At 40.2% G+C, this 108,658-nt stretch overlaps 8 protein-coding genes and 1 long non-coding RNA gene across 17 annotated transcripts in view; 6 read left to right on the top strand and 3 right to left on the bottom strand.

Moving 5' to 3' along the window:
* LOC103465314 (uncharacterized) overlaps window positions 1-214 on the top strand; it is a 2,815-nt gene extending 2,601 nt beyond the window's left edge. Inside the window, exon 2 of the long non-coding RNA XR_533778.1 lies at window positions 1-214. This exon is cut by the window's left edge and continues 683 nt beyond it. This is a non-coding gene — a long non-coding RNA (uncharacterized LOC103465314).
* jupa (junction plakoglobin a) overlaps window positions 1-8,896 on the bottom strand; it is a 22,994-nt gene extending 14,098 nt beyond the window's left edge. For 3 of the 4 annotated variants that reach the window (XM_008410041.2, XM_008410014.2, XM_008410030.2), the window contains exons 1-2: window positions 8,788-8,806; window positions 8,401-8,519 (exon numbers count right to left, since the gene is read on the bottom strand). The gene's annotated coding sequence lies outside the window, so the exon portion shown is untranslated. Of the gene's footprint in view, window positions 1-8,400; window positions 8,520-8,787; window positions 8,807-8,878 lie in introns of those variants that run through there. The other variant, XM_008410021.2, reaches the window with a different exon arrangement.
* Window positions 8,897-15,195: 6,299 nt separating this feature from the next.
* hap1 (huntingtin associated protein 1) lies at window positions 15,196-50,925 on the top strand. Its single transcript, XM_017303827.1, has 16 exons — window positions 15,196-15,331; window positions 27,608-27,898; window positions 28,742-28,930; window positions 40,474-40,550; window positions 40,696-40,812; window positions 40,899-40,993; window positions 42,486-42,594; window positions 42,708-42,786; window positions 42,875-43,005; window positions 43,172-43,246; window positions 43,771-43,982; window positions 44,548-44,757; window positions 44,842-45,179; window positions 46,620-46,808; window positions 46,940-47,042; window positions 49,801-50,925. The coding sequence occupies exons 1-16, from the start codon at window positions 15,196-15,198 to the stop codon at window positions 50,204-50,206; spliced, it is 2,757 nt and encodes a 918-aa protein (XP_017159316.1). The 3' UTR covers window positions 50,207-50,925.
* Window positions 50,926-51,208: 283 nt separating this feature from the next.
* On the bottom strand, window positions 51,209-52,051 carry LOC103465279 (cholecystokinin). Its single transcript, XM_008409945.2, has 3 exons — window positions 51,805-52,051; window positions 51,465-51,704; window positions 51,209-51,329 (listed from the first exon to the last, which is right to left on the bottom strand). Exons 2-3 carry the CDS (start codon window positions 51,700-51,702, stop codon window positions 51,250-51,252), a joined length of 318 nt encoding a protein of 105 aa, XP_008408167.1. The 5' UTR covers window positions 51,703-51,704; window positions 51,805-52,051; the 3' UTR covers window positions 51,209-51,249.
* Window positions 52,052-55,467: 3,416 nt separating this feature from the next.
* On the top strand, window positions 55,468-61,348 carry LOC103465276 (keratin, type I cytoskeletal 47 kDa-like). The gene is made up of 9 exons (XM_008409932.1): window positions 55,468-55,772; window positions 56,766-56,891; window positions 58,335-58,417; window positions 58,527-58,683; window positions 58,768-58,929; window positions 59,027-59,152; window positions 60,531-60,757; window positions 60,848-60,885; window positions 60,993-61,348. The coding sequence occupies exons 1-9, from the start codon at window positions 55,521-55,523 to the stop codon at window positions 61,097-61,099; spliced, it is 1,278 nt and encodes a 425-aa protein (XP_008408154.1). The 5' UTR covers window positions 55,468-55,520; the 3' UTR covers window positions 61,100-61,348.
* Window positions 61,349-69,250: 7,902 nt separating this feature from the next.
* LOC103465267 (keratin, type I cytoskeletal 13) lies at window positions 69,251-71,335 on the top strand. The gene is made up of 7 exons (XM_008409919.2): window positions 69,251-69,751; window positions 69,850-69,932; window positions 70,021-70,177; window positions 70,270-70,431; window positions 70,596-70,721; window positions 70,813-71,030; window positions 71,128-71,335. The coding sequence occupies exons 1-7, from the start codon at window positions 69,314-69,316 to the stop codon at window positions 71,219-71,221; spliced, it is 1,278 nt and encodes a 425-aa protein (XP_008408141.1). The 5' UTR covers window positions 69,251-69,313; the 3' UTR covers window positions 71,222-71,335.
* Window positions 71,336-74,274: 2,939 nt separating this feature from the next.
* On the bottom strand, window positions 74,275-76,910 carry LOC103465253 (keratin, type I cytoskeletal 13-like). Of its 2 annotated transcripts, none has more exons than XM_008409907.2 (8): window positions 76,503-76,910; window positions 75,967-76,049; window positions 75,694-75,850; window positions 75,138-75,299; window positions 74,933-75,058; window positions 74,600-74,820; window positions 74,496-74,509; window positions 74,275-74,404 (listed from the first exon to the last, which is right to left on the bottom strand). In XM_008409907.2, exons 1-8 carry the CDS (start codon window positions 76,851-76,853, stop codon window positions 74,328-74,330), a joined length of 1,191 nt encoding a protein of 396 aa, XP_008408129.1. In that variant the 5' UTR covers window positions 76,854-76,910; the 3' UTR covers window positions 74,275-74,327. The 2 variants fall into 2 exon arrangements, with proteins under 2 accessions (XP_008408129.1, XP_008408121.1); XM_008409899.2 differs by having other exon boundaries at window positions 74,496-74,512.
* Window positions 76,911-79,815: 2,905 nt separating this feature from the next.
* On the top strand, window positions 79,816-85,996 carry LOC103465225 (keratin, type I cytoskeletal 13-like). Of its 3 annotated transcripts, XM_008409879.2 has the most exons (9): window positions 79,816-79,977; window positions 81,135-81,268; window positions 83,246-83,570; window positions 83,701-83,783; window positions 83,914-84,070; window positions 84,638-84,799; window positions 84,903-85,025; window positions 85,658-85,878; window positions 85,983-85,996. In XM_008409879.2, the coding sequence occupies exons 3-9, from the start codon at window positions 83,259-83,261 to the stop codon at window positions 85,993-85,995; spliced, it is 1,071 nt and encodes a 356-aa protein (XP_008408101.1). In that variant the 5' UTR covers window positions 79,816-79,977; window positions 81,135-81,268; window positions 83,246-83,258; the 3' UTR covers window position 85,996. The 3 variants fall into 3 exon arrangements, with proteins under 3 accessions (XP_008408101.1, XP_008408092.1, XP_008408086.1); XM_008409870.2 differs by lacking the exons at window positions 79,816-79,977; window positions 81,135-81,268 and adding an exon at window positions 82,350-82,668; XM_008409864.1 differs by lacking the exons at window positions 79,816-79,977; window positions 81,135-81,268 and having other exon boundaries at window positions 82,872-83,570.
* Window positions 85,997-91,300: 5,304 nt separating this feature from the next.
* LOC103465206 (keratin, type I cytoskeletal 13-like) lies at window positions 91,301-93,648 on the top strand. Of its 3 annotated transcripts, none has more exons than XM_008409844.2 (8): window positions 91,301-91,702; window positions 91,834-91,916; window positions 92,068-92,224; window positions 92,577-92,738; window positions 92,818-92,943; window positions 93,057-93,298; window positions 93,395-93,411; window positions 93,512-93,648. In XM_008409844.2, exons 1-6 carry the CDS (start codon window positions 91,352-91,354, stop codon window positions 93,279-93,281), a joined length of 1,104 nt encoding a protein of 367 aa, XP_008408066.1. In that variant the 5' UTR covers window positions 91,301-91,351; the 3' UTR covers window positions 93,282-93,298; window positions 93,395-93,411; window positions 93,512-93,648. The 3 variants fall into 3 exon arrangements, with proteins under 3 accessions (XP_008408066.1, XP_008408058.1, XP_008408074.1); XM_008409836.2 differs by having other exon boundaries at window positions 93,057-93,277; window positions 93,512-93,646; XM_008409852.2 differs by having other exon boundaries at window positions 93,057-93,294; window positions 93,512-93,622.
* Window positions 93,649-108,658: the final 15,010 nt, after the last annotated feature.

Raw genomic sequence — 108,658 nt, forward strand, 5'->3', positions numbered from 1 at the left:
TTGGTCAGATTGTGAACTTCACACTGGACTTTGCTCTCTTCTAGTTAATAAGTGATGCCTTCTTTTCACTCGCACTTCTTTACCACCAGCACTACAACAGTAACACAGGGGCCKAGCTCTGGGAGAAACCCGCATTTCACACTCGGTGCCTCCCACCAGTCTTGTTAGGCAACAGAATGACTTCAGGAGGCTTCTTCCAAAAAAAAAAAAAAAACTGCCTTCACAGTAAAACCAGGAATGCGCATCAGTGAAAAGCTGCCAGAGAGCAAGTTGCGACAGACAAAGCAGACGTGGATACGTTCCAGCTTTTACTGCTGAAACACTGGTGTGACATTCCACGCTAACGCTGCATATTCGATCCATCCGAGAGCGACGCTTCTGCTGCGAAAACCAAAAACATCTCTCAYAGTTTCACCACTTTTATTTTAGACTCCTCYGASTCAGCCGTCATGTCAAAACTGCTGAAATGATCAGATATGGGGACGTATCTGCTGTGACAAAAGGGATGAGTAAGGCTGCTGTCAGTGGTGAGAACACGCAGTCCTGCCCCCGTCCCTCAGGCGAGTCGAGCAGGGAGTGTCTCCGGAGCAACAACAGGTTCCCGATAAAGGTGTGGCGGAGGATTGCGTGGGTGAAGGTGAATACACCTTCAGGGAATATCAACATTTCCTAACATCTTCCATTCGTTGAAGTTTGCAGGTTGCTAAACGGGGAGAGGGGGTGGTAACAAAAACCATTCCGGCAGATCTAAACTTTGCTGTCCTAAGCTCTTCTTTGTGTCGCAGCAGGAATAAATCAGGTTCCAGGGCCCCTGGGATGAACTCTGCTCATATTCCAGTCGTATTCCTAACAAGCTTCAAGGAGTTTGTGCTGATCTCTTATTTAGGTTTAATCCTTTCTGGCAGGCAGGGTGGCAAGAAAAACATCTGAGATGTTGCTTGTCTCTCTGGTAGACTTTATTCACTTGCTTAAGAGCATTAGGCCCACACAAATCTAATAAAGCAAAAATAAGTTTTAGGAAATACGCTCATTTGTCTTTTTGCCAACAACTACATGAGAAAACTTATCCCTATTTGGACTCGCTTGCAGGCCAGCAGCCAACTAGGCTACCAGAGATCARCATGTCAGGAAAAAAAAGTGAAAGCTTCTTAAAAACAGGTCATTTTTACTCAGCAGCATGCTAAAAATATTTGCACAMAMAAAAAAAATGTGCGCATGTTGTCATCTAATACACATTCAAGTAAGAGAATCTTGTGTCTTTGTTGTTTAGAAAACAACAACAAAAAAAAGCTTTTACCCCATCTGGTATAAATCTGATTTCTCACAGACTTGCTGGTTTTATGTTTGGGCTGACAAGCAAATAAAGCAGATTATTGAAGCACACATCTGTAAAGCTTCTTGCACCATCTGGATCAGAGAACTATGCGACATATAGACCACCCCCCACTTAATGAACACCCCACACTAATAAACAACACCCAGGACTTTAACAAACGTTCGGCCACTCTGAGTCCCATCCTCCATGTTGTTCAATGCAGAAAAGGTTTATTTYGACCAAAATACTTTAACTTAGGCCTATTATTAGGATACATTTTGAATAAACTTTAAAGTGGATTTACAGTAGAAATTTTCATATTTCGCTGAAGCATTTTTAGCAAAGTTTACCGTCTGTTTTGGTGATAGTTACTGATGTGCTATCTGAGCTGCTAGTTTTACAACAAAATTAATCTCTTGTGCACAATATAGCTTATTAAATGTTATTTTTACTGGAATTACAATACTAAAGCTGGTATTAGATATGTGTCAGCTTAAGCTGCAAAGCTGCATAGTTTGATATTATGTTCAAACTTTGAAGCTGCATTTTACTGTCATGTCATGAMTCTTGTGCACCATGTAGTAAATCCTAAAAAAGTACAGTTGAAACCTGAAACGTTAGAATGCTATTGATCGTAGCCTATTAGCTTGTTTGGCTTGACAAACAAGCTAACAATAACAACAAACATAGTTCAGATTAACCATTCAACTTCTGTGCAGTATTTCAGTACATCACATGATCAGTGGGTGAAAAAAAATATATATATATATATATATACATGCCTACAAATTAAAATCCTTTATGGATGCTAAAAGTAAAAAGTTAGCTGGTTTTCTTAGGTCACAAAGCTGTATTGTTAYTAATCCATCCAGTGGGAACTATTTTTAGTAATTTACACAACTCTTCATCATTTTCCCACAGATTTTAAAGTCGTCAATCCCAGTAGAATAAATCCYAACACTTTATGTACCAAGTCCACCTGGACGCCAACAGGTTTCTCATCTTCTGCTTGGACAACAGTAACYGATCAGGCTGTAAGGGCTGTAAGGGTGAACAGTTTGCTATGAATCAATAAGTGAGGATGTGAGAACAGCTAATGGATTTAATGTGGTGGGTGACAGGAAGTGATGGTCAACCTTATCTGACTCACTAAAGCTGTTAGTGTGATCAGACAGAGGAAGTTTGTTTAGAGAAGYTAAGCTGCTGCTAATTTCTATGAAACAGGCTCAAAGTCGCTGAGACATTTGTCTGAGCGCCACAAGCGCAGATAAAGAGGAACTGAGCTTGAAGGGCACATTTTTAGAGCGTTTTGAAGTGACCGTAATGTCGGGYGATAAAGCCCAGTCCACAGCAGTGCCAGGTTTAACCCTTCGTATCCTCAAAAMCCAGCCAACATATTACAGCCATTTCCTTCGGCAACATTAAACTGAATTAATCCAAGCTGCGCCTGCTTAGTTTATCTGGAAGTAAACCAAACAACTGYCGACCACTGACGGGAAACGAAATGGGCAGCAGCCGAATGGCTGAKAGTCCTTGTTCTGTCAGTTGATTCACTGCCGCTACTTTAATGAGTCAAATTAGGCCAGTGGATATAGTACGGTGGCTGTAAACTGGAGCGTAGCTGTTTACTCCCTGTGGGATCTGACTGTGAATCAAAGGAAATGTGAGAGGTCTCGGAGGAGGTGCCCGAGCGCAGACCAGATTCACATTACACCGACCTGATAACAAGACGGAAGGAGTGAAAAGCCGCAGTGAGAGCTCATTTGCACAGCCTGCACTGGAATAAAGTTCACAAAACAAGGAGGGGATGCATGTCCACCGACCGCAATCTGTATCAGAACCGATACAACGAAAACGCCAGAATATTGAATTCATAGTAGCCAACGTTGCTGGGAGATTCAGGTTTTTCCAGGCCCCTTTTTGGATTTAAAAGAAGAGACATCCCCCCCCCATCCATGGTGTTTGGCTGATGTTAGGAAGGAAGAAGATGAACTGACAACACAGAGAGCCCTGTGTTGCTTTGTTTGAGACTGAGAGGAAAAGAGTAGCCACATTGTCCMACTGACTTCTGCTATACTGAAAAGGAAACTACTCAAGAGTTCCCCACTGGGTGCAAACAAAAAGAGGACTGAAGCACATCGTGATGGCTCTGTGTGTTCACAAGCCAAGTTTAGTGCACAAATCTGCACCCAGAGCCCAGTCTGAAGGTCTGTGAGGRAATTTTCATTTTGAACTGTCARTGCTATGAGTGAGAGTCTGCCTGAACTCTGAGGAAATGCAAAAGATAAWTAATTTTTCAGGTAGGAGSAGGAATGTGCTGCTTAGGTTCCCAGGGCAAGGGAACGAAGAGATCAGAAGTACACAGAAAGTTTGTCAAATAACTGGAAGAAAGTGTTCAAAATAAATAATTATTTAGTAAACATAAAACASCACGTAATCAAGTAACAAGGACCGCTTAAAATACTTTAATGATCTCAAAGGGAAATTACATTTTTTATTGACAAATCCACTAACAAATCATGAACCTCAGTCCGTATGACATTTAGAAATTACTTCCTATATTATTCAGAAATATCCAACAAATACTCATTCRGTAACAGTTTGAGAGGTGTGGCMTGTTTTTAATGGCTTTACTGCCTGCAACCGAGGAAAAAAGAACAATCATGAAAATCCTCTTTAAGGTCAGTAAGTTAGTTTAAAATATTTATTTTTAATTTTAAATCTGTCAACACTACTATTAATAAAGTTAATGTTAACCCAAATCAGCTCAGGMATGACGGTCTTTTCTGACTGATAATGTGAGAAACCACATGATGAAAAAATGAYAGCCATTAAAACAAAGCAACATTTTATGGATGCTAGCACTAGCATGCTAAGGTTATTAGCTTGCTAAGCCAATGTCACAAAGTCCATTTGGACTGTGTRAAAAACACTGGTACTACTTAAGCATGTGCCACATAATGAATTTAGTCTACATTCTCAAGTRAACATGAAATTATAGCTAAAAGATCTAATAAACATTAGCGTTAGCATGCTTTAGCTAACGCAAACTAGCTGTAGGTCACACAGCTCCTTTGACCAATGTTATGAAAAACCTCTGTACTACTTTTATGAATGTACCGCATCATTAATTTATGTAGAGTGTCTCTGAAATCAAAGCCAAGTTTTAAACATTTAATGTACCATTATCAAACTAAACATACTTGACAGCGCTGTACAGTCGTTTTGRATCAATATAATTWACCATCTCTGTACGTTACGTTTCTTGTGTTGTTATAAATCTGCAGTAGACTATGTAGAGGATGAACAATTGCAGTTGTCATAAATTACAACTAAGCKCATGCAAATGTTAAAATGATGTCATTTACTTTAATGAATTAAACCCTGACTCAGAGACCCCCACGTAACCTCCCSTGTATTTTTTGTTGTACATTCATCACAGTTTCTGGATTACTCGAATGTCAAGTTGCACAATTTTCACAACCCATGACTTCCTGGGAGACTTAAAAGGCAATGAACAAAGAGAATAAGACCTAATGCTTCACACTTTTTTTCCCTTCCAAAAGGTGACAAAACAGATGGGAAAGAAATGCAGTCTTTTTTTGTGACGCCTATCTACCAAGTAAAGCTTCCCAGTCTGTTTCAGCCACACCCTAGCCGTCTTCACTTTCCTCAATATCTCAAAGAAGTGTAATTAAGGGACAGGGAAGAGGCGTACAAAAACAGCCACAACCCAGATCATCCAACAGTGAAAAAATTTCTCTTCAATCAGACTTGGAATGCAGATTCCTCCCTCCTCACCACAGCAATGAAAAAATTATCAGCAGTAATGTTTTCAGAGGAACAGCAGCAGAACCGATACCATTGGGAAGCTGCRGGACTCATGCATAGTTAACTCAGGCATCTTTTTAAAGACCTGACCTGAGCCTGGTAGTACTCAGTGTGGTTTTTAAAACGGCCATGTATARGAGAAAAAAACAATAATGTTATTGGTTAAGACATTTGAGCGAGTGACTTTTGATTCAACAAACTGCTGATGGTAAAAGCCTTAATGGCTTTTGTTGGCCATTTCCAACTGTACTTGGTAAACAATATACAACTGTAGGAAGAGAATGACTTGTTAGAAACAGCAGAAATCTGTCCAATGAATGGATTATTTTTATGGAAAACGGTTAGGTTATTGATAATGATAACAGAAACTTTAGGTAGCTTACAGTCCATTTATTCTTTTGTCATTTTAAATCAATAAAAAACATTTTGATTACTTGCTGGCCCTGCTTCAGCAATAAAGAACAGCAAAGAAAACCATAATAGTTTTAAATATTTGGACTGAAAACTTTGTTGCTAAATAAATACCGGTGAAAAGCAAATCTATACACATCGTATTGGACTTTTACTGCACCAACCTCAGTGGAAAACCCTTTGTAGTTCCCTCTCTATGGAGATGCTAGAATGCTTAACACGATGCATTCAAAGACAATGAGTGCGGTGAAAAGCTGTAACTGAGCCTGTGGAAAGTTCACTGTTGGGCGTCACTGGACCCAGACGGAAGCAGGTCCAGATCCAGGAGAGACAAAAACATAAACCAAGAGGTCAGGATATAAGACTTTCACTAATCCCCTTTAAAAAGTGCAATGTCCGCTAATGTAGGACAGTATCAGGGTATTAGACGAAGGGGGTGGGGATTAGCACCATGTATCCACAGATGTAACCGCAAAATCTACTGTAAGTCACCCCCCTGGGGACATCCGACCACCATCCCGCCCTTTCCCCCCCGAGGGCAGACAGGAACAGCTTTCCAAACTTGCCCCAGTCTGGTGCCGAACTACAAGCCAGATTGGCATCAACCAAGAGAATCAAGTCCTGTTCCATCCTTGGCACACTAAGCGGCTCCAGCAGGAAATATTCGTTCAAACCCAGCAGGATATCACACAGCGCAAGTTGGCTCTGATCCACATGCATTGTAATGACTGGTGATGATTCACACTCAAGAATAATAAATGATACAATTACAGTTAATGATCCAAATGTCAACACGGCAAACACGGTTGCAAATTAAAGATGTGCCGGCACAAGTTTTAAGGACTTCTCAAACAGTCATCGAAGGTGCAGGGCACCTCAGGATGACATTAAAGTTGCACAAAACAGTAGTCATCACAGGATCAGTGTGAAGTGCAAAGGCCTGTCTGGATGTGGTATTTTGAATTATACTCTCTACGCTGAGCCTTCGTGCTGTAATACTAGTAATGCTTCAGACAATGTGGGAGGAAGTTAATGGCTCTTAATGCCGACACTGGATGTGTATCTTTAGATGATGAAGCACTTTGATAGTGGCATGGATGATAAAAGTATCAGGAATGTGGACTAATAAATCTATAACGTTACTGCACTTCCCAGCAATTATAAGATAATTTGCATTTTCTTGATACCATGCAGACCAAATTGTTTGTTACTCCAGCTGACGACAAAATGCCTTGTCTTTAAAAAGAAATCAGGAGAGCAACAGCTAAAGTACCTCTGATTTCATTTTACAATGTGCTGGTAATTTTGCAGCTTTGGTCATAAAGTACCTACCTATATTTAGGACAAAAAGAGGCCAATGTTTCTTACTGATGAAGCGTCAATTCGTGACTCCCTTGGGAATGTTGTATGGTGACCTTACAATTAACTATACCAACCAGGGAGATGCTGCATAAGTATCAACTTATGCCCTGGCGATGGTTTAGTGGGCCTATATTGACCTGTTTGGAGACATTTTACTGAACAACCTTCAATTTGCACCAGTTTTGGGGGCGTTTGGTAGCTACTCTGGCAATTAATGGTTAAGAGAAATTTTCTATACTTTCCTAAAAGTCTGCTTATGAGTGCTATTTATCAACAAGAGATCACTGGTACTTAATTTAATCTTAACCTGTCACACTTCATGAGAGTCATCTGGGATTCATCCAAATTTACAGGAACATTTACAACTTAAGCCTAAATTTATCAAATAATGAAACTATAGAGGCAAATAAATTGATCTGCAGTGGTAAAGTAGATAATATTATTGAGATATACGCTAGTCTAAAACACAGTTTTTTTTTTAGAAAACAGATTTTCTCATAAATGTTTAAAGTTATCTTGATAAGTAAAACGATTTTAAAAATGTAGAGGTGATATTTAAAGAAAAAATTATTTCAGAGAAGATGACAAAAACGCTGATCAAGACCATTTTAAAAGAGCATAATATGCCTGATTCGTTGGAAATAGTTACAGGAAAAAAAGAAGAGATAAAGGCTTGCAACGCAAATGAAGGGGTGGGTTTTAGTGTGGTGTCTTCTTTCAAATGTCTGATCCAATGAGCTTTCAGCGAGAGAGCCAACATTACACAATAATGCTCTACACATCCAAACTACACTTATTCATGTTTGGCATCGGGAAAAAAAAACAAATAAGTTAACATACAAAAGTTTTTAAAGCACTTTACTGGAAACTAAACTTTTTTTTTTTTTCACCCACTATATCTAATGTCTCCAAGTTTCTTCAAAATAGTTATCAGGTGGTTGTCAAAAATACTCCGTAAAATGTACTTACCATATTATTGAAGAATTAAAGACCTAAAACAAAAAACGGAAGCCTCTGTGGATGTCCTGACTGAACATTTTCTACATTTCCTGACAGGTAGGACTGACTCAACCTCACCTGCCACTTTCGGACGCGAACATACAGTAAAAGCGCATAAAACCAAACGACACAGAAATTTAGACAATTAAAATATTTCATAGCTCTCGAGAACAAGCTGATGTTTTGTTGAGTAAAATCAACTTTAAACGCCACTAAATAACCTGTGGCCGCAGCAGACAGAACAAGATCGTAGGAGTTTAAGGTATGCGGAAATGAACTCCAACATGGATTTGTAACCAACAGAAAGTGAGTTGTGATAACACGACCCTAAAATAACACAAACGCATTTTTACACGTAAAAAACTAAACGCAAGCTATTTTAAATAAGCTCACGCGCAAACAAAGGCGGAGATATTGGGGGGAAACACATTGGGAGCCGTCTGTGGAGCAGCAAAACCAGTGGGAATGTGAGTGAATCTTACCTTTAGAAATCACACAACAGATGCTCAGATAATCCCAGGCCGGGGTCTTTTCTGGGGGACACTTGTCCGTCTTTCTATAGACTTCTCTCCCCCTGCAAATGTCGCTCGTCGTCAGCGGTCTGAACAAAAAAACGTAGTGAAAGGAGCGTCACCTCGGCCAGGCTCCGCCCCTTCATGGCGCGACCCCACCCGGCAGGGATCTGCTCCATGTCCCCACCACCCCAGACACCGCTTGGTCGTTTTACTGATAAAGACAAGCTTGTATTTTACGTTTCAGTCGCAAGCAGATGTGTCTTTTGTTGTATGTTTGTTTAACTGTTAGCGTATGTATTGCTTTCCATACAAAAACCTCCACAAAAGTACAAAATGGTTTTAGGTTTTACTCACATTTATGTTCACTAGGGGCTGATAGGTGTTAAAGTAGCGATACTTTACCGACAACACCACTTAAAGTGTTCTAGATGAGTTTATTTCTTACGTTCAGAGGCCGTCTACACTGTTTTTCTCCCTCTGTTGGGTTTATTTTCCTCCCACCTGCGTGACGCTCGGCCACACCTTGATAACAGCGAAACCAGACAGCTGAATGAGTCACTGCTGCCACCGGGAAGTGAAGAGCACCAAATCTCACAAACATTCCCTCCATTATCTTCGCCTCTCATTTGTATTTCTCAGGAACTCATTTAAGGTTCTAGCCCTTTAATAAAGAAAAGACAGAAACGTTTAGAGAAAATGTGTGCTGGTTCTTCACGTCTCTCTTCACATGGGGAGCTTTTTTTTTAAAAAAATAAAACAACTAAATTAAAGTAAAAGACCACCAAAGGTCCACAAATGCACCAACTTTGTCCTAAAAATAAATGGCTGGTGATTCTAATTAATGTAGGAACGCCTGGATATGTATCTTAAAATAATATTTTTTTTAATTTCACTAGCATAATCTCACAGAAGGATTGATTTACATATAACCTCCTGTATAATCTTTTTCGCCTTCAAAGCTGCCTTTTTATTTTACAGTTTTGAGCTTTTCAGCTATTGTTTTGACGCAGCATGTCTTTAAGATCAAATGATAAGATCAAACAAATGTTAATGTCAGGCAAAGATACCCAAACAAAGTAAAAAATAAATACATAAATTATGTCATTTACAATGAAAAACACTATCCAGGAATACGTGGATGTTAAGTGTGGGAATGTTGTCCCTGCTTAAGCAGAAATTGACTGTGATTAACGTTTTGTTTAGTTTGGAGAACGGAGTTCAGATTCAGAGCCGCACCCACGTCTGATTACCTGGGGAATCAAGATATTGAATAGAAGCTGTCTGGTGTGAGCTAAAAGATCTTAAAAGCCACCCATCATGTCCTGATCTTAAGAAATTCAAGAATATATTAGAAACAAAGTTCTGGACTTCTGTCTGTCGGGAAAGTAAAACCACAGATTAAGAAAGCATGAAACGGAGGTGAGCGTTCCCAGGAGTCCCTGACCTTCCAAAATTACTCGGAGTGACATCTAAAGTGCTTCAGGCCTTACCTGGCTCAGTTAAGGTCAAATGTCATGATTCAACAATAACAAAGAGACATGCAAAATTTTTGAGTTTTAAGACCAAAACTACTGCTGAGCAAAATCCTTCGTGTTTACTAAAAACGTCTTAATGCTCCCTAACATTTCAGGAAAAACGTGAGCAGCAGTTTTTAGACAAAGAGGGAACTCTTTGTAACTTTTTAGCTATAATGGCATCTCAGAAAAAGAACAGCATATTATCAATGGTGAAACATGGAGGATCTAGGACTGATTAGCTGCTTCAGGATGTGGACAGCTTGCCAAAATTGATTAGTCAATAAATTCTTCTCTGTAGCTAAAAATCCTGAAGGAGAATGCCATCAGTGTGACTTTAAGCTGAAGTGCAACTGGGTTATGCTTAAAATCACCACAGCAAGTCCACATCTGAACGGCTCAAAAGTAATAAAACAAATGTCCTGATTGGCCTGATTAAAGTCTGGACTTGAACTCAGATAAAAAAGTGTCGTTGCATGACCTAAGCAAGGCGGTTCACTCTCAAAAATCCACCAACGTGACCGAATAATGAAAATGATGCAAAGAAGAATGAAGCAGCAATCCTCCACTGCAAAAGACTCAGCGCCAGTAATTGAAAAAGCTTAATGGCAACTATTGCTGCCAAGGTTGACTCAGTCAATGACGAGCTTAAGTGGACAATTGCTTTTTTTCACGTGCAGTAAGACCTGGTTGGTGTGGATGGTTTGGTTCTTTCAATGAATGATCTCATCATTAGAAAGAACCTTTTGCGTTTACTCAAGCTAACTTGAGCAAATGATTCTCAAATTTATTTTGATATTCAGATTTATTTTAAGATCTGAAACATTTAAGTGAGAGAAATTAAATATGTGGAGTAATTTTTATTGCATGGTTTCTATAATGACAATACAAAACATCATTTTTATTACTATTATTATTAAAATACCAGATCAAAAATATTAAGTAATCCAAGCACCAAAACAATATATATCTGATGGCACGTTACTGTTAACCTCGCATTTATTTGGTGGTTTTTCTCCACTACATACTAAGTATTTTCCCAACCCTCATGACTCATTTTTTGACTCCCTGTAGCTTACGAATGTTGTGTTGTTATATCTAACAGGTGAGTCATTTATTAGCAGTTTTAATTGAAAGTGTTTGAATCTTTTAGTCATAGCTAACTTAAGAAGAGACAACGTGAAATGATTAATCAGAGCTTTGCCTTTTTCCTGTCGTGTTCCTGTCAGCGTGTCTTAAAGCAGCAGCCGCACCGCCGGCAGACTGTAACAGCCCACTGATGCTTCAGCATTAATAATATAGCGATGCATTATGTAAAAGCACATTAGCGGGATCAAACCCTAAATTTAGCTGCTGTTAGGTTTGCTGTTTCACTTTTCATGGAGGACGTTTTGTGTCTCTTCCACTTCTCCGCTGGCTTTGTGCGCTGATCAGCTGTATTGTTATAACTAGAAGTGTAGTGATGCGTGAAAAATAGGAAGAACTGTTTATTTCAGTCCTGATTTCTCTCCAGCAGCCTCTGTGGCAAAGGTTAAAGAGCCCGTGTTGTACCCACGTCACGTGCATTTGAACAAAAGTCAGGCCTGCTGTTTTTGCTCTCTGTTGCATTGCGTCCGTACGCTCGACGTCAAACAGCAAAGGTCAGGAAAAGATTAATGCCCTAATTACCCACTGACTTGCAGAGTAGCGGCCCTTTATTGGCCTGTAATGCATGCATAAAAATGCATTATTCAGATGAAGACTTTCTCGTCATACATATTTAAAAAATAAAATTAAAAAAAAGCAATAACCGCACAGAGAGAGAGAGGAGATTTATATTGAACTCCGAGGAGGTAAAATGCATCAGTGTGCAGAGGAGCCTCTCTAACTGCCTGTATGATACACTCATGCTAGATGATAGACGCAGATAGGTCAGGCTGTTCTCTGTGTCCCGCCTCGGGCGGTGTCGTCCCGGCTCTCTCCTGTGCAGCCATTGTGACAGTCATCATCTGTGGCTCRCCAAATGAAAGGGACAGAGGCAGAGCAGGGACGGGCCAGGCCAGGTCACCGCTGGTTATTTAGGCCATTATATTTGTCAGAGCGAATGTGTGGACTTTTAAAAATAGCTCCGGGTCTAATTGACACTTGGGTTTTATCGTGATGCTTTGAGGGGCGGAGAGGGGGGCGAAGGGGCCGAAGGGGAGGCCCAATGATTATTAGGCTGTTCACTGAACGGAACAGTGGCTTCATGTTGCCAAAGCGGACCGTTTGAATCTAAAATTTGCTGGCTTTGACTTTTGCTTCATCAGATATCCCTGAGTGGTGGACACAGGGTCAGCGCGGGCTTGAATGGAGCCATTGTTTGAACACAGCTGCTTCTTTCTGCCAGGAATTAAAAGAATGGACTTGTAGCTCATGATTACTCTTGTTATAAGCTCTATTTAGGGTTTACAGCTGAAGCGTCTGGATATTTTGGACATTTATTAGACAATAAAGAGGCTGTGTGAATGCAGCGCTTTACAAAAGTATTAACACCGTTCAGACTTTTTACCACAGTTTACCACATCACAGTCACAAGCTTTGATGTTGTTTATTGTGATTTCTTACGGTAGTGCATAATTTTGAAGTGGAAACAGAATTGCTCACGATTTTCAAAAATCAAATGTCACTTAATTAGTGACATCCAAAGCGTTTAAAGTGACCTCAGCAGAAGTCAAGCTGTTGTGTGAAGGCCTCAAAGAGAAACAAAGGGATACAGCAGACGGGTACAGCTTTGGATACTAAGTTTATAACTTCATGTCTCAAGCTTAAAACACCTCACAGAGCGCTGTCCAATCCAATTAGTCATCAGAAAGTGGAAAGAGTGTTGCACAAAGGCTAGACCATAAATATCTGGACACCAAACTAAACATGGAGTCCAGGTTTGGAGGGCATTCCCTGCATGGGTCTCTGTGGCTCAGTGTGTAGTTGTCTTTCTGTCTGAAAGCTGTGGGTTCACTTCCAGGTTCTTCCTGTCGCATGTTAATGTGTCCCTCGGCAAGGCACTTCCAAATTTCCTAGGAATCTGTGTATCGGTGTAATAAATATGTGTGTGTTAGGGGAAAGTAGAATTGAATGTGAATTTGGCATAAAGCTCTTTGAGTTGTCAGGGCTTTATGCCAGACACCTCTATGTAGCTTCAGTTTGTTTACTCTTCAGATTTTTATTTTAAAAAGGTCAAATATTCTGTCCCCCATTGGACTCATCACCCGTTCAAGTTGCACCCATCTATCAACCAATGACAGCTGGACTCTGACAAGGAAACAAGCAGGTATAAACAATGGATGGATCATTTTGGTTCCATTTCACAATTACAAATTTAGCTTTGCTGCATTCCCTTCATAGGGGTTTGTACCTGCAGCTCTAGAGCCGCATGTAACTCTTTCAAGCTCTTAAAAACCTAAGAATGTATTTTTGTGCAAATATTTAAAGGTTAATTCTTTTTGAAGAGCCATGTAGGTTTTTTAGGCTTCAGACAAATTAGATTTTTAAAAGAGACTGAGGGTAAAAATGGCTCTTTGGGAGGCGAAGGTCGCTGGAGAGACACAAAAATGTGAAAAAGCTATTTTGGCGAGGCACAATCAGCGTGTGTGTTGTAAACCACCTTAATGCTCGCTACATAGACACATGAATGTTGTGGCTTCTGTTGTCTCCATTCCTGCCTGGTAAAATGATCGTGAATCTCAGTCTGCCTTTTTACTCTCCAACTAGATACAGTGATCCGATGCCTTTGCTTGACAATACTCGTCTGTTTCTGCTGGTCTCTCTGGTACTTGGTTTCGTGCCCCACAGGAAATGGGCCCATTGTCCCTGGGAGAGGAAGTGGCCTGCAGCAGACCGGCCGCTCACCGGAGGGAGACTGCGGTAAATTATTCATCATCCCTGACAAAGAGAAGACACACACATGCAGCTTGACGGTGGATGTCGACACTGGAACATTTCAAGAACAATGAACAGCAGAACTGCAGCCGGACACCTGTTTGAGTAGAGAAAGACTCTGAGAATAAGAAGCAAGAATATCAGCATTAAGCTGTATGTGCGGCACAGTAACAAAGTGACAGTAACAAAGACTCTGCTTAATTCAACAGTTATATTTAAACACAAAATAAGTAGCGAAGGATGAGTTCAGAGTGCTTGTTATGTACTGAAGCTCTCTTTAAAACTCTTCAAGACGTCTGGTAAAGATATTTCTAAAGCTTTAAAATGAAAAATAAAATATGGGGTTGCTGCATTTTACATGATAAATATTGCCACAGTGGTTTTAGCTTTGGATATATATATATATATATATATATAATTTTTTTTTTTACCTCAATTACTTTCCCCATTTTTGTATGTGACTCTTGTCTGGCCTTGTTTGCCAAAGTTTAACTGCTTTAAACTTTTTATTTATCGCCCAGAAGGAGTGGTGTTGAAGACAAATTTCTGTCATCTTTGGGATCTTATTAAGATCAAAATACAACATGAATAGCATGTTTTCCTGTGACCTTGGTGATTTTGTTTTAAAAAAAACCCCAACAAAACAATTATTCATTTATGTAGTACTTTTCCACCTCTGAATAATGTTTTACAACTTATACAGCTTCTGTATAAGTTGGGGGGGCTAATATAATTGTGCTGGGAGATATTTCTGACGCTTTTTATTATTTACTACTCACTATGAAACTATTCATTTTCTAATCTTGTTGTTAGTGTGAATATAAAACTGATGAAACAGCCAACTGCATTCAATGATATGCAACAGGATCACAGCTCTGTTTTTTTTTCTTCTGTAAAACATTATTTTGTTTCCGTCGGTGGTTTTCCACTAGAGGGAGACAGAGCCTAATCCTGTGTTTTGTGTTCATATCCTGGGTGTTGGCTTTCAAACGGGTTAAAATAGTTCAGCAGCATTTGCTACAGTCACACGTGGGAACCCTTATTAGCTTGGTGCTGATTATGTCAAAGAGGCAGCTAAAATTAACATCCACTCCAGATGTTTTTAAAGGCACATCCAATGAAAGGCCATTCGAAGAGATTCAGTCTGAGGTGATTTTTTATTTTATTTTATTTTCATCTGAAGTTCACCACGCCACAAACAGATTTGTTTGTAAACTTAGAAACAACAGTGTTAGATTCGACATCTTAGAAAAATCACCAACAGAAAAACCTTTAATTGTGTGTCTTTTACCGTCTTCAAAGCCTTTTAGCGTTAATATGCGATGTTTTGGGCAAAAGGACTACATTACCCATGACCCCTCGCTTCCTAGCTGACCAGATGGAACGCAGAGCGGACCAGCCGTGTGTGACAGTTGAGCTCCAGCAAGTTCACGGTGGAAACTTCAGAGGAGAACACGACCTTGAACTGCAGAGAACCAAGTTAACATGTGAGTTTGGAGTTTCTCTCTGTTGTTTATGCGCACCTCGCCCCTCACCGGCCGCTCTGGTGTTTGTTCTGTCGCTTTGAGGTTTGTTCGTAGATAAACCGTCCAAAATTAGCGAGAGGGGAGCGTCCACAGAGCCCCAGGAAGGAGAAGGTGGTGTGATGATAACAACATTACTCTGTGGGAGGATGAGTGGATGCTGTCATCTTATAAACATCTTTCTAACAGTGTGTGTAGAAACCTATCTTAACTTTAGTCATTATGTCTTTGAACATTAGATTAAACACTAAATTAATAACTTTATGTTTTAGGTATATTGGGTATGGTCTGGTTTGCTAACCTTTGGGGCTCAGCTTTTCTTGGTTTCCTAATCTTTTAATTTATTTAAACCTTTATCGATTAACTTTATCAGCAAGACTGTGGCAGCTGCTAAAAACATTAAAGATCGCACGATATTGGAAAGCATAGCAATAAACAATTCAAATTGTAGGCTTTAAAAAATGTTAACTATATCCACAAAATGGTACAAGTCATCTTTGGTCATTAAAATAAACATAAACATGTTTTTTTTGTGTGTTTTTTTTTTTACCTGCGTCTATTAACGCTCTACCCTTTTTTAACTCTCCAGTTCTTTTTGCTCTGCTTTGAATTTTCTTTCTCACCTCATAAATCATGACACACACTGAGATGTGTAGCATCCCATCTGTAAATATACATCATTCTTTACGTGTAAGTCGGTTCAGAGGTGTACACTGAGGTCAGATGGCATTTGCATTCAAATTTGAATGTGAATAACCAAGCAAAACGACAGGGACTTTAACCCAAGATCTCAAACTCACAATAATGAAATGGCATTTCATTACTGTTGTTCCCGGGCGTTAAATCTGGTTCCAGTCGAGAACCGTGGAATACGGTTCTCAGAACAAACCGTGATGTCACCTTGTGGACGGGCCAATCTGAAAACGAGGAAACATCATGGTGGTGAACAAGGGCTGCAGAAGCGTGCATTATGTCCGCCATCTTGCCACTACACTCTTCTTCTGTGTTGTGTAGCATTCACAACACCTTTGCTTTGTTCGGAAAACAAAACAACGTTCGTAGGGACACGAACCGAACCTGTTCTAGAACAAGAGTTTGCACTATATGAGGACCAGAAATATTTAGATTTTGTACTTAAAATGTTTCTGTTTGCAAAAGATCTTGGATGCTTAATTTTTTTTCCATTTATAGTCATGTTAATTTTGTAATTTATTTCTTTTCTACTTCAATATCTTGCTAAAAAAATGATTTAGTTTGGCTTTACGGAAGCCATTTTTACTTTAACTAGACATTGTGAACACATGCAAGGTTTGCTGCTTGGTCTAACCGCTGTGACTCATGAAGGGTTTCAAATACACAACCTGGTGGAATATGAATAGCACCTTTGTGTGTTAGACGCTTTTTAATTCCCTGTGTATTCAACAGTGTTGAATGAGCTGTCAAATGGAGGTATTATCCAGAGGCAGAATGGAATGAAACACCCGTGTCAAGGCGTGGTTTATGAAGTAACGCTCAAGGTTAAACAGGGCAGTGTTCAGAAAGAACCGCTAATCACTTTCAGTCTCTTTTAGTTCTTTGTTTGTTTGGTTAAAATCCTCCTCCAGCTCTTCATCAGTTATCAGTTTGGAAAAACACAGACCAGAAGAAGAAGAAGTGTGGAGGAGTTGAAAATGCAACATGCATTGTAACTTCATAGCTCATTTTATACAGAGTGACTTTACACAATATAAAATATTTCTTGTGGAAAGTTTGGAGTAATTATGTGCAGCTAATGATTAAGCTAACACATCCTGTCTTTAATACCAGGTCAAAGAGGAGGCTGAGGGCTCAGGGAACAAGCACTCCTACATGATGATGTCATTTATTTGCTCTCTGTCAGCTGAAAACACTGCTTTCATTTTGGGCTATTCTGATGCTGAACTTGCATTTGGTTACTATTAATTGCAAACAATATAGGAAGATAACTAGTTAAACTGTCAAAACAACGTAAAGCTTGACTATCACTAATTTTTCATTGGCATTAGTTCTTTTCTTTGTGCTTTTTCCTAGTTAAAACCAGATCTAGTGTTGCATCCCAAGAAACCAGTCGTCAAGAAGTCAACCCAAACAATGAAACTAATTCTTTGCATTTTCTCGATTTATTAAACACACAGTAATGAAATGTAAACATTTATTTCTGTCAACTTTATGATTGACTCACAGCTTATGGAGACAAAATTCAAGTCCCTAAAAAGATTGAAAGTTACACCAGACAAATAAAACTGTATTTAATAAAAAAAAATGTTGAAAAGTAAGTTCACTTACAGTACTGTATCTGCACTCGGTACTTAGTTTAGGCTCTTTTGGCATGAATTACTGCATCGATGCAGCGCGGCACGAAATAAATCAGCATGCGTCTCTGCTGAGGAAGCCAGATTGCTTTAATAGCAACCTTCATTGTGCAGCATTGGCTCTGCTGTCGCTTGTCTTCCTTTTTTAAAATACTTCCTCGTTTCTCAGTGGGATTCAGATCAGGAGAAACCGTGGTCATTTGAGTAAAAATGAGACCTTTGGCAGTGTTGGCGGGGTGCTAAGTCCAGATAAAAATATAATCACTATCATCTTAAAGCTGGTCAGTAGCAGGAACTTTGGACTTGATAAAACACTGTTTATTTTCATATGAAGCATAATGAGTGAGAATCCAGTCCTTTTTCATATTAGCCTGGAAAAGGCTGCGTTCAGCTGTTTCTTTGGTTCTGGTGTAGTCTAACCCAATGCTTGCAGCTCATCTCCTGCATACATCTTTCTGTAGTGATTCTTCCAGATTACAGTCATCCACTCTGGGCCTGTCACAATAAGCAATAAATCAATTAATCGCATGATGTTGTTTTGTTTGTTTATTTTGGATATTTAAAATACCTTCCAGCTCCAGCGATAAAAGTTGATCAGAATTTAAAGTTAATCTTTTAGAATGTGTTCTTACATTATTATTATGATGCCGTTGCATTATATAACTTGAAAACGGTCTCAGAAAAACATCATTATCCTTTATCGCTATAACTTATGTGGACAATTTATTGTCCAGCAAAATTAGTTATCGTGACTGGACCAATCCACTGTCGATTATGTGTTTGTGTTTTTCTACTGAACCCTTTCCTTCCACTCAACTTTCTATGAATATGCTTGCTTACAGCACTCTGTGAACTGCACTGACATATTTTAGCTTTTCCACAACGTGTTTTTTATAGTTTTTAACAATATTTCTGACTCGTTATATAGTGGGTTTTTGAACATCCGTGGGCAATAACCAGGCTCGATACAAATCATTGTGTGTAATGGGGAAAAAAAAAAATCAAATATTTATTTGAATTGAATTAGTGAAAAAAAAAGATATTTTGATCAGTCTATTGAGCTGAACCTGGAGTTGAATCAGTAAAAATGTATTTTATGTGTCTCATTGTTTAACAGCATATTTGTTTGTTTACTGAACAGCCTAGCTTTCTCCTGCAGCACCATGACTGTGTCAGTCCAAATGCTCTTTTGTGTCTAAATAAAAAAATGGGAAGTAAGTACTGTGCACTTTTGTGTTGTACACAACTGATTTAAAACTTCAGTCAGGCTGGAATAACCTATAAAAATACCACAAAGGAAACCAGGACTGTTTGTGTGCTTTTTAAGCATTTCAACATTACGTCAAGGTCCAGCGTAGCAATAGTAGATTTCTGTCCCCTTTTTAATATAGTCTATTACTATATTTGGGCAAATAAAACTCCCAGCAGCTGCCAGACTGATTCATCTGCAGAATACTATTGGTCTGCTTTAGGACGTGTGTAATTAATCACAGATAGGACTCTGTAAATCAGTGACCAGCAGTGCTGAGAAACGGACTCGGGCTTTGGCTCGGTGATAAAGGTTGAACAACAGGATAATATCTGATTTGAATAATAACAGCTGGGAGCAAAGCTCGGCTTTCGGATGGATGCAAATAAAACGTGCACGTGAGGAAGCGGGAAGTTGTGACTTTTATCACAGTTTCTGACCATCGTGGACTTCCAACTTCTTCTGGTTTTAAGTAGCTTCACTTTGTCCATTGTGTCTCCACCCCCCAGCAAGATAAAGCAGCTCGCCTTTTCCCACCCCAGCCTCCTCCTCCTCCTCCTCCTCCTCTTGTCTCGTTCCCATGCCGGCCCCACCTCCACCCTGCCTCACTGTTGCTTCCTCTCTTTCTGGCAGGACACAGTCGGTGCAGGGAAGAAGCCGGCCGGTAAAGCAACACCAGCTGTAGAGAGCTTTTGTTTTGATGGGAATACGCTGAAGGAAGCTGCACCACTCCTACACAGAACAACAAATGCAAAGAAACTACTTTGGCAGCAGCGTAAGTCATTTTTTTTTGTTTGTTTTGTCTTTTACATTATCGGCACAAGCTGGTGCAGTGTTTGCACTTTTCTGCTCTCGTGCCGCTGCTATGATCCGTGTCAATTTATTGCAGTTAGCACCGAATCATTTACCTGCTGGTTTTCTCACTCTTGCAGTTGTCAACACAATAATAAAACTATTGAAACTGTTGTGGTTCTACTAAACTGTTGCTCAAGGTTAGCTGGTTGTTCAAAAGTAATTTGATTTATGAAAAAATAAACGATTACATTTGTGTTTTATCCAATGTTTACAATTTCAAAAGGCACTTCATGAGTTGTATGATTGGTTCTTTGAATAAATGTTTGTCCATAACTGTAAATGTGTAAATGCGCGTGAGAAAATATTAAAACCAGGCGATAAAAGTGTCACATTTTTCCAGTATGTTCAGTTGTTCCCAAGAGTTGTTTTAAGTTGACTTTATTGCAGGCTTCTTTGAAGTCTCGTTTTGCTTTCTCAGTGTAAAAATTGTGTTCTAGAGATTAAATGTTATATACTAAATTTATATACTATATGTTAGTCGTTGTTTGGTAAACTGTCATTTAGTCACAGTTCAGAGACCTCTGTACTTTGCCAATGAAGTGCCCGAATTGACATTGAAACTGTGAATCCTGCTTACCCTTTGAGCCTGGACTTTGAACAGCTTAGACAAAAATTCAACTTAAGATAAAAATTTATTATTTAAGCTACATCATTTGAGCTGGCAGTTTCATTTGTGGTTTAAAGGTCAGTAACTCGGTTAAGAGGAGTACATTTTCTTTGGCCAGATCTCATGGATCAGCATGGTGAACCTGTAGGTTTTGTTTTTTAAACTATAAATAGGATTTACTCCCTGCAGGTTGAGTGTATTTCTCTTTAGAAGGGTGAACGTCTTGGTATTTAGGTTTTTCAGACCACTTTCCTTTCATGTGGAGTCGCTGTCCAGATTTAGCTCTGCCAGTTGTCAGGGTGACATTCCTGCTCCTAGTAAACTCTTCTGTTGTTTCCCATGCTCTTTTTGCCATTTTATCCCTGTTTAATCTTTCTGTTTTTCTGTTAATTTCAGATAAACTAAAGAATAAACATTGACAATTGCTTTATTGCATTAGAATACACAGAATTTCATTATTTCTTAATTACTTAAACCTTGCTGTATTGTATTTAGGCTCATTTTTCATTGTGTTTTTTTGTTTGACAAGTTTCATTTTTAAACAGATACATTATTAATAATACAACAGATTGTTGTGAATATCATTTTACAACTCGCCTGCGTTGTGCGACATTGATCTTTGGCCACGTGATGAGATGATTCAGCCTCTATTTCCTCTTCCTGCCAGTTCGAAAACGCCACCAAACCTTTGGAGTATTGTCAGGAGGGATATCAATGTAACGGCTTCCTTCTGGAAACCTTGTAGGAAGAGTAGGTAACAAATGATTAACCAAACGGTTCTTGTAATTTAAATGTGGCCACAGAGGAGATTGGTTCATCAGATAACGTCTGCTTCCTACATGATGATGTCAGCTTGAATACGCCAGTTTCATTTTGACATATTTGACCTATGCTTCTATTTATTTATTATGTTTTGGATAAAAACATCACATATGAACATTTTGGATAAAAGTATCATATATGAACATTTAACTGAAGTCTAAAATGTTGTAGTTTGACTTGCTCCTGTTAACTTTATTTTTTATTTATGCCTCATTATATGGTTGAGATGCAGTTAAACACTGAGATGTCCTTCCGTGTTCGTGTTCATAATTGGAGCAATGAAGCGTCTGGGTTTCTTGGCAACACAGATACGGCTTCAACTCTTGTCAAACAATATTCTGCACTTCAATTGCATTATAAATGTCTTGTGATCTGTGTCTAATCAGGCTGCCAGGTGGGGATTTTTTGTAGTGCACTGCAATCATGAGCTGATGCACGTCTTATCTGCTCACTAAAGCTTATTGCAGACGAACTGTTGGATCATTGCTACTGACTGATAAAGAACAAATATTTGTTTCAGGATCATTTGATATTGGATGATTTTTAAAGGTTGGTAAAATAAGGGTGATTTTAAAAATCTGAAAGTTTAGAATAAATTGCATTAAAGTGATTTTGTCTCTTTCACAATTTAAGCTTATAAGATCAAATAAACGTAGATATATTCAAGCGTATATATTGTGTGTGTATGTATATTTATTTATCGGTGGTATTATGTATTTCACAGGCACATAAAGTCATTTTATAGCACATTCAAGTAATGGAGTTACCTTAAGTAGTTATACAAATTCTGTATATATCAAACACGACTTAAAAGAAATTTGACTTTGCAATTTGACGCCTTGAAATTGAACCTGTCTCTTTAAGAAGCTCCTGCTCTTTCTGTCACTCTGCCTTCATGTCATCACAACAATGTTCCTCCATTATGCCTTTAACATCAATCTTATGAGAGTTGGACTCAGAAGTAATTTGTATGATAAGCTCAGCAGACTGTCAGTTTTACCAGGTATTTGCTAATTGCTGCTGCAACTAGTCTGAAGGGACTGAGTAAGGGAAGGTGCTCTGTGAAGCAGGTGGAAATAGGTGAGGTTTTGTGGGAGCAAAGCGTTTAGGCACCCCTGAATGATTCCCAGGGGAGACTAAAGGAGTCCTCAAACATGCTTGAAAGAATCAAAGCGACTCTCCATGTATAATTATGATGAGAGAATTACATTATAACATGCTATAAAGCTCAAAAAAGTTGATTTTACACCAACCTTCCTTAAATGGGTGGGTGTAATGGGCAACCTAAGATACACTGTTACTGTTGACGTCAAATTACTGATTTTCCAATCTAACTATGGTTAAAAGTTTCTTTTTTCTTATTTCACCTTTCAGACTTTAGTAGTAATGAAGCTGCTCATTTTCACTGAACATGTTTGTTGTAGTTTCGAGGCGTACAGGTTCAGCCGCAGAGTTTCTGCTGGAGTTTGTTTGGATTCCAAAGGATTTAAAGCAGAAAAACTGTAACTGCTGCTACTGTTAATCCTGATCAGGATTTTTTTCTGCCCCATTTTGTTTAGTTTGAATACAGTGAAAAAGCATTTGCTGCCTTCAGGCGTTATCATCAATTAAATGACTCGAATCATAAAACACATTTTAATAGTTGAAAAACACAAAAAGCAGTTTTCAAATAACTAATATATTGAGTTAAAAACCAACATGGTCCTACAATGTAAAGGAGGAATGTAAAGAACCAAGAACACCTCAGGTGCTTCAGGCCTCACTGCTGCAGAAGTTGAGATCAAGATTTGACAATAAAATACTAGATATATTAAAAAAATCTGGTCTCCTCACCAAGGAGGAGAGTTTATTTATATCAGTTCTTTACTAACTTTATTTCTTGTATTTTTCAGTTTGGTCTGAAGTCTTTTTAATGTGTGGAGGAAGATCACCTGTTGCCTTTACTGCATTTTAATTTTTCTGACATTGATGGCATTTTAAAAGCAGGCAAACTGGTATAAAAATCAGGGCCGGTATCAAGATCAGATATCAATGTTGCTGTTATGGCTTTAGGTAAAAGGCCCATAATCCTCCACTTTTGAACTATCGGCGTCACATGCACAAAAAAACGCCACCTGGCCAACCTACTACCGAACCACATACAACTGATAATAGGATGGAGATAAACATCAGTTATTTATATCGGCCCAGCTTTACTTGTCGGGTTGTTATGGATATGTTAAAAAGTGACCAAACTGTTGATGCCAGTATACCATGCATCACTGTTTAAAAGTTTGTTTTAATCTTGCAAAATGGAGAATCACAATTTTTCTCAGAGTGAAGTGAGATTCTGCATGTTAATCTAGTATCACTGGTGAAAAAAAGTATCCTCTTTGTTTTAGAAATCCTAAATAGCTTAAAATCTGTTCTATATGAATATAATATCTTTAGCTGCATAGTACATCTCAACATCTCTGACAAACTGCTTAGATTGCAATTAACGAATTATTCAGGTAGCATTGATTCAAGACATCCGTCCCTGAAATACATTTTGTTTAAATCAGCATAAAAATGTTTTGGAAAGGTGAAAAGGCGGTAAAGTGGTGAATGTATTGGGAAACTACAAGTTGTTTAAATCCCACAACGTCAACCTAAAGCGACTTTTTCAATAGAACCTTGTTGTTCAGATGGAAACTGTAGCTTTAAAACCAGCCCAAGCCTTCTTACTGCAGCTGCTGATTGGTTTAAATCTGTTGTTCAGATGCTATGTCTGTCTTAAATTGTGATTTTATTATTAAAGTGTAACAGTGCTAATTATGCGCTAAACAGACTTGTTTGACAAGTGTTAGTCTTGGTTGGAGGATGAGTGTAACATCTTTGCCAAGTGTTTCTTGTTACTTTGTTAAACATTAAGTCAATGGTTCTCAACCTTTTTGGCTTGTGACCCTCAGCAAACAAAGCACAGGTGGCAGAGTCTTTAGATGGGACATGTTCCCATTCACTCCGTCATTTTGGAAGAGTGGCAAGATTTATTAAATTAAATTAAATTCATAATTAACTTAAAGAAAGACTTGTCCAGGACACTGGGCTGCAAGATTTGACTCACTGGAGTAACATGTCCACGGTAGTCAAGGGAAGGTCAAGAGAGTGCGAACATGTTCAAAGGTTATCAGCTGCAGGGTAGATGAGATAAATGAGTTTGCTAATTTACTTATTTATATGAAGTTAAATGTTGAAATACAGTAATAAAATTAACATTTATAGTTTTTAGTACTCTGAAGGTTAATATAACCCACCTCAATTTTCCACAAACTGAAGATAATTTGGATTTAGCTTTAAGATGAATCATCGTTTGTTGGGGTCAGAGTTTAATGAGCTTTTTGTCTCTTCAGAGTTTGAAGTAAATTGATTTCTCAGACTTTGTAAATTTCCAGTGAGAACGGTGAATTAAAAAGTCCTTAAAAGCACCTGATAGTTCTTGAATGCGTGCGTCCTGGCCTCCCTCCACTCCCCCTGGTTGCGTCCCTCTCTGTGTCCTGCGTGCCTGGGCTCACGTACACACCCTCCTTGAAAGGGCATTGTTTGCTCAGAGAACCAGTGCAGAGCTCTGCAGCGCCGCTGCTCCCGTCCACACTCCCAAGGTCAAGCGGCAGGCATTTGCTGCTTGTGTTTCACAGGTTCAGCTCTGATATGACTCCATCCTACAACTGATTCACTAATTAATATTATGTAACAATGAAAAGCCTAGTTGTAGGATATGCTTTTGAAATTCCCTGTTGGCATTTTAAGTTTCCACCTTTTGAGGTCGCTGCACTAATCTTTCTCTGGAGCTCTTTTATTTTCTGCTGGAGAAACGTCCTAGATGATTACTCCACTGGCATTTTCTTCTGGTGTCCAAAAGGGTAAAAAAAGCAGGATTGCAAAGAATTGCTAAATGTCTAATAACTTATATTTTGCAAACACGTAAAATTTGTGTATTTTATGCCTTGCTTCTAGTATAAATATCTTAGTTTTGTCTCATTTCAAGCATATTAGCTTACAAGTAACTTTTCAGGAAGAAATAGGGGCTTAATATTGATGATATTCATTCAAATGGTACCATTTCACTTCCATCTAGTATTTTTTTTAATCAATATTAAGGAATTATTGACCTAAAACAAGCTCCTACGTCGTGCTGAACTTGTTAGTTTTGTCATACTTCAGGTGCATTAAGATACTTGATCTAGAAACGTGACCAAAAATACTTGGTGAGATTTAGTGTTTTTTTGTAGCACATCCCTTCTTCTCACCCTTAAGGGACCGATAGTTTAACTTCCCATTTGACTGCGTTTTTATTGAATCATCTTCAATGGTTACCAACCACTAAATCAAAGCTGACTTTGTGCTGCTGATGTGAAAGGATTAGGCGTTTTCCACTTTTGAACTTTTGGGGTTAATCGCACAATATGAATTTTGAAATTATTTACCCGCAGTCATCTCAAACTTCCATACAGAAAGATCAGGCTGATGTAAGAGCCTAAATCTGTGTGGTGTCGGTTGTCAGACCTCGCTTGGGGGAGACAGGATTAACGGGGACGTGTTGGCCACAAGCAGGAACACTCAGCTGATTGAAAGTATTTAAGACGGAGGCCAGGAGTGACGAAGCAAAAAGAACCTCTGCACGACTGATACTGATATGTAGAGATAGCGGGGAATTAAATCCAGTTAAATTGAATCAGGACAGCTGTGTTTCAGTTGTCATGTGCCTATTGCATGTGTCTGTATGTACCCTGATAGCCCTGTGGCAGCTGCTGTAATTAGGCCTTTACCCTCTGGTCAGCATGTTTTATTGACTGCAATAACTGGGTCGAGCTATCAAGTGTCCTTTTGTTACCAGCATGGGCAAAGCGTCAAGACTTTATGTAACTTTGGTTAATATGAGGCATCGTTTTAATAATAAAACACGGCTGAGCTCTCAGCTGTTTAAACCAGGTGAGAACAGAGACGTCAGAAAGGTGGGTACAGTTTCTTCATGCGCCGGTGGGAGAAAAAATTTGAGTGAAAACACCACGGTTTAGAAAAACGACAACAAAAACATTTTCAAAGCCTTTATAAAAAAAATACAAAATCTAATTCATATCTTTAAATGCTTGTTTGCAAAAGCTTTAGCTTCAGTTTTGTACCCTCAGAGGAGATCTCGACTCTTGTAAAAATGGCTGTAGCTCCAGGCAGTAAATGTTTTGTGTATAATTCATACAGCAGCAGCTTGTTCCTCAGGCTTTGCATTGTGTTTATAGTGGTGAAATGTTCTGCTGAAGAACCTGATCTCTGCGGCTCCAGGCTGTTGTAACTCTATCTTTGTGACCCTAAAACTCAGACCTTTTAACAGTAAAGGGCACCGCAAGGAAACACTGGAGTGAAAACAAAACATTTTGTATTCACTCAAACAAAGTGAAAACACTTGTTTTATTATTAAAACGATGCCTAGTATTAATCAAAGTTGCATAAATATCAGGAGTGGCTTGGATCAGAATCACGATAAGAACATGTTTTTAATGCCTGGTGCAGGTTGAGTAAGTTATAGCTGGTTACAGGAAAGGCAAGGTAAAAACTTTATTAATCCCATAGGGAAATTAAGATTGTCTCATGAGAACCAGTGCATGTTTCGTGAGAAATATAATAGAAAAAATAACAGAAATAAAGAACAAGTTMTAATCAGGTATCCAGAATTGAAGAACTAAAATACAGTCATTTCTCTCCAGATGAATCAGAGACTGATCTGCACTGTAATTTGACTTTTAGTCTAACCTGTCAGTGCATTTTAATTTGTTGGCTTGTAATATAAAATATACTAATAATCGAGGCTAACACACGAGAGAAAAATACATAATACCGTTTAAAACTGTGATGTGCAACTTCAAGCATTTGTGGAACTGTATATTTTTTAACATAATCACTGTTTATGCTCTTGATTATTTAAATACGAGATGTTAGAATGAGCTATAAGAAAGGAKAAAAAAGCACTTTATCAACTCAACTGTTGTGACTGCAGACGTGTATCATACTTTGCTTTTTCTCCCTTAGTTTATGAAATGTTTTAAATTGAAGGCAAATAAAAGAGAATATATACTTCTGCAGATTTAATGTGTAAGAGCCAGCTGTCTATTTTCTGCAATACAGTGTCTTGGGTCTTCATGTTTAACGAGTGTCTGAATTTTTTTTTCCTTTTGTTCGACGTTATGCAGAATTGAAACTAGAAAGTTTTTCTCAAAAGTGGAAGAGTCCAGTGTCTACATTCATGCATCATTCTAATCACTCGTCTTTGTTTTGTCTCTTTCTTCTCTCGTTTTCCTGCTTGGGCTTCACCTGCAGGTTCACAGAGGCTCCAATGACCTTCATGTCTCTGTTTGGCCCCTAAGCCACCAACAGGGCGCCCGGCTTTGAGCTCCTGTTCACCCTGAACCCTCCGCCCCGAGGCAAGCTGTCCCACCCTGCGTCCTCTCCTTCCTTGCCTCCTCCGGCTCGTCTTTCTCTTCCCTCCTGGCATCCACAGGCCCATCTGGACTCCCAGTCAGCCCTCTACCCCAATGAGGGGCAGAGGGAGGCACCGGGTGCCCTGGATGGTGACCCCCAGCCTCTGCAGCATTCTACACCCAGGAACGTCTGTGACTCGGCTCAGCGGTCCCGCCATGACGCGTCCACTATAACAGGTACGCCGTTTTATTTTAAAAGGCAGTTATGGCCAAACATTTGTATGTTTAGGTTTTTTGTGCTTGTCTTTATGGGATTCCTAAGAAGAAATTAATAAATTTAATGGCTACAATTGGTGAATATATGTCACATTTATGCCAAAAGTCAATATTTACAGCGTAATCCTTCATAGCTTCTTCAGTTCACTCTGACATTCTGGAGATGAACAAAAATATCACTGATATTGATTGATTCTTGTCTCGGTTCTTGAAGTTCATCCACTCTTTCTTGACTTAATTGATTGTTACGTTTTCCTGGTTTTACTGTAAGTCAAGTGTCTTTTATGAGAAGTAACTCATGGATGTGGTCATTCTCATAATCTGAGTGAGAGTGAGATTATTTTATTCCAGAATGTTGGGATTTTTCTCCAGTCCATCAATTCTGGGTAAACAATGTATTAAAACTTGGTTCTCCGGTAAGGTAACCTAAACTTTACATATAAGGCCATTTTTAATGTTGACACCGATTCATTGCTAATCTTTCACTCTTTTCTGCTGATGATACTGAAATGAAGTGACAAAACAACTTTCTCATTCTGCACAGAAAGCTAAGAACAATATGACTGCCAGCACAAAAAGATGCAACACTTGCAAAACAGAACATCATTTCCAAACCTCAAACCATGACTTCACAAACAATAAAAATGGAGCGCAATAAATCTATACCTTAACCACAAGAGGGCAGTGTAGCTGCATGGCTGACACTTCAACTCTGTTGTTAATTTTATTGTTGCTTTCTTTTTCTTCTTCCCTCATTCCTGAACCCACACATTCATAAATCCATCAAATCCTGGGCGCGCTCAGACCTTTGCTCCAACCTGCCGGAGCTGGAGATAGTGAGTCTGCTGTCAGAAGGTCAGCCCAAGTACACCCTAAGAGCCGACACCGTGTTTGGATATGACAGTGATGACTGGCTGCACACCCCTCTGGTGCCACCAGAGGTCGTACTGGGACTCACTTATGAACAGATCGAAGAGACCTTCAAATATTTCTGTGAGTACTGCTCCTTTTCTACATGATGTATGTGTGTGATGTGAGGTCTCAAGATTAATAAAACAATCTTTTTAAGATGTAATGTCAAACATTCAGATCATATTTTTATTTTCGGATAGTATTTTCTCTCAAAGCGTTTTACTGTAGAGCTGGATAAATCTCTCCTATTTAATACATTAAAAACTTTTGCACAGGGTCCGGTTCAATCTTCAGCTGCAGTAGGACAATGAGCTGATTAATGAAAGATTTTGGAATGTCCTAGTCAAAGTCTGACCTTAAATGAAACTGAGATCCTACTTAATGAACTTTAAGCACACAATTTTTGCTTAAAAGATCTACTGTGTGGCTTAATTAATTGAAACTAATAACTAACTGATTAACTACAGGATGAAGCTTTGCGTCAACACACGGATCACAAATATCTGATCAGCGTCTTTACACTAAATAATGATTTAATTTAAGTTTATCATGTTGGATCATTGAATAACATACATTAATGAACATCTCACATGACGAAATGGATTTAAATTTTTTTTATTTTTTTTAGAAAGATTTGCTCTAAAACTGCTTACTAAAAAAAGTTTCCCTCACATTTCTTAATTAAGTCTTAGCTGATTTAGTTTGAAATAAAAACAAACTCCCATGTTTCCTTTTGGGCTATTTTCCGATCTCACACTTCCAGGATAAGTGCTTCATTTTTGAAGTCATTGATGTCAAATGCCATCAAGCCAATTACCCTACTGTTCCTTGCCGCTCTAAGCAGTTTACGCTGAAGACGAGCAGACTGCAGATCCCGATGGCCGCTCTGACATCACGATGACAGGGTTGGCACGATGACTGCTGCAGCCACCCTGAGATGGTTTATTTTTAGATTCATAGGTTGTCTAGACTTTGTAGGGTGATGGACGGATGTGTGACAAAAGGTCAGATGCTCTCTGTGTACATTTTAGCAATCCGATGTCTATTGTGTAAAAAATGTTTTAGTAAAAGACTTTTCTTTAAAATAAAGAGGCTTGATTCATACATGTACAAATACAGCAACTCATTTGTTGTTTTTTACATGATTAATCCATAACTTTTAAGACCATTCTCAGTGACCTGACCCTTCTTTGTTGAGCTTTTCACATTTGGTTAAACCAGGTTTTATCTAGGCCTTCAGGAAATCTGAACAGACCAATATTCGCTTGTTTTTGTGGAAAATAGTCCACTAAGGAAATTGGCTTATAGTGAGGATTTAGTGAGATTGTAGGGTATGTCCTTCTAACACCCAGTAGACTGTCCCAGAATGATGGCAACCACATGTTGCTACCAGAACCAGGACAGACTAATCTGATTGATGCACATTGTGCCACACTGTGCTTCTGTTTGAATTATTTAGCCAAGGGACATATGGTGGTGTTTGTCAGTGCTACTGAATCTTCTGGTATCCTGTTTCCCTGTTGTTGTTTCTGCTCTGCATTTTATTTTTATCACTAGGCACCGAAATGAGTCTTGTCACACTTGTTTTGTGCAACTGACGGTTTACTGAGGACTTGAGGTGTCCTCATCAATCCATGTATGACAAACTTTCCACAATTTTTAATATTTTTCATGAGAACAAACTTCTAGATTAGTAACTAAAACTACGATAAAATAAGTATTTTAAAAAGTTTTACAGGAAAATATGTGTTAAAAGAAGAAGAGACTAATGCATTCGGATTTACATGTCTCAATTTAACAACTTTTTTATTAAAAAAATGTTTTCTGTAAAAACTTAAAGCGCGTGTCTTAAATTTTACAACTTATACTAAAAGTGGATCTTTTGGGAAAAGTAACGCACTCTCTGTCCAAGCTTTCTTTAATGCAGAACATTTGTTATATTAAAATTAGAAAAGCCCTTTTTGTGAAACAAACAATGAGATTTGTTTCGTAATGGTAGCTGTTGCACAACAGTGGACAGTCACACCTTGTTGTTCAAGAGGGCAATGTGTTATCAATTTATGGTAGTGGATCTCCTTTGTAGAATGACATGGCGTTAAAGGGGTTTTTTGTGTGTTTTTTTAATTGCTTTTCAGTTTTTATAATTTGGAAATGCACATTTTGAATTATGCTCAATAGATTTAAGAATAAATTGTATTTGCCCTTCATCTTTAAAGAAGGTAATTTACCTTTGTGACACATGTGGCTGTATATGCTCAAGATTCCTGGTTTACTGCAGCTGTGCTAACTGTATATATAAATTTTATATAAAAATATCATTGATTGCACTTTAAAAATTAGGTAACTTTATGTTATTAAAGGTAAAGTTTAAACTAGAGGTGTGCCGATCGATCGGTCACCGATCATAATCGGGCCGATTTTCGTGAAAAAGTGCATGATCGGTGATCGACGATCATTGGCTCTTGTTGCCGACACCGATCACCTGCATCTCATTTCGCAGCCTGCCTGTGCAGCTGGTCTCCTCTTTCCTTTACACTGCGCAAAACGCGCAGCAACAAATCCTAAGCGATGTGGAACTATAACGCACTGAGTGAATGGGGAMGTTTGCGTGTTGTGGTGGAAAATTGAAGCAGGTCAAAATGCATCAACACAACGAAGCTAATACGACATAAAAACAATGGCATACTTGACGGAGTTTGGCTACATCGAGGCTCACTGCAGTAAAAAAGACACATGGAGGATCAGATAGCAGGTAAAGCAGCGCACAGCTACAAACACTCAACCGGATTAGCATGACCGTCAGAAAGCTAAACAAATAATCCGCAAAATTATTTAAGTCTTCGAGCTGCGATGTAAGACTGTTCTCGCTGTTGAACCGCTGCTCCGCGCTACAGGTAGTAATATTTCACAGACGGAGCGCCACTTCTGCTCCACCTGGTAATGACTCTCACACCGAACCTCTGTTTAAAGCTGCAGCATCTAACTTAAAACATTACATTTTACAAACGTATTAAAACTTTCGCTGTCCTAACATGAGACAGATAATCTCTAAAAAAATAATCGATCTCCTCCCTGCTCTGCATAATTACTCCCAGTCAGAAACAGCCACTCAGAACTAGCAGTTATCAGCTAGCCGCCATGCTATCAGGATGTTTTCATTCAGTAACTCAGGATTGTTTATCGTAATGGAACCTGCATTTGCCTTTGAATGCTAAGTTTTATACTTGAATTTTTTTGGCAATGTTGAGAGATTTTATTTTGGCTCTTTGCATTATTTAGCCTCTTCAGAGCCTTCATATGTTATCAGTCTGTTAAAGATAGTATTACCGATAGCAGTACAATTTGCACAATGCCTGTTTTGTTTAGTTTTCTTCTTGGAAAAAGTTATTAAAAACAAGTTTTTGTCTAAATTAAGGTGAATTCATGGTTATTTTTTCCACATAATGTAACTGGTAGTGTTTATGATAAAAAAATAAATAAAATAATTATGTGATCGGCATCGGTGATCGGTATCGGCGATCAGTCCTCATGGGTGATCGGTATCGGTATCGGCAGGAAAAAACCTGATTGGCACATCTCTAGTTTTAACAGTAATGATTTCTTGGTTAATGTCAAGTTGTCATAACAAAGACATTTTGAATATAGGTGTTATGTCATGTTTATGAAAGTGTCATGACAGTCTTATTCACCCCCCCTTCAAATAAAGTGTTACCTAAATGAACTTGTGCATTAGTTTTGTTAGAGCTAATTTAGTTGGCAACTGGAATTCAGCAACATCTTAAGGTTGGAATAATTGTACTAATAATTTTACTGTTTAAAGTAAAATTGAATTTATCACAATTAATGTGCAAAGTTTTTAAAGTGTAGTGTTATAGATGGAGCTCAGCTCTGCAGGACGACTTAGTTTTTTAGTTCATAGCATATTTTACACCTGCAATAAGCAACTGGAAACTTTTTATTGCAGCAACACAACTTTGATATAAACCTATGAGAAATGAGCAAAAGCCAGTCATTTGTGATCAAATTTAACATTTTAGATAATTTAATTAGATTTTTAGACATATTGTCAAACAAGAGCACTCAATGCTCTTGTCAAAGAGCATTGGTTATGCATGTCCCTGGTTATGCATTAAGTTTATTAAAGGCACGTAGAGGGAGTTTTTATTTGGATGCTGTGAATAAAAGCACCTTCCTGGTTTCGACTCACAAAGAATCTCATTGATTTCAGCGCTGTTGCTTGAACTTGCAGCAGTGAAGCAGATTAAAGTAAATATTAATAAATCACTAAGTGATTTGTAAGAATGTGTTGTGAATGTTTAATGGTAACGTCATTATGAGGATATAGCTCCACTTCTTAATAATTTGATTTCTGAAGAAAGTTTAACAGAAAGCAGAGGAATAAACTTTGCTGAAGTATTTCACTTCTGACTTTGCAACCATACGCCTACATAAAAAAGTATCAAACAAATGAAGTAGAAGGAAACTGTCACATGTGTTTCAAAATGTTTTGTAGATAATTATCCAAAAGGTTTGTGGTTTTCTGTTTGTGAATCGTTTTAACTCAAGTCATACTTCTGTATAAATCGGTCTATTGTGGCTCTGGTCAGACTTCAGGGTTGTTGTCCTCCTTTAAGGTGAACCTCCAGTCCTTCTCACAGGTTTTCACTGGTTATATTAAGTTTATTAAAGGCACGTAATCTGCTCATGGTGGTTGTTTACGGATGCCTTGAACAAGGAAGTAAAGCACATTCCTACTTTCCCTCTTACAAAGAAACCTTGTTGATATCAGTGTGGATGTTTGAAGAGTAAAGCAGATGAAATTCATTGATAAATCGCTAAATGATTCGTAAAGTTTGGCTTGATTGCTGCAACAAACAGATGGGGGACAACACAAGGTGACAATATTGTAAGGAAATAATTTACTTRTATAAACCCAAACTGCAAAACACAAAATCTTATCAGTCATGTTTGGTTTCTAGTGCAAATATCTTTAGTCTTATTTCAAGTGTGACGTTCAAGCACACAATTTGAGCTTAGTTATAAGTTAAATAGCATTTACAAAATTTTTTCCCATGTTTAAGGTTGTACGGTCTTGTTCCAAGTTAATTTAGTCTTATTTGAAGTGTACTAAGATATTTGCACTAGAAACTAAACCCAAAAAACAACTTGGTAAGATTTTGTTTTTGCAGTACAAAAGTAACGTGTGTCACTTTTCAGTAATGTTTGAAAACCTGGATGTGTGGAGATGCAAAAATAACCAAAACCAAATATTAGAGGTGACCAGAGTCAAGTCCACTCTGAGGAGGCAGGAGCACAACAAGTCCATGAGCATCTCTTATCACTAATGGCAGGTTCCCCTAAAAAGCTAAAAGACAGAGACTCCCTAGTGGTGGGTTCGTCACACAAACACCCTCTTAGAGAAACTGGTTCAACTAATAAGCCAATGAACTCTACAAACTTGCTATATTTTAAAACAGATATGCTTGCAATCCCCAGTACCTAGAGAAATTACTTTTAAGATTAACATCTAGGGAAGGAGAGGTTTGATCAAAGGGCTCAATGTGATGACCCTCCCGAAGATCAAGGGACAAAGCATCCGCCACATGGCTGTCAGAGTCATGTTTACAAGTATGTAAACAAGAAGACTGTAAAAACAAAATCCATTGCACCTTAAGAATAGAAAAGAGTTTCTTCCTGTCTTGACTTTCTGTTCCTTCATAGCTGGGTTCATGCTGAGAATAAGTTACACACAGGTGGATTCTTAAGTGACTTTTAGAGACAATTTACTGCATTGGCTTTTCTTTAAGGGTATTTGAGCAAAGACTGAACACAAATGCATGGCATTCTTCTAATTTTCATTTGAATGAAAATATATAATTCTGTCATTTTCCATCTTTTTCACAAGTGTTTGTGAAAAAGAAACATTAAAGTTTGCGGTTGTAACGTAAAACATATAAAAAAGCTTAAGAGGAATGAATACTTTTGGAAGGAACTGTAGTTTTTAGTTGTTTTTTTATGAAGCATGTGATGCTTGTTGTTTTGATATTGAGATCAGAGTCCTCGGTCCATTACTTTCTTATAACCATTCGTTCCTCTGTAATTTCAATTATCTTGCTTTAGTAATCAGGTTCATAGCTGCAAGGTATCAGGAACGTGTAATCTGGAATAAACAAGCGTGTTGTGTCAAAGACGCGGCGCGGCGTCCCACCAGTGACGGTGAAAGTGGTGTCTGTGACCGTGCAGGCTGCAGGTTGATATCCTGCATGGCCACTGAAATGTTTATGAGGGGGTTAATATTTGATTGTTAGAAACTCCTGTGTCTGGTTTAGGGTTTTTTTATTTTTATTTTGGCAGACTGGCAAATGTGTTTGCTGGAAGCAATTCTGACATTCACCAAAAATGCTTGTAAATCCTGACAAGAAAAGAAAGTCAGGACGGAAAATGTGAACATTTCTGCAAATGTATATAAAAAAACAGGCCTCCGTTATCTTGAAGCTCTCGCTCACATAAGAACCATTTTCATTAATAACGTGGTACATTTATTTAGATATATTCTTAGTAAATTCTTATATTCATATGTAGTATTTCTAATACCTCTGCTCCATTGTGTGTTTCTGAGCTGCTTTGTCTTTATTTGTGAACTCTCATTCAAGTCGGCAGATCAGATACTTAAATTGTATGTAAAATGTTAAATTGGGATTGTAGGTAAATATCAGTGAAATCTCTGTGCAGGCTGCTGCCTCCAGCAGAACGCTGTGGGTGTGTCTCTGTCTGCAGCAGAGTTACGCAGAGCCTCTTCTTTTCTGTTACGTATGAGAGGAGAGCAGCTGCAGGGATTCTGGGAGCATACCATCTTCCTCAAACCATGGGGTGGAGCAGGATTTGTGCAGCATCCTTTTTCAAATGCACCATCTTCCGAATTATTCCTTCACCCGCATATGCATCTCCCTCGTCTTCCTGTGGCTGCTCCAGGTCAGAACGATTAAAATCCTCCTTTGTGTCCAAAGGTCCAGAGTTCAATTGGTCCTTCGCTCCCTCCTCAGCTTCCCCCTCCCCTTCCCCACCCGGTAGTCCAACGTGGCCAGGTGAATGGAGGCAGGCATGACGACAGATGGCACGCACGCTCCCAGGGATTATATATTAACTCCCAGCAGCTCAGATTCTCTCACACACAAAACGCCTCACACAGACTCGCACAGAACCCAGCAGAATCCTCATGCAGCAGACGCAGCCAGCGTGTCGCAGCGCCGCCAGCGCGCAGTAAAACGGGGGAAAAAGCAGAGGATTTAACTTGTGGACAAAGTGACAGAGGGGAGTTTTCCTGCAGTCACCATGGAGGTGTGGAGCTCCTCGGCGTCCGAGGAGGAGGAGGACGACAAGAGCACGTCCAGCTGCGTGGAGGAAATTCTCGAAGAGGATAAAATCAGTCACAACAGCAATAACAGCAATAACAACAACAACAATAACAACGAGAGCCTTTGCAAGGAGGTAACGCAAGGTGAGATGCCGCAGTGGGCGACGTGACAACGGCTTGCAGAGGAGACCGAGGAGAGATGTGCAGAGATCAGGTCACTGCAGGACAGGAGGCTCAGAACATGCAGGATTATAAAAAGCAGTTCAATATGTTTAAACGGCACTGGGGGGAAAATTATGTACCTTAAGGTTCACAGTGAGCTGCAGCTTTCAGGTCTGTTATCTAAGGGCTTTAATGCTTAACGGTGCATGTAGTTCAGCATGTGGAGACGTCACTGAGAGCGCATCATTCATAACGGCATAAAAGCTCAAAATAAGCTGGGAATGCTTTAAATATATGAGCACAAAAACTTATTGGTAGCTGTGAAAATAAATACAGCTTTAAAATGCTTCCATGTAGTCTGTTGAAGGTCACTGAGATAAATATGCGTGTGTGCGTGTGTGTACAGTCTGCTGCTGCACAGGGAAGTCCTAAGCTGTCTGTGTGTCAGCAGTTATTATCATTGCTGTAAAGCTGTTCTCAGCAAATGCTGTTTGTAAATTTGGCACATCGTCTTTTGACTGTTGCAGCTTTCATTCAGAAATCCCAACGTAGTTCAGAATAAAGGAAAAACTAAAACCTGCTCGGTGTTTTAACAGTTGTGCTTCAGTAATTACAGTTTTGACAGACGAGGAGCGAAGGTTATTTTATAGAGCTTTCTTTTTAAAACCAAAGTAGATTTTTGCTTTATTTAAATTTTATATCTAAATATATTTATTGAACTTCTTGTGTGATCTTGAGCAGTTGGTGTTGACCGCCTCAACTGAGGTAGCTAATGCACTTGTTTTTGGTTTAAAATGGGCTCTCATCATTATTTAAGTGTAATATAGTCGATTCTCCTCTGTGGCGTCCTTTGTCTGCATGGACATGTGGAGGGTAAAAATACTGCAACCTGCTGGCAGCTCTCCAGAAATCAAGACGCGATGAACATCCTTCTGTCATGACAGCTGTTGGCTTTATTTGTAAAGCACATTTCAGCAACAAAGCAGTTCAAAGTGATTTAAAAACATCATACAGTCACCAGTTATGAAACAAGCAGTAGACATTACATTTTGTAAAATGCCATCATCAGAATAAAGCAAATAAACATTATAAATGCCCCATTAACTTCTAACCAAAGGCAGCTCTAAACAAATGGGCGTTTAGCCTTGAAATAGAGTTTTTTGTTTGAAAGTTTGTTCCATATTAGAGGAGCGTAAATAATTTCATAATTTGTCTTGGTGCTCGTATTTATATGAGAGGTTTTTTAAAATCATTTTTAACGTTTTATTGTTAGAGAAATGGATCGGTTTCGCCCCAGTGATCTTCTTGCAACGACGCTCATCCTTGCCTGTCTGATCCCCTCAATATAACAGACGTCATAAGCACACCTAAGTCAACGAGGTTTATCTGCAGGGACAGTATTAGGGTAACAGTTCAAACCACCTGCTTGGATTTAGCTTCACCCACACTGTAAAACCTGTAGCTTTATCTCTGCTGCATGGCAGCCTGGTCAGCAGGTCAGAGGTCAAGGATTTCACCCGGTGGAACCTGAAGGGGTGTTTAGTCTGCATCAAACCTAAACTAAACAAATGCGTACTGTTGAATTTTTACTTGTAAAAATGCAACCCAGTGTGTGATGATATACATGTGATGAATATAAACATTTATTTATTTGTTGGTGGCTTTGGTAGGAAATTTGAGTGGATTTCCTGTAAGATAATGGGTCTTAATTTTGGGTGTGTGTGAATAGATGTGTATGCCAGCCAAGTGTCCCACTGCAGGCTGCCTTGTTAGCACAGGAAATGCTAGGATCCACTTTGAGAACAATAGGATTAGTGGAACAGTTATCTCATTAGGCTTTTCTTAATTTATAGACTCTGTCTCGGTGCAGAGTTTGGAGCTCAGGAAGACTTGTGTGTGTGTGTGTGTGTGTGTGTGTGTGTGTGTGTGTGTGTGTGTGTGCGTGTGTGTGTGTGTGTGTGTGTGTGTGTGTGTGTGATCCTAATCCTGCAAAATTTAGGATCTACCTTTATAATACATTAGAGTTGTTTTTGCTGGTGCGCCCCTGAGAACGATAAACATGTCTACCCTCTTTCTTTTTTAGTGGGATGAGATGGAGATACTTTAATCAGTAGTCTTTTGAATATTTATCATGAAATTCTCAATGTTTTATTTTTAGGGGTTTTCTTCTTGTGATATTTAAGTTTTTTAGTGTATAAGTCAAACAGCAAGTGTGAACAGACTAAGCAAAAGAGGAATCGATCAGTGCCAGATAGATCAATCATTTTGGATATTGAGCGTTTTTGTACATTTTTCCTTGCTGCTGCAGCATCAGAAGGAACCATCTTGTCCACTTAGCAGAACAATTTTAAGGAGGCTTACAGTCTGATTTGTCCAACTGTCCTTCAATGTTTTGGTCACATTTTAATGATTTTCTTTTCTACGTACCCTATTGTTGCTGACTGAAAACGATAATCTAAAACTGACACTGAATCATCTTGGCTGTATTTTAATCATTGACGGTGCACTTAGTGCAGCCGTAGCCGGGACGCTCTCCATTAGGCTGATTAAATATGGCTGCAGTATCAAATCACTGTTTCCAGGCCAAATCAAACCTCAATCTAATCACTTCACCTTGTAGAAAACCTGTTGGTTCATCTGAGCTTCGTGAATAAAGGAAAATGTTTCTGATTTAAGTAAAGGAGCCATCAGGTCTCTTCTCTGGTAAACACAAAGTCAGAAACTCGATGTTTAAATGTTGTTCAAGTTCTGTGTGCTTTCTGCTTTATTTCCGGCGTCAGAGGATTGTTGTTGATGCCACTTAATGGTTTTGCTTTGGGTTTTTTTTTTTTTTAACAATGTGTCTTTCATTTTTTTTACAAACCAGTTATAGCAAGATGTTTCACATGTCCATCTGTTTTAATAAATAACATGTTTTTTACATGCTTAGGTTCAACAGTCTGATTATAGTGGAAAAATATACGTTTATTGAGTATTTCAGAAACTACCATAAACAACAGAACAGCACCTGAGAAGAGTAAGCTCCCTGTTCTCACTTAAAGTCCAGTTTCATATTTAAATTGATGAAAATTTGGACGCTTTGTTTCCTGGTTTCTCATGTTTAAAGCAAACATTTAAACAAACCTGAGCTTGATTTCCAATCAATCTGCATAATAGTGGTGAAGTTTAAGGGGGGAAGAGACTCATTTTCTGTAGAGTCATCAGGAAAAACATCAAGCAAACAAAAAGAACAATAATCAAACATCCAAACTGTATGTTTATTATTTTTATCATTTCTCAATGAAAAATAACTAAATCCTTTACTCAAAAACGTATATATCTGCCTCATAAGGCTTATTAAATTATTATTGTAATGAACTCATTTGCTCAATACTTTAGTTTTAAAGTTTTAAATGGTAATTTCCCTCTTTGTAAAAATGGATGTGACTTTAAAAATGTTCAGTGGGTTTAAATTGTTCTTGTTCAATAACCAGAAATATTAAAATCGAAGAAATACCTTACATTTTTAATTGGAAAATGAGCTGCACTTCCTTGGAATTAAGTGGGTTGCAGGACGTTCGACACCAATAAAATGTAATCAATATGTAAATTAAGTGTGAATAATTATAATGGGGACCTGAATGGCTTTACTCCAAACTCTGTCCACGTCAGTGCTAAATCCCTACCAAGTAATTGATTAATCCTTTTGTTCTTGTTCCGCTGTAATGCCTTTAAAGTGAATAAAGACAAACCATTGTTCAGGATGTAAACAGATTTTCACGTCAGCAGCCAGTTACCTTCTTTCCCTGCGTCTCCGGCTGAAATGGACACCATCAGGTTTCCCCTGCGGTCGGCTGAATGAAGCTATTCTGGTGTCCAGGGGCGCGGCGTCTCTACTGGCCTCTTAACTGGGCTCAGAGGGATCAGGCTAAGAGGATCAGTCGATGATGGGCCTCATGGACATGTTTTGGTGTGGCTCCTAAAACTTCAGTGGGACAGGACAAATTAAATGCTCTTTAGCTATAAAATGTTCATAATGTTTATTTTTATTATTTCTATTTCCTCAGTCAGAAATGCATCATTTTCTGCCTCCGTTCRTTAAATTCCCCTCCTTTCCTTCATTCCTCAGTGCTGTGCTCAGACAGAGTGGGCCAGGTCACCAAGACGTATCATGACATCAAGGCGGTGACCCACCTGCTGGAGGAGGTAAGAGACACACAGCAGATGAACTGGATTAACAGAGGATTAGACATATGGTCCTCTCTGCCCAGCTCTGTTTTACACAATTTTTTGGCTCACATGTCCCAATCAATCTCGTACAAAATATACACGTTTGTGAATCCCTGTGCAGAAAGAGCGGGATCTGGAGTTAGCGGCTCGAATCGGTCAGTCCCTCCTGAAGCAGAACCAAGAGCTAACGTCTCGCAACGAGACGCTGGACGAACAGGTGGAAATCGCAAAGGAAGAGGTAGTTGATCCTCCTCGTGCACAGACAGAAAAGCTCCCATCCTGCTGAGATTCAGCGATCAGCAACACTTCTTTAAATTTCTTCAGATCGCTCAACTTCGCCACGAGCTGACGATGCGAGACGACCTGCTGCAGTTCTACGCCAGCACAGAGGAGACGGAGAACGCTCAGGGCCTCTCACCGTGAGTACAGGAACACACACATCCACTCTACACACACGCTGATGATTAGTCTGAAATACCTTAAAGGTACCCAGGAGCAGCCAAAAATGTTTTCTTCTTTTTTTTATCCAAAAATAATTTTATTGGGATTTTCATTTGAACAGATCAGCAATAATCCAAACATGCAATATTTTACTAAAAAGAACAGAGTATTTTAGCATCTTTCTCGAGTCAAGCAAAAACAGGCCAAAGACTTCAAAAAGTTGCCTTTCAAAACAGCATCTTAGTCATTTTGTTGCTGCAGATTTAATGAGATGCCAAAGTGTTGCAGCGTTTCCTCTGGCTATAAATTAAAGTACTGGGTAGCAAAGTGTTGCCCCTCCCCGACTTGTTGCTGCCCATCAGCTGGCTGAAAGGAGGCTGCTACACTTTTACCTCATTTAGAAAAATAACAAATTTTTCTGTTAGGAAGTATTTGTGGTTGCAGAAAAACGCTGACAGTCAGGTGTGGAAACTGAGGGTTTACCACCGATCCGTCTTATTAAGGTGACACAGTTTAAAAACTACAGTTAATGATGTACGAGTGACATGTAGGTTAAGTAGTCGGCTCCAGGCTGGCTACCGGTGCAGATAGTAGGACTAATTAGCTCACAGCTGTGATTAGAGCTGCGCTACTTTGTAAAGTAATAAGATTTGAAGTTCTGCACAAAAATCCCTCGATACATACAACAAATTTTAGTATTTTTTGTTAAAATCGACATTGTAAATGTCATTAGTGCCACTATAAGGAGTGGCACTAATGATATTAAAATAAAGATATTTTAATATCTTTATTTTGAAAACATACTGTCAGAGTCTCAAGCTGGCTCAGACCTAGCTGCAGAACAAGAACAAAACATGCATCTAATATTTAATTTCTAGAACATTTTTAGATGGTTTTACTAGCTAAACCAGTAGTTTAGTGCAAGTTTAGATTTATGCAGGTTTATGCTTGAGTGTTTCATACAAGACATGACATAGAAAGTAGCACAACCCTCCTGCTTTATTAAAATTAATTGAATTGCTCCACATATCAAACTTGTTTGTGAGTAAACACACGTCAGAGCAGCTCTTCTGATCCTCTTAATGATTCCAGATTAGCTTTCTGGAAACTTCCTTCCTATCTCCAGTTAATCCAAGCTGGGTTTTTTTCTTTGAGAAATGCATATGTGTTATAGCAAGTGATGTTGATTGATTATCAGAGTTACTACAGGGGGTTTCATAATCTGAGCGAGTCAACTTCTAATATTATTTTGATTTTTGGAGCCCAGAGGAAGCAGTAAATGAATAACTTTAGGCTGTAAGAACTTGAAGCTGATTATTTACCATCAAACCAAACCAACATCTTTATTTTTCACACATCAGCATCTGTTTCCCACTTGAATATCATCTTTCATGCTATGTAAAGCAACACGTAAAAGTGTAAAGTGATGTTCTCGAAAGTTAAAATATTTTTTCTTTTTGTTTTCTGCAGAATCAAAAGAAATGAATCCAGCAGTTCTCTCAGCAACTTTGTCCATTATGACTTTCTGCATCAGAAACTGAAGAGTTTGGAGGAAGACAACAGAAAACTGAGATTAGAGGTATGCATAATGAAATCCCAACTCAATATAAGATAAAAAAAAGAAGAAAATATAGGTTTTCTATTTTCCACCACTGGGTTGTTTTTAATGATATGAGGATGTTGTTTGCTCAGGCCACTGAGCTCTCCACAGAAACGACCAACTATGAGGAGCAGGAGCAGGAGCTGATGATGGTGTGTGTGGAGGAGCTCTGTAAGTCTTTCTCCCGGATTCACTGATAAACAATGGAGCAGTCATTCTCTCACTCTCCAGTTGTATTTACGAAGCTGGTGTGTTTCAGCATCTGCAAATAAACAGGTGGTTGACCTGTCGGAGGAGCTGGCTAGAAAGATGGAGGACACCGTCCGACAGCAGGAGGAGATCAGCTCTCTGCTCGCTCAGATCGTCGACCTGCAGGCCCGCTGCAAAGGGGTGAGGCGCACAAACACAAACTCACAGTCCCACTTCTGTGAGATTATTGTTTCCTGGCAGCTCCGAAGCTTTCCTACTCTTTTATTTTCTTATTTTGGTTCCGAAAAGTGAAGTAACTTTCTGTTCTGTGATGGTAAACTTTTTGAATCCTGCTTCTGTTCCTTAGCTTGGTCATGAGAACGAAGATCTGAACCACCAGCTGAGTTTCTCCAGAGAGAAGGAGGCAAAGCTCAAGTCTGAGGTAACTGATCACAGCAGTGTTTTTAAAAATGTTTGACCACCAGGGGGCGCTAGAGCACCCTCAGACTGCTGGAGGGAAGATAATACATTTTATTTTTAATCATAGTTTTTAATTTGATCTGTTTTTCAATCATTGTTATAAAATATGGGCTAAAATAATTTATTTAAAGTTATTTGCCATGCAGTCAAATTTATCACTCTGCTTTGCTCATAACATAAAATCAGAAGGTACAAGACAGAGTTTATGCTAAATGGATGTAGTAATTATTGAATAGTGAATAAATGTGAGAAAGCATTCAAATAGTTGATGTTTTCCATTTTTTGTAGCATGTTCAGTTTGAAAAGGGGGTCTCTGTCCAGAGCCTAATGCATGGAAAAGTTTGCATCATATTCAGAGTTGGATTAAAATGAAATGAAATGCACATTTTAGCTTTTTATTTCTCATTAGCTTTGCAGTTAGTGCGATGTCTGTTTAACAACTCCTCCTAGTTATCTAATGTGTGACTTTATGTTTGTCTTTTGCAGCTCAAGGACTTGCAGGACAAGTACTCTGAGTGTGAGGACATGCTGCACGAGGCACAGAAGGACATAAAGAACCTGCGAAACAAGAGTCTGCCCAACAGCACGGTGCAGCGGTACACTGCGCTGACCTCCGTCCTCCCCATGGACTCTCTGGCTGCAGAGATAGAGGGCACCTTCCGGAAAGGCCTGGACTCTCCCGCTCCATCAGAGTACAAGTGAGTCTGTCAACAGAAATAACAACCACTCTCACCGTCTGCGATTGTCCAAGAATACAAAATCAGAGTGGGGTGAATATTGGTAAAGACGATAGATCTGAATTTGATTATTTTTTATTGATTCATTTGGGTAACAACATTTTCCCTTGATTCACTTCTTTAAAACTTTTTGTTGGCCTAATAAAAGTGCAAAAGTCACAAAATGACACAAATTATTTTGTAAAGTGTCTTTTAATGGCAAGGGATTTGCCATTTGACCTTGAAAGAGGAAAGTTCTGCAAAGAAATGACGGGACGACTTACTGACGATTGCAGAGAATGAGGAAGAAAAAGGCAATTTCTGATAGAAAAGCACAAGAAGTTGCATTTAGCAGCAGTGGCGCCCCCAAGTGGGGGATGAAGGGAAGCCCAGAGAATCATGTAAATGAAAGATATTTTTTTGTGTTGAAATAATGATTGTATTATTTAGTTTTATTCCTAATTTTCCACAACATGGATTGCAGAATCCAGTGATAAGCGTTTGTTGGCTGCAGGTTATGCGTGACGTTGTTGGTCTCTCCTGGCAGGAACCACCCATATCGCGTGTTCGAAACAGTGAAGGTGGCGAACAAAGCAGGGAGGATGCGGTCCCAGTGTCACTCACCAGGACTACCGGGCTCCAGCCCCGTGTCCAGTTGCACCAGCACCCCTCGGACCAGCTACTACGGCTCCGACAACGCCAGCTTCATCCTGGAGGACAAGCCCGGCTCCAGCTCCGCTCAGAGAGAGGACAGCAAGTGAGCTTCCAGAGCGTCAGGAAGTGGCTGAAACTCTCTTTGCTTTACTTCATGTTAAGTCGTCGTTGTTTTTCTCCGCCACAGCGTTAGTGGGCCGAAACGCCTGGGCCAGCCAGGCACACCCGGAGGTCAGGACCTGGAAACCGCTCTGCGCAACTTGTCAGCTCGCCAGCAGAGCCACGCCTCTGACCGGCCTTTCTTTGACGTGGAGAGGGAACGGAAACTCCGCGCCTTGGCGGCAAACTGCGAGGAGGGCGACGGCTCCAGTGGCTTCCTGACGCCAAACGACAGCCTGGCCTCCAGCTCAACTGCGTCGACCGGCACCAACTACTCCAACGGGAGCTCCCGGCACTCCTGCGGCTCCTCAGGAGGGTCCAGGTCCTACCTGCCAGACCGCCTGCAGATCGTTAAACCTCTAGAAGGTAGAAAAAGAAGGTTGAACTTTCAAGACTCAGTTTGATTGGCGACTAAAGTTGCAACATTTGGTGCGGTTTGGTACTGTCAAAAGATCCAAATTTATTGAAAAACCTGCTTTACCTCCTCCACGCCTGTGGTGACGCTGCACCAAGAACTACTCAACTAAATGACATGAAAATCTCAGATGAAGACATGAGCTCCATTTCCTTCTTCACAAAGTGTAAACAAAAGTGAAGTGGCATCAGATTTTAGGATTTGTAGGATTTCTCTTTTGTTTTTGATAAAGGACCATTTTTCTTGCTACCACTGGACACTCATGTTTGTTTAGGTTGTATTTACCCAGAATGCCCTGCACTGTAGCTTGCTTCCGCTTTTAGAGAAGTCTTCAATTCGGTTGGCATCCACATGTCCATTCAAACCACACCAGAGTTCACTTTAAACGTGAGGGGACACAAATTAATAACGCTTTAATCTTTAGAAAAAATAAAATAAGCACTTTGGATGTCTGCATTTAAAATATTTGGACTGAAAGATGTTTAAAATGATTCCTTTACCTTCTTAACCTCAATCAGGAACGTATGCTGAAAAAAGGAAGCAGACAATATGTGTTATCATCTCACGACCCGCATGTTTTAAATTCTTAGAGACAGTTTTGTCTGAGAATGCAAACTATGCTACAGTGTTGTCGTTGAAAAGAAAAGTTGCCCAAGACTTTAGTTCATGCAACACCTGCCACTGTTGCAAACGTGACTCTTAGCTTCTGCTAAGTTTGGATTTAATCCTAAGGTCGTCCAAAAGAAGAAAAAATCAATGAAAACATTACATATTTTTTGTCATCACAAGTTCTGTGAAAGTTTGTGTTTTTAATGAATCTCAGTTCAGTATAGAATCAATAAGTACAAATTTGCGATAATCACTTGTAGTCCTGAATTATCATTAAAACGGTGAAATATCTCTTTTAAATTCAGTGCTGGTGAAAAATTACCAACTATGTCAACGTTCACGCCTGCAGTTGCTACAGTTTCTGCTAACACTTAGCCAGTCGCGGGATTCTCTGTTTACAAATCATAAGTTTCCTGTCAAGCTGCCAACATTTCTGTTTGGCTAAACAAAACACTGCCAGATAAATTACTGCATTGCTTCAGAATAAGAGCCTCAAATTTAGATATATCACCTTATTATTAGAGCCTGTGATAGCCGCTTGCTCATGCTAAACCAGAAAAAGTCTCATGCTAACAGCAACTAGCTTGTGCTTCTCAACACGAACTTCAATTGGTGAAGAACTATCGTGATGCTATTTTACTACAAAACCACCCAAAAAGTGACAAATCCAGGAAACAAAACCATAGCAAAATGTTTCAGCCAAGCGAGGATCTGCTCAGTAATCTGTGTTATTATTTAAGATGGTCCAGAGACAGTCCTCTGTTTGTCTGTCTCCCCATCAGGCTCAGTGACTCTGCACCACTGGCAGCAGCTGGCCAAACCAAACCTGGGGGGCATCCTCCACCCTCGTCCTGGAGTCCTGACCAAGGACTTCAAGGAGCTGGAGGTGGACGTGCAGCACGTCTACAGCCTGAACGACCTGGAGGAGGACGAGCCTGACCTCTCGCAGTTTTCTGCAGCTCATGGTTTCGGTAAGACGTATGATTATTTAAAATATCTTCTGATTCCTCAATCCTCTTTAGCTTATTAAAAGCCTAAAATATGTGTGGGTTTTCCCTCCATGTGAGGTTTAATATTTGTGTCTCCTCCCTCAACCGGACAGCGTCCTCATCGGGTCCCACCCTCCCTCAGACCTTCCCCACACGTCCCAAAACCACCTGCAAAGTCCTCCAAACCCCCCCTCTCGTCCCCTCCTTCTCCAATCGGTAAGAGCTCTGCAGGTTACGCTGCTGCTGTCTGTTGATTTCCACACCTCTGACTGAATTCACTTTCACATTCGAGAAAGTTAAACGATTTCAAGCCACCTGATGTCAAATCAAAATCTCCAGCTTTCCTGTCTTGTTTCCTTTCCCCCTCCTGACGTTGTCCTCTTTGCCCCTCCCCTGGCAGAAAACGTCTGTCGAGGGTCATTCTGAAACTTTAGAAGCAGCCTGCAGGGAAAAGTAAGAGCCCAGCGGACGCCTGCATATTAACTGACTTGTGTCCTAAATCAGTGGTCCCCAAACTTTTTCCTGTGAGGGCCACATAACTTTTCCCTTCTCTGGTGGGGGGCCGGAGTCAGAAAAAGTGTTACACGTTTATCACCTGAGCTGACGGAAATTGCCAGAATCATTTCTCGATTGATTTTTACCCAGAAAGCACCTGGGCAAAAACCGTTAGTGAAACGGTCACTGGGACTGACTAGTATATATTTCATTGAGGGAAACCTGGAATGCGGTGTTCATAACAAACACGTGTGTTCATCTGCTCTACCGTACTGATTAAATAACATAAAAGTCAAGCAGTTCCCTAAAAGTCCAACAGATGGCAGCAATGCGCCATGCAAACACCCACAGCTTACGGGACACACCTCCTGCTAAAGAGCCCCCTGGTGGTTGAAGAAAAATCCACACATAAACCGGGAAAATACAATATATGAAAAAAAATCTGAATGCTCTCTGGTCTTGTTCAGGGGGCCGGACCAAATGTTGCGGTGGGCCGGATCCGGCCCGCGGGCCGTAGCTTGGGGACCACTGTCCTAAATGTTTGCTGGCATCCTAACTATTAACCACGGAGGCAGAGTCGCATGTTTATGTGGCTAAACTGCAGCTTATTGTGAATTTGCAGCTGCAGAAAAACTAACAGTTCGCTGCATTTGAGTATAAATTGTTCATATATGTTTGTTTGACAGACGCCCACGTCTCAAATGCAAAGAAAAACCAATGAGACAAAGATGGTTTCTTCCTTGTAAGCTTTGTTTTTGCAATTAACCAGTTCATCACGTGATAAATTAAAATGTGAATGAATAAATTTTTTTTAGGGGAAATTTAGCTTGTAGACTTCATTATTCATTTTATTCACGGTTTCTGTTGTGTGTCATTTTTATTTCCCTTTTATTCATTGTTTTTGTTTGTTGCCTTTTATTTTGGAAAATATCTTCCAGTTCCATTGGTTCGTTAGAAAATTAAAGTTTAAAAGCATTTGAAAGGGCTGCATTTTTATCTTATTAAGCCGTGTTTAATATATTACCTGAAGAGGGTCTCAAAACAACAATATTAATTTCTGGGACAATTTATTGTATAGCAAAATATGTTACTGTGACAGGCCTAGTAGTGTGAAGGCTTGATAATGTGAAGGACTGAAGATTAAATCTAAATCCATAACTTGAAGTAAATGTTTAAAACCCCTGATCAGATGTTTACTCCATTACATATTTACAATTAATGTGCATAGATTTAGTGGAGAAATCTGAGTTATTAATCTGTGACTTATTAATCAGCCTGTTCTCAGATTTGTCTCTTCACTAAATAACATAAAAACAATAGATCACATTTTACCCATTAAAAACAACAATGTTCAGCTGTAGTTCAGCATTTTTCCTCTGCCTCTGTGTTGAACACACTGTACTAATGTTTTTTTCATTTTCTGCTGATGTTAAAGCTGCTCTAAGCTGACTGAAGTCTCGGCTGTCATTCTGCATTAATCAGCTGTTTCTTTCTTTAAGTTTTCATTAAACAAACAGATGCTGCCTTATTACACTTAACAAACTAACACGCTTCTCCATCTTTTAGAGATGAATCACCAAATTAACTAAAACTTGTTTTTTTTTACCAGTTTTTCACTGCTGGACAAAAGTTTGTTTTGCAACTCTTGTTTTCCTTTGAAGGAGCAAGACTTTGATTTTAGCCCTCAAATGTATTATTTTTATCTTGACTGTAATTATTTTTTATGTTGATTAATTTATATGTTATTGTTAAATTGCTATTTTTCATAATATGCAACATATCTTTGATAGAATCATATCAATATTCTTACAAATATTTTTAAAGATTTATTTATTTTTTATCTTGAACATTGTTTTTAACAGAAACGATGTTTTCTAAAATGAAATAGAATATGAAATAAGTGATTTTTCCGTTACATATTTATTATCAACAATTACTGAATAATTTATTATTTATGTTATTTGTGTTATTTATAACATAATATAAATGAAATATAAATATTTCATTTATATTTATAATGAAATATAAATCATTATAAAACTAATGATTTATATTTCCAATAAATCATTAGTTTTTGTTACTTCAAACATATATTTTTCATATTTTCTATTTTTGTTAATTTATTCCAAGTTTATTATATATATTTTTATATGAAATTACAATTTTTTTAAATCTTAATTTAATAATTAACTGTTGATATGTAGGACGATCAGTTTTAATTAGAACTGATCGCATTAATACTAGCATCCACAAACAAAACACATTTAGCTGTAATTTCTTTCATGTATTTTCTGAAATTATAATTAGCTATAGATTAAAATGTAAGAAAGTTAAAAGTCTGGCTCCTTGGAAGTAAGATATTGAGAATATGAACGAAACTTTTGCACGCTGCTGTTTGAGAATGGATACATGCATGCATGAACACAAAACCTTTATTTAATGTTGCATTTATGATTTTTTTTTATGTTTGGGTTTGCAGCCTTCGCTCTTTCAGCCTGCCACCTCATCGGGACGGTGAGCACGTGAGCGCCTCGTCCTCCTCCGTCCTCCAGCACTTTCACCAGAGCAGCCTCGCCTCCACCGCCGGCACCACMGCATCCCTGGGACTGCTGCAGCTGCTGCAGCAACACGGCATCTCCGCCTCCACCGACCCCTACAGCAACCTGCACTACGCCCCCACCGTGCAGCCGCAGCCGCCTCCTCAGGCCTCCGCCGCGAAACAGACGGAAGGACGCAGCTCATCCTTGGACCAAAGCCGCGGGTCGAGCCTCTTCAGCCTGAACCTGGTGGAGAAGCTCCAGAGCCTCGGGCTGCACCGGGTGGCGGCCTGGGGAATGATGGGCCGGCGTGGGACCGACGGACACAATCGCCCCACAAAACTGTGACACGCTCACCCCGACTTCACCACCGTGACTTCACATTAAGCCATGAGATTCCCCCACCGTGCAATTCACAGCCCACCGCAGCACCCCGTGTCTTGAAAAACAGAACGCCACCGAATGTGTCGGAGCCGGGCTCGAGACGTTACCCGTGTAGAGCGATGAACTCAGCCAGTGTTCACGTCAGGAGCCGATTACATCACACACACACAAAACGGCAAAAAGAATCTTTTTATATTGTGTTTGTGAACATCATTTTACTGTTGTCTCCATCGCTGGTTTTAAATAATGTAATCACTTGTTTTTTGTTTTTTTTTTGTTTGTTTTTTTTAGTTTCCAAAGTGTAAATAATAGTATTCTTGTTTGTTATTTAAGGAAAAAGAAAAGACTACATGCAGTATAAAAACTGACGTTGTGGCACTGAAGAACATTCAGATGCACCAAAGCACTGGTTTTCCTGTACCTTAGAGCTGCTACACTGAAAGAAACTGATACAGGAGCGCTGCGATGGCGTCCTTTACATATCTTCTCATCTCCATCTTGGATTTCCAGCGCACAGAGAAACGGATCATGTCGATTCTGCTGTATTTCACACCGTCAGGAGTCTGTTAAACCGCTGGGATTTCTGTCTGATCGGGATCATCTTTCTGGGCATTAAGAGTGATTTCTCAATCTTTTAATGTTTGAACATTCAGAACAATCAAATGTAGCAAAAAAAAAAAAAACGGCATAGGAGACTGTGGATTTAAAAGGGAAGAAATCATAAACACAACATTGTGATTAGTTTTTGACCTAAATATGCCAAAATTCCTGTTTCTCTGCACTGCTTTCCGCTGTAGTCTGCCAGCTCTGTGTCAGTGTGTTTTACCACCTGAGAATTAAAGAAACAAACATACATTTTCATCCATTTCGGGTCCGAATGTCTTTCAGCGAAGATGGAATCAGTCCAGACTGCAGAGATCGTTCTGCAAAGATCTTTATTTATGCATTTTCAAGCCTCAACTTTTCTGCACATCGTGAACAAAAACCAGGACGGACGCCGTCCCTCCTCACTCCGCTGCGTCCCTGCGTCCAAAGTCCACCCAGCCCTGGTAGTCGCGGCCCAGCATGCAGTCAGAGTTCATCACCTCTGTGAACAAACCATTCCTACGTTGAACCACACACACACAACACCTCAGTGCACAGATCTGATCGCTTTCCGCAGATTCACCCATCTGATCAGATAATCAGACGGGAACATTCTCGGCCGCCACCCCGGGCGTACCTGCGATGGCTTGCATGACCTGCTTGGTCATTATCTCCCGCTCGTCTTCGGACAGGTGCGCCCGTCTCTCCGCCCGGGTCGCCGACGCCTCCCTCGCTTCCTCCCTCTTGGCCAGGAGCCGCTGCAGGACGTCCGCTCCCTTCGCCTGCCCGGCCGCGGCCCTCTGAGGTGAGGCCGCAGAGTTGGAGATGATCAACGCCACCAACAGCACAAAGACCAACATAACTTTTCTGGACATTTCTGCAACAAGATGTGSGGGGGGGGGGGGGGTCGGGGGAGAGACAAATCTGTTAGAAATGTATGCGAGATGTTCCTCGTGCACAGCAAAAATAAAAAGTACCTGTGAGGATGGGATGAGATGTTCACTCTGAAGAAAGATGATGCCTCGGCTGCAGACCTGAGAGCCGGTCGGCTTTTTTATACTGCCTAAAATCAAAGACCGATAAGAACCTTCAAGGGGGGAGGTTTGATGGATTGGGAGACAGATGCTCGGGAAGGAAGTGCGTAAAGGAAACAACGCGCCTTAAAACCCATAATTATGCTTTTCGCACTGCAATAACAATAAAACAACTCGATGAGTTTAAAGAAGAAATTCAATAATGTTTCAGAGCTGCTTGTATCCAATGCAAATATAATGGATCAGCCTCAAGGGAGCCGCAGAAGCGGGTCATAAATGCAGAAATGTCAACCAAAGCAATAAATTAAAAACCAAAAGCTTAAAAAAAAAAAAAAAAAGCTGTCAACATTTGAAATTTTAATTTTTATAGAGGAAGACCCTGATAAAAACAGAAACACATTTATTATTTTGGTTTTTATCATTGCAGTATAAATGCACCAAAGATAAATCATCAGATTTCCAGCTGAATTGTGCAAAAAGCTGCTCAGCAGCTACAAGAGTTTGATTATTGTGACAATAACAAATATACATTTTAAGATGATTTATAAAAGCTGCATGAATTGTTCTCAAGTTTTGTTAAAATGAGTAGAGTGGATCTTTTTTTTTTTTTTTTTTTAAACATTGGTTTCCTTTTACTTACGTTGGTGTCTTTTATCTGTTTCCAATCAGAGACAAACATCTAGATTGGGAGAAAGTTTCTGTAAATCTGATTCCACTATGAATCTTTCTDGGTTTCACAGTGCTTTTGCAGTTTGGGTTGTTTTCACCTGAGTCTTTCTGATCCTATTAATAGAAAAAAACCTGCAGATGGGCATTTCTTACCGCCCATGTTCTTTGGAATAGTCTCTCTAAATTGGCAATTTAAGGTGATTCTTATAGACTCTCATTGTACAGGGAGTTAGTTATGTAACTCTAATATTTACCTTTGGGAGGAAGGTGATTTTGGTTTCATCAGAGTTCCTGGTTCATGAGGATCAACTGGTCCAAACGGGGATCGGAAATGGAGATATTGCAACGCAAGACATATGGGAGAAATATAATTTGTGGGATTTTGAGCTTTGTCTAAGAGTAGACAAAGTAATTGATCAAAATGGTAATGACCAGGAGACGACCCACTTTGTGATTTTGACCTTCTGTGACATTGAGGCAAAAACTCAATGTGTGRAAAATGATCAGCAGGCCTCCGCGGCTCCCTCTAAATATTCACAGTTCAAGTTTAACAACTCCGGTGTGTTTTTCCTTCCTCTCTGTGGGGAAAGTTTTTCGTTATCTTCACCCAGGAGGACSGAGGCGAGCCTAAGCAGGAAGTGAGCTGTGGCTGGACTTCCTGCGTGACGAATTGCTACCCTTTTAGTGAGTCCACGTTGGAGATTAGAAGGCGTTAATGATGTTTGCGCTCGGTATAGATTTTCTTTCTTGAGTGGCTCGTTTCCTCCATGGGTCAGTGTGATTTAGTTCATAGTAAAGCAGCAGAAACTCGGGGCCTTCAGACGTGAACGGGCTCCGGCCTGCCGCCTGTCCCACGGTGAAGCTGCAGAACTGCCCCGTGCGTTTGCCCCCCCTCTGCAAGTCAGATTCCTTTAGTTTATTTGCCTGTACAAACTACACCAAGACCAAACAAAAGTTTCCATTTTTAAATTGCAGAAATAATCGATGCATCTATTCGTGCAGCATCAATCTAATCTGRTCACGGAGTCAGCTTTCCCGCAGGACCAGATTTTCCAGATCAGACTTGTACATTCAGAAAATGCTCACACGCCCTTTTTTTATCCGTAAAAAAAAGGGCGTGTCTAAAAGCAACAGACAGGAAGTTTTCWCTGTTGCTTTTAGATTGTTAGATAAAATATCCGGACGGTCGTCTCAGAAATATGTCAGCCAGCCGTATGTCTGGCCAAAAGCGGATCCGTGACCTCGACGTGGCAAACTGTGCGGACGAGCAGGTGCTGCATCGCGCTCACGTCCACCTGCTCACTTTTCAGTTCCCGCCAGGAGCAAAACCAAAAGAAACCTAAGAAAAAAAAAAACATCTGACTGGCCTTATTTTGGTGCAAGCTGGACTTACTGCAGGGACGAATGAAACATTAAATTTTTCATTCATTTAATTTTCCCCATTTAATTTCATTATATTCGTTAATAAATTCTGAYTTTTATTTCTATTTTAGCTACAATCCCACTAAAACTAGCCGGTTCCGGATCTGGATGCTTTTTGCCCTCTTGTCAGCTGAGCAGCTCGTCCTTCAGTTTGCTCCTGGCGGGCTGCATTTCTCCCTAAAGGAGAGCTGCTTCAGGGTCACACCTGAAGAGATTTCATCCTGAAAAAGAGTCCAGCTGTGGTAAAAGAGTCCAGCTGTGGTAAAAGTGTCCAGCTGTCCCCTCAGGTCCAAACATTCAGCCGTTCACAAGCACAGATCATCTGAGAACTCTCCATTGAGATCTCAGGTAAAAGACAGCAAGAGTTTAGCACCTGCACTCATAAAACTTTATACACTTTGTCATACAGCAACTATAGACTATATGATGAACCAACACAAGGTTGTTTATAACTACGAGTCAAATTCTGATTAGTGTGGCGCGCATTTGTATTCAGTAATTTGTAGAACTGTCTATTGCTGCAATTAAAGATGCAGCTCTTTTGGATTGAATCGCTCTACATCAGATTTACAGACTGAAATGTTTTTATCTCTCATTAGCTGCCATGTCTCGAGATTTCACTTTAATGTCCGTTAAAGACTCAACTCTTCCCCGGTTGTTGACGGACTGAGTATGAGATGCTTTATATTTAGAAGTCCTCACTTTTTTAAAAATTGTTTTTATTCATTTATTTTTCCACAGTTTTAAACTAGTTGCTGCTGGTGGTGTAACTGTGAAGCCATTCGRTCAACCTTTGTGAACATTGATCATGTCCAAAGCTCAGGATCTTGTTTTATATCCTGACTAAACTTTTCTGCAGTTTTCTCCCTGACCTTTTTGCTGCGTGTCTTGATCTTCATGATGCTGCTCGTTCTCTAATGTTCACCAACAAACATCCGAGTCCTCCACGCAACATTTGGATTTATACTGAGATGAAATCACACACACTGGACTCTGCTGAGGTGAGCTGGTTGCACTGGATTTTATTTAATAGTCATGTCAAAGTGAAGGAGTCTCAGTGCAATTCATCCTTCCACTTTCAGTCTTTCACATCAAATTTTCACATAAAATTGCATTTAAATGCCCTGGAGTTTGTTCTTATATTAAGAAGTAAATCGTACTGATATGCAGAGAAAAATTATTCATGACGACAGCACTGGGTGTTTTGCTTCCYCATCTGATATTATCTCCTGCTACATTTCAGGAGTAGCAGCATCTGAACCACCCAGAGCCCTTCATGTATGTCCTATGCACTAGCATATAGCTGGATATCGGATTTGAGCCGCAGAACAAGACGATTTAACCTGTTTGACACAAACGTGCCCTCCCCACCCCTCACGCCCATTTACTTGTAAATCTCTATTATGCTATGTGCATACCTCACGTTGTCATGCTGTGGGCCCTGATGCTATCGCGTCTCTATAAAGGCCCCAGCTGTCCACAGCAGAGTCAGTCCAGTCCTTCATGCAGGCCTGCACCTCCTCCAGCTCCTCCAGAGCCTCCTCCACCTCCTCCAGTTCAGCAGCATAATGTCTGTGCCTTTCACCCAACAGGGCTTCAGCTCCAGCTCCCTGGGAGGCTGGATGCTGGACTCCCCCTGCATTGTTCCTCAGAGATACTCACACAGCATGTATGGAGGAGCCGGCTGCTTCAGGACGCGCATCTCCCAGGGGTTATACTTCAACTCCTCGTGCTCTGCAGGCGGCGACTGGCCCGCGTCTAATGGAGGCAAGTTCACCATGCAGAACCTCAACGACCGTCTGGCCTGCTACCTGGAGAAGGTGAGACCCATTCGCTCCGAAGCTTGAGATGCAACATTTAACAGCGTAGCTGAAGCTCATTCATACATTTGAGATGGTTCTTTAAATCCCGGGGTCTGAGAAATTTCCTTTATTTCAGCTTCAAGTTTGAAACATGGCAACCAACGGTTTCTGTTGATGTTGGATCATCTGTTCATGCTTTCCTCCAGCAGAAGCTCTCATCAGTAATGTAATCAGAAAATTGCATAGACTTTTAAATTTGGTTTTAAAACATAAAAGTTTCATTGATCCACATGTCGTTTTTTTGTTCATTATTTTTTTAATCTAAAAAAGAGGGTTCCAATTCTAGCTCTCAATGTAATTGAAAATGCAAAAAAGATGATTTGTTTATTTTTCTTTGCCAAATTTAATGCAACAAAACATTTATCACTTCCATTAGTTGTCCTCGTGATTTTAGTGCCTTCGTTTTCTCTAAAGTCAAATCTCACATCACTGTCAAAAAGAATCGGCGCCTCCTGCTGTTATGAAGGTCACAGGAAAACATTTCTGCTTATCCAATTTTTACCAGCAAAAAGAGAGTAATTCACAGAAAAAAAGTCTACTTTTTCTTTTAGCCATTTCTGATGAGCACAGCCTGCACAGACACAAGCTGTTAAACAGCATAAATCGACTTTCAAAGGGACAAATCTTAATCTCAACGATTAAAGAAAACCTCGAAAATCATCATTTTATATTGACATTTCAGAAGAAAATTGCTGGGTTTTTTTGTAAGATTTGAAAGTTGCCCTTTTGCCTAAACATGTCTTTCATCACAAACAGAAATCAGAGAAGGTCTTCACTAAGGAACAGATCAAATTGTGTTAAATACTGTCATCGATTTTGTATATTTTGTATTGAACAGACTAATTAAATGATTGGACTCTGTGTTTCTTGATGAACTGACTGATCCGGTTCGTGTGTGTGTGTGTGTGTGTGCGTGTGTGTGGGGGGGGTGCGTGTGTGTGTGTGTTATAGGTGCGCTCTCTGGAGAACAAGAACAGGGAGCTGCAGCTTAACATTGATGAGTTTCGTGTGAAGACCACATACATCACCAAAGACTATGCAAACTACTTTTCCATCATCAGTGACCTGAAAAAAAAGGTACTGCTCTCACTTCACTTCCTCCTCTTGCATCATGGATTTAAATGTAGAAGAATCACAGCACATAATGTTAGTCTATCAATCTCTCTCAAACTGGGGTAAGCAGACCACTGGTGGTCCGCGGGCTCCCTCTGGTGGTCCGCGAGGTACTACATCTGAACGACCGTTTTGTCGTGACGTCAGCTCAAAGTGCGATGCTCCAGCTAGCTTACCAAAGGATTGCGTTAAAAATAATGATGGAAAACTGGCTTAAAACCGGGTCACTCAAAAGAAAAGCTGCAGATACCGATAGAAATAAAACAGCTCCAGTTATATTATATGATCAGAGGAAGCTGATAGCTGCTGATGAGAGTTGATGTGTCGTTCACTATCGATTGGATTCCTTTGATCGATTAGCGGTAGGAATCGGTCAGTTAGTAAGAACTGTTCTTTGTTTTTTACGACTTTCCTTGGTAATAAATGATGCTCTGCTTTTATTTAAAAATATGAAGTTAAATAAATACAATAAATAAATACAATAAATAAATACAATTGATATAAATAGGTTAATTACAGAAAATGATTTTTTTTCTGTTAAAGCAACTCAAGGCTATTTTTCTTTAATTGTACTTCTAAATCACAAATAACTCTTATATGTTATTAATGTAACACTGAATAGTAAATAACTTCTTTTTTAAAATCTCCATGTGTTTGACATCATTGGTTTCAGAAACTGTAAATAACTCAAAATGCCCAAGTAGATGGGGTCATGGTCATGGCTTTGTCGTGGTCAGTCACACTCACCAAACAGCAGCTCTCTTCTCACTASGATGAACAAAAAAACCACCAATAAGTGAGCTAAGAGACTAATATTTTAATTTCAGGTAGCATTATATACCACGATGTGTTATTATCGCGGGGCAGTTTTAGGTTAGGTGGTCCGTGACTGTAAAGCTCTCGTCTTCTGGACAGCACTAAATAACACCAACTTCAAGAATTGACAAGAATTACTGTGAAGTTGCAATACTGCAAGACCTCATGCCATGATATCCAGTCGGGAGCTTTTCAGGAGCCAAGACGTTCATTTGCAGTTTGACTCTTGTTAAAATATTTCTGACTGCGACGTTTTCAGCACAGAGTTTTTATAATAAATTACAGCTGAGAGCATCTTTCCACTGATATTATCCTCTATTCGTGTTATATTATAACACCAGGCAATTTACCATTTGTTTCCAGCCCAGATTCAGACTTCCAGTTTTAGTGCAAAGATGACAGATTTCATGTTTTAGCTTCAGCTTTGTTTAATAAGGCGTCTATGGGGCTGATTTGACCACATCCAAACGATGTGGCTGTGAAATTTTCTTCCTGTCAAAAACTTTGCCAGCTGATCATGCTGAGTGAAGAGGATCGGCTCAATCATGGGCTGATCCCGGGGCTTAAAGGTTTTATTTTCCTTCCTTTCAGATTACAAGGAGCTGTTCAGAGAACCAGAACTTGCTACTGCAGATTGAAAGCTCCAGACTGGCAGCTGAAGACTTCAAAATGAAGTAAGTTGGAGCTTAAAGAATATTAGTTCAGCAAATTTATTAAAGTTCAGATGAGTGAGACTCTGGGATGCCAGAAGGTCTGACAAGAGGGTGTTTATGTGGCGCGTAGGTCTGAGATGGAGATAAACATGAGGACGACGGTGGAGGCCGACTTGCTTGATGTGCGGAGGTTCCGAGATGGGCTGACCCTCACCATGAGCTCCCTGGAGTTGACCCTGGAGGGGCTGAATGAGGAGCGGATCCCCATGGACAGAGAACACGACGAGGTGAGATCCACAGGCCGTCAACCCAAAGAGCGTCTGGAAAGGAGGACGTGGAGAATCGACAAAGCATTCTTTCTCCTGCTGCAGGAGATGGAGGAACGGCGACGGCGGGGCGCCGGGGAAGTGAAGGTGGAGGTGGACGACTCTGGCTCCTGCGACCTGGAGAAGGTCCTGGCGGAGATGAGGGAGCAGTACGAAATCATGATAAAGAACAACAAGAAGGAGATCGAGAAGTGGTACCAGAAGAACGTGAGTCGGTGGGGAATACCAGACAACTTCAGATGCATAAAACAGAATGAAACACAGTGTTTTTTTTTTTTGCTATTATTTGCTTATTTAAAAAAAGATAAAAGCTCTTGAAGAAAAAATCCGCATCTTCACGACGGAGGTGGAGACGCACCGCTCTGAGATCTCGGTGCTGAAGAGGAGCTACCAGTCTCTGGAGATAACCCGCCAGTCTCTGTGCACCGAGGTGAGCCGCAGATGGTGGAACCGATTAGACAAACACGCCCCGCTTTAAAAGATAAAACCTTTGCTTTGTTTTGTTTCATCTCAAAGCAACAGAAACACACCCTGATGGAAAATGTGACAAAGTTAAAACTCATGGTGATAATTTCTCTCGATATTAAAGATTAACCGCATGAAACTTTCCGTTTAAAACATGTCATGTTAGTCAGGAGCCACAAACATCTCAATTAAATTTACAGTCAAAGTCATAATGAGCTGATAATATGCATTTTTATGCTTTTAATAATGTTGAAGCCTTCATGAGCCAACAGCTAGCAACAAGAATCTGATTGCTTAGGATAACTGTGTATTTTCTCTTACCCTCAAAACTGTAAAATTACGCACGCAGACGCACACCTCCAGTAAAATTACTTTGGCTAGTATTGTTTCAGTATAGTTCAGTTTAAAAGCTTCATTTAGTTGTTTTGACCAAACAGTTCAATCTTAGTTTCCTCTGACTAAAACACTTTTCGACATGTGAGGTTAAGATTGACCGTAAAGGGGTCTGATTTGGAGCGCGGGCTTCTTTCTTCCTCAGCACTCGCTTATTTCAGGTAATGAATTGCTTCACTGGTAGACTTCAGCCCGGTGGTTCCCGTGTTGATCCCAAACGATTTCATTTTACCTGAGAGTGAAGGTTTGGGTACCAGAGGAGAACCGCATGTCCCAACAGGACAATGATCCCAAAACCACCAAAACTGGTTTGCAACAAACAAAACAAACCATCATTAAGCTTCTGGAGTAATCCTCCTAAAACCCCCATCATCTGTTGTGATGTAAAGCAAAATCTGTGCCAAAAACATCAAACAGTTTAAAGGAGATCTGTTTCTGCTGCCATAAATCCAGCTGGGGTTTTACCAAGAGAATAACCTTTGGGTTTGGGAGCTTGTTTGTGTCATTTTGACTGCGTGTGGATCAATATATGTTCAAACATGTGCTCCTTATTCTTGTTTTTAATGGTCATGGTGTGAAATTATTCCACACTGGAAGAAATACAGTAAAAAAAAAAAAAAAAAAAGCCTCAAATCTACACAACAGTCTTGCTCACGATGGGTCGATGTCAACTTCAGTTTTGGTCAAAGATCTAAACCAAATTGTGATGGCAAGAGTATTTTGCAAACTACCAAACAGCATGTTGACTAAAACTACACGTGTACTAAAAGTTGCTTTGGCTTGGGAAGAACTAGCCTGAGGCAAATACTCCATCAGATTTATCTCCAGTGTTTCAGCAACAATAATCAGCCAAAAAGGAAAATAACAGTCTGTTAAAATCCAGAAAGCATCACAAGTCTCCAGSCTGGATCGAAACCCTTTCTCACATCCCCTCCTGCCTGGTCCTGCAGATTGAGTGCTGGCAGCAGAACATCTGTGCGGTGAACAAGCAGACTTCTGCTCAGCTCAGCTGCCATCAGTCGGTCATCACCGCTCTGGAGACGAAGCTGCAGCAGATGAAGGCGTGTATAACCGAGCACCGGATCAAGCACGACACGGTGCTGGAGCTAAAGACCAGGCTGGAGGGCGAGATCGCCGAGTACAGGAGGCTGCTGGAAGGAGAGGGATGTGAACATAAGTGAGACATGTTTACCCAAAACTTGATCAGAGAACCTGTTCACAGGAGTATTTATATGCTTTATCATAACTTATTTAACTTCTTTCACAGGGCTCTGGTCATCAAGCAAGTGACAGAGGAAGTTGCAGGTAAGAATCTCAACCCTTCACCCTTTTAGTCCTGATGCTTTTGTATTGAAATGGCTGACATTTTCTCATCTTCTTACATCTGATTGACTTTTTACTCCCTTTTGCAGAGCAAAAACCCCACATCGAGAAGAGAGTGAAGATCATCGTGGAGGAACTTGTTGATGGCCAAGTTGTGTCCTCCTCTGTTGACATTCAAGTGCATGATGTTGAGTAGTACGCCTGCCTGCCTCCTCTAAAACCTGCTGACTTAGTGATTTACCTGTGATTTTTTGCTGGCCACAGGTTCTTTTTGGTGTTTTGGATTTGTCATGATATATGCAGCAAACTTGATGTATGTGCTGGTCTTTATGCTCTGCTTTTGGAAAAATGGGAACCTAAAAATAATAAGCGACTTCAAAAATCCAGTTGTGAACAAACAGAATGTGAATCTGGGATCAAATAAATGTCCATCATTTTGATCATAGTTCAGACTCATGCCCCTCTGTCAGTTAATCATAGTAACTAAAGATAAAACATATAATAATACTGCAAAAGTTTTATAAACCCAAAGTAGATGATATCTTCAGAGAACATAAATTTCGCTTTGATGTAATGCAAGTTATGACCACCAGGTGTCTCTGTTGTCTCCGAGAAGACGGTCTGGCACAGCTTCACGTTGCATAACCTGAATTTGCTAAAATGGAAACAGATTTTTTTTTTTCTCTTCCCAAATATGATTAGCTTGATTTACTGGCAGTAAGTTAATTATCTGTTGGATTCGTAAAACTGAAGCTTTATTACCGGTGGCATTTCAAAAGTCCCGGAGGAAACGAAGCCAACGCTGGAAATGATTTGACAGAATCACGCAGGGGGAACATTTTTTTTTTTTTTTTGCTTTAGTAAATGGATCATACAAAGAAGCTTACAGTACTCTAAGAGCTGAAATTATGGGTCATTCTGGAGACATCAAAGATTTCTTGTCAGAGTGGAGTTGAATGAGGCAGAGCGCTGGGATTAGTGCAGTAATTCACTGGTAAAAGTGACTCAGTGGTTTGAGGTCCGCCTCCCCTTCGCTGCTTTTGTGCGGCTGCTTTCTTTGCTGAATCTGTTTGGAATCAGCGCTGTCATCCATAATCCTCTGTCAAAACGTCAAGTTTACGTAACAATAAAGGTGAAACTCGTTCACATCGATTGTTCAGTTAGTTGTTAACCAACCTGTGCTGAAGCAGAGGAACTCATCCTTATTTTACCTGCAAAAAAAAAAAAAAAAAGAAAAAAAAAGATGTTTTAAAGCGTTAGGTTGACTACGGCGGTCACTGGCGCAAGTAGGGGTGGGCTGGTGGTGCTGGAGCCCTTTAGGGGAGCTAAACTACTAAGCACTTTACACAAAACATAACATTATTTAAGAAAACAGATACCATCAAATCAATTAAGTTGCAGGAAGATTGCAGAACCCACATTGTAACTTGTTTAAATTAACCACAACCCAGAGTTAGTAGCATGAGAAGTTTGAACAGCACTTCACCTTTATTTGTTAAGGGCAAATCCAGAATAAACACCATTTCAAGTATGCAATCAGAAAGAACACCCTGCATGATAAGATGTTCTCTGTTTCTAAAGTGATTCAACTTCACGTGTGCAAGAATTGTGCACACGTGCCCACTTCACCATGTCATGAAAACTGGGAAAAAGTAGAGAAATACTAAGTAGACACCAAACCCTAAAAGTATTCAAACGGGGTGTACTTCCTTTGCTGTTTTTACCGCATGTGTTAAAACATGTGGTTTTAACACACATGTTTTAAAACCACATGTGGTTTTGAATTGTGCACTTGCACAATTCAAGTGCAAGTCTACTCAGACTTGCACTTGAATTGAATAAATCCAGATTTATTCAATTCAAGTGCAGTCAGATTTAAATCCTGTATAATTGCATGCAGTCCTGTTTAATCCACTTACTAATTATAAATGTGCAGGTCAGTGAAAAACATCTAAAGCAAACCTGCATGCTACATTAAATCTCTAGATCCCTCAGCTCAACAATCTGCCTCTCAAGCTTCTTTAACGTATACAAGCAGCAAAAAGCAGCTTAAATTCGCTGAAACTAATTGGGATATTTTTGATGTCCTCTTTGATTTTTTATTTATTTTTTTACCACATTGAATCCATCTGAGACTACCTCCTCCGGACAGCCTCTGCACCGTTACTCTGGTCTCCATTTTAGTTGTTTGCTGCTTCTCATCGACACAAGCAAGCCACACAAAACTGATGCAAAAAATAAAATAAAAAACACCCTCAAACACAAAACTATGGTTGGAGCATCTCTAATTTCAAAGTGTTTCCTCCTGGTGTGAAAACTGTAAAAACAACTGGCTGCCTGAAGACATGTTTTTTTTTTTTTTTTTTTTTGCTATAGAGGATTTACAATCAAGCTAACCAGAACGAGGTATTTCACATTTGTGTTCAGGTCCTCAGGAAATAAAATCTCTCCGTCACGTCAGTTTACCCGCAGCTACCTCTATCATTACCACGACACCGCACAAGCCCGCTTTTTATGGCTTTTACAATTATTCTTTTTTTTTTTTTTTTAATTGGAAATAATCAACTTTAATTTTCAAAGATGGGAGCTGTAACTTTCCAGATTGTGAAATCTCTGCAGCCTTCGCATGAAAACTTAAAGGGAGGTGTGGTCACTCCCTGCAGGGCACCAGAAGACACTCATGCAGGAAGCAGAGCGTGCAACAAAACACAAAGACACCAGATTACTGCCAAAAAAAATACCTGACTGGGCTGTGAGTCATCTTGGCACTGACTCTCACCTTCACAATAAGTAGAGAGATACTGTTTTATATTGGCCCACACAGAAGGGATCCACGCCCAGGTAAAGGCCGGTGGGCTTATCTATCATGCTTCTGCACATTACACACAACATAACATTATGTTAAACAAAGTTTCATGACAAGCAGGGGGGAAGGCTCTATCCGCACTTTCTACTCAGACTTGAATCTGCTTTTTTGCATCATGAGAAGTCACCGGAGCGTGCAGCGCAAGGCAAATGTGTGACAAGGAATTACGCATGATCTTCTTGCCTCAACCGCAAACTGATCTCCAACTTATGCGCAATAATAACCCACTTAAGGAGCCATAAATTAGGTTGAATCTGCGGTGAGGTTTGGATTGTTCCAGCAAGCGAAAAGCTGATTGCTTCATTCAGCAAAACGGAGCGAGCAAATACAAAGCTTCCAAACTGTTCACACAAAAACCACAACCACACCTTGGCTTATCCCCGCACATACCGACGCCATCAATCACTCGGCGAGAGTCGAAACAATGGCTTCACTGTGACTGGACGAAAGGTGAGCGTGTGCAGGAATGAACAGCGTTAAAAATGAGTTGGACGTTTTAAGATAAAACAAAGAACAAGACAAACAGAGAGCAGGTGAATACGGTGTTATTAATCCTTATTTACACGTGCATTTTCCTCTGTTTGCTGGCGTGTAGCTCCATAAATCTCAGGGATTATCCAGACCTTAAAGGGTTCACGTTGCGCGGTGGGAAAGGTCTGTACTTCTGGGACTTGGGAGGTTGTTTTGTTCGTGCAGAAGAAATACAATACAACAAATTTAATAAAAACGGCATGCATTCTTGTTTCTTGAGTTGGTTTTAATGTTTTTGCTTTTCGTCTTTGGCAGAGGTTGCAGCAAAAGGTGGCTCTACAAAGTTTTTGTTATGCTTTTGGATTTAAAATTTTAGTGAAAACATTGCGGTTTGTGGTTGTAACTTGAGAAAATAYGACAYAGGAATGCAATACAATGCTATTGATATWAACAAAGCATGTAAATCATAATTTGTCCCCGTTATAAATATCCTTGCCAACAATTCAGGTTTGGTCATCCATTGTCTACRCAGGCACATGCTTGCAGGGGGAGCGGGTATCTGTCTTGAGCTGTCATTGGGTGCAAAGTGAAACACATCCAGGTTGGTCGCAGCTCTGTTGATCTCTGGCCAATGAAAGCACAGAAACTAATTTCTGTACACGGCGTCCCGAATGTTCTCTTTAGTGCTTTGTCTTTCCTTCTGGCTGCTGATGCTCATGTTTAATTACGGGACACAGAGATCCTCTCACGTTACCTTGTTATGATTACTTACCCAGGGCAACAACGCAACCACAAGCTGCAAACATTTCCGGATCGTCGTTTTGCCCCGCGGCAGTGATGTGAGCTGTTCTGTTTGGATAGTTTGTGCAGGTCACATCATGCCAAAATGCCAGCGCTTTCTCAGACAGAGCTGTCCTGTAGCAACACATTTACAATTCCTCTGCCTGATCTACACTCACAATGTTACCAGCAAAATATGGAGACAACATGCAAACTTATTGTCCTTAGACATAAGCTTTTTTGTCTCAGAATGTGAGAGATCGTGGAAGCTAAATGCAGTCAATCTTTGACAAATTGATCATTTTTCCAATTGTGACGGCTCACCAGTTAATCTTTTGATGGTAAAACAAAGCAACCAGAGTCTGAAAAGTGTTTGAGCTGAGTCTGCCAAGATGTTAGACAAGGAAGAGTCTCACATCGGACATTTTTGAAACTCATAAAACTATTCACCTGCATGTCTCCGATTCGAATCTGTTTGATTGAGGGTGTTGGTGACATCTAGCATGTGTTTTCAGTGAACTTGAAATGGTAGATAAGAATTTCATACATACAATAAATCGCAGCTGCTGATGTTGTGATTATGGCTTTTGAAGAAAACAGTGATATGGCTGATAAGTATCACTACAAATGATTTGTTGGAATTATTTGAAGGAAATAAAAGACATCAATGTGGGTTTTTTTTTTTACATTTTTTTTATTGCTAAGCATTTTCTGTTTGGACAGTCACTCTGATTAGACAAATATACTAAACCAGCTCAGATTAGGTCTGAGCTACTGAATCCCCTGATGGCAAAGTCTTACCTGGATACTATGTTTTGATGAATAATACACAAAAAAAAGAAGATAAATAGCTTTAATTAAAATTATATTCATGTCAATTTTGATCTTCAAGTTGTGGAACTGATTGCCCCTCCATCTGCTAGGGCAACAGCAAGCAGGCTTTTAATGTAACATAAATACAAATACAAGCACTTATGTGATCTTTCAAATGAAATAACCATGTTGCACGTATGCACAATAAACCATGTTTATTAATACACAATAAACAATGATGCAAACAGTGACACACAGAAAATGCTGAGTAATTACGTTCAGATTCACATGAACATTTGCTCAGACATTGCGGAAAGAATCTAATGTCTCCAATCTATGAAGTCTGTTTCTTTAAATGCAAAATCGATCTACTCAAATAAGAGCAGCAATAGTTCATAATATTAGTCAAGTAAAAGGAAAAAGTGCAGTGCAGTAAAACTCCCACAAGTACTTTTGTTACCAAAACGTTTCTGAAGTAAATGTAGAAAGGAGGCCAAACCTCTGAACCTAACGACAAAATCAGTTGCCTCTTGTTATGAACAAGATATCTGGACGTAGATTAACTAGCTTACATTATTAGCGTCACTCAGCGTATTCAGCTTGTTTGAAAAAATCTGTGCAAAGTTCTTGGCCTTTTGCTGTCTCGCTTCCATGATTCCTGCACACCTGGGCGTGTCGCTCTGCACAGCAGCAGCTCTCTGTCGCAGGTGTAAAACCGGCATCTTAACGCTCATGATGCGTATAGAAATACCCGTTATGACATGTTATCGGATTGAATAAGTGTAACAGCTGAAAAAGGGGCACTGCGGGATCCCCTACTGTATCAAATCAACATAGGAATGATAGAAAGTTGGCCATTCTGAGGTAAAAGTAACAAACAGAAAAACAAAACAAAACCAGTCCAGGGCAGCATGGCTGACTCTGTGTTTGGGCAATGCCCCCCCAATGCTGCTGGGGGGGTTATTTTGGTGATGCCCCACCTCAACTGTGCCCCCCTTCATTCCTCTTTAAAAACTTGTTGGATATGCCTCTGCTCAGCAGTCTGAAGGAAGCATTTAATATAGATGTAAATGTTAATAATCACTGATAACCTCTAAATATTTTGAATGTGACCAACTAAATTAAGATTCACTGAAGGGTTAAAGTGAGAGGGTAACACAAATTAGTGCACATTAATATATATATTATTATTAATCTAAGCTTTCTTAGAGGAGTTCCTGTTTCTTTTTGTCTCTCTATTGTTCTGCCCTGAATAATCTCCATAGCTGAAATCCATCAACCTGTTACAGGTTACAGGAGCTTTGACTGTATTCATGTGATCAGGACCAGTTTGGTTTCCCCCTCATCGGACCCAGAACCTGCTGCACAGAGCTCTGAGATATGTTCAATATAATGAGCGCGCAGCAGCAGCTCGTTCTGCTTCTCTTCCACCTCTGTGCCACATCGATGTGCGCTGTGCTGTGAAGTCATGCAGCCGATGGAAATACGGAGACATGTTGAGGAAAGCTGTCGCCATGGAAACAAATTTAAATCCTAATGCTTCTCTGCTCCAAGATCGACACAACTGCTGAAGATTTGGTCGCAAAGTTGTCGGATATGTGTGACATCAGCACTTTTGCAGTTTTTTTATTTATTTAATTGCAAATTCGACATCACAATCAGATTGAAGTCAGGACCTTATCAGGAAATATTCATCTCTAGTCTGTACATGTTAAGAGGGGTAGAGGGACAGATTGTCAGTCCATCACAGGCTAACACAGGAGTCATGCGTGCAATGCACACACTCATGCCTCAGAACAATTCAGAGAGACTAATTAACGTGTGTTTTTGGACTGTGTGGGAAAGCTGAGCCCTCCGTGAATGCATAGGGAGTACATGCAGACTTGATGCTTTTGAATCTATCACGTCATTTCTGTTTTAAAGGTAGTAAACCAATCAACCAAACACTCTGACCAAACTTTCCCCAGAAGGAATATTCCGATCATCAACCCACTGCTTCCAGATTCAGGTCTCTCTGACATTTACCTCTCCCACAGGCAATTAAACTGGACCTTAGGCGTGAACATACATCAGTGAACTCTGTGAAGTTCTGGAACATGCTGTTTAGTTGGTCTTTGAAGCACATGTGGTGATGTCACTAGTTTTCCCCTCTGGTGTCTGTTCAAGCTCCTTTTACATCTAGTTCTGCCAATCCTTCCCAGGGATGAAAATGTCCTTTTGTTAAGTGGCGTAGTAATCAAGATATAATGTGACGAAGAGCAACTTATTATGCTGTTTTGTCTTCACTAACTGTATAACTTCAGTCTGAAACTGCCCAGAGTCCCTGACATCTGTTTCTTGTTTAGCTCTGAGGAGTCGAGTTTGGACCCTCAAAGTGATAAGTTGCAGCTTGAGGAAAGCTCTGGTTTGTGTTTTCCTGTGCTGTGTGCATGCACCGTCAGCAACAGGCATCCATCGGCTGGAGGTAATAAAAACCATAAATCACAGACGCACACAGAAAAAAATGCGCTGTTGCTAAAACTGTTTGTGTTACCAACATGACTCCAGATCTGGATTCAAACAGTTACAACTATGTAATTATTTCCAAAGGTTTTCTGTGACACAGTTTGGCTAAATCGTTGGGGGGATATTATGAAAGCCTTCAGGATGTAAAGAAGCAAACAAGCGAGAGCTTGTTCTCGTTCGGGTTATGACAGGCATGCCAGGACTTCAGTCCAAGAAAATAACAAGCAGTTAAATCCATGGTGAGCCAAGCATTGAATAAAGCCAGAGAGAGTTGCAGGAGGAGAAAACCCTTCAGGCTGCTGCAGAACAAAAGGAGACTGAAATGTAAGATGTGCACCTTATCTTAGACGATTTCAAAAGAAAGTTTTTCTGAATGCAACGTGAAAATGTATCTGACATAAGTCAAGCTCATCCATTTTCTTGTGTTTGTTCTAATCACCGTCTTGGCAACAAAACTGGTTTGGGCAGCGCTATGTGTGTTTGTCCTGCGTGTTAGCTATTGCAGAAAATCAAAGGAAATTGCTTTTACCTGACAGGGTCTTAGCAGGGCTTCCAGCCTGTCCGAGCTGAGAGCAAACACACAATAAAGGGTGTGGCTCTTTTACTCAGCCTGTTGCAGACACAAAAAGGTTAACATATAAGCATTGTTTTAATAAAATCAAACACAGTCTTATGAAATTAGTGTGTCTTGAATTAGTTTATAAAACTAATGTTCAGCTTGTAAATATTCTTTAAAAATATCCAGTTTTGTATGGTGGTGTATATAAAAAAAAAAAAAAAAAAGTCTGAAGTTGGTGCGTGAAGGGTGGGACTCTACACCCATTTTAGATCATGTTCTTGCCATCAGTCATCCTGTGGGCTCCGCCCATGTTCGCAGTAGGGCCGTACAGCATAAAAAGGGGGCAGCAGTAGAGTTGTGCATCTCAGCCATCTCCTTCCCTCTCAAGCAGGCAGACCTCCTGAGCAGCTTCAACAATGAGCAACCTATCAAGAATCAGCATGTCCAGCGGTTACTCCGGACGCAACTTTGGTGGAAGCTTGGGTGGAGCCCAGATGCAGAGGCAGTATGCTTCCAGTGTTTATGGTGGCGCAGGTGGAAGTGGAGCGAAGATCTCCATCTCCTCTGGCGGGTTCGGGGGTGGAAACTATGGGATGGGAGGGAGTTCAGGCTTCGGCGGTGGTGCGGGCTTCGGGGCCGGCGGAGGAATGGACGTCAACGTTGGAGCCAACGAGAAAGCCACCATGCAGAACCTGAATGACCGTCTGGCCTCTTACCTGGAGAAGGTGCGCAAACTAGAGAGCGCCAACGCCGAGCTGGAGCTGAAGATCCGACAGTACATGGACAACAAGACCGGCCCCGCTTCCCGGGACTACTCTGCTTACGAGGCCACCATCGCTGAGCTGCAGGGAAAGGTACGATGCATGACTTTCTAGATCTAATTAAAACCCAATTTTCCATCCTGAATAGATCATTGGCAGTCAATACTGAGAGTTGCTTCTTCATCCTGCAGATCCAGAATGCTATTCGTGACAATGGAAGCGTCTTCTTGGCCCACGAGAATGCAAAGTTGGCAGCAGACGACTTCAGAACCAAGTAAGAACAGAAGCTTAAGCCTTGGTGTGTTCGTACAATTGGAAGAAGTCTCTGGAAGATGATGTGTGTTTTTTTTACTGCCCCACAGGTATGAAAACGAGCTAAGCATGCGTACATCAGTGGAGGCAGACATTGCTGAGTTGAAGAGAGTGCTGGATCAGCTCACATTAGCCAGATCCGACCTGGAGATGCAGATAGAGAGTCTCAGGGAAGAACTGGTCTTCCTCAAAAAGAACCATTTGGAGGTGCGTCCAGAACATGAGCAAGTCTGCATCCGCATGCTGTGTCAAAATCCACAGAAACCCGACTCAACAGAACGTGCTTTGTGATTATACAGGAAATGGAGGCTCTGAGGAAGCAGATGAGTGGCCAGATCAATGTGGAGGTGGATGCAAAGCCGCAGGTAGACCTGACCAAGATCATGGCTGACATCCGTGAGCAGTATGAAGGTGTGGCCGCCAAGAACCAGAGGGAACTCCAGTCCTGGTTCGACTCAAAGGTGAGACTTGGCTCTCTGTGAGAAGTTCAGCAGACACCAGTCTATTTGCGGTTCGGTATGTGCAGATTCTTGACTTCAAGGTGGTGATGGTCACTGAACCCAATGGTCAACAGAAGTTTGTAAGTTTGATTTGATTCGTGACTGATATTTTCCCATATCTGCAGACAGAGACGCTCAACAAAGAGATGGTGGTGAGCACAGAAACTCTGCAGACGAGCAAGACGGAGATCTCTGAGCTCAGGCGCACATTACAAGGCCTGGAAATTGAGCTACAGTCACAATACAGCATGGTAAGTTACCCTGACCTGGCTTTGCTTCTGTTCCCATGAAGCAAATGTTCTGCTTTCATTAAATGTATGTATCTTCTGCTCTCCTCATCAGAAAGCGGGTCTGGAGGGCACGTTAGCTGAAACAGAGACCCGGTACTCTATGAAGCTCCAAGGGCTCCAGATGCAGGTGACATCTCTGGAGGCACAGCTGACGCAGCTGCGTGCCGACATTGAACGACAAAGCCAGGAGTACAAGATGCTGCTCGACGTGAAGACGAGACTGGAGATGGAGATCGCAGAATACAGAAGGCTGCTGGATGGAGAGGGCAGGTTAGTAGAAAAAAAACAAACAAACAGACAATTTGATGTTTAATCAAAAATCAAACAAAAGCCTCACATTGACCTGATTGTCTCTGTGTCCTTGTAGCATTGGCAGTACAGAAACCAGCACCATGAAGAAGGTCATCGTGGTCACAGAGGAGATTAAGAATGGCAAGGTGGTTTCCTCAACCACCTCCTGATGACCTGAGACACGCAGAAAACACGAGGAGCTGCAGCTGAAGGACGCGACACCATCTGGATCAGAACTGCTTCCTTCATATAACACCAATGCAATAAAAGCCTCTATCACTCTATTCTCTCTGTGTCTTTGTAATTCTTGATAATGCCAACGAAAATATGTTTTCATGAACATATCAACAGACCGCTAGTACTTTAAAAAGGAAATTGTGCCTTGTATTTTGTCACATCTTCAGGTTTAAAGGATCAGCCTCTAATGCAAAAAAAGTAGATCAACTTGAAATTTATCTGCTTGAAAACAAAGGTGTTAGTTTACAAAAACCTCCTTCTTGAGTACCAATTTATTATGAGTTGATCTGTTCTGTGCCCTGAAGTGAAATATTTGTTTTTTTGCAGTACACCAGCATAATCACAATGGCTCACCGCAAAGCTTCCAGGCTCAATTGAATCGTATGTTGGAAGAAAAATAAAGCCTATAATCCTAAAATATTAACACATTTAAAAAGAAAGTTATTGGGTCTTTAAACACATTTATCCCTCTTCTCAAGATGATGAGGAATCTGTATAAAAACACCAGTCAGGGATGAGTTTAAAATCAACAAGGTGATAGAAAACACCAGTTTTCTTTGTTGCTTTGTCAGCGACTTTATCCTTTGAATATTTTAAAACTGACAGAAAATTATAGGAAAATATGTCTCTGTCAATTTCTGTCGATACATATTGAGTTCAGTCTCTCTCTTTGTTCTTGCTAAGATTCGGTACCAATTAATTTGCTTGTAATGTTCTGACCTTCTGCAGAGGATGCAGGAATGTTAGCCGCCCAGCTGTAGATTGATTGTAGGCAGTACTTGTGCTTTAAAGCTGCAGTATGAGATTTTTATGAAAAATGTTTTTCACATTTTTATTGAAACTGTCACTGTCATGACTCTATAACATGAGACATGCCTTCTCTCTGTGGATATGCTGCCATCTGCAGAAATACACCGCTCCTGCTCAGATCATCCATGTGTATGCGCTGCTCCCAACCTCCTCCTTGCTCTCTGCTACTCTACAATGAAGCCTGCTGTGAACGCTGAAGCTAGTTTACATAGCCACCAAAGATAGCAGATAAAATGTTGTTTCTCCACTATTAACAGAATGAGCATCTCATAAAAGAGTCGTATTGATTCCTCCTGGCTCTGCTTGGTTGTTTTTGACAGTGACGGTGTATTTCTCAGGGGAGGTCAGAAGAGCTCAATCTTTTCACAGATTATTTGACTCATATAATACTGTAACAGTGACAGTTCTAACAATAAAACCATATATTTTTTAAAATAAGTTACATACTGTAGCTTTTGGCATTCAGACATAGTGCATAAGGCTACCTGTGCTTTAGTTTTTCAAACATGACTTTTCTGAATTTAATCAAATTAATAGAACCCCACAGCGAAAGCTGAAGAAAAAAATTCTAAAATATATTTTTTTAATTATTTAAGTCACACACAGAATCACAGTTGCTCTAAATCTAATTTAGCCTATAGACAAAAAAATACAATACAACTTTAACTGCTATATTCTCGTTAGGAAGGAGATATTTATGACAAATGACAAAACACGTAAATCTGACACTCTCCCGCGGAGAATATCCAATAGGAGAGAAAATGGTAAACGAGACAAACCTTTGTTGTAACCGTGGCCATGTAACCAGCTGTGTTTTATTGCTGTATAGTTTATCTACAAGAACTAAACAGCCAAAAACGACATTTGAGACAATTCATCAAGACACAAGCACGCTGGGTTCACTCCTTGGGATTGCGTCCGATTTGTCCCGATCAGCTTTTGGCGCATCGCCGAGCTGCCAGAAACACTCAGCAGCCAAAACATTTCTATAAGACATGCGCGACCGCGCGCGCGCGCACGCTCGCACGCACGCGATGGTTTTATTCCTTCTAGAAAAAGTGCTTTTCGTAAAACTGCTTTTCTTGTTCGAGCCGCTGTGGAGTCCCAGTCCCATGATTATCAGATTTAAACAAACATAACGCTGTAAAGATTCTCTTAAAGAAATTTCTAATTGATAATCCCAGTTGTCAACCTAACCTATTATTATTAGACTTGCTTTTGCTGCCCTCTGCTGTCGCCAGGTTGTGCTAATTGTTTCTGTCTGATGTTTGGCTAACAGATGCAGTCTGTTAGGCTCCCAAACTCTCTAACTCTTTTGCCACTGAGCTAAAGCTAAAGACACACATTAGCATCTGTATTAGCGCCCAAAAGCAAAAGGTTAAGTCTGGGCAAAGCTGCTTTCACGGGAAAACGTAATGAATGTCCTTTTAGCACTGGCAATTCTTCTTTTATTGTCTTTATTTTATCCCCCTCTCTTTTCTTATTCTTCAGAAACCTCCTATAGTCAGGTGTTGAAAATTAGCAAGGCCGCTATAACACAAAAAACATTGCAACTAGTGTATAATTGTCCATAATTAAATGAATAAAATAAAATGGAAAGAATATTGTAAATTTATAGTTCTACTTCTAATTGTTTAGGGTGTCTGAGAACTGCAGGTGAAAAATTGCCTTTAAGTTAACTGGCATTTTGACAGAAATGTTATTAATATCCACTGTCCCTATAATAAATAAATACATTCAAATGATCAATTTTAATTTAAAAGTTGTTGACGTGTTTTGGGGGTTTTACTATAGAAATGTGAAGTTTTTAATGTGGTAATATTTGTGCAAGTGTGGGCTGTTGTTTTGCTAATTAGCTGTTAGGTTTTACTAAATGTGGGACAGTTTTAATTTGAGTGGTTTAGCGATCATAAAACATTGTAATATAACAATAATAATGTTCAAGAAAAAAAAACTACTGTCTGTAGTAGCATGTGTCTTTACTGAATGTTTATGGTTTTGATCATGAAAAGCTAAATACCAAGGCAAGCTCACTGGGTAGGTGTGGAAAAGGAACCAGATCTAAATAGCCTTTTCTAAAATAACTCTGATATTTTGTCCCATTTTGTATAAAAAGAAAACTTAACTGCTGTTTAAATTGCACATAAATATATATCACGAAAACACACAAGAAAAATGTAATTTGACTGCAAGATCTTTATTGAATTTTGCTTGTGCTTTTTCGTATTTTTATTCCATAGTTTTAGAAGAAGAGACCACCTTTCCATCCACAAGTGTCTCCTCCACAACGATGGTCTTTGTGACCACTGCAAAAAGACAAGCAGGATTTATGAACAAATTGACATTCTTAAAGATTAGAATTCTTAAAAGGCAAGTGTAGAAGGAAATTCATCTTACCTCGTCTGGAGCTGCTACTTGAAAAGGGGAAAAAAAATGAAATGATTACTTCATGTTTATCTAATCTCACTCATAAAGTTCTCTTTATCTTGCCCGGCTCTCACCTGATGTCCTCCCCATCAAGCAGCCTCCTGTACTCTGAAATCTCCATCTCCAGACGGGTCTTGATGTCCAGAAGAGTGCCGTACTTCTGTTCGTTTTCTTTGATGTTTTCGGTCAGACTTAACAACTGGGCCTCCAGGCCTGTGACAACTTCCTGGAGACCTGATAGCTGGTTAGCGTAGCGTYGCTGAGTCTCCAGCAGAGATGCCTCCAGAGATGATTTCTGTTGTGGAGGAAGAAAAAGTTTTTGTTTTACTTTTTCATAGTTTGGTTCAACTGCATGGGAAGGAAAACTGAATGGAGTGAAAATGTGAAAAGGAAAAGGTGAGGCCTACCATACTCAGAAGTGACTGCAGTTCAATCTGATATTTCTGCAGGATGTTCTTCTGCTCTTTAATTTCATTGCGGGATGTCTGAAGATTGGTTGTTTGTTCTACTACATYCTTCTCCACCACTAAAGTCTGAACAGAAACAAATCAAATGTTGTTGGAGTCCAGTGAAGCTCTGTTGGACTGTAAGGACTGCAGCTTTGTGTCTCACCTTGTTCTGGTACCACAGCTCAAGATCCTTGCGGTTCTTGCCGATAAGAGCCTCRTAGTGCTCCCTGATCTCCGTCATGATCTGGTTCAGGTCAACTTGAGAACCAGCGTCCACCTCCACGTTAACCTGGCCGCTCATCTGCTTCCTCAGCTGAGCCAAGTCCTGCAGGATATTACGAGTTAAATAATCTTACAGGAAAAGAACAACATATGGGAATGTGAAGAGAGCAAAGGGCAGACGCAGGAAAAGTAAAAATGCCGCCAGGTCTTTCCTTTAAATGCAACCTAAAGTAATATTTCATYTGTTTTATCTGGGGCGAGGAAAAAGTAATGTGTTTTATCTTTAGCACACAACAGAAATATGAGTCAAAGTAAGGTTACTAGTAAAGCAAATAGCTGCGGATAGATGATTTACAACCAGCGTTAATTAATCAAAGTCGGATCAGTCCAGCTTCTGTTCAGGCCTGGTGTGGACAGACATGTTGACTTATCAGGCCCCCCAAAGTTGTCGAACTTGTTTCCTTGTCACAGGCTGTCGGTTTTCTCTGCAGCTTTACCTCCTCGTGGTTCCTCTTCAGCATGATGAGCTCCTCCTTCATACACTCTAGCTGAGATTCCAGGTCCGTTTTGCACAAAGTGAGATCATCCATGACTCTCTTCAGTCCAGTGATGTCGCCCTCTACAGCCTGCCTCATGCTCAGCTCGGTCTCATATCTGATAAGGAAGGGCAGAACAGGTCAGAGAGGCTTCGGGCAGTAGAGGTTCTCTGTAGGGCATGAGTGAAATGTCACAGCAGCAGATGAGAGTAAACGCTTAGAGAAAACACTCACTTCATTTTAAAGTCGTCAGTAGCCAGTTTTGAATTGTCGATCTCCAAGTAGATCCTTGCGTTGACCATGGTGGCTTCTCGGATCTGAGGATGAAAAAAAAATAAAAAAATAAATCAGGCCTGCTGTTCAATAAAAGTGAGCGTATCTCATTTTATTTTATTTTTTTGTTAGTGTTACCTGATGACAAAGAGTAGAAAGAATACTATGCTTCATCCACAAATATAGTTTGATTATATTGACTTAACTTTTAAAATGAAGTTCATTAAATTTTAGGACTTAATTAATGATTAAAATTAGCCGTTAAACAAGGATTGACAAATGAGTCACTGTGAAAATCAATCCTCCAGTGAGGCCTGAATTTGTTACGATAGTAGTTAAAATTTCTCAACCGAACACTTTGAAAAACATCTAACAATGTCAAAAYATGGCGCCTTCACAGACACAGCATGTGGAAAGATTCCTCATCAGACACATAACATTACGTTGGTTACGTCGGACCAAAAAGGGTTGCAGCCTTCTGGGTGTTTTCTTCTTACCTTGTTCTGCAGATCTTCGATGGTGGCCATGTAGGCACTGTAATCATGGCTGATCACAGTTTTGCTTGAGTACCACTCTGCGATCTGCTTTTCCAGCCGTTCGTTCTCCTTCTCCAGCTTGTGCACCTTCTCCAGGTAGGAGGCCAGACGGTCGTTCAGGTTCTGAAGCGTGGCCTTCTCGTTGGCATCAACGTGGAGATCGAGATCCTTCATGTTGATGGCTCCTGAACGGGACAAGTAGTCAATCTGGCCTACGGAGATGCGGGTGCCAGAACCCCCTGCTCCGCCGTAGACGCTCATGGTCTTCTGACCGGTGGACATCTGGCCGAAGGATCTGGTGGAGAGAGCCATCTTGGAAAGTTTGGATCTGAACCAGCAAGAACAACTGGAGATGATCTGCAGTGCAAAACACCACCGGGACGCCCTGGTTATATAGCAAAGTGGGAAGGGCCTGGAGCTTCAGATGAAAGGAGGAATGCATTTGGCAGATTACCCCACACTCTTCTGTCTAATCCCTTCTTTGCCATGGGTGTGGCGATCACAGGGTAGGGGTTCATTTGTCCGCCATCAAGTCAAACTCGTAAATCCACTTGTTCTTGTTCCTAAGGGCATGTTTGCTTTTTGCATCAATGGCAAACTCGAGTCACTGCTTTACAATAAATATATTAAACTTATTTCGGTCGTACAGCTGCTCGGATAGTGACAGAATTGACAGATGCCAGCGACAGTTTCACCTCTGTGCAAAGTGGACCCAGAGGTGGAGGACGTGGCAGCTGCGGTTATTTTGGACACACAGGCTTTGAGAAACATCTTTAAGAAAATGTTTAGAACTAAACCAAAATCTAATCTGGTGACAACAGAATAAAACGCCGCTTTCAAGTTGCTCATCAGCAGTAATATTCTCACCAGCCACCACTTTTTGCTTCCACTACTTGTTATCGAAAGATAACACACAAGCTTTAGCAATAAAAAAGTTCAACATAAATTTCATTGTGTGTGTGTGAACAGCTTAGACTGCAGATGTTCACATTTATATGAAAGGTGATTGTAGAGACTATTAACACATTTTGAGGTGACACAGTTATAGACTTAAAGTATAGCAACATTTTTGACTAAACGGACGAAATGAAACCTTTCGAAAATGGAAATCTTTTAATACTGATAAAAAATACTGGTTTTTGAAAAAGAAGTACAAATATCCAGCAGCTCTTACTCACCTACACCTGGCTGAAAACCAGTTTTCACTGCAACAACTGCTGCACTCGCTATCGTCAGTGTGTTAGTTTGCTGTTGTTAAGTGACATTTGCTCAAGAATTTCAAAAAGTTTTCTTCAGGGCAATATGTGCCTGTGATCTTTGCAGTAATTATTGTTGGCTGCAAAATATTTCTTCATAAGCAAAGTGGAGGTATTTCTCTCAGCGCATCCTCTTTGTGTGAAAGTATTTTCGTCAGTACGTCCTGTTTGTGTTCGCAAACGGTAAAAGGGTTTGTGAAAGTATTTTCACTTATCAAAATAACAATCTGTTTTTAGTTGGGATAAATGTACGATTTAGATTAATTTAAAGCTGTAGGTCAATCCACACAGCCAATGGGCGCTTACAAAAACTCCTTGATGAGGTGAAGTTATTATTTATTCCGTTAATCATTTAAAGATGTAATCATTAGGAGAAGAGGCTTTAAACTCTCTTGGTAAATCATTTGAGTTCTGAACATTTTTAAATTGTAAGAACTTAGTGAAGTCGTCGAAACAGTCAGGAAATCCATCTCCGCATTCACGTGCTGACATAAAACGATCCAGATCCATGAATCGCTCGGTTTTATTGTCGTTTCCTCTCTGTATCTACAGTATTCAACTTTTCACCACCAGATTTAAAAAGCCTCTAAACCAACAGTGTATTTTATTTATATGTTTTTATGAGCTTATTCTCATTGTAGCTGCTATTTTTGCGATGCCTGTGATGTTTTTTTTTCTTTTTTTGCTCAGCATATCGTTACAATGCTTAGTTGCCTTTCACTGTACACATGTCAGAAGCTGTTTGTTCAGCCGTCAAACTGATAAGCAGGGTGAGGCCAGATACGGTGATGAGTGAAGGCTTTATTTGGGCTTAAGGAATGCTGGTCAGGTAGTTTCTTCTTGTGTAACTGTGATACAAAATGTATCAAACTCAAAACATAAAAAAATAATAATAATTACCTTCTGTGTTTCTGTAGTTTTTAAGATCTGGGATTAAGTTTAAATTAAAGGATTGCAAATTTTCTTTGACTTTCCTTTTACATAAAAAGATGATGATCAAAACAGGAGATGTGCCATTAATCTCCCAAATGACTGTTGTTATAAGTGGAGCTGATTCCTCATGATTGAATTATACCATCTAAATATGGATTTAAACTGATAACACCTTACAACCTATGAATTCATGTTTGGTTTTGTTTTTGAACTGATAAGGTATGCATTCTCACACTCACCTCTCCATGAGCGCTTCTCAATAATCCAAGTGATGTGGAAATTTGATCAGCAGGAGGGACTCGTAGCACAACTTTCTCCTTTTTATCCGTTATTTTAAACGTATTGTATTCCACGCTCAACTTAGCTAAGGCTGTTATTTTTGCACAGATAAGTAAGAATGTAGTTCGTTAAAGTACCCTGACACCCTGGAGTGCTACTGCAGATTCCCCACCAGATAAGTAAAATTCATATTTGCACTAAGGGACTTGTTAGGTGTTGCACAAACCTTTCATGTAAGCACTTCTCTCTATAGTGACTACTCTGAAACAGAGCCGGGCCGGGCCGGGCTGGGTTGTTGAAGTAGAGCCGGTGGAAAAGGGGCATTAGTGGCGATGGCAGAATCCAAAACAATGAGATGATCTCTCCAAGCAGAAAAAGGCCAAAAGGGCAACAGAAAGACATCAATTTCATCCTTTTGGATTTATCTGAATACACATTGCTCTGAAAAAAAATCAGATTTTTTTACTTTTTATTTTTAACTGTATTTGTGATTTAGAAGCACAATTAAAGAAAAATAGGCTTGAGTTGCTTTAATCTTTATTTTATAAATATGCCATAAATAAGATAAAAAAAAGTCAACACAATCCATGCAATAAACTGTTTTTCCTCATTCTACCAGTCTCTAGAGGGAGAATAGCATAATTCATTCATAACATCAAGGAGAGGTATCTGATAACTCCACCTGTAAACAGGTTTTATATGTTGCATATTTGCAGCACAATCCTCTGTGGCTCCCGAGGCTGTTGGTATTTTTTTGAGCATTTAAGTGCCGCAGCATTTTGTAACTTAGAAGCCAGGAGAATTTTTTAAACAAACAAGTTGAAAGAAAATACGGTTGCTATGAGACGAGCTTGTCAAGGTGATCAGGTCAACTAACTGAAGTGACCCCGAGACTTTAGAAAGAGGAGGGAGTGACTGCAAAACCCGGTTTCAGTGCCAATGTTTACTAAAGAGAACGAGTTTCTGAGGTGCTTTCAACATCAGTCAGGAAAACTCTTTGCTGGCTGTTAGATAATGTTGATATTTTCTTATTTATTATTCATTTAGGTTCAATAAACTCTTAGAGAATGAATGGAGAAATATAAGACAAATCCAAACCAATTTGAGTCAGAGAGGAAAGGGATCACGTTTGTTTCTCCAACAGATTCTCACAAATCTTTGTTCACAAATAAGGATTTCTGATATCATTCCTAGGTTTAGATTTTCATCGTGTAACAGCGTATCTCTGTAAAACCTATGAATGTGAAAACTGATTTCATCATTTTCCATATCTGGATAATCGTGGGACAATTAAAGTTAAAAATGTAGAAAATCTAAGTTTCCTTGCCAGTATTCTGTTATATAAAAGACAAAAGCCTGAGCATATTTGCATGACAACTTTTACTCGTTGGCAGCCTAACACGTGTTTTTATCTAACTCCTTCTGGTTTTTTAGTTACTATCAGATATATAAACTCTTAAAAAATCATAAAGGACAATTTTACAGGTTTTGGTCTTTTAATCTTCTCACTTTTGTTTTTAAAACTGGACCCAGTATCGGTGATCACAACTTGGATAATCCAGTTAAAATTTTTAATCAAGTTTTTTTTTCTAATGAATATTCCTTTACCATATTGCTGAAACGAGAACTTCAGCAACGTGATGTTCCATCATTTTTGGGAGCTGGTGGGCGAAACAGATTATAAAACCCATATTTATAAAAAATAAAAAAAATCAGATGAATTATGTGACATTTGGAAAAGAAAAAATGTAGCCACAATGAAAATAGCTTAAACAGTCTCTAATGATCAGACACCAATTTATAAGTGGAGATCAAACATTCTTCAAGCTGTTATTTGTGGCTTCAGCCTGTTCAGTTTGGTTGCTGGCAAAAGCAACACAGCCAAATATCCTGGCTATGCTGTGGAAAAGCAGTTTTAGAAACGGAAAAACCACAAGTAAATCTCCGGCTTCAGAGCAAAGTGGCCCCTTTGTAATTTATTTTGTGTGAAGAAGAATTTCAATTCAGTAGTTAAAAGGAAGCTGGGGAGAGAAACAAATGCTGCAGCATTTGGTTAGCTGAAGAAATTCATGGGGACAAGGACAATGACCCTGCATGCGCTTTTACAAGAAGGTTTTTTGTGCAGTTTCAGGAACTGACGGTCTGACGACACAACCCACCCCCCGCTGCTCCACTGTCTGACCATGACATCTGCCGCTCTCCTCCTGAGCAGCTAGGATGAACTTGTGACCTACAGCAATAAATTATTTTTCACAATCTGTGAGTTGGTATAGCCAATCATAATAATAATTAAAAAAAATCAAACCCTATCTTTTGGTGTAGAGTATTTTCACATTATTTTACATTTACATTTATGAAAAGTTAATAGCAATGGACCCAGCGCTGAGCCCTGCGGTACACCCTACTTGATTTACATTAAAGATTTATTATTAACATGAACGACCTGAAATAAAATAATCTAAAACAGCCTAAAATGCCCATTTGATACCTACCGTGTGTAAAAGAGCAATGTGGTCAACAGTTTGAAATGCAGATCTGAAGTGTGACTGGCCAATTTAACGTCCTTAGTCTTCAATATCCTTGTTAAACATTAATTTTTAAAACCTAACAAAGTTGTTTCTTTGTGGATTATTGTGCGATCTTCACACGTCAGGAAATAGCTCTGCTTAAATTAGCTGATTTGAACAGTCAGAAGGATGTTGAATTTGTCTTCTCACTGCAAACAGTGAACAGGAAACAAGTAAAAAAAAAATCTCCAAAGCTCACATGCGGTGCAGCAAAGAGCCACTGTAAAAATCTGTAAAAATCAGTACATGAAATCAACCCAATAACCTGTTTGTGGGGCTTAAAAGTGATCAGCCTCATTCTGTTCTCCCATCAAAAAATGCTACTACAACTGTAGAACCATTTACTTCGGTCAGATGAGAACGATAATTTGATTTTCATCAACAAACTCCCCTGGTGCGTCTGGTGTGTAGCAGAAAGTGAATATGCACTGTTACTCTAAGCATAGTGTAGGAGTTGTGTAGCTACATGTGGGCCATTTCTTCCTCCTGTGAAACTTTGGTGAAAAGTCATGATTTTTTGGAATGCTATGACATTTTAGATTGAAAACAAACTTGGACAAAAATATGAAAATTTGCGATAATTCAGCAGGACAGTGAGCCTAAAGATGGTCAATTCCACACAGAAATGGTTTGACAGACATAAAATTAATGGTCATCTCAGATTTGACCCAAGTCTCCCCTTTTCCACCGACTCGGCTCGGCTCTACTCGACTCGCTTTACCAGCTTTTCCACCGGCTGTTTTTCGGGACTGGCCCTGCTTAGTACCCTGCTTCGGAGCAGCTATGGTAGCACTGATAATAAGAACAGGTGACTGATTGGCTGTGGGCGTGGTCAGAAGCAGCACCAAGAAAAACAGGCTTCAAACTCGCTGCAATATGGAAGTGATGGAAGATACAAACAAGCGGTGAACTAAAAGATGCCGGCTTTTCTTTGCTTCCGATTTCGATATTCAGCGGCAGCTCGATGGAGCCGTGAGGAATGAGTAATTTTTGTCAACCTAGCGGACAGAATGGAAAGCCTCGTTAGCCCGACGCAGCCCCACGGTGAACACCGACTCAGACACAGCTATCCCGCTGCTTCTCTCCAGCCAGGTGAGCAGTTTGGAGATATATCTGTCTCCTTTTTACTATATTTAAGGTTGCCTAAAATGCCTGAATTACAATCACAGGCTATAAAACAATACAATAGCTCAGCTCTCTCTGAATCTTTTGTCTCAGAAAAACAGCAGCTAGTTAGGCAGCATAAGTGATGAAGCACATGGCGCCTGGAGGCTGAGCATATACCCACCGCCCACCGCCAGGTGGCGGCACCGTGCTACAGAGCCGAGTCGAGCCGGTGGAAACGAGGTCACTTCGAAATAGAGCCGAGCCAAATACACAAAGCATGATGTCTTTCCACCTTTTCATTAAGAAACCAGACAAAATGTGGATCCACAAGTTTGACTTGAAAAGATAGGAATCAGCTCCCCTACTATTGTTGATGAAAACTTTGCATAGCAAAGTGTACAGTATGATCTGTGAGCAGCATTCCTCGTTTCACCTGAATGTCCAGGCCCTTCCCACTTTGCCATATAACCAGGGCGTCCCGGTGGTGTTTTGCACTGCAGATCATCTCCAGTTGTTTTTGCTGGTTCAGATCCAAACTCTCCAAGATGTCTCTCTCCTCCAGATCCTTTGGCCAGATGTCCACTGGTCGGAAGACCATGAGCGTCTACGGCGGAGCAGGGGGTTCTGGCACCCGCATCTCCGTAGGCCAGATTGACTACTTGACCGGTTCAGGAGCCAATAATCTCGATCCCCACGTTGATGCCAACGAGAAGGCCACGCTTCAGAACCTGAACGATCGTCTGGCCTCCTACCTGGAGAAGGTGCACAAGCTGGAGAAGGAGAACGAACGGCTGGAAAAGCAGATCGCAGAGTGGTACTCAAGCAACACTGTGATCAGCCATGATTACAGTGCCTACATGGCCACCATCGAAGATCTGCAGAACAAGGTAAGAAGAAAACACCCAGAACGTTGCAACCCCTGTTAGTCTGAAATTTACAAGCTTCGGAGTATAACTCTGTCAAATTGTAAAAGAAAAAGAGGTGTATTTTACCCTGATGTTTCTTTTTCATCCTCAGATCCGAGATGCCACCACACTCAGCACTGAGATCGACTTGGAAATTAATAATTCAAAACTGGCTGCTGACAACTTTAAAATGAAGTGAGTGTTTTCTCTAAGTGTTTACTTTCATCTTCTGTTGTAACATTTTGCTCATGCATCACAATCAGAAAACCTCTGCTCGTAAGTATGTCCCGAAACCTCTCTGACCTGTTCTGCCCTTCCTTATCAGATCTGAGACCGAGCTGAGCATGAGGCAGGCTGTAGAGGGCGACATCACTGGACTGAAGAGAGTCATGGATGATCTCACTCTGGAGAAATTGCATCTGGAGACTCTGTGCGAGTCTCTGAAGGAGGAGCTCATCATGTTGAAGAGGGACCATGAGGAGGTAAGGCTGCAGTGAAAATGACATCCCTTGCAGAGCAGCTTTAAGGTTTACTGATGTGTCAGCGTGTCATTGTGTCCATGTTTGTGTCCGACACCCATAAAATCAGTAGGATGGCTCATTTCCAGGCCTCTGCGAAACCCGATGGCTTGATTTATTGATGAGGTCATTGAACCTTTTGATTTGGGTGTTCTTCATCTAGAAGTTACATGATTTAGACTCTGAAGGAGAGTTTTGGACTTCTGGTCTACACCATGTTTAAAGACAACAGAAAAAAAAAACTGAGAAGTATTTTAGTTCATTTGTGTTAAATTACTTGAGTTCTCAATTATCCATCATCTCAGCAGCAGCTATTTACTGAAGGAAAATGTTGTTTCACTCTAAGTTCTCTCTTCATGGTGTGCCAACCCAATCGTACATAATTTATACCCCTGATAAAAGAGAGGAAACATTTTCTTAGATTTCAGTTTAAATCAGCCGCTCTGCTGCATTTGGCTTCACCCCTCTCCTCACATTTAATTCTTGTCTTCTTCCATTTACTCAACCCCGTTATTTGTTGAACACCTGCAGGAAATCTCTCTGCTGGGGGAGCAGATAGGCGACCAGGTTAACGTGGAGGTCGACGTTCCTTCTCCAGCAGATCTGAGCCAGACCATGACGGAGCTCAGGGAGCACTACGAGGCTCTCATCGCCAAGAACAGCAAAGACGTTGAGATGTGGTACCAGAACAAGGCGAGACATAAAAAATAAAAAAAAATCACATATTCAACACAGCAAGAACTAATCGAGAGGCGTCTGGAGTGGTAATAATAGTTAATGTTGTCTTTCTGCCCAGATGACATTGGAGGGGAAGGTTGTAGAACAACCAACCAGCCTGGAGGGATTCCGCTTGGAGATGAAAGACCTGAAGGCCATCGTGCAGAGGCTTCAGATTGACCTGCAGTCCAGTTTCCGTGTGGTACGTCCTACTGCTAACCGAGACATTTACGTGTCCCATATTGGTCCATGGAGGTAGAAAAACTGACATCCAGCATCATTTTATGGTTTCCTTTATATGACCAAGTTTGTCCCCTTTACGTCACAAATTACTTTTACATGTAACTGAAGTTAATGCATTTAATTTTCCAAGAAAAATGCCAACTTTTTGTTCTAAAATCCTACTAGGAGATTTAACTTTGAATACAAAGTAGAGATAATCTGCTTTTCAGCTGAAAAATGTAATAGATACATTTGCTCTATTTATTTTATTTACTATTTTTTTTATTTTACAAAAACCTAATCAGTACAGTTTGAGAATTGTACATTTTGCCACATAGTGATGCAGTTGTTGGCTGGTACATGCTGTTTGATGTTGTTTTTAGCAGCTACATTTGGAAACGTTTGCATGCAGTAATGTCAACTCATTCTAAACAGGACATACAGAATCCAACATCTTTACACAATAAATAAAACTTGCACAGTTCTTTTGACAAACCAAGCTGATGCAAGTTTTTGTGAGGGAATGTTGTGTTTCACTGTTACCAGAAGATGATAAATCATTTACCAAGACACAACTTAACGTATCTGTTCATTATCCATCCTTTCCATCAGAAATTATCTCTGGAAGAATCTCTGCAAGAGACTCAGCAAGGCTACGCTGCCCAGCTGGCAGGTTTGCAGGTTGTGGTCACGGACCTGGAAGCTCAAATTTCAGAAGTTAATGCTGCGATAGAGGAGAAGAGACAGATGTACGACACTCTTCTGGACCTCACAACCCGTCTGGAGGCAGAGATTGTAGAGTACAGGAGGCTACTCGATGGGGAGGACGACAGGTGAGAGCTAGGAAGATGCATGTACACTAATATTACAAATAATGAACATAAAGTAAAACATTTTACAAAACGTAAGCTAATGTTTTCTTTTTATTCTCCAACAGCGGCTCTAAATAAGGTAAGAGATTTTTTCCTTTCACTATTTTTAAATGATCGTTTTGCAGAATATAAAGTATCAATAAATCTCGTTTCGTCACTTTTTTGCAGTGAAAACGGTGGATAGAAAAGAGGTTGACTCCTCCAAGAGCGCTGATGCGGATCAGATAAAGTAAAAAGAAATGGAAAAACCGCAAAATGCAACAAAGATGCTGCAGCTCACAAATTCATGTGTATTTGTCAAACACAAAACAGGATTGTTTCCCCTATTATGCTCATTCACGTCTCTGTCTTTACAAATAAAAATCTATCTCACAGTACCACAACTAATCTGAACCAGACTGAGCGCGGTGAACCAGTCCAGTATTGTTTGTTCATATTAATATGCACTCATTGAAATTAATGGACTCAAACATTAAGGATGGAATAAGTAGAGAGGGATCATTTAAATGTATATAAAATATAATTATAGTCTGCAGAGTTCTGTTGAAATATGTATTCACATCTTTTTATTTGATGCCGTCTACATCAAATAAAAAGATGCAGGTTTCTCAATGTAACCTGCAGTCAGGCAGACATTTCATCATATTCATTAGTTTACGAATTCATGCATTCATGACAAAAGTATTTGCTCCTCTGCCTTCATCTACAGTGTCTGTAAAAAATATTCTCTCTCTTGGGCGTTTTATCCCTCTGTTGCTTCTACAAATCAATCATAATCAACAAAATTGAATGTTTTCGACTAAAACAAACAAAAAAAAAACTGTCAAACTGAAAACTGATTTTTCTACAAATTAAAATGTTCAATAAAAGTAACTGCATGAATACTTACCTCCTTCAAGTCACTGTGGTCTGTGTGGACAGGTCTCAGTCGGGCTTCCTTCCAAAACTCTTCAAACTCTGTCAGGTTTCTTGGGGATCGGCTGTGAACAGCCCTTTTCAGGTTTCGCCACATAATCTCTGTCAGATTGAGCTGCACTTATTTCACCCGATGACAGCGACCACTCTCCTCTGTCATATTGCCGGTGTGTGACCGGTCCACTCTTCCATGTTTCCAGCTCTGACCCAGACCACAGGTGATTTCCATCTCCATCTGACACATGGTCAATCGTCAGTGTGACTCGCCTCAGATAGCAAATCCTCCAGGCCAACCAAACCCATTCTCTTCCAGCAGAGGGTCCCAGAGCTCCACCAGTCTGTCAGCTCTCTTGTGACGTTACAATTCCTGAAAGGTTCTTGGAGGACTTGGGCCCTGCTGGAAGTTTTCTTCTGCAATATTCTTTAGTTTTCAACCGTGCACCGTCCGTCTCTGTTGTTGTGTTCTTGAACAAGACGCCTGCCGGTGGTGCTCAGAGGCCGAGGGCGCGGTACAGCAGCCTCGCTTCCGTCAGACAGGCCCAGGGCAGCTTTGGCTACAGTCCAGTAGTTTTCCAGCAGTGTGTGAATCAGTGTGTGAATGGGAATGACTGATGTCATCTTAGTGTCCTAATAAAGTGATATATGTTGGCCTGCCATGATAACAAATTCTGCTGGATGATAAATTGTTCAAAAAGTTATTGCGATAAACAATAACATTGTTTTTTGAGAACATTTTTAAAAAATATAATGGTAATTGCATAATAATACAAGAAAACATTCTTAGACCAATAAACTTTAAATTCTAATGAACATTTAACACTGGAACTGGAAGACACTTTAAATATCCAAAATAAATAAACAAAACAAAAAAATAATTTTGAACTCTTTGTAAACAAAATTGTTTTTCAAAAAAGGGCTAGTTGAGAACAAAGCAGCAAACTGAAAACTTTTATCCTCCAGTTTTTGGTATAAAGAGAAAAAACCAGATAATAAATCATGCCAGTGGAAATTATTGAGTTGGTTTTAATTTATTGTGTGTGTGATAAATTGATTTATTGATTATCGTGACAGGCCTAGATATATGTGTAATTCCATCCACTGATACATCTGGACAAATCGACAGTGATGTTCCTGGAGTCATTGGGTGTTTCGGATCTTTCAGCATCACACTCTCTCCTTGGTGACCCAGCCAGCAATGATGATCAGTCCCCAGCTTGTCTCCAGATGGCTAACCAGCTACATGGACTCCACGGTTCTCCTCTCTTGGGTCCAGGTGCGGAGCTATGGGGCCCGTGTCTGATGGGGGCCCGGGTCTGGGGTTGCCAGGGAGGGAGGAATGGTTTCAAGTCGCTTTAATGTCTGATTATAGACGGAGAAAGTGCGCCCTCGCCTGTTCAGAAAGGTGTATGTAATGTTAAAATGACTGTTCCTTAATGGAATATATAGTAGTCAGTATCAGTGACTGTTTCACTAACGGWTTAGCAAATGTGCTTCCTGGGTAAAAATGAAACGAGAAGCACAGATTCCTTGGATCAACCAGTATTTTTTTATTGTAGGTTCATATAACCACAGACAACTGTAGTCATAGATACATCTTCTGTCATGCAGGTTGTGTTAGAAAAATATGATGTTTGAGAAGCTGGATATTCTCGCGACTGACTTTCAATAAATGAATGTGATTTTTAAAATTTAGACTGCAGACTGTTCCAACACAAGTTGTTTAACATGCAGAAGCTAATAGAGTAAAAAAATGCATTCTCATTGCACAATGTGGGTGAGGCACACTGAGGAATCTCTGCCTCTCTAGAGTGTAGCACTAAAGGTGAGAGGAGTGTCAATGGTTTGTAAAGCAGGGAGAAGAAAGGTGAATGTTGCAATCAAGTGCAGTCGGCAAAGCAAAAGATAAAATCAGCCCTTTACTAATAATAGTTCTCTCTGATGATATAATTGCACATTTGTACAGACTGTGATATGACTTTACAAGCTGATACCTTTCTAAATTCAATCAATGCTTTTTGTGTTTTCATGAATTACTTTAAAACGGTAAATGGACTGAACTTATGCAGCACTCAAAAATGCATACATGTTTATATACTGGTAGATAGATTGATAGAGAAGTTGGGTTTAAGTGCCTTGCCCAGGGGCACGTTGATGTGCCCAGGGGCAATAAAGATTGTTGTTCTCTAAAGGTTCCTTTTATGTGAAACAACAAGCCTCACTGGAACGCATAAGATGTGTTTATATGCCCCCTAGAGGAGCTGCAGTGATCCCTGACGGTATTTTTGTTTTTTTACTTTGGAGGATTCAGGTTGAGCAACATTTTATGACATCACACAGTTACAAAAAGAGATCAACAAAAAAATGAATGGTAGAWAGTTGTGTTGCAAGCTTGTCCTGGTAATAAAATTTGATGATTGAAGGGGCCTCAAGGCGAGTGTGTTTGTGAAACTCAGCTTTAATTGAAATGTAAATAAAATCTAAATGGTGTAAATTTAGCATAAAAAGGCTGGTTTGGAGGGACTAACTGCCTTTTATTTCAGTATTATCTTAATTTAATCAAAATGCTYGGCTCGTTGTATTAACTCACTAGAAACTGTTGACAAGCTGCGATGACAGGTGTCCTCTGCTGAGTGGAAGGAGCTGAACATTTCTGGAATGAAAAGACGCATTCTTGGAGCTGCTGTTTTTGGCCTCACCCTGTTCATCAGTTTGACAGCGGTCTGAAGTTGTGAAATGATTGATCCATTTTCTTCCGCTTATCCGGGGTTGGGTCACGGGGGTAGCAGCTGAAGAAAGGAGGCCCAGACTTCTCTCTCCTCAGCCACTTGTTCAATCTGAAACGATTACAGAAAAAAAAAAAACAGCAAAGCATCCTTGACATGTTGTGTTCAGGGGTAGCGCCAAACTGGGGAGAAAAGTTGGCCCAGGAGTTCCTTACAGACTGCTTGGTTTAAACGTTCAATGTAAATATGTATTTCTATGTGTATAATAAATTCATGCTGAGCAGTTGAAGGTGGGACAGTTTGTCAAGAACTGCTGGGCCAACTTTTCCTCCCTGGTCTGCCTCTGGTTGTGCCTCAACACAAATATGATTGGTTCTTCCAAAGGACTTAGTCTACATTGATAAATATCTATAGCAATCATGCATTATTATAATAACCTCAAACAAAGTGCATTGTGAACCGAGTTAAAGAAAATGCACATGTGAACCCTTCTTGCCACAAACGTTTGGAATAACAAAACTCCCCGCGGGTTCAGAGTGAGGGTAACCACACCCATCCAGATCTCATCTTTTCGTTGCCCACTTGACCGTTGAAATCCCCCAACAGGACAAGAACGTCCCCAGGTGGAGCCCCCTCCAGCAGAAACTCTACTGACTCCAAAAAGGGTGAATACTCTGACCTACCATTGGGCTCATAAGCACAGACAACAGTCAGAACCTGTCCTCTCCACACATAGGCGGAGAGAGACTACCCTCTTGTTCACTGAGGTGAACCCCAACATTCAGGGGGTTGAGGTAGAAACCTGTTGTTGAGGTTTCTACCTCAACATCTGCTTGGACAGCCTCTGCACACCTACTTGGTGGCTCAGGGACTCAAGGAGGTACGAGTTTGTCCTGTAAAACAGTGATTTGATGGTTCGAACCCCCTCTCTGTCCATCTCAGTTATTGTGTCCATGGGCAAAGCACTTCACCCAGCTTACCTGGTGGTGGTGGTCAGAGGAGCGACTGGCATCTGTTTTATGGCAACCTCCCTTCTATCTGTCTGCCCCAGGACAGATGTGGCTACAATGTAGCTTACCATCTTCAGCATGTGAGCATTGCCCCGTTTCCTCTGACTATATTTTGGCGGGTCAGGTCTATTCTACCCAGCCTTGCCCTGATTTACTCCAAAGTGATCGTGTTCCACATCTGACAATATCCATGGTGTTCAGTGAACAGCAGCATGTTGACATCACAAAAAGTACCTCCTCAGCTCTGAGCAAAACTTCTCTTGAGCAACTTTCTTTATGTTAAAATTATACATGGCTATACCTACCTTCTGTCCATTCAATTTGGTGCAATAAGTCACCAAACCTTGCTTGGTGGTGGCGGTCAGAGGAGCGACTGGCATCTGTTTTATGGCAATAAGTCACCAAATTACAGGCATTTTCAACATTATGATAAGTGGCTCCTGCAGTGTTGCATAAATTAATCCAATCTTTATCTATTGTCATATGCACACATGGAAATGATAAAGGGTTTCATCTAATGACAGTCCTTTGGTGATAAAGACAACAATGTGGATTCACAAGTTTGACTCAAAAAGATAAGAATCAGTCCCCTAAGCAATAGTCTCCACACCCAAGGTGATGAAAACTTTGCATAGCAAAGTGTACGGTGTCTGTGAGCAGCATTCCTCCTTTCACCTGAAGCTCCAGGCCCTTCCCACTTTGCTATATAACCGGGCGTCCCAGTGGTGTTTTGCACTGCAGATCATCTCCAGTTGTTTTTGCTGGTTCAGATCCAAACTCTCCAAGATGTCTCTCTCCAACAGATCCTTCGGCCAGAAATCCGTCGGTCAGAAGACCATGAGCGTCTACGGCGGAGCAGGGGGTTCTGGCACCCGCATCTCAATAGGCCAGATTGACTACTTGTCCCGTTTAGGAGCCATCAACATGAAGGATCTCGATCTGCACGTTGATGCCAACGAGAAGGCCACGCTTCAGAACCTGAACGACCGTCTGGCCTCCTACCTGGAGAAGGTGCACAAGCTGGAGAAGGAGAACGAACGGCTGGAAAAGCAGATCGCAGAGTGGTACTCAAGCAAAACTGTGATCAGCCATGATTACAGTGCCTACATGGCCACCATCGAAGATCTGCAGAACAAGGTAAGAAGAAAACACCCAGAAGTGTGATTGCTTTTAGAAGTTTACAAGTTTTGGAGTAAAACTCAATGTCAAATTGTAAAAACTAAAAGAAAGGTGTATTTTACCCTGATGTTTCTCCTTTTCATTCTCAGATCCGAGAAGCCGTCATGGTCAACGCAAGGATCTACTTGGAGATTGACAATTCAAAACTGGCCACTGACGACTTTAAAGTAAAGTGAGTGTTTTTTTTGAGTGTTTGCTCCCTAGCAACTCTTGTAATATTTCACTCATGCATCATAACGTGAACTCAGGCCTTACATAAAAGTCGTATCTATTCCGTGAAGCCTCTCTGACCTGTTCTGTCCTTCCTTCTGAACTTTTCTCAGATATGAGAACGAGCTGAGCATGAAGCAGGCTGTAGAGGCCGACATCGCTGGACTGAAGAGAGTCATGGATGATCTCACTTTGTGCAAAATGGATCTGGAGACTCAGCTGGAGACTCTGAAGGAGGAGCTCATTATGCTGAAGAAGAACCACGAGGAGGTAAAGCTGGAGAGGAAACCGAGAGCTGTAGGAAAAAACCAAAATTGTCTTTACCAATTCTACACAGAACAATAAGCTACTCTTCTGTGATTGATAAAACTGTTTCACATCAACTATTAGTAGCAGAAATTTACAAGAGATAGATGAAGTGTAATCCCTTCTCTAGTTGCATCTAACAAATGAAGAAATCTTATCTTTGGTAGTAAATCAACAGCTAAGTAACCCTTTGGTTTTTCCACTGCTGCATCCTTCTCTCTTTAAATTTCTGTGCATTGCTGTCGTCTCCTATTAGCAAATGTCTGCTATTTGTCCAACAGTGTAGGTGATAAACACCATGCTTATCCCCCTGCAGGACTTGGCTCAGCTGAGGAAGCAGATGAGCGGCCAGGTTAACGTGGAGGTGGACGCTGGTTCTCAAGTTGACCTGAACCAGATCATGACGGAGATCAGGGAGCACTAYGAGGCTCTTATCGGCAAGAACCGCAAGGATCTTGAGCTGTGGTACCAGAACAAGGTGAGACACAAAGCTGCAGTCCTTACAGTCCAACAGAGCTTCACTGGACTCCAACAACATTTGATTTGTTTCTGTTCAGACTTTAGTGGTGGAGAAGRATGTAGTAGAACAAACAACCAATCTTCAGACATCCCGCAATGAAATTAAAGAGCAGAAGAACATCCTGCAGAAATATCAGATTGAACTGCAGTCACTTCTGAGTATGGTAGGCCTCACCTTTTCCTTTTCACATTTTCACTCCATTCAGTTTTCCTTCCCATGCAGTTGAACCAAACTATGAAAAAAACAAAACAAAAACCTTTTCTTCCTCCACAACAGAAATCATCTCTGGAGGCATCTCTGCTGGAGACTCAGCAACGCTACGCTAACCAGCTATCAGGTCTCCAGGAAGTTGTCACAGGCCTGGAGGCCCAGTTGTTAAGTCTGACCGAAAACATCAAAGAAAACGAACAGAAGTACGGCACTCTTCTGGACATCAAGACCCGTCTGGAGATGGAGATTTCAGAGTACAGGAGGCTGCTTGATGGGGAAGGCTGCACGTGAGAGCTAGGAAGATGCATGTACACAAATATTACAGATAATAATAAAATAAAAAGAGTGAGTAAATGTAAATTTTAATTATTAATTGTTGTCTTTCCATTTTTTTTCATCTCCAGTTCAAGCTCAAGAAAAGGTGAGAAACATCTATTATATTTCAACATAAATAAAATATGAGGGTTTTGTAAAAAAAAAAAAAAAGTAAAAACTAATCTTATTTCTCCATTTTTTTTCAGTGATTACAAAGACCACCGTTGTGGAGGAGACATATGTGAATGGAGTCAAGTTTGAGACCAAGTAAAAAGTAAAAAGGAATCAAAAGAATTGAATTCAAAGAAACAAATCAGCAAAAATAAAATAAAGATTCAGCAGTGAAACTGAAGTTTTCTGTCATTTGTTATCTACCTATATATGCATCCGTCCTCTGTACCCCCTTGTACTCTGTATTCCCTGCAGAATTTCAGGGGTGTTGTGTGGTGCCCACAGTTATAAGAATTTTACGAACTCTTAGAGAAATGCACCAAAGCAACTGAGAAAAACCCCATGACTTCCCTTAGTGTTTTGATCCAATTGTGCCCAACTCTGCAAAACATTTAAACTTGAAAAAGGAAACTCATCTGCTGCCTTGAGAGTAGAAGTAAAGTCAACCAGAAACTAGTTTTTGCTTTAACCCATAAATTAAAGTTCATCAAGTTGATTTAACACGTTTTCTAAATGTTGCTTTTTTAAGCTCAGTTATCATGGATTGTGAGTTGCTCTAACTTACAGCAAGCATCAGAGCTCTGTTCAAAAGACGACCCTCTCATCGTCAAAACTCAGCCACACACTTAGTGGGTAGTTCTGTGAGGTCAAACCGCCACCGCCCACAGATGTGGTTCAAACAAGAATTTTTAACTCCTGCATGGTCACCAGCAAAACTTGAAGTTGTTTCTTACATCCCTTTTTCTCAGCATCCGATGAAACAAAACTATGACAGTCAGTTGAGTTTTGAGTCTACTGTTACATTTGCATATCCATCCATAAGATCTCACAAGCTCTTTCATCATATCATGGTTTGTTAAAGTGACATCATTCTTCAGCCATATGATGGGATGTTGCTTGTAAAATGAGACATGTTGCCTCCAGATGAACTTTTGCTTATTGCACATGAAGGCTTTTATACGGCTGTAACAAGATCCCACAATGCTTCTCTCTGAAATATGATCTTACGTAGTTTGACTGACTTCACCCTCAATCAGCAGGATACTGAAGCAACCCAACCTCTTTGACTTCCCCTAAAACTCTAAAACAGTCACGTATTTACAGAGTTTTGAGAAACGTTCACATCCAGCCTTGCAGAACCAGCTGTCAATGCAAGCTTTCTCAGCTGCATATTTTTTACATGTATGTCTTGCAGCACATTCTCAGTTTGGTTTAGCTCTAGACCTTGACTCGGCCATTCCAGCATGGATTTAACACCTGCATGTTTACGGTTGCTATCCTGCTGGAGGGTGAACTGCTGCCTCCGCCTCAAGACATTTGGAACCTCTAGCAAGTTTTTTTTTTGTGCTCTTTTTAGCTCCATCTATCTCCTTGTCAGTTCCAACCAGCTTCCCCTTTCCTCCTGAGATAGGTGCACCCCTTAAGTATGATCCTACCAGCACCAGGTTTCACCTTAGGGATGCTGTACTGTAAGAAATTTACATTTTGGGATATTGCTTTGTACCTCAACTCTGCTTTAAAATTCAACCCTAACTTTAATACTGATCTGTTGTTATGATGCTGATATAAACATCATTAATTATTATTATTATTATTATTATTATAGTAGTAGTAGTAGAAGTAGGTGGAGTCTGGGATCCTGGTGTTGCTGTTATCTGGACAGGAAGAGCAGCCTCCACTTCCTGGCCCCACCTTAAAGTGTCCTGATGGACAAGCTGCAGAGAGAGGGATTACTTTACTGGTTTTAGTCAGAATGTGAGCAGCAGCCGGATCATTGATTTATTAGTCAGACCTGTGAAGATGCTGCTGCAGTAAACAATGCCACTAAAGATAAACCTCTGATCCTGGAGATATTCGTCAGCTGATAGAAGGCCGACTTTGGAACCGTCTTTATGTGGCTCTGGAGGTTCAGGTCAGAGGTCAGTATGATCTCTGGTTTACAACTGGAAGAACTGAAGCTGACTCTAAGTGGAAGCTGACTATAGATCTATAACTCTAGATCTAAAAATCTAGATCTATAACTTTAGATCGTTCCTCTTTAGGTCCACAGATAACTCTGAGCACTTCCTGTTGGGTCACCCTACAGAAAGTGCTCAGGTTTGATGTTCTGGCTGCAGGTCATCATAAAGGGAGGAGGTTCTGCAGGTTCTGGGCTCACCGAGCAGCGCTGAGTCAGACGGCGACCTCATGGTTTCAATCTGGCCTCATGGTTTCAGAGCGACAGCTTTAGCCTCACCACTCTCTGTTGAGCAGAACGCTTCACACCCGCTGCTGTCAGTGTACCGCCTACTTCCTGTGGGTTAGAACCTCAAAAGAACCCAGCTGGGTCCAGTCCTGATTCTGTTCCAGCAGGTTCTGCTGTTTCAGGACTTAGGTGAAATCCTAACATTGACATCTCCCAAAGTTAACATGGACAGTGTCTGTGACTGACTCTCACATTGGGGACGCTTTTGGTTTGTCTTGTTTCCTTTAAAAAAAGAAAAACTGAAGCAGCATCAGAATCTGCTGGTTCTGCTTCAGTCTGAGAGGAGAATCCATATCAGACCGCCTCACTTCCTGTTTCTCACTTTGACCAGAAGTCTCATCATCATCATCATCATCATCATCATCATCATCATCATCATCATCATCATCGTCATTTCAAACCTGCTGGAAATTAAGACAGGAAACAGTTCTGGTTCAACAGGAAGTACTTTATTGTGGCGATGAGACAGTGAGTTATTGACGGGTTAATTTGGAGTTCTGGTTCCGATCCAATGGACCGAGCCGTTACAGAACCTGGACCGTCGTTACAGAATAAAGCAGCAGAAACTTGTTCTGTCACTGCTGAGGGATTCTGGGTAATAAAATGCCAGGATGTGAAGACATCAGCAGTGCTGCTCCTGCGATCTGGAGGGGTCATCGGCCCATAAAGGTCAGAGGTTATGCACTGTGGTGACATCATCAATGATGTTCTCATAGTCCTCATCAGATCTCTGATCTGGGTCAGCAGGCAGGGAGGCGGTCACGGCGCCGGTCAGATAAAAACCTGCAGGTATCAGTTTACCTTAGAATTAGTTTAGCTTAGCTTGTCTTAGCTTAGCTTAGCTTAGCTCAAAACTAAGCTAAGCAGTCCATCAAGCTTTTGGAAAGCCTGATGGACTTATATATATATATATATATATATATATATCTGCGCAGAACCCTCAAGCTCCCAGGCCTCTGGTAGAAGACTCGAGCTCAGAGGATGAAACAGACCACCCGCGGAGGGTGAGAAGGGAATTTTTTTTTATATGTGTGTGTGTGTGTGTGTGCGTGCATGTTAATGTGCAACTGTATAACCAAGATTAAGTAGGGCCCGCACCTTGGCTCAAGCCCAGCCTACACCCTCCTAAATCCACATGTGAGGAGAGAGAGTGAGAGAGAATGGCACCGGGGGCGAGGGAGAGCAAACGAGCAACTGGGACAATAAATCTAACAAATAGAGAATGACAGGAGGAATACATAATGGACATAATGGACCTAGACCAACTCGGATCAAAAAAAGCAGTTTGAATCAAAATAACTCGAACTCATAACAAGTGAACAGAACAACAAACCCAGAAAAACCCAGGATCCTGACAGAGCCGACGTTAGCTGCTGCTGGCAGCTGATTTATCTCTGAATGAGACGAGATTTTAACTGCCTGAGCTGAAGCTATTGGATCAGAACTGGATCATGTTTTGGGCTGCTCCCTGCCTGCATGTTGAGGTTCTACTGCTAACCTGAGTTCAGTCCCCTTCTCACCTGGCATCATGTTTTCGAGGAGAACCAACATCCTGATGGTGGAAAGGAAGAACGGGATGAGGATCAGCAGCTGGACCAGAGTCCGGCTCAGAGAAAACGGAGTGACGCAGTGACCCACTGGATCAGAAACAAACAGTGACAAACTAGATCAGAACAAGTGAAGGTTTCAGCCGAGTCGCTGAAGAACCAGAGGAAGCTTTACCTCCAAAGACTGACCTGTGAACCCAAGTCCAAGGATCAGAATCAGCAGAACTCCCAGACCTGAAACAGGAGGAGGTAGGGTTGTTACATCAGGTAGAACCAGAACCAGCAGATCGTAAAACGTTGGAGGAGTGCAGGACTCACTGAGCAGCACAGAGTCGAGCTTCATCATATCTGAACCCAGATCAGTCTGAGCTTCACCACTTCCCCTTGACCAGAACCAGAATCAGACTGCAGCAGGAAGTTGCTTATATGAAGGTGTGAAAACAAAGTTTTTTATAATCATTCAGACATTTTATTGTCTGTTCAAACGTCTTCAGTTCTCATAAACATAAATGTGACTAATTGAACAAAAAAATAAAACACGAAAAGTGGTTTATTCATCATCAGATCTCTCAAACACTTCTCTAGTTAATGACTTGATCTGTGATAATAATCCTCTCCATGGCCTGCCACCTTATCGTGGTGGAGGGGTTTGGCTGTCCCAGTAATCCTAGGAGCTATGCTGTCGGGGGCTTCATGCCCCTGGTAAGGTCACCCAATGCAGACCTTATCAGGGGCATGGTAAGGTCTGCCTGGTATCCTAGGTGAGGAACCAGAGAAATCACATCCCAAAGACCTCTTATGATGAGCAAGATTGTTGGATTCAGTATTCCCTCGCCCAGACATGGGTCACCGGGGGCCCACTCTGGAGCCAGGCCTGGAGGTGGGGCACGTTGGCAAGGACCTGGTGGCCAGGCTTTTACCCATGGAGCATGGCTGGGCTCAGCCCGAAGAGGCGACATGGGTCCCCCTTCCCATGGGCTCACCAACTGCGGGAGGGGCAGAAGGGGTTGCAGAAACTGCCTATGGGGACGTGGAATGTCACCTCTCTGGTGGTGTGAGGTTGAGAGGTTTCAGCTACAAATAGTCGGTCTCACCTCGACGCGTAGCTCTGGTTCTGAAACCCGTCTCTTTGTGAGGGGTTGGCCGTTTTTCCACTCTGGAGTTGCTCATGGTGAAAGGCGCCGGGCAGGAGTGGCCATACTTGCTCCCCCCCATCTTGGTGCCTTTGAGTTGGGGTTGTTATGGATTCTATGTTTTCCTCCTTCTCTTTTAGCCTCTTTTATCTGCTTACACGCACAAGCTGGAGCTTACATAACCATGTTTATGTGTGACTGCTGGCAGTCAAAGGTAAACAGACTGAAACTGATTAGACTACCCTTTGGGGATGGTACAGATTGCAGAGAAGAATAAAAAGCTAAACATGTTCACTTGGGTTCTGACTGTGCTTATGCGTCGGACAACAATTCAGATTACTGTCTTGGAAAATAAAGCTTTGGCTTATTTACTGGAAAGAATGAACTGATAATGAAAGTTTCTGATCAAGTGTTTTCCTTATGGGTTTTTCAGAGAAGATGTTTTCTTCTCCTTTCCACCAAAACTCCTTTGGACTGCGTTTGATTTAGCTAATACTTGACCAGAAATGGGAGAAATGGCTTCTCCCATTTCTCCCATTTCAATTAATGGCCTGTTTTTTTTGTTTTTTTTTTTTTTAAGCAAGAACAGAATTGTAAAATAAATAAACAAACAAGGTCTTGTGTGGAGGTCTTCTTACACTGTTTTGTGTTGTTTATAATGAATAAGAAAATCTGTCTTTTTCCTACTTCTGTTACTTAAGGAGACAGTAACCAAAGACAGTTTTCAAACACATTGTGTGTATTCATAATTTTTCATTGCTAATATAAGAAGAGGAAAGCTGGCTGATAACCGGGCTCGATTAGACTTCCTGAAAAGATTAGAGTGAAGGCTTTTAGGAAATACTGTTCTACTGTTAATGACAGATTATTACTGGATAAAATAAATTTCTAGTTGCTAATTTTTGGTGGCTCAAACATGCTATCACACATAACCACTGAGGATTTGGAAACGGTTGCTCGCCAAAGTTATGAGGGGAAGAAGAGTTTTTACAGGCTGTATGCGGAGGGTCAAAGTCGGCCTGATCGTAACCATGGAGACAAGGGCAGCAGGTAGAAACTCGAATACATACTGATCAACATTGTGAATTATCGTGATCAGCTAATCTATCACTAGATGGCGTACTTTAGCTAAAAAAACCCTCCAGGACTCTGTAAGTAGGGTTGAGGCTATATGAGAGCCTGCTGCATTTGTAGAGATCTGAGCACTTTTAATGCCGTAGTTCTATAAACGCCCTTTTTTAGTTTTGCACACAAGTTATTTGTACATCTAAGACAAACTTGTGCAATAGATGCTGAGCTCCAACAAACGCGATTCTTGAAGAAATGAAAATATTTAAACACAGAAGGCAGCCTTTCTGTGGATGCTATGGTCAGACTACCCAAAAAGAGACAATTTGGTAAAAAGCCTCAGAGGCATAAAGATTTCTTTTGCAATCTGTCTTGACCAACTGAAGTTTGGGAATGGACCGACATATGTCAACATGGTTTTATTTACTCGTGCGTGAAAGAATATAAACTGAGTCAATATGCAAAGGCGGTAATTCGTTGAGAGTGAATGTTTAACTTTACCGAAATTGGCTCCGCATGGAGGGAGCACACAAGTGGGATCAAACTATCCTTCAAGCTCATAATAACCTCTTACCCTCCCAGGTCGCAGCACATTTTAGTGTGTGTGTCGAGTAGGTAATTCAGTGCAGGATATTTGTTTGAAATGTTGCACACTGGGAAAGTGCCGCTCAGCGCAGAGTTGAGCAGGACGTGATAATGTCTGTGGAGGGGTGTGGTGCATTCACAGGAGGCTCTAAAGGATCGTGTTGCTACAAATAGGTTCACATCTGTGAGTCAGAGTTTCTACTTTGGTGTGTTTGTCCATCCGTTGGCATGATTTTTGGTGCTTTTTTTTTCATGAAGGAAGGCCATTAAACAGAAATCTGCTCAAATGGCCCCACAGGATGAATATGGTGCTTAGCTAAAAGTCAAACACTGAAACTGATTGACAGGAAACTCCTTCCACACCGCAGGTGGGGTCAAATACCCAAGGTGACAGAGGACAGGCCTGGTTTGCTGCTTCTTACTGAAGGTGATGCAAGAGGGTTCCTCAAAAAATGCTCAAAGCACAAGTTACAAAGAGCTGTTCAGTAAATACGACTCAAAAACTAGAAATGCAAGACGTAAAAAACATTAAACTAATTTTACTTACCTGGTGTGTTGAGGGCAAAACTAAATGTGATTGTATCTGTAGCTGCATTCTGATAACATCCCGTTAACTGATAAAATACAAAGACAATCTATCCAGATTCACGAGAACATTTTACAGTAAAGTTTAGCATAAAACTGCACTGAGTTGGCAGAATGAGTTCACTGAGGATGTGAGTAGGGTGTGGCATCCACAGGCAGAGATTCCTCGTCCGACTCGTATGGTCATTGTATCTTTTTGTGCAGCTCAGATCTTTCGTAAATGACAGCAAGCTGACCACCACTTGATCGGATTTGACTTCCTATCTCTAGATTTAATTGGGGGAATGATGTGAATATCTGCATGCATCTCCTTAAAGAAACTTGACCTAAAAGAGACAGAGGCAGTTAATGACCTGGACACAAAACAGCCAGCAGCATCTAAAATTATATGCTCTGACTGATCAAAACATTGGTAGGATTTATCTTCCAGTGATGCCTCTTCAATGCTTTCAAGTTACTGCATCACTACAAACACACTTCCTCCTTTGTTATTGACAGTCTGCATTGTTACAGTGAACAGGTAATCCAGCTGTAGTTGGTTGTTAAGACACCTTGATTAAAATGTGTAAAGTAAGATCTTTATGGCAGCCAGAGATTTCTTGGGGTTTTGTAATGCCTGACTCACAGAATAACTAGATCTGCCCAGAAATACCCACATTTCCAACATGAGGCCACTGCAACTTCCAACATCTGCAGGTCAAGCCGTTGGGTTTGATTTGCCCCATCAAACATGTTGAGCTCAATTAAAAATTATGATTATGAGTTGGGTGCATGGTTTGTGGTGTCAGAAACAACCCAGTGGGAACCCACAAAGACCAACAGATGAGAAGCTAGCAATGCCAGTAGCTAGAGCTTTGGGCACAAGATTAAACCCATGTTGTGATTTAAACAAAAGAGGTGAGATCTGGAAGCAGTTAGCTTAAGAAGCTTAAAAAGTAATACTACCCTTAATAAACTATAGAGTCTCAAGTTTTTGGCATTCTTTAGCTGTTTGTCAGTGACTACACATTGGTCAACACACACAGGTACACACATATTCTTCACTGTGTGCAAGGTCAGTCGCTATAAGGCAGCTGAAACTTTAACTTGTTGGAGTTTGGCTGCTCCATTAAACAGTTCCTCAATAAAAGCCTGGTGTCTCCTGGTTGTTTCAGAAGTGTCCCAAAGACTCATCATTAGTCTGACTTTGTGCACTCTACTCATAATCTTCTCATCTGTCCGATAAAAGCAACAAATGTTCCTTCTTATCTGAATGTAAATTCTTCTAAGATATTTTCTCTGTGCATGGTGACCTTCACTCACTGTTTTGACTGTCTGGTTGTTCTTGACTCCCTTTGACTCTTTTGATGTATCTCCAATTCAGACAGTTCCTTCAGAAATATATTTTCAAACACTGGATGAGCAATATAAATCATTAGCTAGAGGAACTTTATTAAGGTGGCTACGACCGCTACTATTAAAGCAACATATTCAGCAAAGCCAGTTTTGAAACCTATTAAATCCACACACAACAATGTTTATCTCCCTAAATGTTTGCCAAATGGTAAATATAAACCCAATCAACCCCACAACTTTGAAGCAGCAGGTCATAAGTTTTTAGCTTTCCTTCAGCTAGCTATACTGCAGTGCTAACACTAGCTTGAACAAAAACCAGTCAAAAAGAAGTGTAAACCAGACTTCAGTTGAAATATTTTATATCTAATGGTTAACAGAAGACAATTAGTTATTAAAATGGCTAATGAACAAAAATCTGCTGCTCCTCGTGTAAACTAACTATGTGGTTAAGTTGTTCTGACTGTAAACCAGCACAAGTGGCAGCTGACTGTGGAAAATCAGTTCAAAACTGGGTCGATGTTCATTTAAGCTTCTTTTCTTTTGCTTTTATGACAAGCTATTAGTTATATTTAATATAAGATTTGAGAAATTTGAGCCCTTTGGATTGAGTTTACCTGGAAAGTTAGTGAAATCAAAGCTAACTGCAGAAAAAGAGCTAGGTCAGGAAAACGGGGCAGTAACTGTTTAACATTCACTCAACATGGATAAAATAGCAAGTAGCCATAACCAATGAAGAGAACAAAAAAAAATGTAAATGTTAGTTGATCTATGATAACAAAACTAATGGGAATCGTGCCACCAACAATGAGACCTACAGCTGTTTTTAGTTGGCAACATGTGTGCAAGAAGCCGTGACAGACATCAAAGCCAGAACAAAGAGCTCTGACACAACAACTCGATTGTGAAAGACAGTCCACTTTTTTTTTTCCCACCGCAAGAGGATGAAACTGATGGCAGTTTGACACCATGTGCATTTGGGCTACGTTTATGCTCAGGTGCAAGAATCCAGACTGTCAGGAAGTCAAAGACAATAGAAGAGATTCATTCAGAAGTAGTGACACATGTAATACTACTCAGTACTGTAAACAAATACAGGAATATTGTGATGTATCCATGGGAACTATTGATTTTTGTAGCCTGGAGACCACTGTACCACTACAGACTGGGATGGAGTCATTGTTAAATCCCAGTGAAGCCAGTTTAGATGCTCTAATTTACTCTTTTAAAGTCTAACTCTAGTCTGATTGCCTGTATTTATTTATTTTTTCCTATGAGATGTCGTCAGTTGACTGTTCTGCTTTGATTTGTATTCCTTAATGATTTAACCTGAGGGTATTTTCACCCTTATTTATTTTATAAATAGAAATCCCTCTCACATCCTGTTTCAATGTACAGCTTACCACTGAAGCCAGAGACATGGCTGAAGCCGTGGGAAGTGAGGCCTGCAGAACTTTAGATGTTGTTCTGGGATGTGGAGGTTGGGGTCAGGGAGGGGGGTCTCTGCACCGTATGAGCTGATATGTCTACAGTATGGCTGTTTTCCTATGTCTACTTCCTGCAGGACAAAGAACCAGGCCACAAAGCTGAATTCATCTTCAACTGGTTTCCTGAACATGACAATGAGTTCACTGGTTCCCACTGGCAGCTACTGGTCTCCACAGTCACCAGAACAGTGTTGAAACTATGCCACAATAATTTAATGTAGCTCTGAAGGCTGAAGGGAGTTTGACCAGGGACGGTAATTGCAAGATGGACCAAATAAGCTGCCCAGGAAGCGTAGATTACTTTAGTTTAAGGAGGTTAACTTGCAAAGGGATATGCAATATGTGGCTCTGGAGCCGCCAGTGGCTCTTTGGACCTTCTACAATGGTTCTTGTTAACTTTGAATTAAAGTGTTGATGAAATTAATGCTTTTAAACATAAGTAATTAAACAAATGCCAGTTTATTTATAGATTGCTTTTTGTACATTGAATAACTGGGTTGAATTTTCACAATGATGCTAAAAAACCATTAACTTTTTTTTCAGATGTTAATTTCTTTTTTTGAATCTGGAAACTACAGACATTTTTCCTCACAATATTAACATCCTTAACAAAAAGTGCATCCATCTTTTTGCAAAGGTTTTTTGCTTTTCTTTTTTAATTATTTAAAATCTCAAAACAGAAGTAAAGTGGTAGTTCCTTAGTTATCAGAAATATAAGTTGTTTTTTCTCAAACGTTTACGTAAATTGATCAGACTCTAAACGAGTTTTATTTAGAACAAAAGGCATAAAATGGCTCTTTTAACTGGAAAAGTTTTAGACTCCTGAACAAGTCCTCCTGAGTCTTACAAGTTAACAGAAATGTTCCCTACACACCTTAAAGCTGAGAGCAGGAGATTCAGACCTGGACAGCGTGAATGGAAGAGTTAACGCTCATTGTCCTCAGTAATCTCTGTAATACAATCAAAAGTCTGCTTCATAGTATCACCCTCCTGCACTCAGTCATTAATCACAATTTACTTCCTTTTCAACTGTTCGTGCATAAAAGAAAGTTTTTCTTTCTCCACACAATAATAATTACAGCACCGTGAACAGCAATTAAGGTTAATTTACACCATTATGTCATTCACATGATAAACCTTGCACTGAAAATAGGTCCTCCTGGTTTAACTTTCTCCATCTTTTCAGATTAAATAATCTTTTATAAAATACATCTCATCTGTTGCATCTCTAGAGCAGGACATCAATCTTACAGAGGGCAAATGTTGAAACATGACAACATTTTATTCAACATCCTGAATAAGATTTTATTCAGGATGGAGCAAAAGCTTAATATGATTTATTAAACTGTCACCACTGCTTATTTAAAGTCAGAGCCATAATCCACAGGCATTTCTGCTGAGATAGACAAGGAAAGAGTCCAAATCTCTGAAAATGTTTGCAGTGATAGTGGAGAGTCGGTGTGGGTGTCTTCTGTGGCTGAGATTTGACTCCACAGTGACTCATGAGGTTGTTTCAGGTGAAAACGCCCATCTACACCGACTGGCCATGAGCTTCTCCACTTCATTAAGATCAGTCGTCATGTGTTTTTTTTTTGTTTGTTTTTTTTTTTACATTAGAGGACTGTGCCTCTACCTGCCGGTTTCTCATCACTGGTGTCAACGCCGGTTCTCACAGTGACTCAGTTACAGCTTTGGTGTAATAGACAGAACATTATCTGCAGACTCTGACGAAGCCAGAAAAAGTCTTCTCTGCCTCAACAACACCCAGTAGACACAACTGCACCTCCCTTCGTTTGTGTATTTCTGTTTACCTCTGAGGTGGGAATGTCTTTTGTGCTTCGCAGGGATCTTAGACGAGTCCTGCTTTCCATAATGTGAGTTCTGACAGGCCAGTCGAGATTATATGTATCAACGGTGATTAAGAGCTACGCAAATAAACCGTTTTTTTTTTCTCTCTCTCTCTTGTCTAGTCAAGGGCGTCCAGAGACTTTCATACTGAACATTTTGGTTTGTAAATTATGAAAGGTTTCAACTCCTCAAACCACAAACAACAATATTTCACTTTGTTTAAAGAGAGGGGCTTAAACAAAGGAAACGAAACACTGAAAGGAACGGCTTGGAATAATAAGACATGATGAGACGTGTGGCTCTTACTGAAATGGAATAGTTTTCAATCCCTTTTATACAACACAAAATGACGCAGCTGCCTGAGAGTATATCTTTCTCACTTCTTACATTACTATAGCATTAATCAAATAATCAGCCAGAAAGGCAGAAGGAAAATGACCCAACATGCAACCAGAGCTGCTACAATGGTCCAGTCAAAGTTCAGTCCTAAGTACAATTGAGAATCTGTGACCAGGCTGTTCATAAGTGCAATCAATCCAATCTGACTGCACTAAATCCTTTTGGCAAAGAAGAATAATATAAATCCCAAAAGTTCAAAGCAGGTTGAACAATCACAGAAAACCTCAGCATGCGATTGTTCAACACAGGAGGGCTGTTCTTTAAAAAAAACATGTGTCCTTTTTCTCTTACGTCACATTCAGGCATTACTTAGGATTGAATCCCAATAAAATCCCACTGAATTGAGAAATTGTGAAAAAATTCAAGGAGTTTTTTTGGGGGTTTTTTTTTACCCAAAACGTCTGCACCCAGTCGATGACACTGCAGAAAAGAAATTGTGTAATTAAAGTCCAGTGTGTTTGCTGCAGAGTGCGGTTAAAAGCACAAAGATCAAGGACATCAGAGCCGAAACAAAGGTCTGATTATGGCTGTAAAATGTTTATAAACAAAATGGGATTCATTTCAGAGCAGCGTTCTTTGTACATCCAGTGAGTGTTCACAGAGATACAATCATCCTAGCAACAGTAAAGTAATGGTTGAGGCTCAGTCTTCATAGAGTTAAACATGAAATCCAGTGTCAGTGAAAGTGGTTCAAGAAAAATGCTCTTCAGAAACACAGAACACATTGATGGTGGAGTTTACGTACCTGAATATTGGTCTGACTTTCAGTAAGTCTTGGAAATCCTGCCATCTTTACAGAGTTTTCACAAAAAAAAAATCTGTTGCAGAATCCTCCAGAAGAACCACTACTGGCAGCAAGACGTTTCTAGATTAACTTAAAAAACACTTTGACCTTTATAAAACTAGGATAAAACTCCATCAGGTCAAAGGTCATTTTTACAAGAGTATACTGACAGCCATACAGTTAAAACAGTTAGTTACAAAAACACAGCACGATATCATTAACATCATTGTTCATATTTCATATTTCATCATCATCAAACAGAAGGTTTTTGACAGTGAAGTATCTGGATGACCTGGGAAAGAAAGAAAGAGAAAGTGATCCGAGTTAGTCTTAGACCAAAGCTTTCAGTGTAAGAAAAAAGATTTTAACATTAAATCTAAACGTGGCAGGATGCCAGTGCAGAGGATACCGGCCCAGTATGTTCTGATGACCTGAAGAATTTTAAACTCTAAATTTTTTGGCAGTGCTGATGTTTCTGGAACCGCTTGAGTTAGAACTCTTCATGATTTTGCAGCATTTATAAGATTAAATAATGACATTTTGACAAACCCCTTCATACATATGTGCATAAGAAGTAGCAGAGTCGTGATCTCAGACTTAATCCTCAGAGTTTGCTCACTTTTTTACTTAAAAGCAGGTTCCTGTGATCTGATGGACATTTTTTCTTGCATTGTTCTCTTTGAACCTTTAGAAATATAATGTTCATGGTTGTCTGTCCTCTGTGTTTCTGGGCTTCCCTGCATTAAACTGGCAGGTCACCCAATGTACGCGACTGACGCCTGTCCTGACCCTGAAAATGAAAACAGAAAATGGATGGACGGGTGAACTGATAACTAGATGAGCTCGATTAGAGCCAGCTAGGTAAACAATGTAAAGAAGGATCCAAATACTTTGAGCCTATCCATCAGTGCGACCTTCAACAAAGCAGCAGCAACTTTCAGCTGTGAAGCTCTTCTCTCTGTTTGATGCTTGCTGAAATGTTAAGAGTTAAAATCATGACTGTGACCTGAAGTACGACCTTTTTAAAAAGAGAAAGCCCAACTCTGCTTTACCACTAAATCCTGTAACAGAGTCTAAGTAAATTGATGTAGATGACAAAATTGAAAAGACAATAATTTCATAGAGCAAAAAGATCAATGGATTTGATATTTTTGCACAGAAAGATGCATATCTTTTTTTTTTTTTTAATGTTTGGTTTTTAGTTTCTTCTCTAATTTAAAGTGTAGTTTTTGGCTCAGTTTGCTCCTGACACGTAAACATCCCATTAAAAAAGAGATTTTATTGGCCTCATGTGAGTTAAACAACCTTTGTATGCATCTAAAATGTAGATCCTACAGTAGGAGAATTGTTTACTCATTTAGCATTAAGCAATGCAGAATGAACTGCACCGTTCATATCACCTAAAGCTCAATGATCTGCAGCATGTGCCACACTTTGCATTTCCATGCAGCCTCAAAATTTGACTAACATAATCAGACAGAGCTGCATGTGAGAACTGTCTGCCCTCTCTGCCACAGTCACCTCTGACTCTGCTGACTTGTTATCTGGCCACACAGTTTAGTGAGCGTCACTGCGGCAACAAGCTGCTGTTTAGTTCGGTTTTTCTACTAAAGTCAACTTTCATTGCTACTGTGGAAACAGCAAGCCACCTTTCTAGTTTGTCATCCATCATATGGAGAGTAAGTTTATGCTTTTTAGTTGTCCTTACTATTGATCAGTCAGCGAACCGTAAATAATTCAGATATTAGGTCTGCAGCACAGCAAATAGACACCTGCTTGTTTTGTTAGGTTAACCTGATACAACCGACAACCATAAAATTATGGATAAATCAACAAATCAAATGATTTTTTATGGATGATAAAGCTGTTCCCATAAAGTGTTGGAAGAAAGTGGAGCAAGCAGGTGTGTTGGCCACATCACCCGTAAAATTGGGTGGACCTGCTTAAGGCTTAAGTGGCTTAAGTGCTTGGTGAAAGGATTCACACCCACCAAACGTTTTGCTGAATTTGTCACATAGCAAACACAGACATTACTGTCATTTACTTGGACTTTGTGCAATAGGCCAGCAGAAAGTGGTTCATAATTGTAAAGTGGATGGGAAATTGACAGTTTTCTAATTGATGTAAAAAATACAACTGGAAACATGTCTTGTTCAATTTGCTTTCATA

This window comes from Poecilia reticulata, linkage group LG1, assembly GCF_000633615.1.
Source record: "Poecilia reticulata strain Guanapo linkage group LG1, Guppy_female_1.0+MT, whole genome shotgun sequence".
In the NCBI taxonomy this organism is placed as follows: domain Eukaryota; kingdom Metazoa; phylum Chordata; class Actinopteri; order Cyprinodontiformes; family Poeciliidae; genus Poecilia; species Poecilia reticulata.

What these genes read in the sequence shown, in the direction of transcription:
- LOC103465279 (XM_008409945.2), bottom strand. Translation starts at nt 51,702, where the DNA reads ATGTCCAGAAAAGTTATGTTGGTCTTTGTGCTGTTGGTGGCGTTGATC. An exon ending in GGTCATGCAAGCCATCGCAG is followed by an intron (nt 51,330 to 51,464) that starts GTACGCCCGGGG and finishes GTTTGTTCACAG; the next exon opens with AGGTGATGAACTCTGACTGC.
- LOC103465276 (XM_008409932.1), top strand. Translation starts at nt 55,521, where the DNA reads ATGTCTGTGCCTTTCACCCAACAGGGCTTCAGCTCCAGCTCCCTGGGA. An exon ending in TCAGTGACCTGAAAAAAAAG is followed by an intron (nt 56,892 to 58,334) that starts GTACTGCTCTCA and finishes CCTTCCTTTCAG; the next exon opens with ATTACAAGGAGCTGTTCAGA. An exon ending in AGAAGTGGTACCAGAAGAAC is followed by an intron (nt 58,930 to 59,026) that starts GTGAGTCGGTGG and finishes ATTTAAAAAAAG; the next exon opens with ATAAAAGCTCTTGAAGAAAA.
- LOC103465267 (XM_008409919.2), top strand. Translation starts at nt 69,314, where the DNA reads ATGAGCAACCTATCAAGAATCAGCATGTCCAGCGGTTACTCCGGACGC. An exon ending in TCAAAAAGAACCATTTGGAG is followed by an intron (nt 70,178 to 70,269) that starts GTGCGTCCAGAA and finishes GTGATTATACAG; the next exon opens with GAAATGGAGGCTCTGAGGAA. An exon ending in TACAGTCACAATACAGCATG is followed by an intron (nt 70,722 to 70,812) that starts GTAAGTTACCCT and finishes TCTCCTCATCAG; the next exon opens with AAAGCGGGTCTGGAGGGCAC.
- LOC103465225 (XM_008409864.1), top strand. Translation starts at nt 83,121, where the DNA reads ATGTCCAGGCCCTTCCCACTTTGCCATATAACCAGGGCGTCCCGGTGG. An exon ending in TGAAGAGGGACCATGAGGAG is followed by an intron (nt 84,071 to 84,637) that starts GTAAGGCTGCAG and finishes GAACACCTGCAG; the next exon opens with GAAATCTCTCTGCTGGGGGA. An exon ending in TGCAGTCCAGTTTCCGTGTG is followed by an intron (nt 85,026 to 85,657) that starts GTACGTCCTACT and finishes CCTTTCCATCAG; the next exon opens with AAATTATCTCTGGAAGAATC.